General features: G+C 45.5%; 1 long non-coding RNA gene across 1 annotated transcript; it reads right to left on the bottom strand.

Annotated features, from left to right (window-relative positions):
- Positions 1-41,651: 41,651 nt before the first annotated feature.
- LOC138259059 (uncharacterized) lies at positions 41,652-99,987 on the bottom strand. Its single transcript, XR_011198630.1, has 2 exons — positions 99,678-99,987; positions 41,652-43,288 (listed from the first exon to the last, which is right to left on the bottom strand). It is a non-coding gene; the product is annotated as an uncharacterized lncRNA (long non-coding RNA).
- Between the last annotated feature and the right edge of the window lie 44,192 nt (positions 99,988-144,179).

Below are 144,179 nucleotides of genomic sequence, written 5' to 3'. Positions count from 1 at the left end.
TTCTGAAACCCCTGTTCCTTTGGGGATAAAATTGCGGCCTGTACTCCTGGTATGAGTTGTTGCTGTAGTAGCCGCGGGAACCTTGGTTGTTATAGGCACGGCTGGCAAAGCGGTTCCTGCCTCTGCCGGCCCTGTCGACAAACCCGGGAGGAAAACACATTTTTCAACTATTGTTGGTCCTTATCCAGTGAAGCAAATGTTGCGCCATATTTGCTAAGCTCTTTAATGAAAGAGTTGCCAAAAAGTAAACCTTCAGCCTTAATGCCTGGATCTGTGATGGCGAGGTTTACTAACTTAGGGTCAAGCTTCAGCAGGAGTCCCTTCCTGCGTTCGTAGATAATGGCAGAGTTAGCCTTCCCAAGTAGGCATAAGGCCTGTTGAACCCACAAAGATAAATCCACGGGGTCAACTGTAGCGTGTTCTAAACGTGCTGTTTCAGCCATGTCAGAAATGCGGGTTAAGGGCCCCACAATGTCCAAAAGCTTGACTTAGCAGGAAGACCAAGCCGTATCTACCCCTTTGCAAGGGTCTTTACCACACTTAGTAAAGAAAGTTATCAGGGACAAAGCTATAGTAGGTGTTGCCGCTATTTTTGAAGGTAAAGCTGGATGGGGACACTCTGACATAAGTTTTGCCCTTAGACATTACGTATTCGGCTACATGGTCCGCAGGAAACCATTCTGTAGAATGCAGATGTTGAATGTCATTTGGGTCAAACATTGGAACCCCTTGTGAATCCGTGACTTTGCATGACCCTGAAAGTTCCTGGTTTTCAGATTTGCCTCTTTTGGGAGGAGGAGGGGAGAAAACATCTCCATTGTCCTTTTTGGAATCATCCGAATCCGAGTGATGGTCATGCATCTCATCATCTGTGTCAAGTATCTTTGAGACAATAATAGGGGAGGAAATATGTTTGGATTTGGCCACACATTTTTTTGATGGGCTGGATAATAACCCCTCCTTTAAAGGAGGCCTTTGGGGACCCACATCCTCTGTCCTGTGTGAGAAATTCTCACCACTCAATATCGTCACTTTAAATTTTTTTGAAGGGCCAGAATGCTTTCTGCTATCCCCCGCAGACAGGGCCAGCATGGTTTTAGAAACCAACTTGACAACAGAATTCTCCAAATTGTTTGATCATTTTTCCCATGAAGCGGAAACAGCTTGCTCAGCCGACAATTGAATGAAATCATTCAAATTATCCTTAATGACTTCTTCCTCCTCCTCATTTACAAGCTGGGAAACAGGGGCGCTGTCCATTGTGACAGAGAAACGATATGCCAGAAGGATATTGAAAGTCAATGGTGAGGAAGGGGTTAATCTCCTCAAAGAAAGTTAAGGGGAAGGCCAGGCTCCACCTAGGGGCGGGGAAACACACCAGAGACAAAGCTGAGGAGCTCTGGGGAAACGAACCACACAGGGCGCTGCAGGAGGCGTGAAGCGTAGAGCATAAGGTACAGCACACAGCAACTTGAAAAAAGGATTTGCCGGTAACTCGTTTCCCCTCAACAGCTGCTTAAAATGGCGATTGCGCGTTGAGGGGGAAAAAACTGTAAAATATGCGCATAGCATGCAGCACGGGGTGCGAGGCAGCAATGCGGCTACAAGCCGACTTGAATGTTAATAAACGTGCGATGTACAAAGCGCATGAAAAGCAAACACATTACCGCCTTAGCGATTAAGCATACACGTGTAAAAGCAGAATAAATAATACTTATCTTGACTACGAGCAGCATGAAAAGAGGGCTGTCCTCAGTCAAGATAGGTATTATTGGGACTGCTCGTTGGTGATTGGTGCATTATGTCAGACTACATATTGTTTCCCATTGGCTACTGTTGTTTCGCCTTATGGGTTCTGTAGTTTTCTTCTTGACTGCAGATGCTGTTTAAATTAAAAGAAAAGAATTAGCATAATAGGAGCCTTCGGTCTTGGCATAAAATTAAAATCTAGAGGCAATTAGTAAAATACTGCATTATTTTTACCTAGTTTTTTTACAACAAACTGAGGGCCATCTTTTCTCAAGAACTCTTTGGGCCAAGGTATCGGGTAATAAATCTCTAAGCATGTTGGATGCCTCAGTGGTCAGCAGAAATGCCCCTACTCTTCAGAAATTCAAAAGGACAGATGCAGAAGCGGGGTCTTAAAATCTACAGTTGACCATTAGTCAACCTCATAATTGTGCTCTAGATGCCAGGGAGACTTCCGCTTTCCCCCCCAACCCCCACCCCCTGTGCCCTGCAGTTGTGACTTGTAGCAATAATAATCAAGCCAAGTGGCTGCCAAATAGAGAAGTGGAAGAAGGCTTTGCTGCAATTCCTGATCTCGCATTAGTCTGTAGCATTCTCAGCTGCAGAGAGGAGCAAAAATGTAAACTTTTCTCTGTTCTTCCTAAACCTAATTGTGGGGATTCCATGCAGCTACTGGCTTCTCTGGTGGATTCGGCTGAACCTGTAAAACTACAATGTATTTATTTCATTTGTGCTGCTGGGGATTAACGCAGACCCCTGCAGCCTCTGCGAAGCAGGGCGGCAACCACCAGAGGGTCCGAACCCTTCGGGAGATGGGAGGGTGGCGGGACATTCAGCCCAAGGCCCGTGAATATCTCTGCGATATGTGAGACTCGGGAGCCCCTCATCACATTCTGTAGGGGGCCCTATTTTGTGTTACGCCATTGTTGTGCTGAAGTCTTTGAGTTCATGGCTAGCAGATTTGCGACGACTGTAACTGGAGTGATATTTCACACTGCAGACTGTGTATTGAAAATGCACTTCTCTACTGTGAACAAGGACTTTTAGCATTTTCTGATCGTCGAACAGGGCGTGGCCGTGCACAAAGCGTCTTATAGACATTTCTGTGACTGCTCACATCTGTATTCTTTTTAATTCATATAAACCTCAAAGCTAAGTATAGTCAGACGTTCATGGAGATATATAAGACTTCGGGTGCACGTTTCCTGCTAACATTGTCCTGCAGGAAACCAGTTGGCATGTTGTCGGGTTTCATGAGAAGAAAACAGTGGTGTTAGCACATCTACCTGTCTGCTTAATTATCTTTACCAAGCCCAGGAAAGCTCTTTCATTAAATATATGGTTTGTGGTCTGTCAAACCCAAACGGTGGGAGTAAGCAACCTTACTATGGGTGCGAACAATCTCAATGCAACATAGAACTTTCTGCCTTTGAGCTTGATTCCAATTAAGCAAATTACATTCTCTTTTTATCTTTTCAACATTTTTTTCTTTGTACGTGCTTTCAAAATTAGACAGAAATTAAAACTCGCCCGAGTATACTAAATGCATTGACAGAAAAATTCGTGTTGCATGAACAATGTAAGCTACTCATTATTAAACTTGCTTACACACAGGAGGCAATGAACCTAATTGGCATCGGAATAGTTGCCCATGAATGAAAGTCCACCCATGACCGAATTCTACTGAATAATTTCCACGTTAGACTCACATTTACCATGGGTAATCTTCTTATCTTATAGCAACGGGTTGTAATCAATGAGACAGCAACAGAGGTCCGGCAATTGTTACTACAACAACTTAACTCCTCTGTTTTTAAACATCCAAATGAAAAACTCATAAGATATAAATCTAGCGCAGTTAACTTAACACAGATGGTACAAAACTGTTGAAATACGCTGAGATAAAATAGCCGGACAAAAAAACAATTTGAAATATTTGAAAATGTTTACTGATCCCGATTCTTGTCACAGCATACATCCCTGTCATCAACAGATAATTATTTAAATCAATATTCTTTTTATATAAACTTATCTTTACCAGACTGGCAGGAAAACTTCTATGGATATTTGTTCTGAAGGGATTATATTTGATAGTTAAGGAGATTCTCTTTTGATTTAGGAATACATTTGGCACCACCAATATAATCCATTGGTCGTTTTAGAACTCATCTCTTTGATTATGAAGGAACCTTCTATGTGTCTTTACAAAAAGTTGTTCTTTGATTTATAAGTGAAGTAGGTAATGATTTACTGACAGGACACAGACGAATGTAGAATTTAATGATTCTGGCTTCATTTTTGCAAACAAAGAAAAATTGCAGCTTTAATTTTTCTCCATTTTGGGTTTGTCTTTACATTATTTCTTCATTTTGGCATGTTTATTTTTTCCTAATGTCATGAATCATGAACAGGTGCGCTGCCAGTTCGATTGTTGATTAACTGCAGCACAAACATGCCCCAGTAGTGTATGGTCCTATGTTAAATTGCATTTGTTTGTATAGCTTTTAATACCCCTGACCAGGTGGTTACACACTCTCATAACAAACGGGTACACAACAAGTATTGGTAAAGCCAATAGGTCTTTCCTATAAAAACTATTGGGTTTGTTCATGTTTTGTAGCTGTGCTATGCAGCAGCGCACATGCTTTACAGTGTGGCTAAAACTAATTTTAAAAAGTGCCACTACACAGCTAAAGCTCCTTATTTTTTTAAAGTGCATTAATACTGGATAAATCACAGTCCTTTTTTATTATTCATGGCTACAAATCATTGCCAAAGTTGGAAATGCTCATGCTGTACAGCACGAACATAAGACAATGGCAGATCCAATAGCCTTGAGGGTGAAACCTATTGGTTTTGCCAATGCTTGGAAGGTCTTTACATAACACTCCTGTGATTCTGAGCAAATAATTTTAACCCCCTAAACATGAAAAATAAAAAATAAATGTATTTAGCAAAACACTTTATCTCATTAAAGAAAGCAATTGGGCCCATGCCCAAGCCTTAGTGAAAATATATTTGGAAGCATATAGCATCTGCTGTCATCATAAAAAGCAGATAACCGGTGTTCTCACAATTAACATTCATTTCAAAGGAGAAAGGGGCTTCTCTGAAGTGTGTGTGGCATAGTAAAACATATATCCAAATGGCAAGAGGTTCAACAAGGAAGACCATAAAAAATAAAAGTGGTTTCTCAGTCACAGCACGATAAGCACAAGGACAGCAATCCAACTGAAGAAATCGTTACTTGTTCCATGCTCCAGCCAAAAGAAGAGGAAGTGATGCCAGCCCACTCTGGCCAATTAGAAGGCAACAAATATGAGTGACAATGAAGCCAATGAATATAAGCAATGAGCGGACTGCAAGGCGCTTGTTATGTCCAATATCCCTTGCAAGCGAGAGCGCATGGAGAGCATGTGCTCCCACAGAGGAGACCTAATAACTTCAGTCAAAGGCTGCTTTTTGGTATGTAATTATTGTATACTTTCTCAGTGTGTGAACCACAATTATGCACAATGAATGTGCAGTGACGATTTCAGTTGCCATGCCATTACCAATAACATTTTCAGTCAAGTACAACTTCCATGTTTACATTGACTGGTTTATAACTACTCCTGTGGCATTCTGATACTGGTTACTAATCACTATAAATAGAAGAGAGCTTGAAAACATTTTTGAGCAACTAGGTGGTTCTTAAAAAGAATCTTTGTACTAATGGAGATCCCAGTTCTGAGACTTCTAATGCATTAGACTGGGTTACACCAATAAAGCTCCTGAATTAGACAAGGTGGCTGGTGACCTATTTAGGTCATATAAAGTGCCCTTACCTTGCCTTGTTTTTTTAGTGCCATATTGAATGTTGCCATATCCCTTCTACTTGGGTGGGGGCAGAAATTGTCCCAATCTATAAAAATAGTATCAGATCCTTACCATCTAACCATCTAACTATAGGCCAATCATGACAGCTTGCAAAAGCTATTCAGTTAGATCATTCTGAATAGGGTTATGGTACTTGGCTCATATAGTGGTTGTGATATTGTGGGAATGACATATGATTCTATGAACATGCAAAAGCTACTTAATCCAGTGCCTTTTGAGAACCATGCTTTGTTCAAGTGTCTGGGCTTCTTCAAGAACAATTTTGCACGTCATGCTTTGGGTGATTTGGTTTTCTAATTCTTTGGGGGGGGGGGGCTACCTGATCATTCATTAGTTATTGGAATAGATGAGCCATAGCATCTGATGAATTGTCTTAAATTTCGCTTGGATGAAGCATGAGGTATGCAATCTATCTGAATACTGTTATAATTTCTACCTAGGAGGATAGGGTGATAGGATATTTGAGAACGTTTATCGAGATACATTTGACTTACAAGGTGTTTGAAAACTGGTTATCGGTAACAGCAGGTAAGTACCTACACTTAGCAATAGGCCACTAACCTCCACTTAGGTCTTAGTAAATTAAACCTAGCTCAACCCTTAGTAGCTTGGCAACGAGCGACAAGGCTCAACTTAGGAGACAAAGCGTAAAGCATTCAAATATCACAAATCAGTAATTAAATAAAACACAGGAAACAAATTAAAAATCCAAAATCAATTTATAAAAATAGATTATATTTTTATCTTCAAAATGACACCAAAACGAATAAAATTGTATAAGGGGAACCGGAGATATGAATTTTTAAAGAATTAATGCTTTCTAGTGCATAGAAGCAAAAAGCGCCAATATGGTCATCTGGTCGCACCTCGACCGGGGCAAAGTCAAAGTTTACGGTCGACCGTGATGGAACCTGACTTGGCTAAAGGCTATGGGAGGCCTCAGTCAAAAGTTTACCTTAGGACTTAGTTGTTTTTCTGAAGATTTTCTTCAGCGGAAAGAACCTGCCAGTCCAATCCGACCTCCTGGAACTCTTCTTCGGATACGCGTCGCAGGAGCCAACGTGGCGATTTTTACCTTCGGACTTAGTCATTTTTTCGAGGTGAAAATCCTTCGACCGGGGCAAACCTGGATCTTGATCCGACGTCCTTGGAGCCCTCCTCGGATACGCTGGCTGGGAGGTCCCGGTCAACTTCCTAAGTTCGGACTTAGTCTCTTTTTTGGAGATTTTCTTCACCAGGACGCACCTGCAAGTCAGGCCGGTGGGTCGGTCCCTCTGTGGAGCTTTTTTCCAAAAGTTCTCCAAAGTTCTCCAAACCTCTGGATCTTCTTCCAGATGTTCTTTTAAGGTTCTTTTTGGGTCCACAGCTCACCCCAAAGTTCCAGAAGCTCTGAGATGCTCCTTGGGGGGTGTGGACTACAACTCCCAGAATGCACCTGGCACAAACTCCTTTTTGGCTACTGGACAGTGGTCATCTGGTTGGTTTCTTCAGGGTTTGGTGCAGGGGACTCTGGTTAGCAATTTTTCACTTGTAGCAAACAGGGAGTCGCTCTCTGAACCAGTTGAAGCCAGCATAGTCCTTCTTGTGGTGAAGCCCAAGTGTGCACCTGGTGCAGTCCTTCAGAGTGAAGGGTCCAGGTGCAGGCAAGGGGTCCAGCAGGGCATTCCTTCTTCTTCTGTAGTTCTTCCTGGTAGGGATCTGGTAGGGAACTGAGGTGTGGGTGCAGGTCTGCCAGTTTTATCCCTGCTCCTCGGTGAAAAACAGGGGGGTCCTGGTTCTCCAATAAGGTGCAGGGTCCTCCCCCCTGTGGTGACCACTTCCTGGGAAGTGTGGCAAAAATCATTCCCAGGGAGCAACATTCCTCAAAAATCCATCATGGCTGAAAGTGATTTTTGGAGGTTACATCTGGCTGAGCCCACCCACTGGTGTGGCTAAAAATCTTAAACACACCCCTCTCATGCCCTCTCCTAATCTAATCAAGGGGGCACCTAATTGTCTGGGTTTGCTGCAGGATGTGGGGATGTTGCTGGGTTGCTCCAAATGTCCTTCCCTGCCTTTGAAGACCAGTTTGGCAGCCTCCCCCTTCCTGCCTCACCATCTGCTGAAGGGAGATCTCCTCCCACAGGCACATCTCTTTGTGTGGAGCCAAGCCACTTCACACCTCATCAAGGCAGCCTGGTCAGGCTGCCAGAGGCTGGCCAATCAGAGCACAGCAGCAAAAACACTGCAGGGCTGAAGTTGGCAACTTTTCAGGTAAAGTTTAAAACTCTTTACCTGAACAAGTTATATTAAATCCAGCAACTGGAAGTTGTGGGATTTATTATAACAATTAATTTGATACTATGCTGGGGTCCCTAAATCTACATGCCCTACCATATACTGGGGACTTATAGGTAGGTTGATTTAGCCAATTATAATTAGCCTAATTTGCATACTGATTTTACACAGAGCACAGGCCCTGGGACTGGTTAGCAGTACCCAGGACACCATCAGAGTCAGGAAAACACCAGCAAAAAGTGGAAAATGGGTACAAAAAGTTAGGGGGCCTCTGCAATCAGCCCTGTTTTCTCACACAAGGTGAAGTGGATGAAGGGATAATCTGACTCTATCAGAGATCAGTACTCAACAAAAGCTTGAGATTTTGATAACAATAAGGCATGTAGAGCATGTCTGAAGTCAGTACCAGGTGTTTGTTTATTGAGCAAACTTGTTTGGAGTAGCTAATACTGCCTGTAGTCTTTAAAATGCTATGTGCTAAAGCATGCTAGACATTAGTAGCTCAAATGTTGCAGTTTCCCAGCTTGAAGAAACAGATTGAGATTAAGAACAGAAATTGTGCAAATTCAAAAGTTCAGCCAAGAAAGATAAAAAAAAATTGAGAGTGGTATATGAGCGTGCAAGTAACGGGATGATGGATAATTATGCAATTCATGAATAGGTTTTCAAATGACTCATTATGCAGATACTTTCGTTCTTTGCAGGTAGTGCAAGTTTGATGAATTATTCTCCAAAGTTCAATTATCTGCTTCTCAAAGAGGATAATGTATCAACAAGGGCTGGAATTGTTAATTTGGTAAATTGTGTGCCTATGAAAGTGAGTAAAAGCATGGTCAGTGATGACCTTGTGGATGGTAAAATCTTTAGTTGTAGATTGTGCTCTGAGGGTGGGGTCCTAATGGAAGCTAGGAGTTGTGTATGGTTTACAATAAAGATTGCCATCTGCAAGTGCATTAAAGGAGCTGGATGTGATTACTGAACAAAAATGTAAAGCATCCTCAGTAAGCAGGGAAGCCCTACTCTAGTCAAAGGAACACACTGTGATATAATTCAACAAAACTCTGACTGCAAGATTTCAGCTCATTCCCACTCAAAAGGAACCAATTGTTCTTCTCCAAAAGCTGGGAGCAGATAAACTACCTTAGTTCCCAAGTTTTCAGAATGGTTCATACATGGCTCGTCCTCGAGTTGTCACACTGGGCAAAACATCTGGTACAGGCGATTCTTCCCACAGGATATGCTTCCTGGCATGTTCTCCTCCCCAAGAGAGGACCTTACTATCAATTGTCTAATACATAACAAATGGTTATTCTTTAGCGAACGGAAGGCTTCTGGAAAACTACAACATCTGCAGTTGGAAGAAAGCATATTGTGTAAAACAACTGTGAAAGTAGATGAGCAGGAATTTGCCATAAACATATAAAGCTGACAATTAAATTGGTATTAATATTCAATTAAACTAATTTATTACAGCAAGTTATCTTGAGTGTTGCTTATAGTAGATACATATGGTTTCCTACAACAGATTATAATTAAAATAAGCGCATGCTTTTTTACATCGTAAATCAGACTTTGTTAATAAATGCGTTTTATTTTTGCAAAAGAAAATCTCTTTCCATCAGTGGCCAGGTAGGATAGATTGACAGCCACTGCCACAAAGGTGACTTCCAGGAACACTGATGGACTAGTGAGTTTGACAAAAACAACAAGATATGTACACCTTAATGTAAGGACACTTTTGATCAACAGTTAAAGACTACTGTTGGGTTATGTATCAATTTAGCAAAAGCAGAAATGTTCTATTGCAAATACATGCTTTTGATTTAACATCTATTAGTTCAGAGTTCACTTCAAGCTCCTTTAGTGTGGTTTTCATTGACAAATATGCACTTGACACTGGAGCATTCTAGCTGCAAAGTAGATTAAAAGTTGCCGGGAACTAGCAACTTTTGTTGTTGTGTTTTAATATAAAAATAAATGGCATAGTAAGTTTGAGCGAGCCATAGTAATGTCAAAAATAAAAACATAGGGCCTTATTACAACCTCAGCGGTCTTCTCAGAAGAACGCCGAGGCAGCGGGCACCAGAATACGGCCAGTGCTGGCAGTATTTCTGGCTCCCTATTTCGACTTTTCCACTGGACCAGCGGAAAAGTCACATCAACATTGCTGCTGGCTCGTAATAGAGCCTGTGGCAATGCTGATGTGAAGAAGGTGGAGTAGCACTGTCGCACATTTCACTGCCCAAAATTCAGGCACTGAAATGCGCGATGGGGCTAAGCCTTGGGGCCCATGTACTGCCCATGCCAAGTGCATGGGCAGTGCAGGGGTCCCAAGGGGCACCCCAAGTCCCCCTTACCGCCAGCCTTTCCATGGCGGTGTTTACCACCGTGGCCAGGCTGGCCGTCGGGGACTCTTAATCCCCAGGGCAGCGGTGCTTGCACCGCTTCCCTGAGGATTATGACCGTTTTCCTGGCGGTAAAGTGGAGGGGCCGGCGGTATGGCCGTGGCTATTGCGCCACGGTCATAATAGCTGGCGGAACACCGCCAGCTTACCGCCAGCCGCCAGAGTCGTAATGAGGGCCATAGTGTATTTTTAAAAGTTGAATTGCATTAAAAGCTTATGCTACCTAAAGCAGAATTGCACAGAAATAGAGCCAGACAAATATTTTCCTCGCAAACATTTTTTGCAATCATGAGTAAAATGTATTTTTTAAAATGTTGTGTTTGCCAGTTTTTGTACATAATTCATTTGAGAGCTACAGTAACTAACTTGGCCTTTGACTTTTCTGGGGAACTGGTAGTTCTCAAATATTTTTTATCAAGCATTGATTTATTTGAAAAAAACATAAACATCAATAAATACTGGTATTAATGGGAAAGACAAATCAGGTTCTATATCAATACATCAAAAGCAGAAATGTTTAAATGCAAATAAATGCATCATTACGATCAGTAGTGTAATAAAACTTGAGGAGGTCCCCCTGCAAACTATATGAACTACATGGAGCCCTCCTGTGACTCAGTCAGGAGCTCTCAGGCCAGCATACTGTGCTCAGGGGCCCCCCTTTAAAATTACAGGGTGTTAAATCAAATATATGTTCTAGGTTAACTAGAATTTACAATCTACGTTAAAAATGGCAAACCCATCGGAGAGTAGGTAATTTTAAATTTCCCTTCACCACTGATGGATGATCTCACAGAATAAAATAACCTCACATCTGTACATAATTCCATTCCATTTAGTAGTCAAATCCCTGTTCAGTAGTTGGTATTATGACCATAAGCTGTGGAAATACCTAATTTGAATCTTATTTGAGTAATGCATTTTTCAGGTATGAAACATATAAAGGGGGTCCTTACAAGTTTGGCATTGCGAGGACTGCCATGTCCGCAGCAGCAGTCATACCGCCAATTGGCCAGTGGAGAAGACCGCCAAATTATGACAATGACGGTCTTCCCAACAGAAGACAGCCAAACTATCACCATAACCACCAGTGCCACCTCGAGGCCGGTGGACACCATGTTCTTGCAGGACATAGTAAGAGGCTGCACACTGCCATGGTTTCTGCCGCTGTCGCACCACCATGAAAACCCTGGCAGAAACCAATTCTATAAAAGGATACACTCACCTTCTGGAACACGTACCTGTCCAGAACTGCCATGGAACCCAAACTTGAAGTCCTCCCACTGCTCTTGCTCGCACAATGACTCCAGAACCAGTGACAAAGACAACAGCCCGGAGTACACACACCTACCTGACACTGCAGAAAAACCCAAAGTACACACGCACACACAAAATACACATCCGGGATGGCAAACGACAGCGACACACACACACGTAACCACACACCCATACGTGCGCACACACACACACACACCCCTGCTACACACACACACACCACAGCCAGCACACATGTGCTATACACTCATCTGCCTGCAGAAACACAGCACCGGCACAGTCCAACACAACAATACACAACAGTACACATTCACACAAGGACACCACAACCGCAACTACACAAATGCTTTGGCAAGCAATTTCATTACACACCTCCACATGACACTACATACATACAACAGCACGTAACAACACCTGACAACCAATATGCACAATCACACAGCCACACTACAAAACTATTGTCATACCACGCTAACACAACGCCTCTGACATATCACACATAGATGCACACACAACAACCACACAAGGGCCCACAACACCACCATTACACATGCCAACACAAACAATACACAATTATCTACATACATGCATGTACCAAACACCGACATTTCCTACACACAATACACAGCCATCACAGCGAGACACATGGCAGGGCCACACACACACACACACACATGTAGCCCAGACACAACAGCTAGCACAACCAGCACACACACACGTCACACACACAAACCAAAGCCGCAAAATACACAGCAGCCATGTGGAAAGAAAGGCAGGAGAAGTATGTTACTATCGAACCTACAACTGGTTGGCCCAGATAAAATAAATAGAAATCTAAACAGTTGAATATCAATAAATAACTGTGTACAAATTTAAGGCACTTGGCCAGTCCAAAGAACCAAAGGCACAAATGGCACTTCTGTGTGCCCCTACTTGACTCCTGACTGCTATATGACCTCCACACGGTAGGGGCATCAAGGGGGCAGGCAGGCACCTCAGGGGCTGGGGGGGCGGTTTGGGGTTGGGCTTAGGAGGGGTCCTTGGGCTTGGTAGGGGTCAACTTCTTGGCAGGGGGAGAGGCATAGGTACTAGTAGGGGAGCAGGGAAGGACTTGAAGGTGGAAGGGCTGGACTTGGGGAGGGACACAGACTGTTTGGGGGTATCACGGGGTGGGAGAGGAGTAGGGTACAGGGAAAACTCCGAGCTGAAATTCTTTTTAGACACACAGGGGCGGTCATGGCAAAAAGATTTGGGAGTGGAAGTAGAGGGAGTGGTTGTAAGAGGTGTTGGTGTGGATGTCTTGGGTGCAAGTGCGTGCAATGAGTGTTTCTGGGTGCTGGGTGTCTGTTGGGTTGGTGTGTGTAGGCGTTTAGGTGTCTTGGGAGGAGGGGGGAGGAGGTGCTGGGAGATGCCATGCTGGATGGGTGACTGTCTGTTGGGGTGGTGTCTGCAGGTATGATAGATGTGCTGCATATGGGGGTGTTGGTGGTTGAAGTGACTGCAGATGTGATGACTGGGGTGGATGTCTGCGGGTCTGCTATTGTGTTGACTGTGGGTAAGGTAGGAGTTGTGGCTGGATCAGTGAATGTTGGTGTGGTGGCTGCAGGTGTGTCTGGTCTAGTGTCTGTGAAGGAAGGGGTGGCGGGGGAGTCTGTGCAGGTAGTGGATGTTGGTGTGTCTGCAGATGGGTGTTGTTTGTGTGCATGCCAGTGGTGGGCCTTGTGGTGCTTGTGTTTGTCTGTGGTACCCTTAGCCACTGAGGTAGATGAATGCATGTGTGTCTGTGTGCTTTGGCTGGATTTGGGAAGAGGGGTTTGGGATAGGGAAGAGGTAGATGGAGGGGGGACGGTAGGCAAAGGATGACTAGCTGCCATCAGTGTGGAGGAGAGAGCCTGAAGGGATCGCCGTAGGCCAGCCAGTGCACCTTAAATGCCCTCCATGAACGCATTGCTCTGCTGGACTTGAGCTGACAGTCCCTGGATGGTATTCATGATGGTCGACTGACCCACAGAGATCGACATCAGGAGGTCAATAGCCTCCTACTGAGGGCAGCAGGGCTGACTGGGGCAGAGGCAGAGGTGCCTGCAGCAAAGGAGACACCCATCTTCCTAGGTGGGAGGGCACGGGCAACTGGGTGGGGAGCTACATGGATGGCGGTGGTAGTAAGGGGGTGGCAGACAATGATGGTGGCTAGGGTGGTCCCAGAAGGGTCCACCACTAACTGGGAGTGTCCACAGGAGGAGAATTCCTAAGATGACGTGGATGATCTGGTCTCCCCTGTTGCACTCCCCTCACCCTTATGCCACTGGTAGCAGCATTCTGGGTCCCATGGCCTGCAGCATCCCCACTCGCCTGTGTCCCTTCTCCTTTGCCTGTCGATGCTGATACACACAAACAGTGAGAGAGAAGGAGGGAGGGAGACAGATAGTGAGAGAGAGGGTTAACATAAACCTCACATACAGACTTGTAAACATGCACATCTGTGACAATACATATCCTACTTAGCCTTTCTCATGTGCTGATACACATGTCCTACATCATGTCACAACATGTGAGCACTACCCACCCCTGTATACCAAGCCTCACACCTACATTTACATCCAAGTAAGTCTGCACGACTGGAGTCATCCACATGCTCACTACCATAGCCATGTCTGCATGGACATCATGCCCTGACTGAAGTACATATGTCTCACTGAATTCACATCATACCTTTCCATACTACTATCACCCACTGGAAGTGCAGCTGACTGAACCACACACATCAGGCCTGCACAGTTACAATAGATAATCAGTCCATGGCCTTTGTAATATATCCATACCAGTGAATACTACTGCACACATACACCCACACATCATCTGCCTGTCACATTACATGGCTGACATAACACTCTGTACAGTAATGGCACTTTAGATCTAACAATTGATTAAGCCACTACAGGTTAGACAGACATACAGGTGACATCTGATGTGAACAATACAAGTTATGGGTAAAGACATGTGATTAGTCTGATCCAATCACAGAGGCAGTCCTGCAGACCCCAAACACATATGCATCACAGCTACTCCTTCATCTAAGTGTATCTACAAAAGCCCCTCTTGCACATATCACACATCCATACCCAATCACTGAGCGCAGTGTGACAACTGATGAATATCAGGAACACACATATGTTATCATGGTCCACATACAATACAAACACACATACAGTATCACCAGTAGCACTTCACAACATAATAAAACCACCCTCTCTCACACCATTCCAGTTTTGGGAATATCTGTACATAAGTCCAGACAACGCACATCTCAGACGGAAAATACATGTAAGCGTAATGAATACATGGACCAACACCACTGCCTTTGCACTGACAATACATCACACTACTACATAGGTCAGCCTTAGAACAGAAAATACAACATTCCTTTCACATCAACATCTCATAAATCATACAATACCCAATCCTGTCTGAATCACCTACTGCAGCTAGTCTAAAGGTGGCAGACATTTTCACACACCATCAGATGTGCCCCCAAGTAAGCATTGAGACGTGATGTAGGCATCTAATAAACTATGTTGCACTGGAATTGCTAGGGCAGTGGCATACATGCCATTACAATTACATCTTGTGAATGAAGAGATCTGTCTAGGCATCTACCACCTCTAGTACTATCCCATTGTGTTCAAGGGTTAATCCCCACATGTCTAAAACTTAGAAATGCATGATTATTACAACCAGACCATATCAAAGGTACATATAACATTAGGCTACTTGAGCAACCTTCACATACCCAATAGATAGCAGATCACCAAGATATGGTGAAGCCATTACTCCAGTTCTATACAAGCCATATCTGTGTTGGAAATGTAATGGCTGCCTCACATGGAGTCAACACCATTACCAGTACCTGAAGTATGTAGCCCCAATGATAAAAGCTGAGTCACACAGTTGCATATACAGGTGTGTTATACAGTTGGGAGTGGGCTGACACCTTAAAGCAACAAATGCCCAAATGCAGATGGATGGAGCAGGGCATGCTCAATGGGTGGGGTTATACACAAGCTCACATTCATAGTAAAGGCAGGATGGAGTCACACATGTGTCAGTGGGATTAGAGCATCTCCACAATGAGACATGGAGAAGTCTGGATATGGGAGATGTACATCCACTGATAGCAAACCATCAAAACACATCTACAACTAATACTCAGGCAGGGTGGTTACTACCCATTCTCCCCAAGTCTACATACATGTAGCATTGACTACATTTTCACATAAGCCACAGTGAGGCAGCTAATCCCATACAATCCGATTCAAGTCCCAGGATATAGTCAGTACTCACCCCTTGTGGCTGCTGTGCTGCCCTCAAACACCCATCACCTCAGGGTAGGCCACCGCCAGAATTCGAGCCATTAGGGGGGTCAGGGTCTGACAGGCACCCCTCCCTCGCTGGGAGGACATCCCCAGCTGGGCCTCTGCAGTCTTCCGGGCCCAGGTTCTCAGTTCCTCCCACCACTTGCGACAATGGGTGCTCCACCTGCTATGGACCCCCAGGGTCCGCACTTTCTTGGTGATGGCACACCAGATCCCATTCTTCTGATGGGCATTCACCTGCATGGATGCGACAAACAAAAGGAGAACGTCATGTACGCTGGCACCATACCAACAGGAGTGGCCTGTTCACATCTAACTCATCAAGTGCCCACACATACCCATCCTCTCTGCCCACACACCTTCACTTGATGCCCTCTGCATGCATCTATATTCCCTCACCGGTACACTTACCCGATTCACTGTCAAATGCACCCCTATCACACATGACCAGAGCCTCTTCACAAAACAATCCTGGGTACAAGGGTAAAAAACTTTGATCCCAAAAAGGCCTGGTGTCGTAGCTGTAATCAGCCTGGACACCAAACTGGAGACAAGGCCTGTCCCAAGAAAGGTTCCACTCCAAACTCCAATACAGGTAACACTGGAATGGCTAGTCTCCAAGTGGGATCAACAGTGTGCCCAGAGCAAATCAGGGTCCACACTGAAGCTACTCTAGTCTCTGAGGGTGGAGTGGATTTAGCCACACTAGCTGCCTGGCCGCCTAACATGCAAAAATACAGGCAGCAGCTCTTTATTAATGGGACAAGTGTAGAGGGCCTGAGGGATACAGGTGCCAGTGTCACCATGGTGACAGAGAAACTGGTTTCCCCTGGCCAATACCTGACTGGAAAAACCTATACAGTCACCAACGCTGACAATCAGACTAAAGCACATCCCATGGCAATGGTAACTTTAGAATGGGGAGGGGTCAATGGCCTGAAACAGGTGGTGGTCTCCTCAAACATCCCAGTAGACTGTCTGCTTGGAAATGACCTGGAGTCCTCAGCATGGGCTGAGGTAGAACTAAAAACCCATGCAGCCCTGCTGGGTATCCCTGAACTGGTGTGTGTAAAAACAAGAGCACAATGCAAGGCACGGGGTGAAAAAGTAGAGCTGGAGTCTGGAAGAAAGGCCCAGCCTACCAAGAGAAAAGGAAAGTCAGTTGGGAAACCAACTGCAACACAGTCAGAAAAAGAGAACCTCTCTTCTCAGGAAGAAGTTCTGCCCTCTGAGGGAACTGAGCCTTTGGAGCTTGAACCTTATCAGGTTGAGCTCTTAGGCCCAGGGGGACCCTCAAGGGAGGAGCTGTGTAAGGGACAAGAAACCTGTCCCTCTCTTGAAGGCCTTAGGCAGCAAGCTGCTGAAGAGTCCAAGGGCAAGAAAAATGGAACACATAGGGTCTATTGGGAAGATGGACTCCTGTACACTGAGGCCAGAGACCCCAAACCTGGTGCCACTAGGAGAGTGGTAGTGCCTCAGTCGTTCAGAGAGTTTATCCTGACCTTAGCCCATGATATTCCCCTTGCTGGGCATTTGGGACAAACCAAGACGTGGGAGAGGTTAGTCAACCACTTCTACTGGCCCAATATGTCCCACAAGGTTAAGGAGTTTTGCCTCTCCTGCCCCACCTGTCAAGCCAGTGGTAAGACAGGTGGGCATCCAAAGGCCCCCCTCATTCCACTTCCAGTGGTGGGGGTCCCCTTTGAAAGAGTGGGTGTGGACATAGTTGGTCCACTAGAACCTCCCACAGCCTCAGGAAATATGTACATCCTAGTAGTAGTGGATCATGCTACTAGGTATCCTGAAGCTATTCCCCTTAGGTCGACTACTGCCCCTGCAGTAGCCAAGGCCCTCATTGGTATCTTTACCAGAGTGGGTTTCCCTAAGGAGGTGGTGTCTGACAGAGGTACCAACTTCATGTCAGCATACCTAAAACACATGTGGAATGAGTGTGGAGTGACTTACAAATTCACTACACCATACCATCCACAAACTAATGGCTTAGTTGAGAGATTCAACAAGACATTAAAAGGCATGATCATGGGGCTCCCAGAAAAGCTCAAAAGGAGATGGGATGTCCTCTTGCCATGTCTGCTTTTCGCTTACAGAGAGGTGCCACAGAAGGGAGTAGGATTCTCACCCTTTGAACTTCTGTTTGGCCACCCTGTAAGGGGACCACTTGCTCTTGTTAAAGAAGGCTGGGAGAGACCTCTTCATGAGCCTAAACAGGACATAGTGGACTGGGGGTGAGTGTTTGACAATGTTCAGCATTCCGTCCATCACTTGTTGTTTTTGCTTTGTCGCCCTAAGTGGGAAGGGTATGCCCAGACGTGGGTCCCATGCTTCCCATGCCACTGGATTCAAGCTAGCCTGGCTGATGAGGGGTGAAACCCCGAAACCGGTCCCAGGATGCTTGTTTCCGGTCCAGTGAGGACCTGGCTTGGCAGTTCGGTCTGGACTGTTCCCTTGAGGAACAGGGTCAAGACTGATTTGCATATGGCTGGGTCCAAACTGGGGTGGCATGGTGAGCAAAAGAACGATGGATTAAACCCAGATCTATGACTGGGGGTGAGTGTTTGACAATGTTCAGCATTCCGTCCATCACTTGTTGTTTTTGCTTTGTCGCCCTAAGTGGGAAGGGTATGCCCAGACGTGGGTCCCATGCTTCCCATGCCACTGGATTCAAGCTAGCCTGGCTGATGAGGGGTGAAACCCCGAAACCGGTCCCAGGATGCTTGTTTCCGGTCCAGTGAGGACCTGGCTTGGCAGTTCGGTCTGGACTGTTCCCTTGAGGAACAGGGTCAAGACTGATTTGCATATGGCTGGGTCCAAACTGGGGTGGCATGGTGAACAAAAGAACGATGGATTAAACCCAGATCTATGACTGGGGGTGAGTGTTTGACAATGTTCAGCATTCCGTCCATCACTTGTTGTTTTGACTATGTACTTGGCCTTCGCTCTAGAATGGCAGAGTACATGGAAAAGGAAAGCAAAAACCTTGAGGCCAGCCAACAGCTCCAGAAGTTTTGGTATGACCAAAAGGCTGCAATGGTTGAGTTCCAACCAGGGCAGAAAGTCTGGGTTCTGGAGCCTGTGGCTCCCAGGGCACTTCAGGACAAATGGAGTGGCCCTTACCCAGTGCTAGAAAGGAAGAGTCAGGTCACCTACCTGGTGGACCTGGGCACAAGCAGGAGCCCCAAGAGGGTGATCCATGTGAACCGCCTTAAGCTCTTCCATGACAGGGCTGATGTAAATCTGTTGATGGTAACAGATGAGGATCAGGAGGCAGAGAGTGAACCTCTCCCTGATCTTCTGTCATCAGACCCAAAAGATGGCTCAGTAGATGGAGTGATCTACTCAGACACCCTCTCTGGCCAACAGCAAGCTGATTGTAGGAGAGTCCTACAACAGTTTCCTGAACTCTTCTCCCTAACCCCTGGTCAGACACCCCTGTGTACCCATGATGTGGACACAGGAGACAGCATGCCTGTCAAAAACAAAATTTTTAGACAGTCTGACCATGTTAAGGAAAGCATCAAGGTGGAAGTCCACAAGATGCTGGAATTGGGAGTAATTGAGCGCTCTGACAGCCCCTGGGCTAGCCCAGTGGTCTTAGTCCCCAAACCTCACACCAAAGATGGAAAGAAAGAGATGAGGTTTTGTGTGGACTACAGAGGGCTCAACTCTGTCACCAAGACAGACGCCCATCCAATTCCTAGAGCTGATGAGCTCATAGACAAATTAGGTGCTGCCAAATTCTTAAGTACCTTTGACTTGACAGCAGGGTACTGGCAAATAAAAATGGCACCTGGAGCAAAAGAGAAAACAGTATTCTCCACACCTGATGGGCATTATCAGTTTACTGTTATGCCCTTTGGTTTAAAGAATGCCCCTGCCACCTTCCAAAGGTTGGTGAATCAAGTCCTTGCTGGCTTGGAGTCCTTTAGCACAGCTTATCTTGATGATATTGCTGTCTTTAGCTCCACCTGGCAGGATCACCTGGTCCACCTGAAGAAGGTTTTGAAGGCTCTGCAATCTGCAGGCCTCTCTATCAAGGCATCCAAATGCCAGATAGGGCAGGGAACTGTGGTTTACTTGGGCCACCTTGTAGGTGGAGGCCAAGTTCAGCCACTCCAACCCAAGATCCAGACTATTCTGGACTGGGTAGCTCCAAAAACCCAGACTCAAGTCAGGGCATTCCTTGGCTTGACTGGGTACTACAGGAGGTTTGTGAAGGGATATGGATCCATTGTGACAGCCCTCACTGAACTCACCTCCAAGAAAATGCCCAAGAAAGTGAACTGGACTGTGGAATGCCAACAGGCCTTTGACACCCTGAAACAAGCAATGTGCTCAGCACCAGTTCTAAAAGCTCCAGATTATTCTAAGCAGTTCATTGTGCAGACAGATGCCTCTGAACATGGGATAGGGGCAGTTTTGTCCCAAACAAATGATGATGGCCTTGACCAGCCTGTTGCTTTCATTAGCAGGAGGTTACTCCCCAGGGAGCAGCGTTGGAGTGCCATTGAGAGGGAGGCCTTTGCTGTGGTTTGGTCCCTGAAGAAGCTGAGACCATACCTCTTTGGGACTCGCTTCCTAGTTCAAACTGACCACAGACCTCTCAAATGGCTGATGCAAATGAAAGGTGAAAATCCTAAACTGTTGAGGTGGTCCATCTCCCTACAGGGAATGGACTTTATAGTGGAACACCGACCTGGGACTGCCCATGCCAATGCAGATGGCCTTTCCAGGTTCTTCCACTTAGAAAATGAAGACTCTCTTGGGAAAGGTTAGTCTCATCCTCTTTCGTTTGGGGGGGGGTTGTGTAAGGAAATGCCTCCTTGGCATGGTTGCCCCCTGACTTTTTGCCTTTGCTGATGCTATGTTTACAATTGAAAGTGTGCTGAGGCCTGCTAACCAGGCCCCAGCACCAGTGTTCTTTCCCTAAACCTGTACTTTTGTATCCACAATTGGCAGACCCTGGCATCCAGATAAGTCCCTTGTAACTGGTACTTCTAGTACCAAGGGCCCTGATGCCAAGGAAGGTCTCTAAGGGCTGCAGCATGTCTTATGCCACCCTGGAGACCTCTCACTCAGCACAGACACACTGCTTGCCAGCTTGTGTGTGCTAGTGAGAACAAAACGAGTAAGTCGACATGGCACTCCCCTCAGGGTGCCATGCCAGCCTCTCACTGCCTATGCAAGTATAGGTCAGTCACCCCTCTAGCAGGCCTTACAGCCCTAAGGCAGGGTGCACTATACCATAGGTGAGGGTACCAGTGCATGAGCATGGTACCCCTACAGTGTCTAAACAAAACCTTAGACATTGTAAGTGCAGGGTAGCCATAAGAGTATATGGTCTGGGAGTTTGTCAAACACGAACTCCACAGCACCATAATGGCTACACTGAAAACTGGGAAGTTTGGTATCAAACTTCTCAGCACAATAAATGCACACTGATGCCAGTGTACATTTTATTGCAAAATACACCCCAGAGGGCACCTTAGAGGTGCCCCCTGAAACTTAACCGACTGTCTGTGTAGGCTGACTAGTTCCAGCAGCCTGCCACACTAGAGACATGTTGCTGGCCCCATGGGGAGAGTGCCTTTGTCACTCTGAGGCCAGTAACCAAGCCTGCACTGGGTGGAGATGCTAACACCTCCCCCAGGCAGGAGCTGTAACACCTGGCGGTGAGCCTCAAAGGCTCACCCCTTTGTCACAGCACCGCAGGACACTCCAGCTAGTGGAGTTGCCCGCCCCCTCCGGCCCCGGCCCCCACTTTTGGCGGCAAGGCCGGAGAAAATAATGAGAATAACAAGGAGGAGTCACTGGCCAGTCAGGACAGCCCCTAAGGTGTCCTGAGCTGAGGTGACTCTAACTTTTAGAAATCCTCCATCTTGCAGATGGAGGATTCCCCCAATAGGGTTAGGATTGTGACCCCCTCCCCTTGGGAGGAGGCAGAAAGAGGGTGTACCCACCCTCAGGGCTAGTAGCCATTGGCTACTAACCCCCCAGACCTAAACACGCCCTTAAATTTAGTATTTAAGGGCTACCCTGAACCCTAGAAAATTAGATTCCTGCAACTACAAGAAGAAGGACTGCCTAGCTGAAAACCCCTGCAGAGGAAGACCAGAAGACAACAACTGCCTTGGCTCCAGAAACTCACCGGCCTGTCTCCTGCCTTCCAAAGAACTCTGCTCCAGCGACGCCTTCCAAAGGGACCAGCGACCTCTGAATCCTCTGAGGACTGCCCTGCTTCGACGACGACAAGAAACTCCCGAGGACAGCGGACCTGCTCCAAAAAGACTGCAACTTTATCCAAAGGAGCAGCTTTAAAGAACCCTGCAATCTCCCCGCAAGAAGCGTGAGACTTGCAACACTGCACCCGGCGACCCCGACTCGGCTGGTGGAGAACCAACACCTCAGGGAGGACCCCCGGACTACTCTACGACTGTGACTACCAAAACCTGTCCCCCCTGAGCCCCCACAGCGCCGCCTGCAGAGGGAATCCCGAGGCTTCCCCTGACCGCGACTCTCTGAAACCTAAGTCCCGACGCCTGGAAAAGACCCTGCACCCGCAGCCCCCAGGACCTGAAGGACCGGACTTTCACTGCAGAAGTGACCCCCAGGAGTCCCTCTCCCTTGCCCAAGTGGAGGTTTCCCCGAGGAAGCCCCCCCTTGCCTGCCTGCAGCGCTGAAGAGATCCCTTGATCTCTCATTGACTTCCATTGCGAACCCGACGCTTGTTCTAACGCTGCACCCGGCCGCCCCCGCGCCGCTGAGGGTGAAATTTCTGTGTGGCCTTGTGTCCCCCCCGGTGCCCTACAAAACCCCCCTGGTCTGCCCTCCGAAGACGCGGGTACTTACCTGCAAGCAGACCGGAACCGGGGCACCCCCTTCTCTCCATTGAAGCCTATGCGTTTTGGGCACCACTTTGAACTCTGCACCTGACCGGCCCTGAGCTGCTGGTGTGGTGACTTTGGGGTTGCTCTGAACCCCCAACGGTGGGCTACCTTGGACCAAGAACTGAACCCTGTAAGTGTCTTACTTACCTGGTAAAACTAACAAAAACTTACCTCCCCCAGGAACTGTGAAAATTGCACTGTGTCCACTTTTGAAATAGCTATTTGTGAATAACTTGAAAAGTATACATGCAATTGAAATGATTCAAAGTTCCTAATGTACTTACCTGCAATACCTTTCAAACAAGATATTACATGTTAAATTTGAACCTGTGGTTCTTAAAATAAACTAAGAAAATATATTTTTCTATAACAAAACCTATTGGCTGGATTTGTCTCTGAGTGTGTGTACCTCATTTATTGTCTATGTGTATGTACAACAAATGCTTAACACTACTCCTTGGATAAGCCTACTGCTCGACCACACTACCACAAAATAGAGCATTAGTATTATCTCTTTTTACCACTATTTTACCTCTAAGGGGAACCCTTGGACTCTGTGCATGCTATTCCTTACTTTGAAATAGCACATACAGAGCCAACTTCCTACACTATGGCATTGGGCTCACCTGCTTCTCTGGTGCCCCACATAGCTGTTCATACCGGGGTAGGACCCCTTCCACAAGCTTCCCTAGCTCTTCTGGGGAGAAGGCTGGGGCCCTATCACCTGCAGGACGTGGCATGATGGCTCCCAGAGACAGTACACAGCAGCTCAGGTCATGGAGGTCTTGCTAGCAACAGTGTCAGGAGTCAAGTGAGCAAGGCTGCAGAAAATGGTGATGTGGGCTGCCACGTACAGGACCGGCACTGCCGGTGGTCATCGCCATTGGCCCCAGTCCCCCATAGGCAGCAATGTTAACCAATGATAAGTTGCATGGCAGTTGCGACCGCCTACTGCCATGATGATATACGCCAGCAGACTTAGGTCACTTCCATCTTTCCTGTGCTGCAGGACAGACGTCTGCCATTTTGTGCACATCTCATGCATTGATCTGCCAATATAAGTGTGCCATACACATATTAGACCAAATTGGGGAGTAACCCGATGTTGTTCCATCAGGGTAGTGCTGACACGAGACATGCAGGACACAGTGACATGATGTGCCAGTATATTTGTTGATGCCCTTGCTTGGATACTCGGTGGCACATAGGAGCTGGCACTATATTGATGTAACGCATTACTTTTGTAGTGATCAGTGAAGGACAACCCAGTCTGCCACATATGGTACATTACACATGTGATATGTATCCTAAATGACTTACAGGTTCAGCATTGTGCGGCAAGGCTTGAGTCCAAAGCGCTGCTTCATGCACATTATAGTATATGTCAGGAGTACTGCACATGTCCTGCAGTGTTAGGTGTGTGCTATTTTGACATGTTTTGCCTACCTGTATCAAGTGCATTTCTCACTGTACATTCTCCCCTCCCTACCTAGATATCCTGCTTTGAGGAGATTGAGACAGCCATCAGTGTACTGTCCACTAGTTGACCTTGCAACCATGGAGGACAGGCATTTCATCCAGACCTATTGTCTGAATCATCAGATCATCATGGATCTATGTACACAGTTGGAGCCTGGTCTCTTCCCAGCAATATGCAATCCCTATGCCATCCCTCCCACAGTACAAATCCTGTCAGTACTACACTTTCTTGACACAGGCTCCTTGCAGAATACAGTGGACTTCGCAGCAGGGATGTCACAGCCACTGTTCAGTCTTGTGTTGAAGGATGTGCATTGTCGAAACACCTGGGCAGCTACATCAGGATTCCCTGACAAGCGGATTTGACCTATGTGAAGGCAGACTTTTATGAGATGGGACACATTCCTCATGTGGTAGGAGCCATTGATCGCACCCATATAGCCCTGGTCTCTCCCAGTGCCAATGTACAGGTGTATAGGAACAGGAAGAACTACCACTCCATTAATGTTCAGGTGGTGTGTCTGGCAGACCAGTACATCTCTCAGTCAAGTTTCCTGGATCTGTGCATGACTCCTTCATTTTGAGGAACAGCAATGTTCCACACATGATGGCACAACTACACACAGAGAGGGCCTGGCTCCTTGGTATGTATGCATTTGAAGGTGGTTCACTGTTACGGCATCTGTCATCACATTCTTCTCTGTCGCTGTACCTGTTATGCCACTTGTCCTACATTTTGTTACACAGGTGACTCTGGCTGTCCTAACTTTTCCTGGCTGTTGACACCAGTGAGGCACCCTTCTACGGATGGAAATGTCCATTTCAATGAGGCCCACGGTAGAACGAGGAGTGTAATTGAAAGGACATTTGGCCTCCTGAAGGCCAGATTCAGGTGCCTGGACCTATCTGGAGGTGACCTCCTCTACTCACCCCAAAAGGTATGCTAGATAATAGTGGCCTGTTGCATGCTCCACAATCTAGCTCTGAGACGTCAGATACTATTGCTAGCTGTTGAGGGGGAGGCAGCTGGACCAGTGGCTGGTTATGCTGACATGGCAAGTGATGAGGAGGCAGAGAAGGAAGATGCAGCTGACTCTAGGACTGAGCTCATCAATCAGTACTTACAGTGACATACAGGTAGGGTTATAGTGGGTTAGCAAGTGTTGTTTATCCACATTATTTCCAGACAGGAGTCCTCCTGCATCTACTCATCCATGGGGGTGTAATGTGGTGCTTGCCCTATTTGTGTGTTGGGGGAGCAGGCTGATTGAATGTAAGGTGCACAGTACAAGTGACTCAAACCTAACAAATGTACCCACTGAAATTTCCTAGATTCACATCTCCAATGTACAGACCAGTATTGGGCAATGTTTCCTGTTCTCATGTCATTCCACCCACTGACTGTGGTAATGAATTATGTGCCTCTGCTACCTATGGCTTGAGGCTTTCATAGTCACTAGCCATTGCTGAATGATTTGAGGATTGAGGGTTGTAAATGGCAGATGGCAGCTACTGTGATTCCTGATGAATAGTCTGTGACTGTTGTTGTATAGGTAATCTCTGGAGGGCCCTGGTTAGGAGGTATTCTACACTGAGCAGGGCCTCTATGTGCTGCATATGTGCTTTGTGTGGCTCCATGCCTTCCCTCCTGATGGTAGTCTCTATCATTGTCTTTTTTCAGGTTGGAATACCGACTATACTCTAGAATAGCCAGTAATTTGGACTGTCTGACATGTGTCCTTGTGCATATCTGTTGTATTGTGTATCCTGTTGAGTATGCCTCCCTCTGCTGAGCATTTCACTGCCTGTTGGATGTAAGGATGCATAGCCATATCACATTTGACAATGATGACTTTTATTGATCTTGTAATGAAGACACATATACAGCAGCTGTGTCCCATTTGTGTTTATTGTGCATATATAGAAATTGTGACACAAAACATGGTGCATACATTGTCCAAGAGGTGGTGAGTGAGGTCATGGTAGATGGCATCATCATCGTAGGAGTAATGCTGTAGGTAGCACAGGTCAAGTGTCCAATTGCCAATGAGGAGATGGAGTCATGTCATTGAACAGTCAACAGGGTCTCAGTGGCGCACAGGGGAGACAAATCAGGTGAGGCTCACTTCCTGGCAGTTGGTGTGGTCTTGGCATCTGCTCCAGCTGGATGTCTGGATGGACATCCACGTTTGCGGGGGGTTTCAGCTACAGAGCAAGGGGTGTCTGAGGGCTGTGGTTCCCCTGGCAGGGCCTCCATTCCACTAGCTACCACTGATGTGGATGGGTCTGATGTTATGTTTCTAGCAGAAGGGGCCTGCTGGTGGGTGGAGAATGCACGCACGGTGGTGTTGATATCCATTGGCACCCCTTCAATGGTAACCATGGTGGCATTGTGGGCCTTCCACTGCTGCATGACCTCCTGGTGATATTCCCTCTGCAGCCTATTGTTCTCCCCCAACATGGTTATGATTTGGCCCATCCTGTCCTGGGATTGTTGGTATACTCCCAGAACTTGGGAGATGGTTTCTTGGTCAGTCAAGTCCCTTGGGGGCCCAATCCTTTGGCCCACAGCTTCCATCCCGTGCCCCCTGCCCCCATGTGCCTGTGCCCCTGGCATGGTGTGCCCACCCCCAGTGGTAGCAGGACCTTCATTGTCTGGGGGGGGTTGACTCAAGTTCCTGTACTGTGGGGCACACAATAGTTTGATCTGTCATTGGGACACAGGTTTGGGGACAAAGGGTTGGCTGTGCTGTTGAAAACAAAGAGTTGGGGGATTGACGTTGACAGGGTGAGGCAGGGAGTCATTGACTGACCAGGTGGCCCAGATGGGCCAGGTAGGTCAACAGTGTCCAGACTTCCAGGTGTGTTGTCATCACTGAGACCTTCATCCTGAGGTGGGCTGGCAGTCACTGGTATCCTCTCCAGGGTGGCACTGGCAAGTGTACCCGTGGATGGAGTGCCATAGAAAGTTACATATTGAAGACGTGCTTGATCATTTCTTTATCATATTTATACAGTGGCTTGCCATGATTCCAAGCAATGACAATGATAGATGCTGCACGGCATACCATTGGTGGTAGATAGTGGTCTCTGACATGTGTACCATACTCCATTTAGGTTGGTGTCATTCAGGTTTAGTACCTCTGTCTGTGTAGATGGGTACTGGTACTGACTGATAGTTCACATGACTGTTCTGCACTGTTTACTAGTGGATATTCAGCCTAGGTAGTTGTGAGTGGAAGATGGCTGAATATAGCAGCATGGTGTCCCAGTGGGAGGAGGATATGGGAGTATGGATTGTTCCTTTTCTGGTCTGTGCATCCTCTGCATGTGCATGGAGTCTGCCATCTTACATTCCATACCTTGGTGGCTCACGTTCAGGACTGTGGATCCTGATTAGTGGCCAATTGGATTAGACACAGTGCTGTAGCTGTTTTAGCCTATTTTGGCATTGTGTTGTGCCATTGCATTGCTGTCATTGGAATGTAGTGGTCCTCAGTCATACCATCTAGTTGGATATATCTAGTACAATAGTCATACATGCAAGGGATGTGATGTGCACCTTTCAAGTATTCAGGTAGATGGGCTTGCTCATTGTGGGAGTTGTAGTGTTAGTTTGCCAATGCTAACTGTGCCTTTTCCAAGGGCTGTGTGGGCACTTGGGCTGGGTGGAGGTGGCATGCAGAAGAGGGGCATTAAGTGGATAAGTGGGGTGTACATTGGGGAGTGTTTGGGTAGTGAGGATGCATGCAGTACACGACAATTGTGTGACATGGAAGTTGTGGTTACTTACCAGAGTACAGTCCACCAGGTATTCCAGTCAGGACCTCAAGATGCAGTATGTCCAAGACCTTCTCCTACCAAGATGTGAACTGTGGGGGCCCACCGCTAGTCTTCTGCACGGCGATCTGGAGGTGTGATGCCATGGAACACACGTTCCCCCATAGGTCATTCCACTTGTTCCTGATGTCCTCCATTGTACGTGGATGGCTGCCTACTGAGTTGACCGTGTCGACTACTCTCTGCCACAACTCCATTTTCCTGGCAATTGGACCTGTGCTTCAAACAGTTGTGGCTCTAACCAGACGATTTCACCCACCATTACCTTCAACTCCTCGTCTGTGAACAATGGGTGCTTTTGTGGGGACCTGGTAGTGGTTGTGTTGTTGGGGGGGTTGTTGTGTGTGTAAGGGTGAAGTGTAGGGTGATTGACGGGGTGTGGGTGGTGCGTAATAGGTGATGGGTGCTTGTGGTGTTTGTGTGTGCCAGTGATGTGTGTTTTGTGTTGGTAGAGCAGTTGTGTTGTGTGTACTGGGTGAGATGTGTATCTGTGCCTATGGTGTACTGGTGCTATATGAATGTATTTGCCTGCTCTCTCTGTATGTTTGAATTGATTTTGTAGCAAAGGATTGTGGGTTGCGTGGGGGTGTGTTGTATAGAGCAGTGAGTAGGTGTGTCTGGTGTGTGTATGTGTGTCAGGTGTGGGATATTCAAACTATTCAATGTGGTGATGTGTTCTGACACTGGTGGTTTCTGAGCACGGTGGTTCACACTGCCAATGGTTTTCCACCGTGAAAGTACTGCTGTGGTGATTTGTGGCTCATAATTGGGTAGGTGGAATTGTGCCATTGTGGCGGTGCTGGTGGTGGAACCGTCTCTTTCCCATCCTCCTGTCTCCTGGAGGTGTCAGATTTGTGGCTGTTTTTGGGCGGTCTTAACGGTGTGAGTCGTAATGAGTGGTTGGATTACCGCCAACATGGTGGTCTGTTGGCAGCTGCCACCGCTGCAGTCTTCTGCAAAGAGCGCCAAAGTCGTAATCAGGCCCAAAGTGTCCCATAAGCCAAAAAGCCTTCCTGGCAGTGCCATGACTTACCTGGAAAAGACATGATATTATTCTTATGTCACTCTCATTATATATTCCCAAAGAGCCATTAAAATTTGAAATAATACTTTGCAGACAGCTCCTAACCAAGTTCCATTCTTGTTCCTTTTTGTGCAAAACAATGAGAAAACATGGACAGATGCCTGATTTCTATGGCACAAAGCAGGAGGTTTTTCCTCAGAAAAGTGTGAGTATTTAAGAGGCACCAAAACAACAATGAAGTCAAGAAAGAAATCAATAAAATCCCCACACTATTGTATAAGTAGCTTGCATTAGGGAGTCAGGAAAGACATTTTTTTGAAGAAAATGTCAAAATGCCTAAAGGATCAGAGGAGATTTAAAACTCAATAACATCCTGTGCTCATAACACTCTTTGTTTATTACATCACTGTAAGCAACCTCCAGTGGCCAAATCTTTCACCAAAATAGAAATAAAAATGGTGTTCAGCAAACTGTCTCACACAAGCTGGAAGGGTAGGGGACAGCTTCAGTTACCTTCCAGGCATGGAAATGCAGTATATTTCCCTTCCTCTAATTCCCAAAGTTACCAAACTATAATTAATAGTTTATGAAATAACAAAGCACACACAGCAGTGGGAGGCGGGCTCAATTACTGTCTTCGGACAAGGGTCCAGTACTGGTCCCACTTCCCACTCTTCTGTTGGTTCTTCCGTAAAAATGCTCTTCTTGTCCTTTATGTGACAGGGACAACAGCAGGCCAACTGGTCTGTCCCATGAGACAAATTGATGTAGGCCAGGCCTCAGTCCCCCCCCTCTTAGGTAGCTGCAGACAGCAGGTTCTCCCTCCCCTGTTATTCTCTGAGCCCAATTGTGTTCTGTAAGGCTACGGCTAGGAGTTTCTCCAATAGAAGTCACTAGCCTGTGATGGGCCCTTATCCCATTCCGAAAATATTTCAAGCCACACCATCCTCTTTATACAGTAGTTCATCTCATTTAACTCAAGCATTCAAAGACACCCTTATTTTGGTGGTCTTGCAGAAGGCATGATTTGTCAGATCTGAATCGAGTATAGTAGGGAAGTGAAAAATCCAGAGGACGTGGTGTGTAGGGAACCCTCAGCAAGTACGCCTAAGAGAATCATCCTGCCAAGACAGTGTAGGCGGAGACAAGATGGCTGAAGAGTGAACAACTGTCTTTCCAGTGATTGAATTTAGTCAGCCCACTACTGAGAGATGGGACAGGCCGTACTGGGACAGCGTAAGTAGCGGTAGTGGAATAAGCAGATCCCACACAACTTCTTTTTTTATATAGTTCCCACTGCTGTTATAATTTGTTCACTATGTGATGGTGTGTTTTTGTTTCCCTTCCCCTCAGTTTTCATCTCATTCACAAGTAGCAGTCTTGTAATATTCCTCTGCCTGCCTTTTCGCGAAAGAAACCGGCTGCCATTCAAAGGCTCATTGTTTTTCGCAGAAAGTAACGTGAAACTTAATCATCACATATGGGGAGTTCGTTACTGTGACATTAAAGGTGATCATTGCAAGGAACCATTTGTCTCAAGGATTATCAGATATTTCAGTGGATGTATTACTGAATATTGACCGCCAGAATAATGTGTAGAATTATTGAGGACAAAATATCGATGGATAAAATATCGAAAGATAAGTCCATGTAGGGAAGTATAGAGTTACTTTTCCGAACTTTACGTCTATGTACCTTGAAGATGTATGTAATGCACACGAACATAGATGTGGAGTTAGGTATAACAAATCTATATTTATGTGTTTAAATATTTATTTCAATATTTTGTCCTTGATATTCTGTCCCATCAATGTTCTGGGGTCGATAATCCAGATGCATACTGATTTCAGTGATATCTAAATATGTGTAGCATTTACCCGTTCAATTCATTGCATTTCTCAAAAAAAATATTAGCATTGCCCATGTGGTTCCAGATATCTTGGCCAATATTTGGCACGGTTGGTGCTACTGGAAAAAATTGCTATTCAGTAATCTAGGATGCACACAATTTGTGGCACAAAATAATCCCTTGCCATATCAAATATAGTCCACTGACAAAGAGAGCAATTTATGAGTTTGACCAAGGCCCCAAAGATCCTTGCCCCGCCATTGCCTCTGAATTTAAAAATAAGGGGCAGATTTACAATGGCAGTGATTTGCATGCATGGAATAGAAAATACACATTTTTTCATATTCAACGTTTATTGGTGTTTGGATGTTCTAATGCATTCCTAAGCATATTTTATGCTTTGCAGGTGCTGCGTGTAGTATCTCATATGCTTTGAAAACTACAGTCTCCTCTCTCTGGCGACACCACTGCAGATCATACACCTAGGGGTGTGTGAAGGCGTGACGCTTTTCCCCAGAAGTAATCTCTCTATGCGGACATTGTGGCGGTCATTCTGACCGCGTCGGTCGGCGGTCGCCGCCCGCCAAGCGGTTCCCGCTGAAAGACCGCGGCGGCCATTCTGGCTTTCCCCGCGGAGCCGGCGGGCGACCGCCAGAAGACCGCCGGCGGGCCCAGCGGGAAAGCCCCTTCAACAATGAAGCCGGCTCGGAATGGAGCCGGCGTAGTTGCAGGGGTGCGACGGGTGCAGTTGCACCCGTCGCGATTTTCACTGTCTGCAAAGCAGACAGTGAAAATCTTTGTGGGGCCCTGTTAGGGGGCCCCTGCACTGCCCATGCCAGTGGCATGGGCAGTGCAGGGGCCCCCAGGGGCCCCACGGCACCCGTTCCCGCCATCCTGGTTCTGGCGGTGGACACCGCCAGAAACAGGCTGGCGGGAAGGCGGTCGGAATCCCCATGGCGGTGCTGCAAGCAGCGCCGCCATGGCGGATACCCTGGGCCAGCGGGAAACCGGCAGGAAACCGCCGGCTCCCCTTTTCTGACCGCGGCTTTACCGCCGCGGTCAGAATCGCCCAGGAAGCACCGCCAGCCTGTTGGCGGTGCTTCCGCCGCCCTCCGCCATGGCGGTCATGGACCGCCAGGGTCAGAATGACCCCCTGTGTCTTTTACCAGGTGTGAGTATGATCGCACCTGGTACAATCTTTCTGTTCCAGCTCCAGTTTTGTTTAGGGGATTAGAAGCACATCAAGCAGAGGATAGTAATATTAAGATATTTTTCCAAACTGGTCTCATCAGGTATAGTATCTGTCTGTGGCACCTGTGGATCTAAAGCCTCAACTGTTTAGTAAATGGAATGTTTACTCATACATTTAAATTAAATGTGCTAATAGTTTTTCCCTCACAACGAAAGTAAACAATCACTTTGAAAAAGCCAAAAGGGGTCATGCATTAAAGTAAATGTAGCTTTGCCAAGGCAATACAGCACTACACCCTTAATCCAAACATTGGATGATAGTGTTATTTTGTTCAGAAAATGATATATATCTTTTGTTTTGGAGCAAGAGGAAAAATGTGTATTAAAAGATTTCTGAAGGCATTAAGAGTTATGGGTACGACCGAACTTGAGGCTTGTTATTTTGCATTACTTTTTATTTATGTCTTTTTATTATGCTTTGCAAATGTGTTGCTATTCATACAGGAGTGCATACACATCATGCAATTCACTGTTGCACAGTAGTCATTAAAGGAAATGAAGAGTCGGTTGAAACCGAGATCGCCGCCCATGGTCTTGCCTGTTAGCTCGTAATGAAAGTCCTGCTTGATAACTACTAGTGAACAAACTTACAACTTAAAAACCGTGAACTGCCCTTGTCTTTGCCTAGCGCTGTGGCATATGATCTGTGGGGGCCGCGTGTGTGTTCCCTGTCATGACGCTGCTCAGTCAATGGGGTAAGGGCCTCTGTTTTCAGCCGCGGGTGTATACTGCGCTGAGCTATTGGTCAGGGCCTGCTCTGGGTTAGAGGAGGCTGCAAGGATTTCTCTTCAGTATTCCACAATGAAGTGTCTCCTAATTCCTTGTCTTTCCTCCCACAATAGTGTGTTGTGTTCGCCAGAGGCCCACTTGTTCAGATTGCGCTTCCATTTGCCCAGTGCTCGAGCTACCATTGCTTTCCTGGGCATCTCACATTGCACCTTTTAGCAAGTACTAGCACAAGTACTAGCGCCAAATCCGCGAATCTGTCATTAAGTCTATTTTGAGCTGTTTTCAGAAATAAGTCCAGTAGACACATGTTGAGAGTGGGCCGCAAGTCTGCACGTGCCACCCCTTTGAGGGCAGTGGCGGTTACTTGTTCGCAGTAAGTCCGAAGGCCTTCACAGCACCACACCATGTGCATGAAGTTTGCTTTCGAATCCCGGCAGTGTGGGCATACGTTTGTATTAACTGTTGTCATAATACAACAACTGGTGGTGAGATAGGTGGAGTGGAATGAAATGAACTGTGTGTGTTTTAGTCTTGTGTCACTGGAGACACTGCGTATGACTCTTAATCATGTCCCACTCCCTAGTCTCCTATTGTAAGAGATATTTCACTCCCACTTATGAAAGGTGATTTACCATTTCAGGTGAATTTTCTCATAAATGTCTTGCGAGGGGAATCATTGGTGCGTATAAGAATACTGTTTTGTTTTGTTTGGAAAGGTGCACCTACGCCAGCATTTGATAGCCACGTTCACTAATTTGGGTAATTTGGGTGGTCTCAAGGTCCATGGCATGGGCAATCATGGCTTTGATCCTCTTGCTACGTTCCATTTGCACTGGTTCTGCTCCATGTCTCCCTTCTATTCACTGGGAAACCCACTTCACCGCAGATGCCAAATAATAGGCTTCAAAATCATGTGGACCTAGGCCCCCTCCACTATGGGCAACTTCAAGGTGCTTGTGTTCACTCTGTGTCAGTTATGTGCCGCCAATAAAGTCCACCAGCATAGTATCCAGGTCTCAAAACCACCAGGACTTGACCCACACTGGTAAATTCACCAATTTTGAAAGTATTATAATTTGGATAGTGCTATATGGTCCATCATACAGATTGGCAGGGTTTGCCAGAAGGTGATGTTACCCTAAGGTTGAGCAGTGCTGCACCCAGGTTGCCCTCTAGGGCATCTGCATCACTTTGGTAGACACACACACACTTTCAGCTACCGGTATGTGTGGGAGCACCACTCAATGCTCCTGAATTTCAACTGGTCGAAGGGTTGATGTTGCATGCATCCAATGGGAAGGCATTACCCCTTTTAGAGTATAGTTCTGAATGGGCCCCAAATTAGTCCAATAGAGGCTGAGCTCTCCCAAGGTCCACGTGTCCATCCTTAAAATGATAAGCATCTCGTCCGCGTACAGTGAGATAGCATGCCCACTATCACACAAATGTATCCCCCCTGCATGCATGTTCCCTGAAAATTATTGCTGCAAGGGCTTCTGTTGCAAATGTAAAAAAAGCCTCAGCAATAGTGGGCATCCATGTCTTATCTCTGCATATTTCGTAAGCAGAGGAGATAATAGTAATTTTGCATCACTTACGTTAAACTCACATGAACTATTTAGTTATCAGTTTTTTTAACCTGCTTGTTGTAGGTAATTAGTTAAGACTTGATTTATTGCAGAGAAGGTTTTGGAGATTATAGATAATGTAGTATTTATTTAATATATTTAATTGCTTCATGCTTCATTGTATATGTTGATGACAACATTGCTGCATTATTCATCATTGCTAATATCTTGTTTCTACTTTATTTAACCTAGGCTTCTGAGTTTACTTTAAGCATTTGAATATCTTCGCTTGATACACGTATGCCTAAGGGTATTTAAGTGGAGTGGATGCACTACTATAAGTTACATCTCTCATTTATTGGTCATTATTATTTATTAGATACTGTTCTGGAGAATTATTTTTATGTAGCACAGTGGAACACACAAGACCTAAGATTGACATTCTCAGGACACAGAGAGTGAAATTCCCACATTCCGACTCCTGGGTACATACACAGAAGGGAGTACTTTCCTAGGGATACTGTTGTTGGTACTGTAGCAAAACCCCTAGAAGAATCATGTGAAACATGATTTTTGTATATTATTGTGTCACCAGTGTTTACAATTAAGCTACTTTGTTAACCTCTACTATTTGATATACCTACTGTGGGAAAGCTACTACCACGGAAAAAAATGCAAAGGAGTAAAACAGCGGAAGATATTGTGCTTGATGTTGATCTTCTGAAACAAATATTCCATTCCTATCAAGCATTTTTCCTATTTGGAAATCACACCCAATTTATGTAACTATGACAGAGGTTACTGAAATGTTTGGTGAAACAAAAGGCTGTAGCCTCATTCCGTTTTGCCTATACTCAAAGGACCAGAGGCAGTTGATCATTTGTAGTGCATACATTAACTCTATAATTGATTTAGCGCTTAAGCTCAGGACAATGCAGCATGGAAACACAGAGTAGCAACCACCACACTGTGTTTCCAAGTAAAATAACCCAACTATTGTGTACGAATAAAAAGCAATGTAGTCATTCAAAAAGCAAAGAACATGCTGTTATAAGTAGAAGTATAAAAATATTCAATAGTATGCATCCATTGTTTTCGATTTGTCGATATTAAGGGTTATGTGTGATTTCAAAGAAAAACGATTTAATGGAATACTATTACTTAAAGACCATTTCATCTAAACAGTTTAATGGAAATTTCCAGGATAAATGGCATTTACAATTTCATTGAAACAAATTAATTGAAAGTCTTTTTTCTGAAATTGGCTTCTGCTTACTTACTATTATGTAGATGAAATGATTGGAGGTCTTACTTTCAGAAACATTTTTGTCAAAGGTATTTATTTTAGTCCTTTACAACAGAGGACATCATTTCGGAATTATATTTTTTACACTGTTAAGCAATTACTTTGGATGTTTTTAATTCGCTGAACCCTCACCACTCCAAAAGTCCCATCCATTTCTGCCCCCCTAAAAATGCCACCCCATGCATAAACTACACCTATCTCTGACCCCAAAATCACCCATCCCTGAACCGCAAAGCTCTTTCTACTCCTAAATTCTGCTCATCTCTTAACCAAAAACCCCTCACTAACACTAAACTCCACCCAATCCTGAACCCTAAAAACCTTTTTCTAAGCCTATCCACCACCCATTCTTGATCCTTTAAAATCCCACACCACCTTTAAACTCCACACATCTGTGAACACTAAATAACCCTCCCATTCACAACCCCTAAAACCCCTCACCACCCCTAACCTTCCACATCCCTGAACCCTAAAGACACTTTCTGACATAAAAACTCCACTTGTCCTTAAACCTTTAAAAAACCACATCACTCTTAGCTCCACCTATTCCCAAACATTAAAAAATATTCACCACCCCATAACCTACCTGCCACTGAACATTAAAAACATTCACCAACCCTAAACTCCACTGATCTGTAAAACCTTAAAAAGCTCAAGTCGCCTACAGGTCACGCATTCCCTGAAACCTAAAAACGCCTCATTCCCCCTAAACTCCACTTATCTGTGAACCCTAACAAACTCTCACCACCCTAACCTCCACTAATGCCTGATCCTTAAAAAACCTTCACCACTCCTAAACTCCAGCCGCTCTTAACCTTAAAACTCTAAAAGGAAAACCCTCATAGCACCCAAACTTCACCCTCCCTGAACCCAAAAATCCCTCACTTTCCCTAATCTTCATTCAAGGATGTGATTTTGGATGTTTATTTAAAATTATCTTTCCTTTAATATGTTTCCTTTAATTTTTGATTTACGGTAGTTCCTTTAAATTGTCTTTCCTTAAAATTGGTTTTCCATGATTTCCTCCAATGTGGTTTCTCAATTTTCATTTTTCCATTAATTCACATACATCAGATATTAGGACCTGTGAAGTTTGAAATTGAACAGGGTCATCTTGCTCAAATTAAATTCAGCACAAAGACTTGTGTCCTCATTTGTTGCATAAATGTTAGTCAGCAAAGTCCTATGATCATTAAGTATTCCTTGCACCACCATCAACCTCTCAACATCAATTTTCAAGCAACCCAACCTCTTTCAAGCCGAATGATTTGAGTATTAAGATGATCAATCTGCCTGCTTGAAGTGGCTATGATGAGTAAAAGCTATTGATGCCTCAAAGTTTTGTAAGTACAGAATATGCAAGTACAGCATGTGCAGGGCCCTGTGGATATATCTCTTGCAGGAATGCTATATTAATTGAATATCTCTTTGGATAAGCATTCACCTTACATGCATTTAAAACAACATTGAGTCACCTCCTATTCCAATACAGGAAGATCACTTGATTTCAGTCTTCCATATTGAGTCACCATTGAATTTACTATACTTGTAATACATGAGATAACACAGGAAGACAGCATAGAATGCAGTCAGTCTAGGGATGATTCCTGATATTACATTCTGATCCAGGAACTCTTGGCGGCTCTGGGTTGTCAAAGAAGTGTTTTTCTATTCTGTGATCTGTGGGTTGGTACGCCATGATGTACTTGTTTTCTCTCTACATCATGAATAGTTTTCTGTGGATTGTGGACTGACATTATAAAGTCCAAAGAAATTGCTACCTTGGAAGCCTAATACCACAACTCAACTTTCTCTTATGCTATTCATAAAATGGTGTTGCATTCCCTGTAACTATGGAGCCCATTTCAAGTATGCAGAGGTTCATCTAGCGTACTATATCAGCAGAGGCCCTGCCCTTTATGCATGCAGTGGTAAACTGCCAACCATATGTACCGGTCCTCTCATGGCTGGTGTGGACTTTGGGTGCACTTTGTTCACTGCTGAATATTAAATGTATGGCTGTATTTATGTGGCCCTTCTTACATTCTCTATTGCTTTTCAAAAACTAAAAGGGAAGCTTGTTGCTGAAGAAACAAAAGAAGAAAAGCCGTTATGCAAAAGACACTTTATCACTGCATGCCACAGACATTTTCACATGGCTCACATAATGATCTCTCTGAGAAAACAAATCAGATAATGGTCCCATCATATATAAAGTGGGGTTACTATCACAGTGACCCAGTGGCACAGTGATAGATGGACCACTAGGACAAGGGTATCCCCAGTAGCCAGCTGCAGTTCTGCCAGAAAAAACAATGCAGTTCCCCACCTTTATGTGGGACAGGGAATCCTGAATTTAGAGGTAATCATCTTACATGCAGGATGGTGAGTTTTGGGCCCAAGCCACTGATGGCCACTTTAATTTATTATGGGGGTCATTCTGACCCCCGCGGGCGGCGGTCGCCGCGCGCGTGGAGGGAGCCGCCATATGGCCGCTCCGCGGTCGAAAGACCGCGGAGGCCATTCAGGCTTTCCCGCTGGGCTGGCGGGCGACCGCCAGGAAGCCGCCCGCCAGCCCAGCGGGAAACCCCTCCCCACGAGGAAGCCGGCTCCGAATGGAGCCGGCGGAGTGGGTATGTGCGACGGGTGCAGTTTGCACCCGTCGCGTATTTCAGTGTCTGCATTGCAGACACTGAAATACACAGTGGGGCCCTCTTACGGGGGCCCCTGCAGTGCCCATGCCCAGGGGCCCCGCGGCACCCCCTACCGCCATCCTGTTCCTGGCGGGCGAACCGCCAGGAACAGGATGGCGGTAGGGGGTGTCAGAATCCCCCATGGCGGCGCAGCAAGCAGCGCCGCCACCGGCGGGAGACCGCCGGTTTTCCGCATCTGACCGCGGCCGAACCGCCGCGGTCAGAATGCCCTGCGGGGCACCGCCGGCCTGTCGGCGGTGCTCCCGCTGACCCTTGCCCCGGCGGTCTCAGACCGCCGTGGTCAGAATGACCCCCTATGTCTGTTACTTTGAGTTTCCATAGAGATTGCACTGTCATCATTTTGTCAACTTCAGATAGGCCAGTGGGGAGTTTTATTTATTTAGGGCTGATCCTTGTCATGTTTTCCTGCTCTACTTGTGACTTCTGCCTACTTCAAAAATAAAATAAAATTATCATCACTATTTCCAGGAATCAATTAGTTCATGTGCTAGTGGTGTGAGCACAACTGACACCAGAAATCTGCAGTCCATAATTCTTAACAGTATTGACCACACACTAATAGCATCATACACCATTAAACTTTATTTTAAAAAACGTTTGTGACTTCATTTGGCCTAGAATTCTATTCTCTAGATCCGTGGCTCATCCTGGGTTTCTGCAAAGCTTCCTCATGGGGTCTGTGACTACTTCGAAAATTAAATATTGACAGATTATTAAAGTGTATGTAAATAAAGTGGCTAAAAGTACAATTGAGAAAAATTTTAAAACGTACTGTAATGTCAAGTAATTTGAAATAAAAAATAAATATATATATAACCCATATATTGATTCGTGGGAGCAGTGCAAGTGCATCAAACAGAATATAGAATGGACAATGTGTTTCTTCAGTTGAATTTAGAAAAGCTCCAACCTGCCTATTAAAAATGAAATGTACTTATTGTATTATTTAGATTTGTTTTCACATTAAATAAAATGTGTTATCATTTGTGTATGTGTTTGATGGAATGCTTGTTTCTGTATTTTTTGTGTATTGTTTTACAGTTCAAATCATCCACAATGTTTAGGCCGGGGTAATGACTCAGTAGGGGGTCCCCAGATTCTAATAATGAGTGGGTAGGGGTCTCCGGGTTCCAGTAATGATAAAGTGGGGGTCCACAGAAGTAAAAAAGTTGAGAACCACTGCCCTAGTTAAGAAGCAACTGCATTCAATGTTAATGACACTAAAACATCTCCCTTCCAACTTCTGGTAACCATGAGGGCATTTTTGGTATACAACTGTATACCAACAAATCCCTCACAGTATTTAAGTTTTCACTCTATTCTTGCAGTTGAGACAGTGTAAGCTCCTCGTAGAGGCTTGGGCATACTTGGGCCCCATAGAGCCATTGTACTATTGACATTTCACACTTGCATCCCAGAACCAGCTAAGGCCCTCATTATGTCATAGGTGGTAAATGCCACCTACCGCCACGGCGATGGGTGCCAAAAGACAGAAGGCTGGCGGAAATCCGGCTACGGTCTTGGCAGTGGAGTAGCGCCATGCCAGTAGACCGCCGCCGACCGTATCATGATCCATGTGTTCTGCTGGCTGACGCTGCTGCTGGCAGCAGCGCCGCGTCCCGTCTCCAGCCGGAGGATCCCCTGCAAGCAGGGAAGTCAGGTGCTCAGACAGGGGAGGGAGGTTGGGGTGTTGTGTGTGTGGGGGGGTGTGTGTTTGTGTCTGTGTGTGTGCATGCGGGTGTGGAGTGTGTGGAATGCGTGTGTGCATGAATGGATGTGAGTGTGCATGTATGTTGTGATGTGTGAATGCATGTGTGCTTGTATGTATGTTAGTGTGTGTGAATGGATGAATGCATGCGTGGGTGAATGTGGGTATGCGTGTGTGTATGTGTGTGTATGTCTGTGCCTGTAGGTGTGTGTATGTCAGGGGATGGGAGGGGAGAGGGTCGGGGAGGGCTCTGGGGAAGGAATTCCCTGGCACTGATAGTGCCTGCCGTCATGGTTTTTGTGGTGGTAAAAAAGCCATTGAAACCATGGCGGTGGAGAAGTCATATTACTGTGGGCGGCCTAGTGACGGCCGCCGGACTGGAGACTGTAGTCTCCAGCCCGGCGGTCGTTACCGCTGTGGCGGTCAGTGTGGTACATTGGCTGTTTGGCTTTTGCCAAACTGCCAATGTCATAATATGGCAGTATGTCCTGCCAGCCTGTTGGAGGTACTACTGTCACTATAACACCGACCGCCGGGGTCATAATGACCCCCTAAGTCCCTTACATTATAACCTTTGGGAAGGATTCTCATCTCAGCTGTATGATCAAGGAGTGCACGGCAGCACCCTCACCAGTGTCCACCTCAGTAGATCTATGTCTGACCATCCCTTGATACCACTGCGTACTCCATCCCACCACGAGGCACTTGTATCCACTCCACCATTGCAAATTTCTTGCACATGTTTGGTCCAAACAGATAGAATACGGCTGAGGACAAAAAACTGTGTGACTCCTGCATTGGCATGGACCTTGCCTAGCTAAGCCATGAAATGGAGGTGCACATTCAATCCAACATAATGCTCATCATTGAGGTGAGTCAGTGTTAATCCTGCACCTTCTACACATTTTCAGCTTCTGGGGGACAATGCATTTATCTTGACAAAAGCACTTCTAAAGGCATAAGATTTAAGTTGTTGGCCAGGCGTGTAGGAAACTCATTTACTCTGTGCCCATCTTACTGCCAGCTCTTTTGAGGCGCTCAATAGAAAATTGTAAATACAATATGAATAGATGCTTTCAGAACATTAAGTAGTAGAATTTTATGCAAAAGAATATCGTCATTAAGAGTTCATTCGAGACAGTTACATTTTTTAGGTTGTTTTTTTCTTAAGTGTAAGCTTCTTTATCACATATTATTGCATATTAAGGTACCCATTCTGGGGAACACAAGTATTTAGGGCTCCTTTACTTAGGTAATAGCAACATATTGATATGACACAAAACCTACATTTGATTAAATTTGGCCCTGCGGAAACAAAACCATTAGTGAACTTTTATTTTTATTTTTTCATTTTTGGTTAATCAAAACATTGGTTACTTTGATTTGGTTAATCAAAACGGGTTTATTCAATATAGCTGGAAACAATTTTGAATGAAGTGGGGCAGGAAAGCAAGTTGTAGGATTTTTTTTTATTGCTGTATACAGAAATATTATCAGGTTGGGGTGCTGATCCTGGACTGCTGTCCTCTCCTACAGCGATTTTAAGTATGTGTTAGTGGGACAGTTAAGTAAAAGGTCAATTCACAAGTTTTTAAATGGTGAACCAACCAGTTTATTCTTGTAAGAAATTGGGTTATTAGTTGGGAGGGGGCTTGTGAAAGCCAGTCTCCGCAACAACCACAATCCTTGTTTGGGTGACCTACAAAAGGCACTAAATTAACCTGTAAGGTATTCAACAGTAATTAAGTGAAACCACAACACAAGAAAAATACTAAACCAATTTAGAAAAAGGTGCTGGGATGTGAGGTTTGTGTCATTTTTGATGGGTCCTCCAATAAGGAGTTGTGAGGAGCTGGGATGCAAGGTCCTGTGTCAAGTTGTGTCATGCTGCATCAGTTTCAAAGAAGCCACAGGTCAGGAGTTGAGAGGTGCTGCGATGCGAAGTCCTGCGGCTAGTTGTGTCACACTCCATCGGTTTTGAGGGAACCCTTGGTTAGAAAAGATGGAATACATTTTGAACTCAGTTAAGGGCCCAAGACCTGAGGCCCCTCTTGGGAATTAGAAGTCACTCCAGCATAGGCCAGAAGCAGGGCTCAGGCAGATCCATTGAGTCTGGTCAGCAGGGCAGATGCAAGATAGGTCTCTATAGCTTGTTGTGTCTCTGTAGCTCAAACACGAGGCCAGCCAGTTAGCACTTGGAGTCACTCTGGTAGTCCTGGGCTCAAAGAGTAGGTCTTCTTCAGGCAGGATGGAGGCAGGACAATCCTTCCAGCAGCTGGACTGCAAGGTGGTCCTTCCAGCAGCAGGACAGAAGAGCAGACCTTCGGCTGCGTTTTTCACAGGTCTAGAAGTGATCTGATGAGTGGCTATGGAGCTCCAATATTTATTCCTGGTGCCAGCCATTGTGTGTCTGGGACTCCCTGTCCTACCCCTACTTTTGGTTCTGGAAAGTTCTCCCCCTTTCAAGGCTCCAAACTGTCTGGGGTGCCAAGAGACAGGCATTCCCAGTGTCATGTTCCTTTGTGTGGAGGAGGCAAAGCCCTTTGAAGTGTAAGTGAGGCTGGGCACAGCTACATCCCAGTCATCCTTCCAGGGTGGCCCGTCCTGTCAGGAGTTAAGTCCCCGTTGTGTGATTGTCTGGAAGCACTACACAAACATCAGCAGCAGAGCCATTCACATGCTATCCAGGACACTGTCAGAAGCCATAAATGGTTAGGACAAGAAAACGCCCCCTTTCTAACAGTGGCGCTTTCGGAATTGTAACTCAAAATTTGGCTTTACCATTAAAGAGGATCTTAAAATTACAATTTCTTTGAGTATAAACAGCTTAACTCTATCTGCTCCCAATCCAAAAAAGATAGGCTGATGGGTGTGACACGTTTGCAGCACTCCAACTGTCCGGTTGCTGGTGTTGGGTCCCATTGCTTCTTCTCTTCGCCTGCGGACTGTATTGCGCCCTGCAACGACAAAGAACAAAGTAACATCAAAAGCTTGGATACTCCTCAAAGTGGTAACATGCTTATTGCACTCATGGAACATTTCTAATACTTATATAATGGAAACCTGCTGTCACTGCTATTTGTGTTGTAATATCCTTGATACTGGAACAGCCTTTAAGACATAAAGAAAAAGAGAAGGATTTCAGAATTAATGACTATTTGTTGCTCCCCTCTGTGCAGAACCACCTGTTGCTGCTGCCTCTGCTGCGATCAAACTGAGAGCCAGCCTGACTGTCAGTTCTAGGCCCTCCTCCACCTGCAGGCACCCGCCTGTTCCTCATCGCTGGTGGCATAGTGGCCATCTGTCTGTGTGTGTCTTTTGCTTTTCTGTCATCTACATTTTCTTCCTGTCTCTTTTTCTTTTTCTGTCCTGTTTTTCTCCTTTTTTACTTTTGCACCTGTTGTACCTGGCTTTTTGACAGGGTCATCCCCAAACTTTTTGCCTCCTTCCTCCTATTTTTTCTGACCTGTTGTTGTTGGCTTTTGACCTCTGGGCACTTTTACCACTGCTAACCAGTGCTAAAGTGCATATGCTCTCTGTGTAAATTGTACTATTGATTGGTTTATCCATGATTGGCTATTTAATTTACTTGTAAGTCCCTAGTAGAGTGCACTACATGTGCCTAGGGCATGTAGATTAAATGCTACTAGTGGGCCTGCAGCACTGGTTGTGCCACCCACTTCAGTAGCCCCTTAACCTTGTCTCAGGCCTGCCATTGCAAGGCCTGTGTGTGCAGTTTCACTTCGACTTGGCATTTAAAAGTACTTGCCAAGCCTAGAACTCCTCTTTTTCTACATATAAGTCATCCCTAATGTGTGCGCTAGGTAACCCCTAGAGCAGGGTGCTGTGTAGGTAAAAGGCAGGACATGTACCTGTGTAGTTATATGTCCTGGTAGTGTAAAACTCCTAAATTCGTTTTTACACTACTGTGAGGCCTGCTCCCTTCATAGGCTAACATTGGGGCTGCCCTCATACACTGTTGAAGTGGCAGCTGCTGATCTGAAAGGAGCAGGAAGGTCATATTTAGTATGGCCAGAATGGTAATAGAAAGTCCTGCTGACTGGCGAAGTCGGATTTAATATTACTATTCTAGAAATGCCACTTTTAGAAAGTGAGCATTTCTTTGCACTAAAATCTTGTTGTGCCCTTCAATCCACGTCTGGCTAGGTTTAGTTGACAGCTCCTTGTGCATTCACTCAGACACACCCCAAACACAGGGTACTCAGCCTCACTTGCATACATCTGCATTTTGAATGGGTCTTCCTGGGCTGGGAGGGTGGAGGGCCTGCCCTCACACAAAAGACTGCCACACTCCCTACTGGGACCCTGGCAGACAGGATTGAACTGAAAGGGGGCTTTGTGCATTTCTTAGACACTCTTTGAAGTCACCCCCACTTCAAAGGCACAACTTAGTATAAAACAGGGCCTCTGCCCTACCTCATCAGACACTTGCTGGAGAAGAAACCTGAACCAGAAACTACATCCTGACAAGAAGAACTGCCTGGCTGCTCAAAGGACTCACCTGTCTGCTTTCTACAAAAGGACTGCTGCCTTGTTGTTGGCCTGCTGCCTTGCTGAACTCTTGCCTGGCTGTGAAAGTGCTCTCCAAGGGCTTGGATAGAGCTTGCCTCCTGTTCCCTGAAGTCTCAGGACCAAAAAGACTTCTCTTTTTCACTTGGACGCTCCGTGCGCCGAAATTTTCAACGCACAGCTTGTTCCGCGGCAAGAAAAACACCGCACACCGACGCTGATCGACGCGACGCCTTCGGGACGACCGACGCACGGCCTCGCAAGGACAACGCCGCCCGACTTCCAAGGAGAAATCGACGCGACGCCTGCTGTGAGATCGAAAGTTCGACGCGCAGCCCCGCAGAACGACGCGCAGCCGGAAACAGGCAGGAAAATCCATGCACAGACCCGGGACATCTGGTAATCCCCGCGATCCACAGAAAGAGACTGTCTGCGTGCTGGAAAACGACGCACGACTTCCCCACGTGAAAAATAACGACGCAAGTCCATGTGTGCTGGGGAGAAATCGACGCACACACCAGTTTTCCACGTATCTCTTCTCCTGTGGCCCTCTGAGGAGATTTTCCACCAGAAACCAGGTACTTTGTGCTTGAAAGAGACTTTGTTTGCTTTTTAAAGACTTAAGACACTTTATATCACTTTTCAGTGATATCTTTACAAATTCATATTGCAACTTTGATCGTTTTGACCTGGAAATACCCATATAAATATTATATATTTTTCTAAACACTGTGTGGTGTATTTTTGTGGTGTTATATTATGGTGTTGTATGATTTATTGCACAAATGCTTTACACATTGCCTTCTAAGTTAAGCCTGACTGCTCGTGCCAAGCTACCAGAGGGTGGGCACAGGCTGATTTTGGATTGTGTGTGACTTACCCTGACTAGAGTGAGGGTTCTTGCATGGACAGAGGGCAACCTGACTGCCAACCAAAAACCCCATTTCTAACAGCACCTTTTTAACTCTCCCCGCACTCTGTCTCTGTGGACCTGTCTCCCTCCGTGTGAATCACTTTCTCGCCCTCCTGCCTCCCGGCTGACCAGACTCCCCCACCTACCTCCCCTTTTTAATAGTGGCTGCGCCGCCGGCATGCCAAATGCACACAAAAGCAAGCTCATCTACGCCCATTCGTGCTTAGACCGCTCCCAGCGCCACAAACCCTGGCTATCCGACCATCCATCACTACAACGCAGAGCTCCTCCACACGCTGAACACAGGACATTCCACCGCCTGCCATCTCGCATCACCCAGAGACACCCTGGGACCTTTTACCTTTTTCTACTGCCACCACACCCTCACCCTACACCAAACACCAGACTCTCTTCTCATTGAACACCCACCCTGAGCGACTCAACTAAATCCTCTTCAAACAAAAGGCATGTGAAGAGACGATCTAAAAAATAAAAAGATTACTTAGGAAGTTAACATAAATTATACCACATATTTAACCCAGCTCAGGGCATATTTACAAGCCCCAAGCACCGCCGGAGCGTCACTTTTTTTTTTAACGCTCCAGCATTCCAGCGTACAGACCGATGCGTACGAGGCCACACAAAGCCACTTTGCATGGTTTTCATGGCATCGTAGATATGGTGTGAGGCAACACAGCGCAAGTCACTGCGTTGCCTTATTCTGTATTGGGGGGATTCCATGGGCATTGCAGTGGGTTTTCCCATGCAACACCCAAGGGTTTTTACACCTTCCCAAATTTACAGGGCACTGTAAACCTGGGAATGGGTCAAAACCGCACGCCTCCCTTGGGGAGGTGTAATGAGGAGAAATATCTCTATCTCTCATTGCTTTTTCCTCTATCTATGTGTGCTGCATTTTGAAACACACAAAGAAAAAGGAAAATGCCTCCATGGATGGTTTTTGTGCAGGAAGGCGTCCCTTCCCACACAAAAACAATCCTGCATTTGCACTAGCTTGTGCACTAGAATGTGCACCAGAGCAGGGGGATAGAACATAAAAGCACTGCATTTAGTGAATACAGTGCATTTCTGCCCTTTCCATGTGGCGCAGAGCAGCACAGTAAGGTCACTTGCTGCGCTGGGCCACTTTATTGTAAATATGCTCCACAGTATAGAGGAGAAATGAGAAGTTAACCATTCCAAGGCCTAGCAGGCTAAAATTTAAGCTGTTATACAACGTAGTATGGTGTGGGTTATCATCTCAACTTTGCTAACTAAAGTTATTGTCATTACTACTTATACTCTGCATACAACATAACACGATATACGATACACGATATAAAATCTTTAAGTCAACATACTTTGAGTAGTGAAACTAATCACTTCGATGAAATGACAAGAAAGTGACAATATACCAAATTACATGAAAAACAACTTTTTAATTATTGCATAAAAAGTAGTTTTAGAAATGCCTGACATTTTGACATATGTGCATATATGGAAGAAAAGAGAGAATGGCCAACATCACATTACAAAACAGATACAAAATAAGACATCACGATAGTTGTAGTCCTTTCAATTTGACATTGCTAACTCTTGGAAAATTATAAGTTAAACATTTCTAGTAAAATATAAGCAATGAAGATGTACACACACATTTACAAAACTATGACATGTGAAATTTTTTGAAGGTCAGAGGTGAAAATAGACTTACAAGCACAATACTTTCATGGAATGATTTATGAGGTTTGGAACCTTATTATCTTAACTACAACAAAATGCATTCAAACCAACGAACAATGAAATACAAGAAATGATCAACGAAGAACAATACAGACATTATGCCCAGTAGTAAAAGCAGTGATGGCACCCTAATGCTAACAATGTGATGATGACAATAGATTTGTGATTTTTAACAATGTACTTACATGTTTTACAAAGGTGGAAAACACATGTACAGGTAATAAGAGCAAAAACTACGTTTATATTTAGTGAGACATGCATAAGTCTAACTTACCAGTCTCCACTAGGGATTCCTGTCAGGCCTTCAGGATGTAGGATGTGCCTTCTCCTCCCAGGGAAACAGTTGTAATGGGGGGCTAGGGGAACCACCACCAGTCCTTTGGGCCTCCACATAACGCTTGGAGACCAGTGAACTCACTGTCCCTTGGAGGTTGTTACACCTCTTTCTAATTTGTTCCTGTGTTCACAGGTTGTTTGCTACAGCATTTACTCTGTCAACTATTCTGGCCCACATCTGCCATTTCTGAGATATGGTTGTATTTTGTACCTGGGCTCCGAATAATTGTGGCTCTTCTCCAATGATTTCATCCACCATGACTGACAATTCTTCCTTTGTAAAATGGGGATTTCTCCTACCTGCCATTATGCGTAACTTAAAATATATGAAAGAATGGCCCACAAGGGGGGGGGTGTGGCCAGCGACCCAAGGTGGAGGGCACGATTTGATTGAGTGCTGCAGTCAACCCCGGTTTATCCATCTGAACAGTGGCACGGGGGGCTGATGACCGCCGCCTACCCTGCACATTGCTGAGCGGAGCCTCCGGTGAGTTGACGGTTCTGACTGCGGAGGTGAGGGAGGCCGGGAACCCTGCCAGAGCTGTTGCTCTGCTTGTGGGGCTGCTGGAGGCTGCCTTCCTGGTGAGGACTGGGAGAGCGGACCCGGCTGAAGGGAGGAGCTGCGGCTGCATGTGGCCTGTGGAGACATCTGCGTATAGGCGAGTGCTGGTGGTGCGATTAGGTGCCAGATGGGACTAGAGGTGCTGACGCGCCACAGCTTCTCGTCTATCACTGGAGTTCTGCGACAGGCATGGAACTCATTTTGACTACGCGTGCAGACTTGAGGAGGGTGGTGCTGCATCCCCATACGCTGGGCTCACTGCGGCTACTGGCGAGTGCTGGTGCGATTGCGCGCCATGGCTGCCTGGCCCTGGACCGCCCTGCATGGACACCCATTGGGACAGTGCCGTAATAAGCAGAGAGTCTGCTCGTGCTGCTGCTGTGCCCCATTGAGTCTGGTGCGCATGCAAGTGGGCCTAGCCTGCTCCTGCACTTGTCACTCATGACTCAGCACCCGACCCTGTTGATAGCTGTGTCCTGCATGGAGGGGGCTCCTGTTTGACCTCCTGGCTGCCTACTGTTGCTTCGTGGCCCAGAGAATGGAGGAGTTACTTCCTTCTGAAAGCACCCGGATGAGCTGCGTTGACTGGTCGCCTTACCTGCCTCCTACGGGCCTGTGCACGGTTTGTCCTTTCTTGTGGTGCAGGCGAGACAGAGGAGGGTGCTGCTCGTGCTGCTGCATCTCCCTTTCAGATGGCTCGTGCAAGCGGGCCCTCCCTGCCCATGTTTGCTGTGACCTGACTGGTGCCTGCGGTGATGCTCTGTAGCAGCATACACATTTTCCTTGGCGCAGACATGGCGGGCACTGGGCGCCTCCACTCCGGGACTGGCGTTAGGCCCTCATCAGAAGCGCTACACCTGGACTGTCACAAGTTGGACCCTGTGTTGGTGGCAGTGGAGCGCATAGGCACTTCTTTGGAACAGGCCTGCACATCTCTTGAGGGCAAAATAAATAAGGTGACCAGCGAACTTACCTTGCTTCATGTGGACCACCGTAAATTGGCAGACAGAACCTGCACTCTCGAGGACAGGCTTGGTGAACTGGCGCTATGGCCTCTCGACTAGAGACTTCACTGCACGACGCTCTGACCCGAATAGGCGAGCTGGACTATTGTGTTGAGGATGCTGAGGGTCGCACCAGGAGAAATAATATTCTGGTCATAGGCCTTCCGGAAGGGGTGGATTGCCTGGATGCGGTCGCCTGCCCTGAGTCCTGGCTTCAGGGGCTAATGCTGGAGGGGTCCTTGACGCCTTTCTTCTCGGTGGAGCGTGTGCATAGGGTCCCTACCATGGCGCGGCCACCGGGGAACAGTCCACACCCCTTTCTGCTCTGTCTACTTCATTATGCAGACAGAGACATTATCCTCCGAATGGTCAGGTTGTTATCCAAGTGGTCAGTGCCCAAGTCATGCTGTTCCCTGATTATATGCTTGCTGTACAAAGGGAACGCACCTCATATCTGCCTTTAAAACGCAAGCTCCGGGCCCTTAATCTCACGTACTCCCTCCTATTTCCAGCCAAACTTAGTATAACAGCCAAGAACCAGTCCCACTTTTTACCACACCAGAATCAGCATGGGCGTGGCTGGAATCTACTGGTCCCATCAGCGGGCGGGACACAGTAATGGATCCGCCAACACTGCAATGCCGCCGCTCCCACAAGAGGCAAAACCACAGAAATCGAGCAGCCACCCCAAGGAAGGTGAAGCATGTTCCCAATCTGGAGCAGATCATACAGGAGCATTGCTGCACGTTGCAGTCGGCTATTAACGTACTCCCGGTTGTTTCGGAAGCGAAGACAGAACTCTCACAGTCCAACAGTGAGGAACCTTCCTCTCTCGAGAACTCATCCGAGTTGGGATCCCTGGCTCACCTGGAAGTGACGCCCCAGATGGCAGATGATCTGCTCGAACGTCTATACATCGACCTTTGCCTACTGATCGCTCCCGGATGGTGTCATCAGGAGATTTGCTCCCCCCTCAACTGTTGTAGATTCTATAGATGGGAGTGCTGCCCGTGCTACCTACTCCACGACCCGATGGAGACTCTAGCCTGCCATGGGACTGTCTTCGACGTTTCTGGGCGCTGGCGATGGCTTCCTGCTGGATGCTTTACACTCCTGTTCTCCTCACACACTCCTCCGCTTCAACCCCATTGGCTCCCTACATTCATATTACCCGGGGAACCTGCTCTACCTTATGATCACCCATAACTCACCTTGCCTACCCCACTCTCCTAATAGTGGAGACCTGTTGTTCACACCTGTTCTGTTAACTCTATGAGTTGCTCAGTTTGAGCAGATACCAGTTGTCCCTCTGCTCTAATGGTGTTCTTGTTGTTAGTTTTGGGATGGAGTCTGGAACCTCTCAGCCTATTTATCTGCCGGAGCCCCGCTGTTGTCAATACAATTTCTCACAAACGCGGCACCCAGCCGAATAGTCGCTATTTTTACAATGATCCCCCATGAACCCCTATTCCGTTCTTACATGGAATGTGCATGACATACACACACCTGCACACAGGTATTCCATATACTCATATCTTAAGAGACACTCAATCCACATAGCTTTCTTGCAGGAAACACACCTGGTGCAGCCTGAAGTGCCGCGCTTGCGGCGACGATGGAGGGGACAACACTACGCGATGGGTTATTCTTCCTACTCCAGAGGTGCCTTGGTTTGGATTAGGCCGGACACCCCCTATGTGGCAGAGGATCAAATTAGTGATGAACAGGGACGCCATGCCTTGGTGCGGGGACGACTTGCGGGTCGAGCCCTGGTTTTGGGCTCCATATACGCACCAAACACGGATCAAGCCTCCTTCCTCCACTCACTGTCCAGTCAGCTTTCAAGATTGAGCGGCTGCCCTTGGTTATTGGGGGGATTTTAATAGTGTTCTGGATCCCAACTTGGACCGATCCTTCCCTCCATTGTCCACGGCGCCTACTATGTTTGCTGCGTGTGTGCTGAACGAATGGCTCCAGAATTGGTGTCTGCTAGATATTTGGTGCTACCGCCAGCGTCTACTCATACTACTCTGCCCGCATCACTTGCATGTTCATCTTGGTAGACTTGTATGCACAACTAATTTATATCCTGCAGTGTTGGATAGGGACTATTTAGGTCGTACTCATTAGGATCACAACCCGCAACTCTTGCGACTGGGATGGGACATCTCTCCCTCACGTATTCCTACCTGGAGGCTACGGACTGAGCTCCTGGAGGATGCAGCATGTAGGGCGTTGTTAGATGGAGCGATCCCTGAAAACTTCGAACATAACACAGGCACAGCATCCTCCGGTTTGATTGAGTGGGATGCAATTAAGGTCTTCATTAGGGGCCACTGTATGGGTACGCAATGGAATCTGCATCACTCTTGAGAGTGCTCTCACAAAGGTGGAAAGAACTTTGTTGCAACTCGAACAGGATGCTACTCAAAATTCTAAAGGAAAGGCACGATTATTATCAGCCCGGGTTGAGCATATATCCATTCTGGAGAGGCTATTCTGCTTAAACTATGCAGCCCACTCTGCGCACACACGTGCTTCTGCTGACAAGTCAGGCAAGCTTTTAGCCTGGCTGACCCAGAGATAGCAAGACCAAGGCCCGGTTGTGGAGCTTCGCTCAGTGACTGGGAGTGTACTTCACACTCCCTCGGAGATACATTCTTAGTTTATACAATACTACAGTAAACTCCATAGCTCTACTGTACCATTGAACCAGCAGGCCTATGAAGATTTTTTCTCGTCAATTACTCTGCCCTGCTTGACGGACACCCAACGGGAGGAGCCGCTAATGCTTTCCGAGATCCATGGCAGTATTCATGCCCTATCTACAGGCAGACCCCTTGGTCCGGATGGCCTACCGGCTGACTTCTACAAGACCTAATCTGCAACCCTGCGTCTCACCTCCTTTGTTCATACGAGGAATCTACACAAAGGGGCATCCCTGTCGGCATTGCAAAGAGAGGCACTGTTGGTATCGCACTCTAAACCTGGCAGGGACCCATCGGAACTTGGCTCCTACAGACCACTGGCAATGCTCAATACTGATTATAAAATTCTAGCCAAGGCTCTGGTGATGCGCTTGGCAGTCTTGGTCCCACAACTGGTTCACACTGATCAAAATGGATTCGTACCTGCGCAAGACACTTCTCATAATATCAGGCGCCTATTCCTTATCATGAGATACTCAACGCAAGACTGGCCGCGAGCGGGATGCCTGGTCCTTGACTTGGAGAAGGCCTTTGACTCACTGGAATGGCCGTATCTCTTTGAATCCCTACGGAGGTTTGGCATTGACCCATATTTCTTGTGAATGGTGAAACTCTTATACACCTGCCCTAGGATTCGGGTCAAGATGGGAGGGAACATCTCGGACCCAGTTGGAGTATACAGGGGCACAAGACAGGGCTGCCCCCTTTTCCCGTTACTCTTCTCCCTGGCGATGGAGCCGTTAGCCGTGGAGCTTTGCAGCGGGGTGTACACTGGTGTGTGGGGCTGGGTGATGGTCTGCATTCCATATCACTGTATGCCGACGACCTCCTGTTGTATTTCAGAGGTATCAATAATATCCCTTCGGTGATTGGGATCATCCTGCAGCGCTTTGCAGCTCTCTCTGGCCTGCGAGTCAACTGGGCAAAATCATGCCTCTTCCCCTGCGACCCGGAGCTTCCGAATCCAGAGCTGTGTCTTTCTGGTGTTGATGTCCCTTGGCAGCCACGGACTTTCCGATATCTAGTCATCCAAATATACCATCAGTGGAAGGATCTATATGATGGAAATCTTAGAAGAGCAATGGCATCCATCCGCTCTCAAGTGACCTTTTGGCAATCGCTGCTACTTTCAGTTGCAGGCCGAGTCGCCCTCCTGAAGATGATAGTGCTACTGCGATTTTTATGCTATTTCTTTAATCTGCCATATTATATCCCAGTTCGTTTTTTTAGGGACCTGGAGCCCAGATTACATGAATTTATCTGGAATAAGGGTTGTTGCAGAGTAGTATTGAAAAAACTCTACTAACCTTTGGAGCACGTCAGCCTTTTGGTGCCGAACCTGGAGCATTACTATCTGGCCTCACAGCTTCAGTGGGTGTCCCAATGGCGGCGGGCCTTCATCTTTCTGACACAGTGACCACCTCCAAGCCCTGGACACTTGCACAACTAACACACCTTTTCCACCCACTTGCGTACTCAGTGGCACCTGGGGAGCTCTTGCTTAATGTAGCCTATTGATGTTACCGCAGGTGCCTTGATCTTACGAAGGGGACCATCCCATTTGCCCCGTCCTTGGCGCTGCTGGGTACACCTCGTGGCCCATGCGTCACATCTGCCAATGAACTCAGGCCGTGGCATGCTGTGGACTTATCCACGTTGGACGATCTCTATAAAAAATAACAAACCAACTCCATTTCCTGCACTGGTGGCTGAAACGGGCATCCGGGTGGGACAGTTCCTGTTTTATAAATTGTTGTTGAGGTCATTATGGAACAGGTGGGGGACCTGACAACTGCACCTCCAACTCATTTACTAATACAATATGTGCAGGTTATGGGACAGGGCAGGCATCTGATTAGATGGTTCACAGATGCGCTTCGAACTTACACACAACACGATCACAGTACGCTGCGCGCTGCATGGGAGGAGGACTCTGGCATTCCCTTTACAGATGCGCATTGGAGATCAGCCCTGTCCAGCCATACAACTATCCCCCGTAACTCCAGATTCCGACTCATCCAATTTTATATTATTCACAGAGCATACCTATCCCCCGCCCGCATTAATAGATACTTCCACCGTACTGACGCAGCCTGCCCCCGTTGCAAACAAATAAATGTGGATGTCCTCCACATGTTGTGGTCCTCCCCCTCTTTACATATCTATAGGGGCACTATTGTGACGTGTCTGTCGTCATGCACGTCATGTTCGCTGCCACACAAATGGGAAACCTGTGTGGTAGGCCCATTTCCTAGAAGCACGGACTGCAAAGCTACCACCAGATTCATAGACTTTGGGCTTTTAACAGCCAAACGGTTGATAACCCGGAGATGGAAAGCTGCTGATGCACCATCTGCGCTGGCCTGGAAACACTCCTTTCTGACATGGGCAGAGGCTGAAGGGGTGGCGCTGAGGCGAGAGGATACACTTGGCCTACGTAAATATCCCCCATCTGATAGCTGGGGGGCGATGTTGTCATCTTTGCGTGGTCCGGAGGCAGACACTGACCCCACTATGACAACTCAATTACCCACAGCAGCTCTGCAGCCATAGAATTTTTTAGTGGGTTGAGGGTGTCATTGGTCATTTACTCACTCATTGCACTTCAATACGAGGATCCGGAATGGTTTATTGGTAACAATTTATGTTTCTATAGGAGCTAATTACTCTATGTATGGGCATTCCTGTAACCATGCCGGGGAACTCCTTGCATGTGGGGGTATTGAGGTGATTGCTTCTGGCTCATATTCCATTTAATTTTCTTGTTATTGTATTTTACTGTTTTTCTTAACATTGCCCTAGAATTCATACTTATACACAAATCCATAGTCACACTAACTGCCATTTAGTAGAGCAACATAGTTGCTAGACACTTCAATATATATAGTTGAACACATGTTGTAAACCAATCAATGCATAAATTATCATTACTAAAGCCTCCACAGACACTACTGTTTATAATTTGCAGTTCACATGCATTGGTAACCATCATAACAGTTCCTCATTCTAGATGCTGTTTATTATACCACCCATTGAGAATCTCATGTGACTCATGAGATATGCAACTAATGTGCTGTCATGTTATGAGGAAAGACATTGATGTAATGTAATGTTCTGTTAATGTAGACAAACAAACAATACAAAGATTCATGCAAAACAAAATGAAAGAGTGGCCCACAAGTTAAGGAAATATTCAAAAAATGAGACAAATGAACTGAGGGATTTGAAAAAATAAAATAATTTGACTTCTGAGTGGCAAATTCATCAGCTAAATGGTGATCTGCATTGGAATGGCAAAGGATCATGGTCTGAAATGGAGTATGTTTATAGTGTGGTATGCAGGTGTTCACAATTGTCCCGTATACATCAGGGGTGTGATGCTTGCATCCATCCAAAGGCCACAGACATTGTACAATATTGGCAGGTTCAGTGATGGACTCTCGTTGTCAGGAATCTGCTGATGTAATGACACCAGACCGACTATGAAATCTAAATATGCTTGGGGAAATCCTGCTGCCATGATGGCAACGGAGTAGTGTGTGTTCTCCAGCATTGGAGTACCTGTGTCTGCAGGGGTAAACCGCTTATGCGGTGGACTCCACTCCGTCGACGTGGACAGAGGTTGAGCTGCCATACATCTAAAAATGGAGGTCAGAATTCTGTCAGCTTGACAAAATACTTGAAACCACTGTAATGGTGGGAGTACAGAACTCCAGTCAAAATCTAAATCAAGTGCTTAATTTAAGTCAGTGGTTGCAGGTGGGGTCCACCATCACTCATTTTTGGGTACCGGCACTTCTTTTTCCTCAACAGACTTTGATCCACAGTAAGACAAAAAAACACATGAAAGGAGGAAATGAGGATGAGAAAGATGGATAAACAGTGTCAAAGGGAAAAAGTAACAATGAAAAATAACATGCAACATTGAGATAAAGGGGCAAGGATTGTCCGGTGACACTGACACTTATCAGTGTCGGCCATTGGCTTCTGAGCAAACTTTGCACTTCAGCACTTATTCTTTTACAAATTAAGTACAGACTAGACTCTCTGAGTGAAGCAACAGCAGACCCCTCACCACTCTTTGCCCTGAAGGTCAGCGGTGCGCTTGGCCACCCTGCAGGAGAAAGACAATTGCCAACTGAAAAACACAGTTAGCATGGTCTGACCGGCATGCTTTAAGATATTTTGTTTTTCATTGTTTGTAAAGCACTGAAGTGCTGCAGGAAAGAAACACAACCATAGTCCGGTCCCCTTGAGATACCTCCATAAAATAAATTGGTGTCCAGACATTTTTATTTTTGATTTGTGTTTTTTTATCATTAGAGACGTCATTTAGCTTTGGTAGACATTGCTAGTCCGGGCCGATTTTTTCCAGATTACATTTTTAAAAATGGCAGATGTGCTACAGGAGATGATGTGATATTTCAGGAACCATGAGACCATTATACTTAATTTTGGTGTCAAAATGGTGTCAATAGGCTTTGGGGATCAAGTAGTCCTATATAGAGAGAGAAAATAACTCCTCAGAGCAATCCTTGCCCCATTTTCCAAATGGCGGCTCTATAATGATGTGCTGATGCCATCATATTAGTATTTTATTTAATATTGTTTTTGTTTCAGGTTTTCTGTTGATTGAAATTCCTAAACATGAGCGTAGCAGGAGGTAAGAGAGGATCTTTACCTCCTGGCAGAGTGTTGCTGACAACAAACTCTGAGCACTCCCTCAACAAAGAAAAAGGTGTCATATCTCAAACTAATCTGAAAGAAAAGCGAACGTCAAATGCGGCTGGACAGAAGAGAGTTCGAGATCCCGCAGAAAAACAAAAGATTGAAACCGATGGGTGAAGAGGATCAAATATTTTATGATTGTAACAACAAGTGCTACAAGTCGTACACAATGGAAAAAGACCTGAAAAAAAATTGTCAAAAAAAGCAGAAACCAGTAAATCACAACAAGAATCCAAGTCTTCTGGGAAAGTGACAACAACCAAAACCAAAGCCCATCCAATTAGAAGATCAATGGCTACTCCTCATCCACCTCCAACAACTAATCAGAAAGCAGAAGATCTTCAATGTGTTATCTATAGTTTAGCCAGAAAAACGACCTAAGTGGTTGAGGAGAGAACAAGGTACAGAGTATGTGTCTGAAAGGGTAAACATGTTTTTATCTGGAGCTAGTTTCTTTCCAAAATGAAGTTTTCCCCCGAGTAGCTGATCTAGACAGGGAGGTGAATGTATTTGCAGCACATTTGTATGCCCACCTGAACTGCATGCGTGCATACATTTGAAAATATGAATGTACAATGAGCTCCCAGCTTCAGTTTCATTAACCTCTTTGAGAAAGCAAATGCAGTTTTAAAGCCTCTCTTCAGTGATGGCTATGGGTTCACATTCAGTGAGATGAGAGAAAAAATGGTCAACATTGATGAAACGCTATTGATCCATAATAATGAAATTAAGATTTTTCCGATGAGAATGTACAATCACAGACGACTTCTTTTTTTCAGTCTTACAAAAAGAATGAGCCAATAATGGTGTTCTCAGCTGAATTGACTCCTGCCAAAATAGGATCACAGGATGCAGTGAAATCAGTAGGAACCATTTTAAGAAATGTCCTGAAAGATTTAGGTTTTGGACTTAATGACAAATTTTGTGATGCCCCAGAGCTCTGTAAATCATGGGAGGCAACAAGAATGCCTGATGTCGTCTTAACATTTTTTGCATCATTGTTTAACATCACCAAAGCAAAACTGTACAAACTAAAGTTCTTGAGTTCAGAACAGAAGTTGATAACATTGATGATGGCTTTGAAGATGTAATTGAAAAAGTGGAAGACAGTCCCATGAACTAACAGGCTTATGCTATGCAAATGTACTGTCTTTTCCGAATCATGTTTTATGCATTACATCACAGCAAAAAGAAAACTCCTCTACACATGAAGACTGCCCACATAATCTATGACAAGTGCAAAAGTTGAGAGCTAGCCAATTCAATAAATAGGACTGATGTACCAATACGTTATGATGACATGGTACGGAGCAGGAACTTGTTAGCAGCTCATGCAGTAAAAGTGTGTGAACCTGACAGCACACCAATTCCAAGTCACTTTACCATGAAAGTATTTAGAATTGCTGCTCTTGATAATTTCGATTTTGAAGACAGCTATTCTTTGACTGGAACATCCACAGCACGATACTGCCATGGCACTTTTTCCAGACTGTACCAATGAAGTAACTGCTGGAAAACAAGCTGTGGCAGTTGTAGGCATAAGCAAACAAAGCTGCAAACTTATAACCCAACTGCCTTGCCAACGTGTGCAAAATCACTAGAAGCCATCAACACTTCCCAGTCTACCAGAAAGTTTCAAAGTGGCTGAGGACATGGATCTTCTTCTACCTAATGCTGCTGTCCACAAAGCTGATTTAATTGAATTTATCATATTGCTTATTCAGTGTGGACTGAAGGATGAAGAAAAGCCTGTACCTCCGTGGGCTGGAATTCATTCTCTGATCTCCTAGAATACCGTCCAACTGAAGAAGGTTAGATTTTTGCCAGTCATACTGTTAGACTTGGCATCCTTGGCGTGGTCTCCCCTAACCTTTTTGCCTCTGATTCCCAGGTTGTTGATGTATGCTGGACTCAGTTTTTACTTTTTTTTGTTACTCTGGGCACTTTACCACTGCTATCCAGTACTAAAGTGCAAGTGCTCCTCTGTAAAATATATGTGTAATTGACTTTCCATGATTGGCATATTTAATTTACTAGTAAGTCCCTAGTACAGTGCACTAGAAGTGCCCAGTGGCTGCAAATCAAATACTAGTAGTGTGCCTGCAGCACTGGTTGTGCCACCCATATTAGTAGCCCTGTAAGCATGGCTCAGACCTGCCACTACAGTGTCTATGAGTGCAGTTGTAAACTGCCACTTCAACTTGGCAAGTGTACCAACTTGCCAGGCCTTAACCTTCCCTTTTATGCATGTTAGGCACCCCTAAGGTAGGCCCTAGGTAGCCCCATTGGCAGGGTGCAGTATATGTTACATGTCCTTTACATGTCCTAACAATGAAATACTGCCAAATTCAGTTTTCACTGTTGCCAGGCCTATCTATCTCATAGGTTACATGGGGGCTGCCTTTAAATATTAATAAAGTGCAGGTTCCCTTTGGGAGCAGATAGAAAGCTGGAGTTTAGGGTCTCTGAGCTCACAATTTAAAAATACATATTTTTACCGAAGGTGGTTTTTAGATTGTGTGTTTGAAAATTTTACTTTTAGAAAGTAGGCACTTTCTTGCTTAAACCATTCTGTGACTCTGCTTGGATTCCCTATCTGGGTCAGTTTGACAGCTGGGCTGTTTTCACCTCTCCCTAGACAGTGATACAAAGGGAGCTGGGGTGTAGCCTGCATATCCTGATGAGCCATCTGTGCTGGGAGGGAGGGGAGGAGTGGTGACTCACACCTGAAAGGTCTGTGCCTGCCCTCACACAATGCAGTCTCCTACCCCCTGGTGTGTGTCTGGGGCCTGGCCTGGGCAAGGCAGGATCTCACAAACAAGAGAGACTTTCCTTTGAAGTAGGCCTACTTCAAAGGCAAAAAGGGGTATAAGAAGAACACCCAAAACCCCTGAAAAATTAGATCACTTCTGGAATTGAGAGGAACCTCTGCCAAGGAGAAGAGCTGAAGAGCTGAGGAGAAGTGCTGCCATGCCTGTGACTGTGCTTTGTGGAGTTATCCTGTAGTTGCTGCTTCTGCCTGTGAAAGGGGACAAAGACTGAATTTTGTAGTATATTCCTGCTTGAGAAGAATCTCCAATGGCTTGGACTATGCATGCCCCCTGTTTTGAAGTCTCAGGGCCATCAGAGACTTCACCTACCAGCCCCTGGACTCTCTGCTGAGACTCCTGCCCTGACAAGTGGTGCCCTAACCAGTCCATGGGACCTTTAAAGGAGAAGCTGGTGAAAATCCAAGAAAACTGACTTCAGACGACTCTGGACCGATGCCGCTGCCGAATCCTGTGATGCTGCCTGCAACCGACTCTGTGGTCCTCGCTGGAGTGCGACGACCCTCGGAGGCCCAACATCACTGCAGCCCCACCAAAGTCCGTGACATTGTGGAAGTCGCCGCACTACCTTGTGAATGACTCCGCCCGAAGTGTATGGATTGAACTCTTTGAACCGAAGCCACCTCACCTCCACAGCTCTGCAGTAAGGACCCAACACCTATTTGTGACACCATTTAGGGGGGTGATTACTGAGTAATAGGCGCTCCACTCTAAATCTGTACAGTTGAACATCAATATAATGCACGGTGCAAAAGACTGGGGTCACACCCTCTATACCCCCAAAACGACAACATGACGTTATCTAAATTACAAATTTACACAATTGCACATGTGAATAGTAACAGAACAAATCAAATTTCTTAGAGTATTAGATATATATTATATTTATACAGAGTATTAACAAACATAAATTAAAATAGTGTGGTTCACTCTCAAAACAAATTCCTCTTTATACAGAGTATTAACAAACATAAATTACATCGTGTGGTTCACTCTTAATCAAATTCCTCCTAAAATATAGGTTCCAATAGATTCAGTCCAATTGTTCCAAAATTCAATGTTCATTCTATATTCTCATCCACAGTCCGAAAGTAATATCCACAAATCCAATATGCATATGTTAATACTCTGTATAAATATAATATATACCTATTTGTGACACCTCCGCTCCTTCGTCCCGCAGCACCAGAACGAAAGCCACCTCTGATCCAGTGACGCCGCGATCCCCGACTTCGCGCACAGGCTTGTTTGCACATTTTGCTAAGGTACTGTACCTGGGGTCTGCGTGACTCTGTACCCGGCGCCATTGGCGTCGGATTATTGGGAACTAATCTGTCACGATGCCGTGTTATCACCTCATCAAAGCGTTTTTGTGTTTCTAAGTGCTATTTTTGAGTTTAATATTTAAAAATGTATAACTTGACTTATATATGTCTGATTTGTGTTGTTTTAGTCTTGTTTTGTTTAGATAAATATTGGCTATTTATCTAAACCTGTGTTGAGTCATTTTATGGTGTTTTACTATATTATTCTGTGTGTTGGTACAAATACTTTACAACTGGCTGCTTTTGCCAAGCTACCAAGGGGGTGAGCAGTGGTTAACCAAGATTGATTCTCCTTTACCCTGACTAGAGTGAGGGTCCTTGCTTGGATAGGGGTAACCTGACTGCCAACCAAAGACCCCATTTCTAACACATACCTATCCCAGGCACAACAGTGTTATTGAAACTGACATTTTATGAGCAATCCAGGAGAATTTGATGATCTTTATCCAATGATGGGGTTTCCCACATGACAAAAACTGCACTGGCTTATGCAGGAAGTTAGCTCAGTGGGTGAGGCATAGACAATGCACTTATAGAGGCAGAAATCTTTGGAAGCAAAACTGTCCAGTCGGTACTGAGCAGAACTCATTAGGTTAATTTGCTTCAAGGTATGCTCATCATATCTAAGGCTCTAGAAACATTGCGCTGGCATGCTTTCTGGAACAAGAATAACTAATTAGGGTTTGTATATGTTAAATGAACAAGAAATTCATTCAAACAATATAATGCAAAGCCAGGCAATGTTCAATACATTCATTTCAAAATCAGAAAACCTGAAAACCAAGGTCGTAGAGTTTGTCAAAGAATGTGAAGACAAATCCGAACTTTGCGAACACTGAGGAAATGTTTTACACATGATAGCTCTAGTTAAAAACTTGGTACATGCTGATTAGGAGGGTGATTGTGAGCTGCACATGAAGACTGCGGAATGATTGATTACTGTGTTTCGTGAATTTGGCTGCATAAACTACCTGAGCTATGGTTCCTGGTATTTGGGAAGAGTGAAGAAGCTAGAGGTGGAAAAATCATACCTCTACAGAAAATTAATCCAAAGACATTTTGTGGTGAAAGCCGGAGAGGTAAGGTTCAATGCTGTGGCTCCAGGTATGAAGCTGTAACATACGATCCAGAGATCACAGATAAGCTCCAAAGGGAATTGTTGGTCAGACATGTGAAAGTGAATATGTTGTTAAATGGCAGCGAGTTTACCAGGAAGTCCTTTCTAATGGACCATTGTGAAACTGTTCCTCACCATGAACCTTGTGGGAAAGAGAGGGGAATGTTTTAATAAACATTTTGGCAGCCTTATTCATTTCATGCAGCAGCAAGGAAACCCCTTTGAAATGACTGATCCTGTATGACTACACAACTTCGTGACTAAAAAATATGTGGTTAACAATATGAAGACATGTCTACTAGATGTCCTGGAACTTGGGTTGAAACTATACGCAGGACTGAAGCAGTAGAGATTTGTATTGAAAGAGAAAAAGCTGTTTGACATATTCACTAAAGCTAAGCTTCCAAGCTTTAATTGCCATAGGAAGATTTTTGTCGAACCAGCCACTACAAAAAAGTTTACAAAGAAACAACCTTCACAAGCACATAGAGAGATGGAAGTAGTGAAAGAAAGGGGTGAATTTATCAAGGACACTCTGTTGCATGATCTTTTTTCAACAAATGCATTATTGGATGGAGATACTGCAAACAAACCGGTGAAGCACAAAGTCATACAAAAGCTCGAAAAAAACCTTTCACCTGAAGAATCCTAAGATTTTTTTCACACTCTACTTCAATTTGTTCCTCCTTAAAGCCCTCAACCTCACTTGACTCTGAGTTGAAAAAAAGTTTCTTTTTCATACATTGTGCAACAAAATAAATAACACATTTTGTTTTTTTGATTGGCCCAAATGGACAATTTTCCAGTGTCTGGATTGCATATAAAAACTCCATAATCCAGCTTTAACTTTGCTGGGAAATAACATATTTCATAGTGATTCACTCAGGATATGTGGATTAGTATGAAACAACACATTTATACAAACGCCATCTGCATGGAAATCACTCTGTCCCATCTTGCTATGGCCCAGATGTGACCGTAGTGCGTGTAAATGACTGATGGCAACTTGTTTCCACTTCGCGTTATTCGACTGCTTTTACATAGATGTTCCTTCCCTGTAACAACCGCACCACCACCCGAGGAGACCTATTCCACACATGATGGATCTAAAGCTAATACGGTGCAAACACAATGTACAACAAAGGACTACAATACTCCTGTTTCATTTTACCATTTCTGTTTACCTAAATCTCAGACATTTGGGGCCTCATTTTGAGCGTGGAGGTTGGAGTCATGTCCATCCGAGCACAGAGTAAATTACTCCGTACCCCTGAGGAGCACCCTGTCCCTCAAATTCAGAGATATCTGTTGGCACCTTGTACATCTCTTAACACTTGCAGGAACTGCTGGCATGGCAGTCCCTGCCATTGTTGTAAGAGTTTGATGGATGGCTCCGCCAAACAGGGCGGCCACCTGTCAGACTTTTTGACAGTTTTTCATTCTTCAAAAACAAACTCCCAAAGTGGGGGGTTGTTTTTGGAAAACGAAAAACTAATGACCCTCACACCATGTGAGTATTCTTATGTTTTGTGTTTTTTTTTGTAATGTTCCTCATCACCAGGGTTTGACTTGAGGCATGGGCAACTAAAAAAGCCATCCGAATGCCCACTCTAAATTGGGCTGACCTCGAACACCACATACTCTGTGAGGCTGTCCGGGGAGTATGCCACCAACAGAGCTGGAGTTGGTTCTGTCCTTGACATGCTTAAAGCCCGTCCAGCTCTAAAACTGGGCCCGACGGAGTCATGAGTTCGGCAGAGAGGTGTGATGGAATACCCTCTCCACCAGACTCCAAATCACTCCCTTGATCCCCTGAGCGAACGTTTGGTTAATTTATGAAAGTAAGCCTGCGGGCCCCTGCGTAGAATGTTGTTTTCACTAAATTTATAAAGGTAATGCCTGTAATTCACCAACTTATTGATAGGGTTTCATGGAATTGGAATCAGTGTAAAACGTATGCTTCTGTTCATTTGTGAACAAAAATACCAACGAGGCCAATTAATAAAGGCATTTATGAGTATATCTTTGCAAATCGGACCTAAAACATCTAAATTGTAGATACAATGGGAGTATTTAGGCAACATTAATAACTAGGTGAATAGGACGGACTGTGCCCTCTTAGCACTTTCAGGTATAGGGAGCTGGGTATATGAAGCCAATTCATAAAGGCATATATGAGCACTGAAGTAGTACTCTTGTAGTATGCCTTCGCTTACTAGCAAATGTTAGAAACCAGTAACAAAGGCGCTGAAAGTCAGTATGTGCCAGTGGGCAGCAGCTCATCCAGTCAGATGGACAAGTATTGTACACGGACGCCTAATTAAGAGTTAAGAAAAATCCCTTACAATGCTTTACTGACTACTTGCTTGTTGCGATGCTCTGCAAAAAACCCCGCACTGAACTGTATCCTTCTTAGGCCTGGAAGCTGCAATCTCAAATTGATTGTAACTCTGAAAGAAATGAAAAGTTCCAGGGACTGCCTGTGGTCTGTGAGGTTGCAGGCTAATGACCCTGCAGTGTTGAACACGAGGTGTTTTCCCCGCGAAGAAGACAAGATAAACAATAAAATAATGAGCGTGTTACCGATATACGAATACCCAGCTTTTTTGTAGTCCCCATCGCAGGTCCTTTAAGTAAGCTGTTAATGGTGAAATACACACGCGGTTTTAATTTTTTGGGGCATATTTAGGGTTACGGATCGGAGGCTGTTCATTTGTTAATCGAAGGAGCACGCCTCGCTTTCAGAAAGTTTAGAAAACATGCCAGAGCAAGCTTTAGGAAGTTCTGTAAGCCATTAATATCACGTATGTTTGGAGTTAGGTCTGAGGGTGTAATAAATCATTGTCTGTTCTGGAAGGTTCACGCATCTAACACTGATGTACATTGCATAGGGGGAAATTAGCTGTCATGAACCCACTGACTATTTTTTCGCATGATGAGGACAGGGAAGACCTGCTACATTTGACCTAAACTGCCAATTATCTTACGTCTTCTGGTCCACACAGTGGAGGGACATGTTGACCTACACCTTTAGCAGAAATATTAGGCGCCCTTAAACTCTAGTGAACTTATTTAGGGGAGGTCTCTCCCATGTAGTCATTGATTGGCGGGTCGAGTAAGATGTTTGATGAAAAAGGTGAGGACTCACCTCCCAATTTCACTTGTCCACAGTGAAAATCTACATGAGTGTAATGTGTATTATATTTTAGAGTGTAATTATTTCTTATTTGTATCTTATATGGAAAATTGCAGGCGACAAAACGTTGTAGCATTTTTCTCGGTTATAAGGATGCAGCCAGCTTTACACTTGGCCTCTGAGGGGACACTGACAACACAGAGTTGGTGCACAAACACTGGAGCACAAATCCAGGGATGAGACAAAGGCATAGGACAACATACACGGGTACACAGACAAATAGGGACACAGGCAGAGGAGCACGAACAAAAATAACTGGTCACACGGATTGGGAGATGTTCATTGAGCCATGGACACTGAAACACAGACAGTAAAGGCACAGGCAGGGGGAGCCAGAGACACTGGAGACCCGGGCAAAATTAAGTGGAGACTGACATTTTGAAAAAGGGTCACAGAAACCTGGGGTGCACTCCCCCTACTCTCTTCCCAGTACATCCACATATGACTACAGTGACGCCAAAACATTCACCACATCAGTACAGAAATACCACTGTGTGGTTCTCTAATTTTCTCTCTTCCTTTCAGCCATTCTATGATCTATTTGTAGAAGTAAATCTCTGAAATGTTAGTAGGATACCAGGGGAGGAAGAATTTTAATAATGATGTCCCTCAAGCCGCTGTAGAAGCTTCAAAACAAGATCAAGACCTTCTCCACTTTGTCCAGTGAGAGTCCACCACTAATCTGTTTAAAAAAGGCAATAATGCCTATTTAAGAAGAAAGCAATACTGCCCTGGTCAAATATGCACCTCAGGCCTGCCCTGCAGGTATCACAATCACACAGAATTGACTGTTTTGCTCTCTGAATGTAGAGAGCGTGTAGCTGCATACATTGACAAATATTGAAAACGTGAGCTCCCATGAATGTGATAGATGTCTAAAGGGCTGGACTTGGGAGTCTTTGTCTTTCTCAAACCCTTCCAGAAGCCATATTGTCTGACCCAGGTGTAACTCGGTTACTAAGAGCATGCTCTTTGGAAAGTAGTGTGTGAAAGCACCAGTAGGAAAGAAGTTTCAAAAGGGCTGAGTCCCTGTCTTAGGCCAGTTCTTTCTAGGCTGATATTCTGGACCTTGGTAAAACCAGTACTGGAGGTGAGCTGGAGTGAACAATCAACAGCAAGCGTAAGGCGGGGCAGGGGGGAGTTGCAGTTCACTAGTCCACTGATCAGAGTATTTTCTTTGTCTGCTAGAAAAAAGATCCAAGTGACAGGTAAGAGCTGTCCTCCAATCAGGAACCACCTAAAAAGAGGGCTGTTCTCAGTACAGGCGCCACCTGACAAGAATGGGCTGGACTCGGAAATGGATGTACTGAAATGGTGTTCATATTTGCTGGACATGTTGGAACGGAGTCAGTGTTTGGTGGTAATCTTATAATGTAGTTTGTGTTTAGCCGAAATCTTAGAATGGAGCACCATTAAAGGGGTTTTAAACTGAGTCTTCTTAATTACAGCTGTGCCTTTTTACTGGCATGGAACCATGACAAGAATAGGGAAATATGCACATTGAAATTCAGGCACATGGACGTTGGGGCACGTATAGTTAAAGACATTTTGAATTATATGACATAAAAGAGCCAAATTATGCAGCAGGGGTGACTAAACTATATGGCAAGAAAAGGCAAATTATGCACCATAATGCAGTAAATCTTGGAATAACATTACTTCATTATTTTGGCAATTTTCCACATGCTTATATTTTCGAGAAAAATGTTTCACCTCATTAGTACCAGTAATGCCCAACTGAAGCAACGGAAAGGTGACCAGTGAACTTTTGAAAAGAACCTTCAACTATGCAGCAATATCTGTTTCTGAGATTTTGTAACTCCTGGTCTGCTTCAGGTAGATACTTTTTTTTAAATCTGCAAGTTAAGCAGTAGATGATGGGTTATGTGGCAAATGCAGCAAACCCATAACTGCAGAAAACGCCATTACTTAATTGCATAATTCGATTAGCCCTGCATATAGTGTTACCCAGACATGGGGACTTGCACGAAGGATGACAGGAGAAAAGGGGTTTGACAATGTGACAGAGCGATAGAGGATAACATTTACCTGAACAGTGAGCTACAGGGACATAGGCATACGGGCATGGCTATATCAGTGATTAGTATATTCTAATAGCTGCTTTAAAGTTTTAGGAATTAATCTGGAGGCCATGATTGAGAGACGTACTCTGAAGGTGAGTCTCATTAAATATTAATCATATAGTATTTTGAACAGCAGTTTCTTACAACATTCTTAACGCTCTTTAGGCCTTCTGATTCCTACAATGGTTTGGGAGGAAAGTATGAAACCATTGTACCTTGGCAAACGTCTGTAAGGCGCCCTGCTATTACCATGCCACATCAGGCACCCACTTGATATATTGTACTGCTTGATCAAATGAACCTTCGTGCTTGTTTCTCCTGAATTCTGATTTTAAGTAATGTGGTCATATAGTCTACATTACCTGTTGAGTTAGGCACAGTATATTTTAATTAACATTTTTAGAAACCGGTGTTTTCTCCACTGTACCTTTGTGATTTGATCTATTTTTGTCTACATATGACATGGCTGTTTGTCGACTTTTGAGGGCGCTATAGGTCGTTGACTTGCATCCAATTATATAAAGTACATTGCACAGTTATATCAAGATGAGTTTTGTGGGTGTTGATTCACCAAAATGTCAGGGGTAGCGGAAGTGACATCACATACACTTTGACTTTAATGACAAATCATATGATCTTTGACCAAGTTTCTTTTCAGGAAGCCAAGTCACATGGCCCCAACATCATACTCACACTCCCTTACAAACCTGTACACTCATTCTTATGTGGTCTCACTCATTCAATTCCATTCGCTCATAATTTCACTCATACTTAGTCATAATTACTGACATTCAGGCCGAGGTCTACTAATACTTTGAATCAGGTTTGCATCACTTTTGTGATGCAAATCCGGTGCAAAGTGTTAGGGAGGGAGTTACTATCAGACACAAATCCTGAATTACTTTGGATAGTATCTCAAAGTAATACAATTTCTGCTATGCACTGCTTTGCTTTATTTTGCATTAAGTGGGCATTACCATGCAAACACCTATGGGTATTGATGTAAGTCACAAAACGGGTAGAAAATAATTTGTGCCAAAATCGTATGACTGCTTGAGGCAAGCATAACAAGGAGCAATTGTGCTGCATTGTATAGCAAACATACAAAGTGGGAAAAGCCTTAAAGCATAGGTTTTGTACTGGTATGTAGTCATTTTGTGCTTCAGAGCAAGCACAAACTCTTGCACTATAGCGCAAGGGTGTGTACATTAGCGCATGACTGTCAAAAGTGCATCAGCACACAGGGAGAGAAACAGTTCGCCAATTCTGAGTAAGTGCTGGGGTGTTATACAGGAATCACTTCCACATTTTCTATGCTTGTGGCCAATTCTCTCCTCACTTAGACGTTATTAGCTCCTACCAAACTTCAGGCAATTTATCATTAGGGCCTGCAATGCACCAGTTTACAGAATGCTCGAAAAGGGACTTGAACCAATTAACTGCAAGATTTGTAAAGTTTTTGACAGTTGATTCATTGTTGCTCAGCAGTGTAACATCATGAATTAATAGCTGAATCCCAGTGCCTGCATTCCTGAGTATCATGGTATCAGCTCTGATTGGTATGTCCTTCCTTTGAACACATAAGTGGGCCAGAACCTTATCAACAACAGAACCTACTGCACCTCATTTCCTGACATTGAAGACTGGAGGACTGCAAGTTTGATTATTCATGCTGAAGGTATTGAATTGTAGTAGCTCTTTTGAGGGTTCCTCCATTAGTATTATCAGTCTGCATTTTTGTGAGTTCTTCCACACCATAGCGTGCATTTAGCAGTGCACAGGAGTGACTGCACCGGACCTATTTTCTGTCCCCTGATCCTTTTTTTTGTCAATGGAGGGACCAGGGGGCTTCTTAATTTTCATGGTCAATGGACAGAGACTGAACTGATTGTCCTTTAATCCCCGTGGCTTTATTTCTGCTACTTCGGTTTGGTGCTACAAGGGGGTTTGCATTTGTGATACCTAAGCTGGTAAGGGGTCTTTTTTAGCTGTCATCACAAACTCTATTAGCCCCTATTTTAACTTTTAATCAATGCATAGCTATGTTTTGCCTACTTTGGCAGATACTTTTATGGCGTATTCTTAGTCATAGTAGTAATTAGGATATATTCTATTAGTAGTGTATTTGCAATATATATTCAATCAATCAATCAAGGATTTGTAAAGTGTGGCTAATCACCCACAGGGCCTCAAGGCGCTAAATGTAGGTGTGCTGCTCAATTGAAGAGCCAGGTCTTGAGGTCCTTCCTGAACTGCTTCAGTGATGTGGTCTGCCTGAGCTTGAGGGGAAGTGTGTTCCATGTCCTGGCTGCTAGGTAAGAGAAGGATCTCCCTCCTGTTGAACTTTTCCGGATCTTGGGGATGGCTTCAATGGTGAGCTGGGGGGAACAGAGACGTCTGTGATGTACGTAGAAGGTGAGGCAGTGGTTGAAGTATGCTGGTCCTATGTTGTGCAGTGCCTTGAAGGTGTGGATCAGGAGTTTGTTGACTGGGAGACAGTGTAGGTCTCTGAGGTGGGAGGAGATTCGGCTGTGTCAGGGGATGTCCAGGATGAGTCTGGCTGTGGCATTCTTTACTCGTTGTAGTCTGATTTAAGTTTCTTGGTTATGCCAGCATATAGTGCATTGCCGTAGTCCTGTTTGCTGGTGATGAGTACGCGGGTAACTGCCTTCCTCATGTCGGGGGGGAATCCATTTGAAAATCTTCCGCAGGAGACGGAGGGTGTGGAAGCTTAATGAGGAGACAGCATTAACTTGGTGTGTCATTGATAGAGTGGAGTCCAGGATGATGCCCAGGTTGCACGGATGGTCCGTAGGCGCGGGGGCATTACCCAGAGTGGTGGGCCACCAGGAGTCATTCCAGGCAGAAGGGGTGGAGCCCATCACAAGGATCTCTGTCATGTCTGAGTTGAGCTTGAAGCAGCTGGTCTCCATCCAGGCGGCGACTTCTCTCTTCCTGTTGTGGGAATTCCTCTTGGCTTGCACAGAGTCCTCAGACACGGAAAGAATCAGTTGGGCGTCGTCATCGTAGGAGACTATGTTTAGCTCGTGTTGTCTGATGATCTTAGTGAGTGGGGTTATGTAGACGTTGAAAAGCATCGGGCTGAGTGAGGATCCTTGTGAGCTTTTACTTTTTAACACATACTGATAGAGTTGTTTGTAATGGTTTTAAGTAATCGTGCAACAGAATAAACTTAGAACTTTGAGTAGATATGGTGCTTTTTTTCTCTTCCTTCATGCAAGGTAGCACAGCGTTTTTGGTGCAGCGTGCTCAATTTCACACAATCTCACTATCTGTTATTGACTCTCATTCACTTTCACTCACCACTGAGACCAGGTGTTGTAAACTCTGTACAAGGGGTTGCAGCTGCAACCCCTAAATGACATCCACTATCCGCTAATGTTATTGGCAAGCATCATTTAGATTCTGCAGCGTTGACAACCTCAGAGCCATACTTTTTCATGGAGAAGTCCTGGTCAAAATATTTTACCAGTGGAGTTATTTAATGTATTTAGCCAACGTTTTATTCTTTGGGAAAGGTATTGCGGAGGGTGCAGCAGTCCTTAGTCCAAAAATGAAAATGATGCATCGATGCTTCCTCGTGGACTTGGATGCTGGTACATAGACACAGGGACACAGAGACCTTGGAATAAGGACAAACTGCCACAAAAAGATAATGCAGACTAAGGGCCAGATGTACAAAATCGTGGGTTTGCTATTCCCTGATAGCAAATTTTAGCAATTTGCTATTAGGAAATCGTAAAATGCGATGTACAACATTTTGTTTAACACTGTTAGCGATTCGCACTGGGTCACAAATGGGCATGCCTCATCAATATTGATGAGGTAGGTCGCAATTTGTGACACACTGTGAATGGCTACAATAACAGGGATGGTGGCCTGCTGGGGTCAGCAGACCACCATGTCTTTTATCGATTTTTAAATAAACATTTTTTTGTAATGCAACCCATTTTCCTTAAAGGAAAACAGGATGCATTACAAAAAGAAAACTGAAAAGTTTTCTTTTCATTTTTTAAGAGTAGGAAGTGGTCCATGGGAATACTGCCTATGCTTAAGAAATGTTTGCACCCCCATTCGCAAAGGGAAAGGGGTCCCTTGGGGTTACCACCAACTTAAATTTGGTGGTAACTGCAAATGTTTTGCAATTGCATTCCCAGTCACAAAACATTCCTACATCCCCTAGCAACTCGCTATTAGGAAGGGGCATCCTTGACACGCCCCTTCTTAATACCAACTCGCAAACCAATTTTGTGATTCAGTAATAGATTACCGAATGGCAAAACAGCATTGGTACATCACAAAATGCTTTTTTTTCTGTTCACTAATGGCCCAATTCTGAGGATCGGGCCGTTTGCGCACAGAAAAAAGCTTAGTACATCTCGCCCTAAGACACACAAGGCTGGACACTGCAGAACCTACTCAAAGACACACACATAGGCACATATTTATTTGGTAAATGTACACTGATACAACAGAATCCTGACAATGGAACACTGAAAAGTGGGCAACAAAGGCTCAAAAATACACATAAGGACATAAGGGAAGGGAAACGGAGGAGAGAAGGTGTAACATAGAAAAACAAACTCTGGAAACAAACAATTGGATATGGAAACTAGGGCTGAGATAGAGTAATATGGAGACACAGGAATATAGAAACAGAGACAGTGGAAGAAGGGCGAGGGGACACAAACTGAGATGTGGGCACAGGAGGACATTAGCACTGTATCACAAAGGGACATGAAAAGTGAGTACATATATACAGGCAGAGTTAAATTGACACTGTAATATTAACACATGGAAACCAGAACACAGCGGCATAGGAATGCAGACAAATTAACAGAGAGACACTGGCGATAGACCTCAGATACCTGAAGACAGCCACTGGAAACTGACTCTGGGAACATTTATACTGAGGCACAAGGGCACGAGGATGTGGATGCATAATCTAAAACAGAAAGGGACAAAGATACAGAGATGTAAAAGTACACTAAAATGTGTGAACACTGGGGCAAAGATAGGAGGAAATGTTCGCTTGCACACTGACGACTATGCCCTGGAACCTGGACATTGACACTGGTAATCAGACAACCACATTGAGATAGGGGCACACATGGACACACACAGGGCTGCTGCAAAATAGATTTCGACATATGGACAACGTGGTACAGATATGCACGATTAGAACTGGGGAGGTACACAGAGGCACAAAGTGTTACAGGATGCTTGATCCTAGGACTTTCACAGTAGGCTACACATGGAACGTGGGACTCATAGCTATGTGTTTGTGACACTAGGATGTGGAAATGGGCATACATGGGTAAAGACACTGTAGGAAAGTCCTTTTTTTTTGCCTGATCACCCCCACTCTTTCTGGATAGGTACTGGTGGTTACTGACTCTTGGCTGTGCCCTGGGTACTGCTTACCAGTCCCAGGGCCAGTGCTCTGTGTAAAATGGATATGCAAATTAGGCTAATTATAATTGGCTAAGTTAACCTACCTATAAGTCCCTAGTATATGGTAGGGCATGTAGGTTTAGGGACCACAGCATAGGTGGTGCACACCTAGGTGCATTGCTGAGGTGCCCAGTGTCATTTTAAAAGCAAGCCTGCCTTGCTGGCTGCTTTTAAATTAAAGTTATATGCAAATTCGACTTTGGAATTAAAGGTACTTCCAAAGTCTTAAACTACCTTATTTTTACATATAAGTCACCCCTAAGGTGTGCCCTATGTGCCCCTAGGGCTGGGTGCCATGTAACTATAAGCAGGGACTTTATACAAATAGATTTATAAGCCCTGGTGAGGTAAAAACAGCCAAATTCGTTTTTCCCTCATTGAAGTAAATGGCCTTCATAGGCTAGAATGGGCAGACTTTATTTTAAATTTTAAAGTCTCCTTAAATGTTGCATACCAAGAATTTGGTATCAAATTGGTTGTTATAATAAATCCCACAACTTCCAGTTGTTGGATTTAATATAACTAGTGCAGGTAAAAAGTTTAGACTTTACCTAAAAAGTTGCCAATTTCAGCTCTGCATTGTTTTTGCTGCTGTGCTCTGATTGGCCAGCCTGCAGCAGCTTCTGCCAGGCTACTTTAATGAGGTGTGAAGTGGCCTGGCTTCACACAAAGGAATGTGCTTGGGGGAGAGAATCTCCCCTCAGCAGATGGTGAGGCAGGAAGGGGGAGGGCTGCCAAACTGGTCTTCAAAGGCAGAGAAGGACATCTGGAGCACCCAGCAACACCCCCACATCCTGCAACCCCAGACAGCTAGGTGCCCCCTTGATTAGATTAGGAGAGGGCAGGAGAGGGGTGTGTTTATGATTTTTAGCCACACCAGTGGGTGGGCTCAGCCAGATCTCTCCTCCAAAAATCAGATTCATCCATTTTGGATTTTTAGAGACTGTTGCCTTCTGGGATGGATTTTTGCCACACTTCCCAGGAAGTGGTCATCACAGGGGGACGACCCTGTCCCTGATTGGAGAACCAGGGCCCCCCTGCTTTTCACCCAGGAGCAAGGATAAAACTGGCAGACCTGCACCCACGCCTCAGATCCCCTCCAGAATTCAACAAGAAAGGAACTACAAGGAGAAGAAGGACTGCCCTGCTGGACCCCTGGCCTGCACCTGGACCCTGCACTCAGAAAGACTGCACCAGCTGCACACTTGGGCTTCACCACAAGAAGGACTTTGCCTGGCTTCCACTGGTTCAAGGAGGGACTCCCTGTTTGCTACAGGTGAAACATTGCTATCCAGAGTCCCCTGCACCAACTCCTGAAAAAGTGACCAGCTGACCACTGTCCAGTGGCCAAAAAGGAGTTTGCGCCAGGTGTATTCTGGGAGTTGAAGTCCGCACTTCCCAAGGACCATCACAGAACTTCTGGACCCTTGGGGTGAGCTGTGGACCCCAAAAGAACCTTAAAAGAACATCTGGGTGAAGCCCCAGAAGTTTGGAAAAGATTGGAGAATTTTTGAAAAAAAGCTCCATAAAGTGACCGACCCGACGCGGAAATTCTAGCCGGCTTGCCTCAACCGCGACCCGGCCTGACTTCGTGGTTCGTCCCGGTAAAGAAAAACATCCAAAAAAGAGACTAAGTCCGAACGTAAAAAGCTGACCGGGACCTTCCAGCCATCGTATCCGAGAAGGGCTCCACGGACGTCGGATCAAGATTCAGGTTTACCCTGGTCGAAGGATTTTCATCTCGAAAAAACGACTAAGTCCGAAGGTAAAAATCACCACCGAGGAAACCGACTTCGCGTATCCGGACAAGGGCTCCAGGAGGTCGGATCCAACTGGCAGGTTCGTCCCGGGGAAGAAAAACATCAAAAAAGAGACTAAGTCAGAAGGTAACTTTTTAACCGAGGCCTCCCGCGACTTGTAGCCGAGCAGGGCTCCATCGCGGTCGGCCTGAAAGTTTGACTTTGCCCCGGTCCTGGTGCAACCAGATGACCCGATTGGCGCTTTTTGTTTCTAAGCGCTAGAAAAATAATAATACTTTAAAAATTCATATCTCCGGTTCCCCTGAACCGATTTTAATCGTTTTTGTGTCATTTTAAAGATAAAAATATAAGCTATTTTTATAAATTGGTTTTGGATTTTTAAACTGTTTCCTGTGTTTTATTTAATTACTGTTTTGTGATATTTGAATGCTTTACACTTTGTCTCCTAAGTTAAGCCTTGACGCTCGATGCCAAGCTACCAAGGGTAGAGCTGGGATTAATTTACTGAGACCTAACTGTACCTATGTGGAGGTTTGTGGCTTGTTGCTAGGTGTAGGTACCTACCTGCCCTATCAATAACCCATTTTCCAACATAATTGGAAGCAGCGACGGGATCCTGTACTTGTGTTCAATATCACGTTACAGTTTTAGATAAAACAAATTAAAAATCCTTTAAATTGTCCTAGTGCAAAAATTGTTTTTAATTTTTAATTTTAATTTTTTTTTAAATTAATTTGGATTAATTTCAATTATTGAATTTTTGTAATTTTTCTAAATTCTTGTTTCCAATTTTTGCAAAAAGTTTTTGTTGACACAAAACTAGGGAACCATGGAGCTTGATCTGGCTAGCCTACCCACACTGACAGTAGTCCAGCTTAGGGGGTTGTGTATTGAGAGGGGGTTGCCTGCAACCCCTGATCTCAGGAAGCAAATCCTGATTAAATCCCTGACAGCATGGGCTGAGGCCCAAGAGGTAGAGACAGAGGAAGCTCCAGAGGAGGAAGATGCTAACTCTAACCACTCAGGGGAGGGAAGGCATCAGACCCCAAGTGAGGAAGAGGAGGAACGGTCCTCAGTGGATACAGTCACTAGGGGCAGACCCAAAGCTAGTGGTAGGAAGGGGGTCCTTTCAGGAGGAGAGAACCCATCCATCAGGGAAAGAGAGCTGGAAGCCCAGCTAGCCTACATAGCTTTGGAAGCAGATAAGCTTGCCCTAGAAAAGAAAAAGTGGGCAAGCAAAGAAAAAAAAGATGGAGGCAGCGAGAAAGAAACTGAGGTGTCCCTGGGTGGGGGTTTTGCCCCCAGATTACCCAAAGGGGTGGTTCCTGCCTATGTAGAGGGGGATGACATAGATAAGTGGCTGGGGGCCTTTGAGAGGGCCCTTCAGATGAGGAAAGTCAAGCCTCAGTACTGGGGTTCACTCCTTTGGGAGTTAGTTCCCAACTCTGGGAGGGATAGGCTCCTAACCATGAGTGGGGAGGATGCAGACTCATACCCCAGTATGAAGAGTTGCTTGACTAAAAAGTTTGGTCTAACCCCAGAGCAGTATAGGCTTAAGTTTAGGGACACCCAAAAGACAAGCACCCAGTCCTGGGTGGACTTTGTGGACATTTCAGTAAAAGCACTGGAGGGCTGGATACAGGGCAACAGGGTAAGTACCTTTGAGGGGCTGTACAATTTGATTATGAGGGAGCACCTTCTAACTAATTGTGTCCAAGAGAGGCTCCGCCAGTATCTAGTAGATTCTAGGTTGACCAACCCCAGAGAGCTGGGGGAGGCAGCAGATGACTGGTTAAGAACTAGGGTTAACCAGAGACCCCCAGGGGGTGATCAGAAAAAGGGAGGACATGGTTCTTCTCAGGGGAAGAACCAAGGGAAAGATGACAAAAAACCCAAAGAGTCCTCACAAGAGTCCCCAAAAACTTCTCAGGGAGGGGGAGCCCCGAGCCAATTCACTTTTAAAGGGAAAGGGTATCAGGGAAAGAATTTTGATCCTGCTAAAGCAGGAAAGTTTCAGGAGCTTGCTAAGGCCGGCAAGTGTTTTGACTGTTATCAGCCAGGACATAAAAGAGGAGATGCTATCTACACCAAGAAGCCCCCCACTGGTGGGCAATCCCAGGGGATTGCTAGTGTAGGGTTGGGGGTGGAAGTTGGCCCAGGGGTGGAATCAGGGTACACTGAAGTCACCTTAGTATCCGTGGGTGGGGTGGACATTGCAACTATGGCCACCTTACCTCCCATCATGCAGAGGTATAGGCAGAGGCCTAAAGTCAATGGGACTGAAGTGGAAGCTCTGAGAGATACAGGAGCCAGAGTGACAATGGTTGCAGAAAAGCTGGTTTCTCCAGAGCAGGTCTTACCTGGTGTCTTCCACCAGGTGACTTATGCAGATACCAGAACCAAACTCCATCCCATGGCTATGGTGAGTCTGGAATGGGGAGGTGTGACTGGCCCTAAAAAAGTAGCTGTAGCTCCTGCCCTCCCAGTAGAGTGTCTGCTGGGAAATGATCTTGAAGCATCTGAATGGTCAGAAGTGGAGAGAAGGGTCCATGCACAGATGCTGGACCTCCCTGAATGGGTGTGTGCTGTGACCAGGTCACAGGCAGCACAACAGGGAAATGCTGGACACTTGGACCCTGGAACAATGGGCCAAGCCTCCAAGAAGAAGAGAAAGGGCACTGGGTCTGGCTTACCAGCCCCAACAAGTACAGACGGTCAGGAAGAATCCAACCCTGAGGGGGAGGATCTGAACTCTGAGGGAGGGACACCTTCCCTGAAAACTCTGCCTGACTTGGCAGAACTGCAAGGGGCAGGTGGGCCCACCAGAGAAGATTTGTGCCAGGGACAAAGAGAGTGTCCCACTCTTGAGGGCCTGAGGCAGACTGCTGCCAGGCAAGAACAAGGGGATACCAGTGGTACCCACAAGGTTTACTGGGAGGATGGAGTTCTCTACACTGAGGCTAGGACCCTTAAAGAAGGGGCTACTAGGAGAGTAGTGGTCCCCCAAAAGTATAGAGAATTCCTCCTTACCTTAAGCCATGATATCCCCTTAGCTGGTCATTTGGGACAGACCAAGACCTGGAGCAGGCTGGTCAACCATTTTTTTTGGCCCGAAATGTCAGAAAAAGTCAGGGAGTTTTGCAGCTCCTGTGTCACCTGTCAAGCCAGTGGCAAGACAGGGGGCAAGCCAAAGGCTCCCTTAATTCCACTGCCAGTGGTTGGGACTCCCTTTGAGAGGGTGGGGATTGACATTGTTGGTCCCCTAGACCCACCAACTGCTTCAGGTAACAGGTACATTGTGGTGGTAGTGGACCATGCCACCAGGTACCCTGAGGCAATACCCCTCCGGACAGTCACTGCTCCCACAGTGGCTAGGGCCCTACTTGGTGTGTTCACCAGAGTGGGATTCCCAAAGGAGGTGGTCTCAGATAGGGGCACAAACTTTATGTCAGCCTATCTGAAAGCCATGTGGGAGGAGTGTGGTGTTACTTATAAGTTCAGCACACCCTACCATCCACAGACCAATGGTCTGGTGGAAAGATTCAATAAGACCCTGAAGGGCATGATCATGGGTTTGTCTGACAAACTCAGGAGGAGATGGGATGTCCTCCTCCCATGCCTGCTGTTTGCCTACAGGGAGGTGCCACAGAAGGGGGTTGGATTCAGCCCCTTTGAGTTACTGTTTGGGCACCCTGTAAGAGGCCCATTGTGCTTGGTGAGAGAGTCTTGGGAAAAGCCTCTCAAGGAATCCAAGGAGAATGTGCTGGATTATGTACTAGGCCTGCGGTCTCGCATGGCTCAGTATATGAAGAAGGCAAGCAGAAACCTGGAGGCCAGTCAGGAGCTCATGAAGCTCTGGCATGATCAAAAGGCTACCATGCCTGAGTATCACCCAGGACAGCTGGTGTGGGTTTTGGAGCCCATGGCTCCTAGGGCACTACAGGCCAAATGGACTGGGCCCTATCCAATCCTAGAGAAAAAAGGTGAGGTCACCTACTTGGTGGACCTTGGCACCCCCAGGAATCCTCACAGGGTTCTACATGTAAACAGGATGAAACCCACCAGGACAGGGCAGACATGACCATGCTGATGGTCACTGATGAAGGGAAGGAGGAGGAGGGTGAACCTCTGCCAGACCTCCTGTCCTCAAAGGAAAAAGATGGGTCAGTGGAGGGAGTGGTACTCTCTCCCAAATTGACAGATCAGCAACAACAAGACTGTAAGCAAGTCTTGGGACAGTTTGCTAGTCTGTTCTCCCTGACCCGTGGACTCACCAATTGGTGTGTCCACGATGTTGACACTGGTGACAGCTTGCCTGTCAAGAACAAGCTGTACAGGCTGTCTGACCAGGTCAAGGCCAACATCAAAGCTGAAGTGGCTAAGATGTTGGACCTGAAGGTAATTGAGCCCTCTGATAGTCCTTGGTCCAGTCCAGTGGTACTGGTGCCCAAAGCTAATCCCCAAGGTGGGAAGAAAGAATTAAGATTCTGTGTGGACTACAGAGGTCTAAATGCAGTCACTAGGACTGATGCTCACCCCATACCTAGAGCTGATGAGCTCATTGACAGGTTGGGGGCTGCCAAATTCCTGAGCACATTTGATCTGACCTCAGGATATTGGCAGATTGCCTTAAGTCCAAGAGCTAAGGAGAGGTCAGCATTTTCCACACCAGAGGGCCACTTTCAGTTCAAGGTGATGCCCTTCGGGATGAAAAATGCTCCTGCCACCTTCCAACGGTTGGTGAATAGAGTCCTATCTGGGTTGGAATCTTTTAGTGCAGCTTATCTGGATGATATAGCTGTATTTAGTTCCACCTGGAGGGACCACCTGGTCCACCTGAAGGAAGTGCTTCAGGCCCTGCTTCAAGCAGGCCTGACTATCAAGGCAAGCAAGTGCCAGATAGGGCAAAGTTCTGTTGTGTACCTGGGCCACCTTGTTGGTGGAGGCCATGTACAACCTCTCCAGCCCAAGATCCAGACTATCCTGGATTGGGAGGCTCCAAAAACCCAGACTCAGGTCAGGGCCTTTCTTGGCCTGACTGGGTATTACAGGAGGTTTGTTCAGAATTTTGGGACCATAGTGGCCCCTCTGACTGAGCTTACCTCCAAGAAACAACCCAAGAAGGTCATTTGGACCCCAGAGTGTCAGAAAGCTTTTGACACCCTAAAACAGGCTATGTGTTCAGCACCAGTGTTACTGGCCCCTGACTATAGCAAGGAGTTTGTAGTGCAAACAGATGCTTCGGAGGAAGGGATTGGGGCAGTGTTAGCACAAGTTAATGAAGAGGGCCATGATCACCCAGTTGCCTTCATCAGCAGGCGACTACTCCCCAGAGAGAAAAAATGGAGTGCCATTGAGAGGGAGGCCTTTGCTGTGGTTTGGTCCCTGAAGAAGTTGAGGCCTTACTTGTTTGGCACTCACTTCCGTGTACAAACTGACCACAGACCTCTCAGATGGTTGATGCAGATGAGGGGGGAGAACCCAAAACTGTTAAGGTGGTCCATTTCCCTACAGGGGATGGACTTCACAGTGGAGCACAGACCTGGGACTGCTCATGCCAATGCAGATGGCCTTTCCAGGTTTTTCCACATAGCTGATGAGGACTACCAGGGTGTAGGTTAGTACCCATCACCTTTCATCTGGGGGGGGGCAGTGTAGGAAAGTCCTTTTTTTTTGCCTGATCACCCCCACTCTTTCTGGATAGGTACTGGTGGTTACTGACTCTTGGCTGTGCCCTGGGTACTGCTTACCAGTCCCAGGGCCAGTGCTCTGTGTAAAATGGATATGCAAATTAGGCTAATTATAATTGGCTAAGTTAACCTACCTATAAGTCCCTAGTATATGGTAGGGCATGTAGGTTTAGGAACCACAGCATAGGTGGTGCACACCTAGGTGCATTGCTGAGGTGCCCAGTGTCATTTTAAAAGCAAGCCTGCCTTGCTGGCTGCTTTTAAATTAAAGTTATATGCAAATTCGACTTTGGAATTAAAGGTACTTCCAAAGTCTTAAACTACCTTATTTTTACATATAAGTCACCCCTAAGGTGTGCCCTATGTGCCCCTAGGGCTGGGTGCCATGTAACTATAAGCAGGGACTTTATAAAAATAGATTTATAAGCCCTGATGAGGTAAAAACAGCCAAATTCGTTTTTCCCTCATTGAAGTAAATGGCCTTCATAGGCTAGAATGGGCAGACTTTATTTTAAATTTTAAAGTCTCCTTAAATGTTGCATACCAAGAATTTGGTATCAAATTGATTGTTATAATAAATCCCACAACTTCCAGTTGTTGGATTTAATATAACTAGTGCAGGTAAAAAGTTTAGACTTTACCTAAAAAGTTGCCAATTTCAGCTCTGCATTGTTTTTGCTGCTGTGCTCTGATTGGCCAGCCTGCAGCAGCTTCTGCCAGGCTACTTTAATGAGGTGTGAAGTGGCCTGGCTTCACACAAAGGAATGTGCTTGGGGGAGAGAATCTCCCCTCAGCAGATGGTGAGGCAGGAAGGGGGAGGGCTGCCAAACTGGTCTTCAAAGGCAGAGAAGGACATCTGGAGCACCCAGCAACACCCCCACATCCTGCAACCCCAGACAGCTAGGTGCCCCCTTGATTAGATTAGGAGAGGGCAGGAGAGGGGTGTGTTTATGATTTTTAGCCACACCAGTGGGTGGGCTCAGCCAGATCTCTCCTCCAAAAATCAGATTCATCCATTTTGGATTTTTAGAGACTGTTGCCTTCTGGGATGGATTTTTGCCACACTTCCCAGGAAGTGGTCATCACAGGGGGACGACCCTGTCCCTGATTGGAGAACCGGGGCCCCCCTGCTTTTCACCCAGGAGCAAGGATAAAACTGGCAGACCTGCACCCACGCCTCAGATCCCCTCCAGAATTCAACAAGAAAGGAACTTCAAGGAGAAGAAGGACTGCCCTGCTGGACCCCTGGCCTGCACCTGGACCCTGCACTCAGAAAGACTGCACCAGCTGCACACTTGGGCTTCACCACAAGAAGGACTTTGCCTGGCTTCCACTGGTTCAAGGAGGGACTCCCTGTTTGCTACAGGTGAAAAATTGCTATCCAGAGTCCCCTGCACCAACTCCTGAAAAAGTGACCAGCTGACCACTGTCCAGTGGCCAAAAAGGAGTTTGCGCCAGGTGTATTCTGGGAGTTGAAGTCCGCACTTCCCAAGGACCATCACAGAACTTCTGGACCCTTGGGGTGAGCTGTGGACCCCAAAAGAACCTTAAAAGAACATCTGGGTGAAGCCCCAGAAGTTTGGAAAAGATTGGAGAATTTTTGAAAAAAAGCTCCATAAAGTGACCGACCCGACGCGGAAATTCTAGCCGGCTTGCCTCAACCGCGACCCGGCCTGACTTCGTGGTTCGTCCCGGTAAAGAAAAACATCCAAAAAAGAGACTAAGTCCGAACGTAAAAAGCTGACCGGGACCTTCCAGCCATCGTATCCGAGAAGGGCTCCACGGACGTCGGATCAAGATTCAGGTTTACCCCGGTCGAAGGATTTTCATCTCGAAAAAACGACTAAGTCCGAAGGTAAAAATCACCACCGAGGAAACCGACTTCGCGTATCCGGACAAGGGCTCCAGGAGGTCGGATCCAACTGGCAGGTTCGTCCCGGGGAAGAAAAACATCAAAAAAGAGACTAAGTCAGAAGGTAACTTTTTAACCGAGGCCTCCCGCGACTTGTAGCCGAGCAGGGCTCCATCGCGGTCGGCCTGAAAGTTTGACTTTGCCCCGGTCCTGGTGCAACCAGATGACCCGATTGGCGCTTTTTGTTTCTAAGCGCTAGAAAAATAATAATACTTTAAAAATTCATATCTCCGGTTCCCCTGAACCGATTTTAATCGTTTTTGTGTCATTTTAAAGATAAAAATATAAGCTATTTTTATAAATTGGTTTTGGATTTTTAAACTGTTTCCTGTGTTATATTTAATTACTGTTTTGTGATATTTGAATGCTTTACACTTTGGGGGTCATTCTGACCTCGGCGGTAAAAGGCGCCTACCGCCGGTCAGAAATCCTCCATAATCCCGCCGCGGTCGCGGAAACCCGCCACGGTCATTCTGACCCGCAGAAGGCAAACCTCCGAAAATCCGACCGCCACAACAGACCGCCAGACCAGCGGTCGGCGGAAAGGTGGAGGTGACCAAACCTCCACCGCCACGGCAACAGAAATACGCCCATCCCATTACGACCCACGAATCCACGCGGCGGTCATTCAAACGCGGTATTCCATTGGCGGGACACACCGGCGCGGTCAGAATACCCACCAACGAACAAAACTCACCCACATTGGACGATTTGAATCCCACACACCTGATACACATACACACACCACTCCCACACACACAATACAATATAAAACACCCACCCACATCACCCACAAACCCCTACGCTTACAAAATCGTAAAGAAGGCAAGAGAGAGACACCAGCATCCAAAACATAACAGCCACAGCCACTCAACACCATCACCCACACACTATCCACACACAAAACAACACACACCACCACACTCAACTCACTTAAATACACATACTCCACCCCACACATCATACACACCACCCCATGGCACCCCAAAGACAACCCCGCTTCACAGACGAAGAACTCAGGGTTATGGTGGAGGAAATCGTTCGTGTAGAGCCCCAGCTGTTCGGCACACAGGTCCAATACACCAGCATTGCCCGGAGGACGGAGCTATGGCAGAGGATTGTCGACAGGGTGAACGCAGTGGGACAGCACCCCAGAAATCGGGAAGAAATCAGGAAGCGATGGAACGACCTACGGGGGAAGGTGCGTTCCATGGTATCCAGGCACAACATCGCCGTGCAGAAGACTGGCGGAGGACCCCCACCTCAACCCCCACAATTCACATCATGGGAGGAGGAAGTCTTGAACATCCTGCATCCTGACGGCCTCGCAGGAGTCGGCGGAGGAATGGATACTGGTAAGTTGAAGCTTCAATACTGCTTCCCCCCCACCTGCATGCCAAATCAGACCCCAACCCTCACCCCCATCCTCGAACCCCACCCTCACCCCCACCCCCATCCTCACCCCCACCCTCACCCCCACCACCATCCTCACCCCCACCCTCACCCCCACCACCATCCTCACCCCCACCACCATCCTCACCCCCACCCCCAGCACACCTATTCCCCGCCAATGTCTCACCATCACAACCCACACATCCCAAAACCTAGGCCTGCATGCGTCCACTAAGCATGGACACCCATCACCAAAGCATGCCCAATGCATATACACATCCCCCCCACAAGCCACCCTCACCAAAGCCCCCACACACGAATGCCAGCACTTGGGGACACGGGAACCCACAGATACACCCATATGCCACACATTGAAACTATAACCATACCTCTATACCCCTGCAGGACCCGACCGTCAACACACCGCGGCGGAGGGGCCAGAATTATCCACACCCCCCACCCAAGAGGCCGTCAGCGATGACAGCAGCTCTGTCGATCTGGACACCGATGACCAGCCCGGACCATCGGGGACCTCTGGACAGTCGGTTCCCCTCACACAGGCACAGGCCACTATAGACCCTAACCCCTCTGGGAACACCAGCACAGCTCCCACCCAGCGGGCCCATGCCTCTGTCTCCAGGGCGCGTCAATCTGCGGTGTGTCTACCACTACAGGGCACCCAGGATAACCCACCACCCCAACAACAACAGGGACCTGGGGGCAGTGGTAGTGGGCACACCGGCCAGGGGGCAGAGGCCCAGGGAAACAGGGCAACTCGGCGGGCAGCTGTGCGACAGGGGGGGGAGGAGAGGCCCAGGGAACCCACTCTCCACGAGGTCCTCACCACCATCATGGGAGCATACAACCGCTCCCAGGAGACGATGGCGACGGTACTGGCCCGGTTCCAGGAGATCCAGGTGCTGCAGGAGGAACACTATCGGGGGTACAGGGAGGACATCCGAGCCATCAACACCACCCTGGTTACCATGGTAGGGCTGCTGCAGGACCTCGTAAACAGCAGGGCGGACACTGAACAACACCCAAGGGCCCCTGCCACTAGCCGGGACCAAGAACAGCCATCCACCTCCGCCGGCGCTAGTGGACAGGAGGCCCCCGCACAGCAGCAGCCCACCAGACCCCCACCTCCTGCAGGAGAAGAACCACCCCGCAAGAGGGCCCTGAGATCTCGCAAGACAGAGTAGGATGTCAAGACCCCCGCCAGCAATGGATACCACCTGATGTCATCCCACTGTCCCACATTGTCACCCTGTCCATCCTCGAACTGCCCATGCTCCATCTCTCCACAGGCCTCTGGACAATGCACCTGTGTGACTGTTACTCTGGACTCTGCCATGGACATTCCTTCACCATAGCCCCCACCCACTTGAAACCACCCATCCTATTTTGAGCACTTCAATAAACACCTATTTTGCACCAAAATATCAGGAGTCTGGCTGTGATTTCAATAGATTGTAATTGACATGACAGTGCAAATATGTCCTTGTACATGGTGAAGTCAACAAACAGCTGCCACAAAGCTGTAGTCCATGGGGAAACGAAGCACAGGACTCGTAGTGGGGACCCCAGATCTGAAATAGGGAGGGAAAAGCCAAAACTCAGTCATCATACACTGGGGCAAATAGACAGGCAGCAGAGATGCTGCAGAGTAGTTAACTTTTACTAAATTATCTTTGAAATGTTACCTGTGTCCTATTGGAAGTACTGTTCAATGATTCTGTCCCTGTTGTCTGTTTCAGCCCCGTCGTCTTCCTCCTCGTCACTCTCCTCAGGTTCCACCGCTGCCACAACACCACCGTCTCGACCATCCTCCTGCAGGAAAGGCACCTGGCGGCGCAAAGCCAGGTTGTGAAGCATGCAGCAGGCCACGATGATGTGACACACCTTCTTAGGTGAGTACATTAGGGATCCCCCGGTCATATGCAGGCAGCGAAACCTGGCCTTTAGGAGGCCAAAGGTGCGTTTGATCACCCTCCTAGTACGCCCATGGGCCTCATTGTACCGTTCCTCTGCCCTGGTCCGGGGATTCCTTACTGGGGTCAGTAGCCACGACAGGTTGGGGTACCCAGAGTCCCCCACTAGCCATACACGGTGTCTCTGTAGCTGTTCCATCACGTAAGGGATGCTGCTATTCCGCATGATGTAGGCGTCATGCACTGACCCTGGGAATTTGCCATTTACATGCGAGATGTACTGGTCAGCCAAACACACCACCTGGATGTTCATTGAATGGTAACTTTTTCTGTTCCTGTACACCTGCTCCCTGTCTCTTGGGGGAACCAAAGCCACATGGGTCCCATCAATGGCACCAATTACGTTGGGAATATGTCCAAGGGCGTAGAAATCACCCTTCACTGTAGCCAGTTCGCCCACCTCAGGGAAAATGATGTAGTTCCTCACGGATTTCATCAGGGCAGACAACACTCTGGATAACACCTTTGAAAACATGGGCTGAGACATCCCAAAAGCAATTCCCACTGTTGTCTGAAATGACCCACTTGCCAAGAAATGGAGTACTGACATGACCTGCACCAGAGGGGGAATCCCTGTGGGTTGGCGGATGGGGGACATCAGGTCGGGCTCCAGCCGGGCACACAGTTCATGGATAGTGGCACGGTTAAGACGGTAGGTCAGGATAATGTGGCGTTCTTCCATTGTCGACAGGTCCACCAGCGGTCGGTACACGGGAGGATTCATCCGTCTCCTCGCCCAACCCAGCGGACGGTGCCTAGGAAGGACAACATGGAGCACACAGTCAGGCAACCCACAGGTACGTACTCACAGCTAGCACAGTATACGATTCTCTATGCAGTGAATGGCGTGTATGAGTGGCTATGCAAGGCCTAGGCCTGTGTGACGCAGTTGAAATTGAGCCATGTGGGCCCTGGAAATGGCGGCTGCCTGACCTGTGAAGTGTGACAATGGGATGTGAGGTCAATGCGCTGGCGTGGCACACCGCGGCGGGCGGCGGGCCAAGACCGCGGCGCGAAGCCGCATTGGTTAACATTGAAGCCTATGGGTTTCAGGAGCCAATGGCGAAGGGCGCCGGCGGTGGCGGGACGCACCGCCGCGGTACGCACCGCCGCGGACGTGACCGCCATTTTCTATCTACTTATCCACTTGCGACTTGAACTTTCACAGGAGAGGACCTATACTGCAAGTGTTGCTGTGACCTCGGTCTGGAAGGGACAATGGCTGCTGCGACTGGGGAAAGGGCCCCTGCCTTCACTGGAGAGGAGTTGGAGAAACTTGTGGATGGGGTCCTCCCCAGTATGCGCAACTCTACGGTCCTCCAGACCAACAAGTGAGTTTAATTCTATCTGGATTTGGGGCCACTGGCTGGCTTGGGGGCCTGGCGGGGATGGGGTGCATGTTGGGGCTGGCGGGGGGCCTGGCGGGGATGGGGTGCATGTTGGGGCTGGAGGGGGGCCTGGCGGGGATGGGGGGCATGTTGGGGCTGGCGGGGGGCCTGGCGGGGATGGGGTGCATGTTGGGGCTGGCGGGGGGCCTGGCGGGGGCCTGGCGGGGATGGGGGGCATGTTGGGCATGGCGGGGGGCCTGGCGGGGATGGGGTGCATGTTGGGCATGGCGGGGGGCCTGGCGGGGGCCTGGCGGGGATGGGGGGCATGTTGGGCATGGCGGGGGGCCTGGCGGGGGGCCTGGCGGGGATGGGGTGCATGTTGGGCATGGCGGGGGGCCTGGCGGGGGCCTGGCGGGGATGGGGGGCATGTTGGGCATGGCGGGGGGCCTGGCGGGGATGGGGGGCATGTTAGGCATGGCGGGGGGCCTGGCGGGGGGCCTGGCGGGGATGGGGGGCATGTTGGGCATGGGGTGCATGTTGGGCATGGCGGGGGGCCTGGCGGGGGGCCTGGCGGGGATGGGGGGCATGTTGGGCATGGCGGGGGGCCTGGCGGGGATGGGGTGCATGTTGGGCATGGCGGGGGGCCTGGCGGGGGCCTGGCGAGGATGGGGGGCATGTTGGGGCTGGCGGGGGGCCTGGCGGGGATGGGGGGCATGTTGGGCATGGCGGGGGGCCTGGCGGGGGGCCTGGCGGGGATGGGGGGCGTTGGGCCACTGGAAAGGAAAATGCTGAGTAACTTGAACGTGGTATTTCTCCCTCCCTGTACGTGTCACATAGGTCCGCGCCCATGAGAAGATTGGGATTTGGCGTGCCATCGCCAAGGAAGTCCGGGGCCTGGGGGTCCACCATCGACGGGGCACCCACTGCCGCAAGAGGTGGGAGGACATCCGCCGCGGGACCAAGAAGACCGCCGAGTCTCTGCTGGGGATGGCCTCCCAACGTAGGCGGGGTGCCTGCCGTCAACTGAGCCCCCTGATGTTCCGGATCCTGGCGGTGGCCTACCCTGATTTGGATGGGCGCGTGAGGGCAGCACAGCAGACACAAGGGGGTGAGTAGAAGCATCATCTACTCTGTTGTCGTGCAGTGGAGGTGTCTGGGTGGGGGAGGAGGGCTGTGGGTCCCCCTAGGCCAGGGCGATATCTGTAGGCTGGGCACCCCCGTAAGCCCCTGTGTCCCCAGCCACCACCCTCAGTAGTGTGTCAGTACAGCCATCCCTGGGCCGTGTCATCCATGGGTGCAGTTGACAACTCTAGGCGTGTAGGGCATGTTCCACGGAATGCGTAGCGGACCCCAAGTGCGCAACTTAGTGCAGGGGGCATCTGTGTCTGTCATGTCCGCTAACTGTACCGGAGATCCATGTACTCAATATCCCTTTATTTCTCTCTCCCCCCCCCTTTTTGTTTGTCTTTCTGTGCTTGTGTGCATCAGCATCATCAGGCGGAGGAGAAGTGGCATCGGGGCAGGAGGGAGCTGCATCTCACATGGCCCAGGAGGGCCATGCCACAGAGTCAGACTGGACCAGTGAGACGGAGGGCGAGGGGAGCTCCACGACGGGGACGACTGGAGCCTGCAGCGACACGGACACGTCCTCGGAAGGGGGCTCCCTTGCGGGGGTGGCACCATCCGTGCCCCCCGCCATTACAGGTACAGCCGCCACCCAGCGCACCATCTCCGCCCTCCCAGCAGCCCCTCCGCGTTCGCCCCGTGCCCGCTCTGCCAGGAAGCCGGGCATCTCCTTCGCCCCAGGCACCTCAGGCCCTGCCCCTGTTACCCCCGCTGCCCTCAGTGAGGAGGTCATTGACCTCCTCCGAACGCTCATTGTTGGGCAGACTACCCTTTTGAATGCCATCCAGGGGGTGGAGAGGGAGGTTCATCGCAGCAATGCGTACCTGGAGGGCATTCATTCGGGTCAGGCTGCCCATCAGCGATCGTTCCAGGCTCTGGCCTCAGCACTGACGGCAGCCATTGTCCCTGTCTCCTGCCTGCCTCTACTAACTCCCTCCTCCCAGTCTCCTGTTCCTCTGCCTGTCCCACCCACACCATCAGACCAGCCTGCACACACCTCAACACCCAAGAGAAGCTCATCCAAACATAAGCACCACAGATCACCCAGACATTCACACACGCAACATTCCGATGCAGACATGCCAACAGTCACTACCACCTCTGTGACCCCCACCTCCTCGTCTCCCTCCTCCCTCCCTGTGACGTCTACACTCACACCTCCATTCAACTCACCATCAGCCAGTGTTTCCATCACCAGCACACCCTCCACTCCAGTCCGCACACGTGCAGTCACCACCCCCACTGCCATTTACACGTCCCCTGTGTCCTCTCCCACTGTGTCTGTCACCCCCTCTTCCACACCACACAAACGCAGCCACCCACCCACCCAACAGCCATCCACCTCACGACAGCCTATCCCTCCTGCACCTGCACCCAAAGACAGCAAACGTGACTCACCTACAACCACATCCTCTCCCTCCACTCCCATTCCCACTGTACCTACCACTCTCCATTGTCCCAAGAAGCTCTTCCTCGCCACTACTAACTTCTTTCCTGACCCTCAGCCCCCCCCTCCTTCTCGTCGGGGTAAGAAGAGCACCTCAGCCACCACCAGCCCTGCAGCCCCCTTGACAAGGGTGCAGGGGTATTGGAGCCCGCCAGCCCGCATGTCTGGATCTTCACCCAGCAGCAAGGGGACAGCCAGCCCACCCCCTGGGAAGAGGAGCAGAAGGCGGAAGGGGCGCCGCAGGAGCCCGCCTTCTACATCCCCCCCGGACACCACCCAGAGACAGTCACCAGCCACAGCTCCAAAGGGAGGCAAGGGCCACAGGCCGACGACTAAGGAGGGCAAGGGCAGCAAGTTGGAGAGGTCAGGCAGCAGGCCTGCTGCCCAGGAGGAGCCCACAACCCCCATAGCCGCTGCCCCGGGAGAGCCCACCACCCCCATAGCCGCTGCCCAGGGAGGACCCAGCCCAGCTGGCCAGGAGGGCCCCACCACCCACAGCCCAGGTGGGCAGTGAAGGAGCACCATCCCCGCTGCCCAGGAGGGCACCACCATGCAATTAGCAGTTGGCCATAGACCGTCCGCCGTCTCAAGAACCGCTGAACTGGGCCCCGCCGTCTCAAGAACCGCTGAACTGGGCCCCGCCGTCTCAAGAACCGCTGAACTGGGCCCCGCCGTCTCAAGAACCGCTGAACTGGGCCCCGCCGTCTCAAGAACCGCTGAACTGGGCCCCGCCGTCTCAAGAACCGCTGAACTGGGCCCCGCCGTCTCAAGAACCGCTGAACTGGGCCCCGCCGTCTCAAGAACCGCTGAACTGGGCCCTTCAAGGCAAGAACCGCTGAACTGGGCCCCGCCGTCTCAAGAACCGCTGGACTGGGCCCTTCAAGGCAAGAACCGCTGAACTGGGCCCCGCCGTCTCAAGAACCGCTGAACTGGGCCCCGCCGTCTCAAGAACCGCTGAACTGGGCCCCGCCGTCTCAAGAACCGCTGGACTGGGCCCTTCAAGGCAAGAACCGCTGAACTGGGCCCCGCCGTCTCAAGAACCGCTGAACTGGGCCCCGCCGTCTTAAGAACCGCTGAACTGGGCCCCGCCGTCTCAAGAACCGCTGGACTGGGCCCCGCCGTCTCAAGAACCGCTGGACTGGGCCCCGCCGTCTCAAGAACCGCTGAACTGGGCCCCGCCGTCTCAAGAACCGCTGAACTGGGCCCCGCCGTCTCAAGAACCGCTGGACTGGGCCCTTCAAGGCAAGAACCGCTGAACTGGGCCCCGCCGTCTCAAGAACCGCTGAACTGGGCCCCGCCGTCTCAAGAACCGCTGAACTGGGCCCCGCCGTCTCAAGAACCGCTGGACTGGGCCCTTCAAGGCAAGAACCGCTGGCCCTTTGGCAGACGTGGCAGGGCAGGATCTATCTCGGGCAGGGCTGCAGGATGTCCTCTGGCCAACTTGCCTCCTCCAGTGGCAGTGGGGTCTGTTATGGACTGTTTGGACTGTGGCTTTGCTCTCCCCAGGATGGCCCAGTGGGCAGGCCACCCACTGTATGGACTGTATGGACTGTGGCTTTGCTCTCCCCAGGATGGCCCAGTGGGCAGGCCACCCACTGTATGGACTGTATGGACTGTGGCTTTGCTCTCCCCAGGATGGCCCAGTGGGCAGGCCACCCACTGTATGGACTGTTTGGACTGTGGCTTTGCTCTCCCCAGGATGGCCCAGTGGGCAGGCCACCCACTGTATGGACTGTATGGACTGTGGCTTTGCTCTCCCCAGGATGGCCCAGTGGGCAGGCCACCCACTGTATGGACTGTATGGACTGTGGCTTTGCTCTCCCCAGGATGGCCCAGTGGGCAGGCCACCCACTGTATGGACTGTATGGACTGTGGCTTTGCTCTCCCCAGGATGGCCCAGTGGGCAGGCCACCCACTGTATGGACTGTTTGGACTGTGGCTTTGCTCTCCCCAGGATGGCCCAGTGGGCAGGCCACCCACTGTATGGACTGTATGGACTGTGGCTTTGCTCTCCCCAGGATGGCCCAGTGGGCAGGCCACCCACTGTATGGACTGTATGGACTGTGGCTTTGCTCTCCCCAGGATGGCCCAGTGGGCAGGCCACCCACTGTATGGACTGTATGGACTGTGGCTTTGCTCTCCCCAGGATGGCCCAGTGGGCAGGCCACCCACTGTATGGACTGTATGGACTGTGGCTTTGCTCTCCCCAGGATGGCCCAGTGGGCAGGCCACCCACTGTATGGACTGTATGGACTGTGGCTTTGCTCTCCCCAGGATGGCCCAGTGGTCATGGAGTCCCCTCGTGGATCTGGCGTCGTGTACTCAAGTGGCTGAGGTGCCCCCCCTTCCCTTCCCCCTGAGGTGCCTGTCCTATTTTCTTTCTGATGCCCCTGCAGTGTTCTCTCCGTGGAGTTCTTGTCGTGGGACTGGGCCTTGCCCCTTTGCACAGGACCCCTGTGATCCACGGACAGTGGTTGGACTACATTTAGTAGCTGTATATATTTTGTACATAGTTTATTTCAATATATCTGGCCGTTTATGATCTCTTCTTTTGGTCTTTGCATTATTTCGGAGGGGGGTGGTTTGTGGGTTGTGACAGTGATCTGTGGGAATGCATTGATGTGTGTGTTGTAGTGGGTGTGGGTGGGTGGGTGTGTGCCGGTAATCTTTTCCCTCCCCTGTGTCGTAGGTGCAGTACTCACCGATGTCTTCCGCGCCGCCGGGCGTGCTCCTGGTATATGAGGAGGAATAGGAGTGCGGGGATGACCTGCAACTCTGGCTCCATACTGCCGGAATCTCCCGTGGAGTGCGTAGAGGTGAGCGTTTTCCCGTTCGTAGTCTGTTTCCGCCGTGTTCTTATCGGCGGTGCTCCCGCCCCGGAAAAGGTGGCAGATTGGTGGGTCGTAATAGGGTGGGCGGTACTTTGTCTGCCGCCGGGCTGTTGGCGGGAACCGCCGCGCTGTTTGTTTGTACCGCTGTGGCGGTCGGAGTGTTAAGTTGGCGGGCTGTGTTGGCGGTTCCCGCCAGGGTCAGAATGCCATTTTTAATACCGCCGGTCTGTTCGCGGTCCGACCGCCGCCTCTCCGCCGACCGCCAGGGTCAGAATGAGGGCCTTTGTCTCCTAAGTTAAGCCTTGACGCTCGATGCCAAGCTACCAAGGGTAGAGCTGGGATTAATTTACTGAGACCTAACTGTACCTATGTGGAGGTTTGTGGCTTGTTGCTAGGTGTAGGTACCTACCTGCCCTATCAATAACCCATTTTCCAACAGACACCTAAACTGTGATATGAGACACTGGTAAACAGAGACATTGGCAAAGACATTATAACAGAAACAAACAGGCATACAGAGATATAGGGACATTAGCAGAATGTGACAAGTGGATGCTGGCACATGAGAAAAAACAGTGGAGCACTGATGGGAGGAAATTACTACAGGTACAAACACGCTGAAACATTTACCCCAGATGTGGTTCCTGTGCACACTGTGTCACTGGAACCAAGCTTTGCCTGGCTGATGAGCCCTAAGTAGGGTGAAATTGTCCTGGGTCGCTTGTGTTCTGGTTCAGGGAGGCCCTGGCCTGGAAATTCGTGAAGACTAATTTGCATATGGCTGGTTCCACACCGAGGTGGCATAGTATGCAAAATAATGATGCCTGTGATGCAGCCCAAGTAATTACCAGTTGCTAAGATTAATTTAAGCATTCCATCCATTACTTTTTTTTATACTTTAGTGTGTTGCCCTAAGTGAGATGCGTATGTCCAGACATGGGTCCCGTGCACACTGTGACACTCGAGCCAAGATATACCTGGCTGATAAGCCCTAACAAGAGCAAAACAGGTCCTGGTTTGCTTATGTTCTGATTCAGTGGGGACTTGGCTTAGCAGTTCGGACTGGACTGTTCCCAAAGGAGCAGGGCCAAGTCTGATTTGCATATGGCTGGGACCAAACTGAGGTTGCATGGTGTTGAAAAATAATGATGCACTGGGAAGTGGCTCCAGGCAATGACCAGTGGCTGGGATTAATTCGAGCATTTCATCCATCGCTTTTTTGAAAACTTCACTCTGTGGTAGTGGCACAACTCTCACAGATAGGCATTAAAGATAAGGTTCTCAGACTTCTTGCATTACTACTTTCAGGATGTAGGCAAATTGCTTTTTTGAGACAAAATAGAGGGTTTATTATTTGGCAATCAGTCGCATATGTGGTCATGTCTATGGTTGCCTTCTGAACTAGGAACTGTGTCTGTGCTGGCTGATTCTTCATGCAATGTAAGAGTGAGCTTTTACAAAGATTTGCCCTTTAAAGCCAACATTGATCAAATTATTTCAACTGGTTGCTAAAGCATGAGGGTGTTGATGAAAATGTTTCCATTTATTATACTGTCCTCATGTACAACAGTTATCCAAGCACTGATAGGCTCCCGCCTGAATTATTTCTACTCCCTATACTTGGGAATTATTAAGCGATTAAGTGCTCAATTACAGGTAGCACAAAATGCTGCAGATATGCTAGAATTGGGAATTACTAAGTCTCAATCCACTGGAGAGCCATCAAAGAACTTGCACTGACTGACATGCCGAAAAAGGTCCATATTTAAGGCTTAGTGCATGGCATACGAGTCACTGAATGGAGCATGCCCAGATTCGATTAGACCAAGATTCAGATGGTGAGTCCCTAGTAGGCATTTTAGATCTGAGGAAAGAAAAGTCATTGTGGTACCAACCATTACATTCAGAAGATGGGGCAGTAGATCCTTCTCACTGCTGATTGCTAAACTTTGGATGTCTCTATCTAAGAGAAAGAAGTCCCCGGACAATCATGCACACTTTACATAAACTATTAAAACCTGTTTTTTTACCATGCATTATGAGAAATTTTTGTTTCTAGATGGCCGTTTTAGCAGCTAGACAACACATGTAAAAGGGTGCTCAGTAAATTTTAACTTACCTTCTGAAACTACTGTATAATGGATTTGCAGTAAGTCCCACAATAGAATCTAAGAGTCTCATGTACTGAGAATTGATTTACAAAAAGTGATCACACATTGCTCACTGACTCTGGAAATCAGTACTGATTTGTGAACCAACATATGTACAAACACTGAATCCCAGGGGATCACAGAACCACCTGAACAAATATTCATTAGGCAGGTGACAATATGTGACCCCCAGTAATTGGTCACAATCAAAGGGTCAGCAAACCACGATGCCTGTGATTGTATTTGAATCAATAATTTTGTTTTTAATGCAGACCTTTTTCCTTAAAAGAAACAGGAATGTGTTTTTTCAAAGTTTCACTGAGAGTTGGCAGGCATTGGCTCATGGGACCACTGCCAACAGTCCTTGAAACATTAAAGACTGACAAAGTGGGAGTGGTTCAAAGGAAACCCCTTCCCTTTTGTGAATAAGATACTACCTATTTAGAGGTGTTGTTTTCTGATCAGTGGTTTAAAACCGCAATTGCAGTCACAAACTATTGATACATTCCTCTCACACTCGTAATTCGAGGGAGAATGCCCCTTTCATGCTCCCTCATATTTGCGATTGGGACAGGGTTGCAATGTTGAGAAGTCTCCCACAACATGACACAGCACTACCAGGGGATAACAGAGAAAGGGCCCATTACACAACAGAGGATCAGAGCTTCACCAGGGGATCGAAGACATAGGCCACATTGGAGGGCACATCACCAGTACATGGGAGAGAGAGAGAAAGAGGCATAGAATTGCTGCTTCAAGGGGAGCACTGAACGGATACATTACATCAACACCACTAGTAATTCACCAGGGGCACCAAGATAGGATACAATACATGGCACAACACCAGCCCGTCACCAAATGTAATTAAACAGTAATGAGGCATTCCACAGCACCTGTAATTAACCATGGTAAAATAGAGAAAGGAGAGTCACAGTTTACTAGTAAGTACATCAGTGAAAAAATAAGGATTGCTTTATGCATACATTGCATGCACAATATAAGCAATTGAATGTGACACAAAGTGCAATAATTGAGTATACATTTCAGATATATTTCAGATGTCTCTCGTGCATGGCAATGAAAGCACTTCCTAGGAGGTGGAATGGCGCACCAAATAGCGAAGCGCTGTACAGTGATCCTAAAATACTCATCTAAGACCTACTGACAATGACTCAAAGCAATGGCTGAGTGGCTGACCTAAACAAGCTAGTGGTTGAAAGGGGCTGACCCAAAATACCACTCAATGTACCTTGTTACAGTAGGTCTTGCAGATGTCTGCGCTGTCAAGCCATATCTAACAAGAGAGGATATTGTTTTTCTGCCCTTAAAATAGCTTTTCAAATTTTATTAATGGGCTTAATATAGTTTTTCATGGATATCTAAGAAACCAATAGGAAATCTGCCTTACATTAATCTATAGAAGTACATATGGGGTCTGTCATAGAACCCATGCCTCAGGGATACCCGTCTGTCCCTTGCAGTCTTTCGTTAAATAAAAAAAATATATCTTCATTTCATTTTCAGTGCATAGTTAGCTGAAGTTGGCTATGAACAGGAACAACTCTTGAGCAAAGTTCAAAAAAAGCAAACAGTTTCCAAGTTGACTCTCAGATAACATCTCTGTACCTTTATGTTGGCATCATGCGATGCTGTTGAATACTTCTAATTTGTTTATAAATCAGTGAGACCTGTTTTCTTTAACTCAGAACCATTTGGATTTGTTCTCTTGTACAAAAGCTAAATTTGATTATGTGGACATTAAAAACAGACCAAAACGTCGAAAATCAAGAGAGAAACGGTTGGCCACGAATAAAAGAAGGTAAGTTGAGGACGTAATTTGTTCCTTAGTAAGATTTATGTTCCATATTGCAAAAATGACAAATGCTACCAGTATTTTGTCCAGTATATGATTTGCCTGACATTTCCTTTTAATTGCTGTTGGAGTTACAAAGGTATTACTCAGTAAAAGAAACTGAACTCTTTTCTCTTTATAACTTTTCACCACATGTTGAAATATTGTGGAAGAAACACAATGCGTGTATGCATTAAGGGCCATATTTATACTTTTTGACGCAAAACTGCGCTAACGCAGTTTTGCGTCAAAAAAATTAGCGCCGGCTAACGCTATTCTGAAGCGCCATGCGGGCGCCGTATTTAATCAATGACGTTAGCCGGCGTTAGGCGCCGGCGCTGCCTGGTGTGCGTGGAAAAAAACAACATACACCAGGCAGCGCCGGCGTAGGGGGATATGGAGCTTGGGCGTCAAAAAATGGGGCAAGTCAGGCTGAGGCAAATTTTTCGCCTCAACCCGATTTGCGCCATTTTCTTTGACTCCCAACCCCCATAGAAATGACCCTGTCTTAGCAAAGACAGGAGTCATGCCCCCTTGCCCAATGGCCATGCCCAGGGGACTTCTGTCATTGGGCATAGTGGCATGTAGGGGGGCACAAATCAGGCCCCCTATGCCACAAAAAAAATTTAAAAAAAATACTTACCGGAACTTACCTTAATGTCCCTGGGATGGGTCCCTCCAGCCTTGGGTGTCCTCCTGGGGTGGGCAAGGGTGACAGGGGGTGTCCCTGGGGGCATGGGAGGGCACTTCTGGGCTCCTTCCGAGCCCACAGGTCCCTTAACGCCTGTCTTGTCCAGGCGCTAAAAAACGGCGCAAAAGCGTCCGTCCGTCATTTTTTTTGACCCGCCCACTCCCGGGCGTGAATTTTGCCCGGGAGTGTAAATACGGCACACATGCCTCGGAGTCAATTTTTTAGATGGGAACGCCTACCTTGCATCTCATTAACGAAAAGTAGGTGTCCACGCTAAAAAATAACGCAAACTCCATGGACTTTGGCGCTAGACGCGTCTAACGCCAAAGTATAAATATGGAGTTAGTTTTGAGTCGGAATTGCGTCAAAAAAATGACACAATTCTGGCGCAAACAGAGTATAAATATGCCCCTAAATATCTAAGAGATTTTTCAAAAGTACAAAAGTGGCTAAACATGAACAAAATGATTTGAACACGCGTATCTGGCATGCTACGACGTGGAATAGGCAAATTAGAGCTCATTCAAGATCTGCAGAACTAGAATATATGAAATCTGGCTCATCCCCTACACCACTTACTGCAGAGAGCTGCCCCAAACTCCGGCACTTAGAAACTCAGGAGCAGTCGAGTACAGACTCACATGCCCTCTGCTAAATTAGAAGGAAACATGTAATTTGTCACATTGGAAAGTTGGACCATTTACGTCCTGAGCAAACATTCAACACCTTCAGAGGAACCTCTGTGATGGTGCCCCCTCTGAAGGCATAGAGAACTCTGTCCTCTGTAAACTGGACTATGTCATTTCGACAATGAGGAAAATGTTAAAATGATTCCATCCAGGTAGCACCAAAATGTTTAAAAACAAGAAGCCTCATTTAGAGTCTTGTGGATGGGGTTTTTCCTCATTAGGGCAACAGAGTTCTGTTGCCCTGGCGGATTCCCCTCTTGCCATATTTGGAGATGTTTGCTGGCCCAGTGGACATCACTAGCATTGACAGGAACTGCTGTCACAGCGGTTCCTGTTAATACATTGTAGGTTTGACAGATGGCACCTCCAACATGATGGTGCCACACAGCAAACTTACAACGTGGGATTTTGTTTTGAAAAATAAAAAAAATAAAAACATTGCACCACTTGCTATGAAACCGCACACACAGGCCTTGCAATGGCAGGCCTGAGACATGGTTAAGGGGCTACGTATGTGGGTGGCACAGTCAGTGCTGCAGGCCCACCAGTAGCATTTAATTTACAGGCCATGGACACATGTAGTACACTTTTCTATGGACTTATAAGTAAACCAAATATGCAAACTTGGGATGAACCAATGTTACCACATTTAAGGGCGAGAGCTTATACACCTTGGCACTGGTTAGCAGCGGTTAGCAGCGGTTAGCAGCGGTAAAGTGTGCAGTGTCCTAAAACCAGCAAAAACAGTGTCAGGAAAGTGGAGGGAGGTAAGCAAAAGTTTGGGGGGATGACCACCTTAAAGCTATCAGGTTTAACAGGTTTCATTTTGCTGTGAGGGCACACTAACCTCAATGTGTAATGTGCCCTATTTGTGTACATTAAGGAAAAGAAAGAAAGGGAGGTTTGCCCTAGTGACCCTACTAAACCTAGGAAAAATAAGAGCATTAAATAAACAGAATTGAAACTAGTACAGAAAAATTGTCATCATTAATACATCAGTGAAACTCTAAATCAATAACTGAAAGAACAATTAAGTTCTATACTTAATCATTTTTTATGAACAGTATAAGAGCCAAAATCAACAACCATAGATCATAAAAAAAAATTACTGACAAGTGTTACACAACGCATGGAACACAACAATATACATAAATTAACATGAACAACTATTTACACAAACAATTATTCAGCCCTTTGAATTCATCAAATTTGTACTTCAGTCATCCTTTTTAATTCAAAAAGGTGTGGTTTACTGTTTATTTTCTACATTAATCCACAAAGGAGATGATTGCACCCTGGTCATATCAAGCTAGTATCAGGGTCCATTTCTTTGAAAAAATGTGTGGCAAGATAACTCCTTATAGGTGTTATTTAACAATTCTGGCAACCTCTCTATTAAAGAGTAGGTTGACTCGTCTCGGTCCCTTGTAGTTATGGCCCTTTTCAGAACCATAGATGAAAGAAGTACGTATTGAAGAAACAAAATATAAATTGTAACATCTAGCATGTTATTTTAAAGTTTCTGAAACTCCAAAACCATGTGTATTGCAACAAGTCGAACCTTTTGGTGCCCAATATTCAATTCATGCTAAACCAGTGAGATTCATGCAAAAAATGTGGTGGTGAAAACCCTGGATTGCTCCTCAAATGATCAGAGGTGTCTAAAGGAAATCTGCACGGTGGACGTCTATCCCATATCAACAACCGCGCACAGGAAGTGAAGCAGGTGAAAAAGGCGACATAAGGGTATATAGGCAAATATTACCTGTTTATTCAAGATTTTCCATTTAGTAAAAATATGGTATTATTAAGAGTTCACTCTAGGATAACAAAAAAAATATATATATATATGTAAGTTTAGTTAGATGCTGATTTGCTTATCTGCTTTCCTATTTTAGAAAGCATCAATTATAAACTGAAAAAATAGACTGTCTCTTACTTTACTCCGACGACATAGTCCACTGGGGAAAGTCCTTCAAGCTGCGATGTTGTGTGCTCTCTCTACCCTCTTTACCAAATCTCCATCTATTGCTGTAATTATTTTATCCCAATTTTTTTTACGAGCATGGATATCTCTCGTATGTGTCTCTCGACGCATTTGCAATTCTATGTATTGCATTCGATTACTCCGGAAGCATCTGAAAAAACTTACAAGAATGGGCATTCCTCGTGTATGTGTTTCACCACATTCATGCGCTCATTAAATCATTCTGGCAGCACCTGGATCCATCCAGAGTGTGCCGGGTGGATAAGGAAGGACAGGTCAAAAGCCCGCGTCTTCCCCAGCCTCATACGTCCAACTCCAGTCAGGTAAAGGTGGCGGCCATCTTGAAGTAGGCATATGATCAAAACACCTGACTTAAAGCGACTAACAAAAGTATATCTCGCCTTCCTGTGGCTAAAATACTCTGCCCAGGAAAAAGCAGCTATGGTAGACCCATTCTACCTATCTGCGATTGTTTTATAAAATATTGGAACCGGAATGAGGAGAGACATGTCCCTGTATTTGAAGACATGAAAGGGGCGGCCATCTTAAGTTGGGCAATTAGATAAATGTAATAAGTCCAATCTTCCTTCAGTGCCTAAAAAATCCACTATATGGACAGAAAGAGAGAGAAATATTTTGATACCAAAGATATTTGTTATCAAAACAGGTTATTTCTGATTCAAGGGAGATCTCAGTATTGCACCACCACATTGTATTCCTTTGGAAATTGCCCTTCATGGCTCTTATTATTCAATTAACAACCATAGACAAAGTTCTTCTTTAAAGACTTCAAGAAACAATGAACAAATTCATGAAAGTACCCACAGCACAATTCCAGGTCACAAGAAAGTTAACAAAAGATTAATTAAATGAAAGCCCACATTTCATCCAGGTCATTAAGTCCATTCTGAGCTGTTCCATACTGAGGTAACAGGGCACACGGTCTCTTCTCAATATCACCAAGTTTATTGAAGTATAAGTCCAATGTGTAGAAGCCTCATCCTGTCAGCAAGACGTTCAAAGTCAACTGCCAACAAGGAACCGTGCTTGATCCCTTCTATTCCATATTCCATACCACACATACTTTTCAATAAATCTCGCTTCCATCTTATCCAGAAAGGTTGCTACAGATCGTCCATTTTTCACACGTACTACATAAAGAACTGTCCACCAAATATCATCTGGTTTGTGATCCAGTTCAATGTAGTTTTCCACTAAAGGTGCACTTTTTATTCTGCATCTGATCTTTGAGCTATGTTGGAGAATTTGTGATTTTACAGGATGAGGTTATAGAAATCATTAGGATAATTCTAGACACAAGATCTTCCCCTGCGAATATCCCTACAGACCTTTAGGTTACTCTGGCCACCCTTTGTTTGAAAAATAATTTCTTTATGTACAAAGACACTTTATTTCTACAAATCAAGGGTGTGGCTATGGGATATAGCTTTGCACCAGAGATAGCCAATCTGGTTATGGACTTCTTTGAAAAGAAAAGGGTCTATGACATCTTGAACCCTTTCAGAAATAACATTACAAGATGGTTCTGATATATTGATGATATCATTATGATTTGGGAAGGTGACCTATTCCATCTGTCAGCCTTTTGAGAATGGTTGAACCAACATACACCTGACTTTAGATTCACAATGCATCATGATGTTAAGAAAATTACTTTCTTGGACCTTTGGATTTTGTCCAATAAGGGTTCCTTAGACGTTAGCTTATACAAGAAGCCAAAAGATTGCAACTCTTTATTGCATTTTTCAAGTGGTCACCCTATAATTATGAAGGAAAATGTACCCTATGGTCAGTTCCTTCATTTTAGAAGGAGCTGTACTAAGCGAGATGACTATTTTGAAAATGCTAACAAATTGGTACAGAAATTGATTAATAGAGGATATCTAAAAAACTAGTTAAAGCAGCCTCTAGTAGGGCATGGTTTACACCAAGAGAAACTATTAGTTCCAAAAAAACAGAAGAGGGAGACCCCCTGACTTGTGTGATTACATATCATTCTAAAGCTAACAAAGTGTGATCCATTATTGAGAAAAACTGGAGAAATCTCAATCCATTAGGTATGAAGAAACCACATTTTTCATATAGAAAGGAAAGCAATTTACAAGAACATTTGGCTAAAACTGCATTTCCTGTAGAAAAAAGAAGGGTCTTCAGACAGTGTTTCAACTACCTCCTCTGAATGGTCATCACAAATGCATGAATTATGTAGCCTGCCAGTTTACTAGTGAAACTAAAGAAGTAGTGATAAATGGTAAAAAACATTATCAATCAGCTTTTTCAAACTGTAATACTAAAAATGTGATTTATTGTGTCAAATGTTCTTGCAAAATGTTTTATACCTGACAAACATAGTAAATGGGGTAGAACCCTTAAGAGCGAGGCCACACATTAGAGATGGCAATGCACATAAGAGAGAAGAGGCAGAGCACTTGAGTGAGAGAGGGCACATTAGAGTGAGAAAGTACATGAGAGCAAGTCAGCGCACTAGAGGATGCAGAGAACAGGAAAGAACATTACAGGAGGAATAGCACATGACAAAGAGAGAGAGGGCAGAGCACATGAAAGAGAGATAGGGCATTAGCATAGTGAGAGTACAAAAGGGAGCAATTGTGCTCAATAGGGGATATAACTCATGAGAAAGAAAGGCCACATTAGCGGGGACAAAGCACATGAGATAGAGACAATGCATTATTAAAGGCAGAGCACACGATAGAGAGGTCACATTAGAAGGGGAACAGCACATGAGAGTGAGACAGCTCATTATAGGGAACAGAGAAAACAATTTCTTGTACTCACTTGTTTGGTACTAATATGCATGATGAAAACTAGTTGGTAAAGATAATACATGGTAAAGTCATCTTTCTAAAGGCTGTATACCCTGCAGAGTCTGTGTTAGGGGTTAATTGCTCACATCTAAGTAATCCATACAGCAGTGTACACAGTGTTTTTTCGAAAACATGAATGAGGCATTTACCGGATTATCATCAGTGTCTGTTTGTGTAAGTGTTTGTGCTGTGCCATGTGTGCATTAATAGGCACGTCGAGTTAACTACAACAATTGACATGTGTTTTGGCATCTGTAGACCTTTAAATGTACAGAACATTGTGCTTTGTCTTTCCAGTGATATCCCAATGTACCCTTAGTCCTTACACAACAATGTGCACATGGTTTGTGCACAAACTGTATGACAACAAAATCCTTAATATTAAAATATTTGGATATGTGCCATTAATTCATTCTTTCTGGAAAACAAAGTCTGAGCAAAACAAGCCTATTTCTTTGTCCTACGTTTCAATGTGGAAAACAACTATTAAAGCGTTTCAAATTTTGATATTTGAAATTCTCATAAAAAATCAGAGACTGTAAAAACCATAGCACCTTGGGGATTTTGCACCCTCTGTGGCACTTTAACATTACGTAAGGGGTCACGCTGGCATAAAGTGTGCACAGATGAGATTTTAAGGGAAGATACTCTCATTTGAAGAGGTATGTAGCCCCCATACAAATGAATGCTTTACCACACAGGATGTATTGCATCTGTAATTGCAGTGGCAAAGAAGCCACATGTATGAGTTGGCACACAATTTATTTGCATAAATGGCTTTCTGAATGGGTCCCACGTTGAGGCCAGTGTAAACGGACATTGGGAAGTAGATTTTGCTATAAGGTAAGAGAGGACTATTTTATGAGACCACTAGACAGTTACCCATGAACCTTTTGCACACCTACAAAAAACCTATTAGATTTTACTGTCTGCATGCAGTCCTTGTTAAGTTCACACTCATTTTTACATTCAGGGGTAACATTGGCTAACAGTAACACACACTGCACACATGTATTAATGAAGTCTAGAATTTGTCAAATATGCTATTTTTTTCTCAGAGTTGGGGACCAGATCATAGTTTTGTGTCAGTGATAATTTGTTAATAAAATAAAAACTTTTAGTGGAATTTAATATGTTAAAAATGTTATTTACTGGAATTCCATAATCAATAATTGGAAACTCAATATGATGTAATTTGCTGCTAACAAAAAGCAATGCACTATATACCACCAAGAAATCCCAATACTGAGGGCATCTTTCAGCACTGACATACTAAAATGCACCTGACACAAACATGTCAACATGTTGTATGTCCTGTACCACTGTCAAATGGAAATACCATTTACGCAAAACTGTTTAGGTGATGAGGTAAATGCCAGGGGATTAGCTTTAGGGGGTGTGTTTGCAGTGTGACAACCCCAAATAAATGCATTCTTACGTTGGTAGTTAGGTATGGGGCCCCCTGAGTGGAATCTGTATCTTTGCACCAGTTATTCTTATTCTCAGCTAAGAATGGAGCACAAAACACTGAAATTTGACAGGAGAGACTGACAGAGATACCTGTGAGTTGAATTTTAAAATGTGAAACAAGTTAACCTGGAATCAACATCTGGCTACCCTGCTTGCCCAGACTGTGTAACCCTATACAAATAGTTTATTTTCACAGGGCGTCCTTCTTTCTCCTATCACATATGAGTGCAATTTTAAATGCTTGCATTCAGAATGTGCACTGTACAAGCACCTCTTATGTTTGTTTCAATACTCTGTAATGTTGCTCCATCTCTATTAAAAATCTATGCCACATTTAGGGTTTACAGGACTACATACCACTTAGGGCCTCACTTACAAGAATCTGACACATCAGCCCCCCTGCGTCAGATTCATTGTGCTACCGTAGATCCCCTAACGACACCATGGATGTGCTGTATTTACAATAAAGAGCTTTATGACTCATGTTTTCACAGATGCGTCAGAAATTCTAATGCATCTGTTGGCGCTGAACTCATGCATTGCTGGACTAGCATAATCAAAAATACGCTAAACCACCAATGCGAGGACACCCCCATAGAGAAAAGCCCTACATCACTTTTACGCCTGCTCTGAACAAGTGGTAAAATTCAGACACAGTGAAGTCGCAGAATGACGCAGTTAAACATTGTAAATTTCACTGCATCAGTTCTGCGTGGATTTTCCCATGGGAATGCCTACCTTGCATACATTATAACTGGCCGATGTACAATGCAACGCAAAGGTTTACAAATTAATGCTTTGGGCCCAATGCATCAGTTTGTAAATCTGGAGTAGTGTAGAGCTCTGCTAGCTCCACTGCTGTGTAAAAAAAAATTATACAACACTGGCATGAAGGCGTTGTAAATAAGGCCCTTAGTTCACATATGTCATTGTTCTCAGGGGAGACAGCCATGAATGTTTCTAAAAACTATTACTTTTAATAAATGTCTGTCTATGGAGTGACATAATCTGATGTACTATGGTGAAATCTATCTGCATGTTAAAGAAATCTAGTTTTTTGAATTTTGAAGAGATTGTATCATATTATTTACTTTATGTTTGTTGATTTATATATATGCCAAATGTTTTCATGGCTTGGCTTGTGCATGGACTCTTAAAGCTGAGCCAGACCCATGGCCCGGTTCACCCAATACATTTGTCTGCAAGCCCTCCTCTACTTGATAAAATGACTTCTAAAAGATGAGCGCTAGAAACATGGAGCCCTGACCCGTGCACCAACTTGACAATTCTACCATCAAGGCTTCTTGTAGCAGAGACAAAGAGGAAAGTACAGTGAAAATACATTTTAAATAAGTAATACCACAGCAAGGACTTCAGACCGTTGTGTAATACGGTAACATAATCAGGCAGGACAGGCAGGGGTGTAGCTTCAACAGGAGTATATGGGGTGTCACAACCCTCGAAATGCAATTGTGGCTTGGTATTTGGATCTGGAGGGCCGAGTCAAGTCTGCTATGTCTGTGTAGATTTTTCTCAACATTCTCATTTCACCTGGAGGTTTCAACTTATTTATTTTTGGATCAGGATCTTAAATCTATAGTGATTTGTTTTCCACAAAAGTAGTAAATCTGCACCCATAGACATAATCCTTGAATGGGTGCAAATGTACTACGTTTTGTGTCTAAACCGTGACAATGGATCCAAATTAGAAGTAGCTAGCTTTGAACAGGCCTTACATAACTTAACTTGTTTTTGTAACTGAATTAACAGAGTCAAATTATGTTTCACTGTCCTATGTAAAGTTAAAAGATTCCGTTAACAAGATACTAGATGAAGTGATCCCAATAAAAATCAGTAAAAAACAGACAAATGGATAAGCTGAACTGGTTCTCTCAGGAAGTGAAGCAACTAAAAAAAGACTCTAAGGTCAAAGAAAGAAAATGGAGAAATAATTATGACATGGCGGAGAAACAAATTTATAAAGTCTTTCTAAAAAAATATCAACATGTCATCTGAGGAGCCCGAATAAATAACTTTGCCAGTAGGATCAGCTCTCCCTCAAATTCTACAAAATATATTTACCATAGTGTACAATCCTTTCTAAAACGAAGCCCAATAGTGGCGAGTCCATCCCCCTCAGGAGAGAACTGTGAGCTTCTGGCGTCACACTTCTATGGGAAAGTGTGCAGCATGCAAGATTCTCTGGCATCCGGTTTGAAGGACAATTTGGAAAGGGAGTGTGGCATTAAAATTTAGGGAGTTGAACTCTCAAGATTTCCACAATTAAACAAAGGGGAGGTAGCACACGTGGCTAGATCAATATCATCAGGGTCACCATTGGATCCAGCCCCCATAGACATTTTATTGAAGGGTTGTGATGTAATGATGTAGCATTGACAGATATTTATAATCTATCACTGAAGACTAGGCCGGTACCATCTGAATTGAAGCATGCTATTATTGGCCCCTTACTTCAAAAACCCTTGTTAGATTCTGAAGCAGTGAAGAACTACAAACCTATAAAACCTATATCGTTACTTCCTGGGGGGGCTGAGTAAGATCTTGGAGAAGATTATCAACAGGAATATATCAGTGTTTCTGGAATTTAATAACATCCTCCACCGACCCAAAAAGGGTTTTGGGAAAGTCACCACTTTTGAGGGCAATAGAAATCCTCAAACTAGTCCTTGATCAAGGTAGATCTACAACACTCATACTTCTTGATCTGAGTGCCGCTTTTGACACTGTATCCCATGATATTATATTGCAATGCTTGGAAGGAATAGGGATCACTGGTAGTGCATTAAGATGACTTACTTCCTTTCTGAATGAAGGAGGCTTTCAAGTCATTGAGGGATCATGCTACTTCACCCTTCAGGAGCTGAGATGTGGAGTTCTACAGGGCTCATCACTGAGCCCCACAATCTTCAATATCTATGCCCAACCGTTATCAGACATCATTGGTGCCTTTGGGTTTTTGATGGTGTCCTATGCAAATGACACACAGCTGATAGTCACTCTATCCCATGATACCTCTGCCACTTCAATAAAACTCTACAGCTGCCTGGAGAAGGTGTCTGAATGGACGGCGTGCAGTTGCCTAAAACTAAATGGAGAGAAAACTGAGGTGATGGTGGTAGGTAACAACCCATCCCTCTGGCAACAAATCAGCTGGGCCCCTGTGTTCGGGAAATGTCCAAAACCAAATAAAAAGATAAAGAGCTTGGGCTTCACCTTAGATAAACAGCTCTCAATGGTCTTACAGGCCAACAAGATTCCTGGCACCTGCTTTGGTCTATTGACAGCACTCAGAAAAACCTTGGGGTGGCTCCTGGTGGACTCCAGAAGAACTGTGATCCAGGGGTTAATTTTATCTTGCCTGAATAGTGGTAATTCACTATATTTAGGCAGCCCTACGGTGGTGATAAGGAAACTTCAAGTTATCCAGAATGCTGCAGTGTGGATTCTTTTGGGGATTCCAAAATCACAGTCCGCAAGTAAAGCATTTAGAACTCTGCACTGGCTGCCCATAAGCAGCAGAGTCCAGTTTAAGGCACTCTGCATGGTTCGTCGTGCCAAATATATATTGGGCCCCAAAATCCTTCACCAATTGATCAACCCTACCAACTGGATAGGGCCCTTAGATCTGGCACACTGGATTGTCTTTTTTACTTTTTACTTAAAATAAGAAGATCAGGTGTGGCGGTCATTCATTTTCATATCTTGTGCTTGTTTTTATGATCTTTGATGGTGAAATCTGCCAAATAAATTGTAGTAATATGAAAGCTGTGCTGGTCAAGTTCCCACTCTTACTGTTGGCAATCTAACACTCAAAAGGTGATGGGCTGAATACCTGTAGATAGACTAACTAGTGAGCATTGCTCTGGTCCAACCCTCTATTTGTCATACACTGCACCGCTCTAGAAAGAGGATCCAACCTAATACAAATCAGCACTGACCCTGTTTACGGAAACATTCAATACCAAACCTTGGCCATCTCACCCCTCTACCATGTCCCCCAGTGTTTTTTTTTTGTTGGTTATTTGAGTTTCACGCCCCTTGAATTTCTGTGAATAAGCTACACCACCGGTAACTGCTCTTGTGATGGAAATGGAGAGTGGAAAAGGAAGAATGACAACTAGCTGTATATTGGTGAACGTTACAATTACATATAAATATCCTCCATTTGACATTGACTCATCATTTGTTCCATCCAACATCTCTGTCCCTTCAACAGATTCTTTGGTCTGATGAGTATAGTAAACACCCTGAATATTTTGCACAAAATACTGCTGGCTTCAAATTATCACTCCACCAAAGAATATAGTATTTTTTAAATCATGTCCTACTTCCAGTGGCATGCAATAAATGAATGAATGAAGACCAACATTACTAAAACTCCCATTCCCATGCTGTGTCTTGGTGCTGGTTATGCCTACTCTCAAGGCAAAAACGTATGCCTCTTCTATTTGCCTAAAGATTTGCCTAGTGATTACAAGTGAGGGATATCGTGTGATATTCATGGTGTGTGAGTTTAATACAATGGGGCCCTGTACAAACATGCATTAGCAAAGCCAATTACTCTTCTTATTTTTTTTTAAGTGAACATGCTTCTTCATTTATTGTTAATTTTAATGCAATCAGTGCACTCAATTATGCTTTTATTTTAGTCCAGGCAAGTGAGTTATGCAGACGTTAATTAACACCAATCACATCTCTTATCGAGATACATTTGACTATAGAAGGTGTTTTAAGATTTAAGTTAAGATATTTTTTGTCAAAGCCGTTTTCTGCTCTCTAAATCTGTCTGGCATACAGCTAGGAGCATCCGCAGGAGGGGAGCAAGGTGAGGAACTTGCCCCCCTGGATTTAGGCACAGCCTAGTGTGCAGGCTCACAGTGCAGCGTAACACTACGGCGGCCATAGTGTTACGCTGTCATGCTGTCTGAACTATAATGACTATGCCCCTGCCCTTTTTGACACTGTCAAAAAGGGTTGGAGGATGGATGATGTTAAAATTATGCCCCCCTTGAAAAAATGTCTGCAGACTGCAGACACGCATGCATACAGCTCACAATACTGCAGAACATCACTCCCTTTTACCACACCCATTTTGTGAGTGAGCTGTCAGGTGGCACCGCAGCTGCACCCCTTTCCAAGTGAAGCTTCTCGGAAGCAGCCTGCATACCTTTTCAGGCAAGGGTTGTGGTAAAGCTCTAACTTTACTAGGATAGCGGCTAAAATGTTTAATGCTAGGTAGAATAAATGGACTTTTTATAAGTAGATATTTTATTGACATTGCTTAGCTAGAATGGCCAGTACTTTCTTTACTTTACAGAAGCATTTCAGTCCTTCAACAGAATGAAGCCTTCTTGGAAACTATGGTCCTGATTTATTTCTCGGCAGGTGGCTGTCCTCTGCCAGGGCGATGGAGTCAATTACTCCGTTGCTCTGACAATGGTGCTGACAGCCAAATTTTGAAATGTCTGCTGGGCCAGTGGACTTTTCTAGCATTGGCAGAAACTGCCATCAAGGCTTGGCTGTATGGCTCCGTCAACATGACAAAGCTATAGGCAAAATTACCAACTTTACTTATTTCCAAAAATAAAAGCCCAAAGCACAATTTAAAAATAAAAATACATTGCTCCCTTCGCCATGGGATTTTGTCCCATGGCGAGGGTGCACTGAACACTTTTCAATTTCCTTAACAACCAGGTTTTTCTTGGCGGAGACAGGCATTGAAAAATGGCTATATGTCCACCAATCTATATAAGGTGGGCAGACATATAGCCAGCCCCTGACGTCCCTTACTCCATCATTAGAGAAGTTTGATTACGGTGCAGATGGAGTAGTCTCTGCCGTTGTCCAACCGTGTTTCACTCACATTTAAATCAGGCAGATAGACGGTCTTGCGGGAAGGGCACTCCAACAATTTTTTTAATGGAGTTCCCTCTCTGTGAAGGTATAAATCTGGCCCTATATATTTAAAGTGCATTTAATATACCATTCATAACAATCGTTATGAACTTCATGTTCACACCTTAAAAAATATGAAACATGCAGGGTGAACATCAACACGCACGATCAGGTAGAGTTAACATAATGTCCCACTCCCAACCAGACACATACAGTCAAGCATGATCAGGTACAACACCACCACCCTAACAACATTCAGAATACATACTGTCTTGCTTGTTCAACCTGTTAATTTATAGATTATCTTGTAATAAACAAGGTATATTGTCGAGGAGCATACTCACTGTCCTCTGCCTATAAAAACTGGTTGGTCTCCTAGTTTCATGTAGCTCCCATATGTTATGCCCTCAGTTCCGTGGGAGGGATAGCTCTGCTTTTAGACATGAAGTGTGCCATGCTTTAGGCAGCACTATGGAGTTCAGAGAGATGGGGTGTAAGAGGGAGTGCTTGAAGGAGAACCATTTATCTGCAGCTCAGATCTTCAGGACAGTGAGGAGGCACTATGATCCAGATGTTGGCTACAGAGGTATAGGAGACAAATTTAGGAGGAAGAGGTACCGTTGCGCAGACTAAGGCCCTGATGGTGAACAGAACAAACAACACGTTCAAGTTTACTTATGTTTATGGAACTCCGAGGAGGTCCGCACAATACAATTATGCAATTATACAATTATAATACAATTATGAAACAAACAGATATTCATAAAACATAAAATGCACAGATCAAATATGCAGAACCCAAGGTCACCTTAAAACTATTAGACTAATAATGCCAAGCTGGCAGTATAAATTTAAAAAACACTTTAAAAAGTGAAAAATGCTATAGCAAAACATTTGATTAGGGAGCATATAAAGTGACTGTAGTGACTTCTGTAGCTGATCGTATAGATAATCGCAAACATACAGGTCTCAACCATTTTCGTCAAAATAGTGAAAGCACTGGACAAACAAAAAGAACATGCTTTAGGTCCTGAAGCCCGTTATTATATGCATTACATCCAGGAGAGGTTCCAGCATATCCATGGTTGCACCCTCCCTACAGTACAAACAACAAGGTGATGGATGGAATGCTTCAATTAACCTTAACTCTGCTGATCACTTAACAACGTTCCATTCCATCATTTTTTCCAAGTATGCCACACTAAACAAAGGCCCGCCTTCTGCAAATCTGTACCGATCCTGCTTCTCATGAAAACAGTTCACTCCGAAGTGCCTGGTAAGGCCTTTGCTTGAAGGGAGCACAAGCAACCCCGACCAGTTTTGGCCTCTTTGAACCTCATTAATAGGATGTGGCTTGAGGTTTACGAACATTGAGCACAGGACCCAAGTCTGGCCATAGACATCGCCAATAATGAGTGGACCACAGTTTACCAACAACTGTGCAAATCTCTGCTTGTGCAGAGGTAAGAATTCTGAGTGTGCTGAGGTTAAGGCATACCGATGCTGATGATGAGGATGTGGAAACCTGAATCTGTGCAGAGGTCAGTACTGGGAGTAGTGCGGAGGTTAGCATATCCTGTTGCTGAAAATGAGTGTTTCAGAGTTTATAGACCTCTATACAGACCTCTGTGTGCACGAGGTCAGAATTCATGGTGTGCAGTAGGTTACTGCAAATGGTAGTTTCGGCAAATCAGACCTGTTGGAATTTAGCAGGGGAAAAGGGCACTGCATGTACCGTCTCCTGTGGATTGGAATCAGTCAGCACAAAAATCTGCATTTTATGAACCTAAAATTTAGAATGGGTGCCACTTATCTCCTGTTACAAGTTCTCAAACCCAGGGTTTCCGATTTTATTGTCTGTAATAAATAGCAGCTACCCCTTTTTGCCACTTGAGATCAGGGCCCTAGAATGAGCAACTACCCTGGAACCAAGGGAACTGCAGTCTCACCCGGTGACAGACAAACATGGGAGGGGATCATGATTAGCTACACTGATAAACTGACGATGTACCATGAGCCAAGGGACAATGACAGGGATTAATGAGTTAGCAGAAGATGGACAGTCTGAGAAGACTATGAGGGTCAGGTGTACAGCATTGACAAGTAGAGAGTCTAGGGAAGTAGAAGACAACAATCAAAGAGATTGAGTGATAAGGCACATAGCGGAGGTACCATATGACTGACTAAAATAAGGGGGCAACAGGGGCCAGATAAATCAAATCAGTAGACAACAGGTGACAGCGTTCAAAACAGAGGGGGTGACTTGTTCCTGCTCCCAGAGTGGCCAGATGTCCAAGACTTCCAGGCAAGAGCTTACATATTGAGTAGCAACCAGGGTACTGGCTGAGAAACAGCAGTAATTCCTTGTGACATACCCTAATGCTATTGTTGAATAAAGGGGTCAATGTGCATTTGAAACTAGAATGAATGCTCATACACTGAGCAGACACCAAGATCCAGGCAGAGGTGAGGTCAGAGGGCAGCAGAGGACAGATTGAGAGATTGAAGAGAGTGCCAGGGGCAGAGTGAGGAAGTAAAGTGACACCTCCTAACAAATTCAGGGGCATACTTATGAGCCCCTAGCGCCAGAGAGGCGTCACTTTTTGTGATGCTCCTGTGGCGTATTTACAAGGTGGCACTAAGGCATTTTTTGTGCTTTAACGCCACCTTGTAAATATGGCCCCTTCACCCGCAGACCTTTGCGTGGAAGGAACGTGCAATGGGTGTTGCTGTGGGCGTGCCACAGCAACACTCATTGCATTTTGACGCTGCCTCAGATTTACGAGATAAACCTGAGGCAGCGCCAAAATCTAATGCCACCCCAGGGGGTCGTTAGTAAGGAGCAACAAGGAGGAATACTTTTATTCCTCCTCGTTTTCTGCTTTTTCTATGTGTGCTGCATTCTGCAGCACAAATAGAAAGAGCAAAATGCCAGACATAATTGTTTGTGTGAGGGAAGGTGTCCATTCCTGCACATAAAGAAACATTTCAAAATGTCACTCTGGCACTTCTGTGTGTGCTGCATTCTCCAGCACACACAGAAGTGCCAAGTCGCCATTTGTGATTGTTTATTTGCGGGAAGGGACACCTTCCCACACATAAACAATCAAACCCCTCAACGCAGACATCCTTGCACGATGGTGCGAGGATGCCTGTGTTGGCGATAGGCAGCTCAATATAGCGCCAGCACAGGGGACAACAGCGTGTGCACATATTCAATTAAATATGGCGCATCCCTGCATTGTGAAAATGACGGAGATTGGCGCTGCCAATTTTGGCAAAGTGTTGCACTCCGTCATTTTCACTTAAATATGGGCCTCAGTCCTGTATGTCCCAGAAGGGGTTAGTCAACAAATAGTTCATTATTAGTGATATTGCTGGCCATGAATTCACACCTCTGGAAGAGGCGTGGCACCCAGAACTGTGGTCATGCATGGTGTATTTGTAGAGTCCAATTGCTCGGGCGTAACAGAAAAACAAAGAAAGAACTAGGAAGGATTTTGCCAACTATGCAGGCACTAGCGGTTATCTCGGAATGGGGCCTTTATAAACCTGACTGTAAACATGGCCACATAGAACACAGGAAACTTGTGAATCCCCAATTGCTGTGGCCTTATAGCAGAGAATTGAAAATCAGCACTTGCAATTAAGCGCTGAGCAAACAAATACATGCAGACACAGCGTGAAATACAGGTGATGAAACATACAATCAAAAAAGAAGGCAAGCAAGATTTCGAGACAATGAGTGAAATAGAGTCAGAAAGGAAGGGAGCTTTTATACGTGGAAGTAAAAGTGGTGAAATTAGCATGAGGAGGAGAGAATAAAAAAGAGATGGAAGGTACTGGCAGAGAAAAGAAGAAAAAAGAAAGCGAGAAGCAGTAAAAAAGTTTTTTTTTTTAATTGGGTGTCATTAAGTATGTAATGCTTGAATGAAATAAAGGACTTCATAATGGATACTTGAGTGTACTTTTTAGAAGCAGACTATTCCCTAATGAATTGGAATGTATGGCCTCCACTGTAGGTGAAACGATAACCAAAACAAACAATAGCATAAGGTGAGAGTAATGCTCATCTGCTAAAAAGAGCGAAACTGCCATCAACATAAAGTCAAGATTAATACTCCCCTGGGGAGGAGCCAAACAACCAATAGAGATGAGAGAGTAATACTCTACTGGGGAGGATCCAAACTACTCCACATGTATATGTTAATGAGGGAACTTCTCGTGCTGCTGATATGTATGTTGAGATATTTGTACTTTAATTTGTAAAGCATGCACATCTTTATAAAAGTTTAGGAGAAACCTGGAATATTGTGGCCTTCTCATTTTATCTGTCCTCTAGCAAGTGTGTCATTAGTTAAAATCACAAATACCCAAAACATGCAGTCAGAGGAAGGAATAGTAAACTCGGCTCTCCATGTTAACAGAATCAGCAGCACTTTGTCACAGGAAGTTGCCTCTCAGGAAACAGTTTGTAATTGTAGGCATGGTAAATGCTTCAAGACTAATAAATAAAGGCCTCTTCATTGTTAATTCTCCATGTGCATTTCATCAAGGCTATAGGGGTGCTGTAGCCCCGTCCACCTCCTTCCCGAACCCCTACTTCCAGCCACACAGTTCCAGAGGTAAGAATATTGCAACCAGAGATAAATATACAGCTGACATCGGCCTTAACATCTTCTAATTTGAGAGGCATGGTTAGCTTTCCTGCAGAGCAAGCAATTTCTCCCATTATGCAGGGGCGATTAGAGGACACAAAGAACACACGTTTCTTATTGTACATCTGGTTCTGGGTTAGGATGCAGAGCATTTTTGACATTTTAAACTGTAAACAAATGAACAAAATCATTTTTTGAGAAAAATTATGCATTGAAGGCGGTTCATTAATTTTCAAGCAAGGGTTTTCTATTTGTTTAAATACTTTTTTTATCCTTTACTTCTGCCATAACAAATCAAGGACTTCATAAATTTCTAATGCAATATATGAAGCTAATCCGTCACCATAGCTAGTAATTGGAAACATAAATACTTCATTAGCTAAAATGAATTGGATCAACATAATTATCGAGCAATATGTAGTTTCCTCTGAATAAACTGTTTCTGCTCCAAATAAGGACTGAGGTGTAAATTCCAGTCTGCTACTGCAAATGTTCTAATAAATACTTTTCACGAATTTTGAACAGCTGATCTATGATTGCAATAATTGCAGAGATTTTCAATGGGAACTGTGATACATATTTCTGAGTTTACATTTCGCCTGGGCAAGAAAGGAAAAGAGCCACACAAGCACCATGTTAAAATCCAGTCGTGGCCACAGTGGTGGGCTGATTGGTGTCTTAAGTAGTTGAAGAATTGGAGCAGTGCTATTTTATCACCTTAGTGCTGAAAATCAATGGTTATCAATCAATTAATAGATTTGTAGAGCTCCACTTGTCACCTGTGAGGGTGTCCAGGCACTGGCACGGTCCAGTTGATTAGCCAAAGAGCCAGGTTTCCAGCGACCTTTGGAATTCTAAAAGAGGTCGGGAGATCTGTAGATGAAAGGGTAGCTTATTTCATGTCTTTGCTGCTAAGTAGAAGGAGGAGCGACTTTTGCATCTGCTGTGTCACATGCAGGGGTGAGGGTTAAAGAAAGGGATGTAGAGCGGAGGTGTCTGAAGGGCTGATGGCAGATCAGGTGGTGGTTCAAGTAGGCGGGCCTGCAGTAATGTAGGGCTTTGTATGCATGGGTCAGGAGCTTGAACTGGCATCTTTTCTGTACAGGGAGCCAGTGGAGTTCCCTGAGGTAGGGGGTGATGTGGATTCATCTAGGACGAGGCTTGCTTCAGCATTCTGTATGGTCTGTAGTCTTGGGAGGAGGCGAGCTGCGATCCCTGCAAAGAGAGCGTTGCCACAGTCCAGGCGACTAGAGAAGAGGGCCTGGGTTAGGCTGTATCTGGAGCTTTGGGGTAGCCATTTCAATATCTTATGAAGTATGCATAGGATAAAGCAGCAGGAGGAGGAGACAGAGTTGACCTGAGTTGTCATGGTTAGCTTGTTGTAGAATGATTCTTAGGTTCCTAGTATGGTCAGTGGGAGTAGGAGTAGGTCTGAGTTTCAAGGACCACCAGGATGCGTCCCATGGGGAGCTTTTGTTTCCAAAAATCAGTACATCTGTCTTGTCCATGTTGACCTAAGTAGGTGCTTGTCACAAGAACTTTCAAGGCAATTGCTGTTTTGGTAGGAAGTGTTACAGCATTTGTTGACATAGCCAAAGTAAGGAATAGACTATGACACAACAGCCTAAAACTGCTTTCCACAGTCCTCGAGTTGAATCATGGTGTCCAAGAGGAGAGGTCAAAATAGGCACTCCTTTATTGCAGATGCCCCAATTTTGAATCCTTTTAATTACCCTATATGGTAAAATACCATCCGTGTTTAATTTCTGAAAATATAGGGCCAGATTTAGATATCAATGCTGTTACTGGGTCAATGGCGGACCCAAAAAGACTGTTAAGTTGGAGGTGTTAGTTACGCTTGCTGTATTTAGATGCATTGCAGTTAAGGCCAAGACCGCCACAATGGAGTGTCCTCCTTCACTCCAGCTGAATCCCGCAGCCGACGCAGTGGACACCAATGCTGTTAATAGCACACCATCGCCGTCTTTATGGCGGGATATGGCAGAGCCTATTTAGATAACACAGTTGTACTGGTGGTGTATCAATGGCGGTCCCATGATGGCAGGAGTCTGTCACGTGACCCGTTCAGTATGGTACTAGGGCTGTGACCATTGTTTGGATGCTAGCAGTCCATTCCTATTGTATATTGGACAATTGTGAACATTTGCAAAACACAGTATAAAACACACTCCATTTCAGACCAAAGTCTTTTTCATCACACTGCAGCAGATCATTTTGTCAGCACAAATTACCACAAAGGGGACAGTTTATTTCTGTGTTTATTTCCCTATGTGGTTTTTGATAATAATATATATTTTTTATTTTCTCACATCTGTTTGTGTACTATTTGTTTTAACAAATATTCACAATGGCAGGAGGAGAGTTGTCTGTCATGGTGGGTGAAATCATTTGAGTGGAGCCACAAGTACAAAATACAACAATATCTTAGAAAAGGCAAATGTGGGCCAGAATAGTTGACATTGTGAATGCTGTATCTAATAACCTGCACCCACAGGAGGAGATTAGGAAGAGGTGGAATGACCTGCGGGGGAGAGTGCATTCCCTGGCCTTCAAGCATCACCTGGAGGCCCAGAGGACTGGTGGTTGATCTCCCATCCTCCAATTACAACTCTTTTCCTCGGAGGAGAAGATCCTGCAGAGCCTACATCCTGAAGGCTTGATAGGAGTTCCTGGTAGAGTGGAGAGTGGTAGGTTGCATTTAGCAATGCCTCAACAATCACAAATTTAATTCTGCCCTTGAGTTAGATGTATAGAGTGGTCTAACACCCTTATCAAAACAGATATACCTAAACTTTATTCAACAAAATATCTTGTGTAATGCTAATTACTAGCATCATGGTTGTATCTCTCTTCTTAACAATGTTCAATATGTTTAATCAGATTGTTGTTCCCCATGAAACATCCCTTGCATTTGCTTAGTCCCTTGATTCCTATCAATGTGTGTTGTTGTTGTTCTCCCAAAAACAGATCCAAAACTCCATCTACTTGCACATGAAGGTATACTGCTTTTAAGTGATATTTTCACCTATTAACATCATACCCATATGTGTGTACATATTGTAAATGTGTGTTCTTCTCCACTATAGTTACTGAAATAGATAAAATAGATATGTGTAACTCACTTTCTAACAACTAGTGTCTCTGGTGTCAACAGGTGACTGCACCTACCATGATACCCTGTTTTGTATCTGCAAAACAATAGTGCAATGTAATGTTGCTCTACCTTCCTTTACCTCCATATGTGCACACATCTCAGGAACCTTTGCATTTGACAGTCACCATGTCATGCTATGGATAAAAATGTCAGTGTGTATCTCAAGCATGTTGACACCCTCTCATAGCCACACTGAAGTGATGTAAATGCTCACATAATTCATAGTCTGCTAATTCCAAGATTTCCTACCATGTGATGTGGCATGCTGAATAGAAGTAGTATCCATACACAATTTACTTTGCACTGACCACATGATAACAAAGACTACTCTTTCGTAGATGGGGGGGCCAGACATTGCTGGTTTCGAAGCTGATGTGCCAGACTTTAAGTGACCTATGGCGTTGTCTCCCAGGGAGCTATTCTCCTTTCATTAATGGGTCGCAGCAGTAGCAGGTGTGTCCACTCTGCAGCCATAAACTGCTGCACAGATAGAAAAAAGGGCCCTTCTATAATTCTGATTTATACAACGAGAGGTGCTTTGGTTTTAGCAGAGCCACCTGTCCAGTCTCTAGTTATTTCCTGCATTTGTCTCTCTGGCCCGATGGCTTTTGCAGTCTTCTGTCTGTTGTGCTCTGAAACCTCTGCTCCGCTCACAGTGTCAGGCAAGGAGGAGGGACACCCCAGGCCCCAAGGCTTGATCCAAGTTTACATGCGGTGTGCACCCCTCAGGCAGAGGGGTGATCTTACCCACTGTTACCAACTCAGTAGGTCCATTTCACCTCCCCATCTTGGAGCAGGCATCCCCTACATGTGGGAGTATTATTTGGTGAATGTTGGGGTCCCCCAGAGGCAGTCTCCAGTTCAAACCTAGGCCCCCCATGCAGCTGCGGGTGCTTAAGGCGTGGTCCATATGGGAGCGGGGTCTAGTTGTATCGGGGTCCCTCTCTCCATTCCTCTCAGGGGAATCTGGTGTGTAACAGTGTTGGGCAGGGCTGAGGCAGTGAGTTTGCTCCCTTTTTCAGTCTCTACAGGTCTCAGGTGTCGCAACTTGTCTATCTTGGTCCAGGTATTTCATCACTGCCCTAATGTCCTGTGCTTCGAACCTAGAGGCTACTTTGTTCAGGAGCGGCACAGCTCTTGGCATAGGCCTTTGCCGGCGCTCACTGCAATAGTGGTTCTGCAGCAGTGTCTCTTTCTGCCCTGTAGTCCTCTCAAGTGCAATGCAAGTTTATGAAGTCATGGGACCGCTTCTGGAGCAGTCATCGGTTCATGTTAATGGTCCTGACTGCACCCAGCCGACTCGTGGCCTGTCCTCCACTGCAAGGCTTCCCTCTTTGGCTGTGGGGAACCTTGGGTTGTCTAAGGCCTCACCATGCAGCAGCCACAGCCACCACACCACTTAATTTGTGCATAGACTCAGGCACCCACGGGGCTCCAGCAGTTTTGTGACTGTCACAGGGGAATGCGGGGCATTTGTTGGCAGTGGGCTGCGGTTCACCTGCTTGTGGTCCGATCTGCTCTGCAAAGGCTTGTGGCTACTGCATGGCACCTCAAGACCTCAGGTCTGGGCCGCTCCTGAGATCTGTGATGTTTCAGGCCTACATGTCATGCCCCGATCTGGACACAGATGGCCGTCCCAGCCTGCTCAGACTGGCCAGCTTATCTGTGTGTTTGTGACTGGGGGTGGGTGGGCTCAATGCAAAGAATGCACACTTGGTCCCAGCCATGGCCCGGTTCATCTCCTGCCCACCATGCCTTGTTGTACCAAAAGCTGTTGGAGCTCCTGATTAGTAGAGTGGTCGACTCTCATGCCGTGTCTCGAGGTGGAGTCCACAGGCTGCCCAGACCGGTCTGTTCCAGGCTCAGCCCGCCAGCACCATGTCTGTACCTCAGGCCCAGGTGGAGACTGTAATTTTCCAGCCAGCCCCCATGTTATGTTATGTTATATTATGTTATGTTATGTTATGTTATGTTGATTTGTATGCACTCTATGAAATGGAATGTCTCCAGATATTGTTTGTGCTCATGTTATAAGTGCGGACTACAAATCATGGATGAAATAAACAAAACAGTGATAGATGGAATGCTTGAATTATTCTCAGCCATTGGTAATTACTCATAGCTACATCTCAGTATATCATTATTTTGCTGACCTTGCCACTATAGATTATACCCAGCCATATACAAATCGTTTTCGGTCCTGCTCCAACATAAGCAGTCCAGATTGAACTACTATGCCAGATCCACTCCAGACTGGAACAGAAGTATCCCAAGACTGGTTTCACACTGATTGGGACTCGTCAGTTGGGTGCAATTTCATTTCAGTGGCACAGTGAGTTCTGACCCATGTTTGGGTATACTCATTGCACTGAGGACATTGTACTGAAGTATAGAAAAATGATGGCTGTAATGCTTGAACTAATCTCGCCCCGGTAATTACTTGAACTGCATTCCAGTCCATCATTATTTTGCCAACCATGGCACCTCAAATTAGACCTAGCTATATGCAAATTAGCCTTGGTCCCGCTTCAGTATGGATAGCCAATCCTGAACGGCCATGCCAAGCCCAGTCTGAAACAGAGCAGAAGCAACCTCATGACTGGATTTCCTAACATTGGGGCTAGTCAGTCAGGTGCATCACAGTAAACACAGGACCCACAATTGAGAATGTCCGTTGCAATTAGAGTGACACACTAAAGTAAGCCAAAAAACATATGGATGGGATGCTTGAAATAATCTTAGCCACTGGTAATTACTCAGGGCCACATCTCAGTCCATCATTATTTTGCTCACCATCTACCTCAGATTAGACCTAGATGTATGCAAATCAGTCTTGGTCCAGGTCCAATCTGAGGAGTCTAGCGTGAACAGCCAAGCCTAACCCTCTCCAAACTGGAACACAAGAAACCCAACACTAATTTCACCCTGATTGGGGCTTGTCAGTGGGGTGCAGTTTGGTTCCAGTGGCACAGTGACCATAGGACCCACATCTGGGCATACCTGTCAAACTTAGGGCATTTCACTGAAGTAAACACAACTACGATGGGTGAAATTCCTGAATTAATCTCACCACTGGTAATTACTTGTGCCGCATCCCAGTCCATCATTATTTTGCTCAACATGGTACCTCAGATTAGATTCAGTTATATGCAAACCAGTGTTGGTCCTGCTCCAATATGAACAGTCCAGTGTGAACTGCGAAGGCAGGCCCTCTCCAAATCAGATTATGATTGTGTCACTGAGGGACAGGGTCAGCACTAATTGGTATAAAGTAGGCCTTTGTCTAGAGTGGCACAGTGGGTGAAAAATGATGGTTTGAAATGCTACCCAGAGCGATTGCCAGTGGTTAGAATGTTTGCAAGCGAATCACTTTTTGTGTGGTTCATGTCACACGGGTCCCTTGCTCACTTTGTCCTGGGATCGAAAAAATACCTAACTAACGAGTCCTTACAGGGTCAGTTCTGATTTGCATAAGGCGGGCTGTTGTATAGAGTGGTGCAGTGGGCAAAAAAAGATGGGTTGGAATGCTACCTTTATCGATTGTCAGTGGTTAGACTATTTACAAGCATTCCTCCCATCACCTTTTGTGTCATTCATACATCATAGATTGTCACCAGATGCCAAGGATGCCCTCTTTATATCAGGCATCTGTCCCACACCATAAGCGAACGTTAGGTACAAGATAACAGAGACCTTCACCTCAGACCAGAGATGGCAGCCAAACGACATTCTGGTCTACCTCTTCATTGCTCTCAAGTAGTACCTGGACAGCAAAGGCATATAGAAGAATCAGCTTTAGAGGGCGCATTTTTTTCTGCATTTCTCAGGGATACGCTATTAACTGAGACAGGGCTATTCCCGGGCGCAGTCCCATCTCTGCTGGTATGGAGTCACTTATTCTCCTGCATATCGGTATGTGAGCACACACAATCATGCGAGTGCACTTTCTGAGGAAGACATCCATGCCTTTTGCCTTCCCTATCTCATGAGACTAACCAATGGAATCACATCAGTCAAAAAATATTCAGTAAATGAGAGAGTAAGCTCGCTGATTTCTCAACCCATCTTCTTCACGTGCACATGTTTATGTTCCAGGGCAAATCATTCCACCCTCCTGTCCCGTGCATCGCTGACTGCAACGCTGGGAGCACTTAAATCAACTTGCAGTGGCTTAAAGCAGCTTGCAGTGTTCTTAATATGGGAAATACTAAACATATTTACACTTACTGATTCCTTCCTATCGAAAGCTTGATGCCATGTGGGATGACCTTGCATTTGTTGTACTTTTAGAGCGGGGCGGAGTTGTGAGTGATTTCTGTTTGTGTCATAGAAGCTGGCATGTTTGTATCTGACATAGCAAGAGCACATGGAAGAATGATTTAACACACATTTTAATAGATATACTAGAAGTACTTTTCTTGCAAGGAGTAAATCCTTTGGGGTTTGCCTTACATTGAAAATAACATCATTTATAAGGTAATTGCTTCCTTATGTAAGTCTCCACCTCGGCTTCCTTCACAGTTATTAGCCCATTTTAAAATATCGCTCTACGTTTTTGCACTTGAAGCAGCGTCATTAAAGTATATTATGGATGAGATACGTTTTGAAAGTTGTAAATACTTAATCCGTGACGAATTAAACCTGGATTTAGGACATTGTACTGGGGTCTAAAGAGGCAGGAGACAACAACCCCTCTGCAACTTTAAAAACCAAACTGGATGACGCCCTAGTGTTCAGTCCGGGCAATTAGCCACAGTAAATTACTCCAGACTGTATCGTCCTTCGTCAGTGGAGAAACTGTATTCCTATTTCTGACTGGTGCTATTACCTTTCTAGGGAGTTAGATAGTGCTTGATGTAAAAGTGTGGCAACAATATTTGAGTTTATTTGTTGTGTTTATTTTCAGGTGATGTGATGTGTTTTGTGGTTTTGCGCTGTACTATTTCATATTGGCTGCTCTACTGTAGTAGTTGTGTTGTGTTTTCTATTTTGTTAGCTCTTTATTGTTCTGTGGTTTTTGTTGCCTTATGTTCTGTTGTGCTCTGTGATTACTTTAGCGATGTCAACAAACGATTCTCCATTTCCCACCAAAGGCAGTAGTCTTTTAAAGTTCTAGTGAAAAATTACTATTTACACAGTATAATGCAGTAAAATGCAACTGCCCCAGATATTGAACTAATCAGGACACTGGTCAGCCCAAAACTGTGGCTGAGATCAATTCTTCAAGTATTTATTGTAGTGCTTACTTTTTGTGATGTGTCCCATTATGTTTATTTCTATTGCCCCAGGCATTGAGAAAGCCCCGATATACAGCACGTGACAAATTGGCCTGAGCGTCTTGGACTGCCTGAGACGGCCGGCCAAACACACATGTGCCCTTAGGTGCACATTCTCTTCTCCACCCTCTCCCTTTTCCCCCATCCCATGGCCCATCCCCGCCCCTCCCTGAACGTGCTGCTAGCTGAGCCGGGCGCTGAAAGATAAAACAATAATTAATAATTTTTTTATCTTTCAGCTCCTGGCTTAGGCAGAGGGGGGATGATGCTCCTTCGCCATTGCAAAGGAGCCGCCCCTGGAAAATCCCAGTTTATTTTCTGTTCCTGGCACCGTCTTCCTGGACCCCGCGAACAGGAGTAGACCTGGAGGAGCAATGGGGAAACCATATTAACAGATACAACAGCATGTTACACATATTTGACGTCCATTCACAGTGGGTTTCTGCATTCTGCACTCATCTTGTGAGGAATCAACACCCTGACAAGGATGTTTTTTATTGATCGTCTAAGAAGGAATTTATTTATATTTATAGATATACAGAGGAAACATCTCCATGCACACAAGGGGTAAAGTATGCTACTAAATAGTTCAGTTGTTTTAAAATTGTATTGAAAGATGCACTGTGTTCTCACAAAAGATATGATTCACCATGCCATAACTATTATTGTAAATTATATTATTTTACATGGTTTAACTGCTATATTATAAAAGAGTATAAGCAGTGCATGGTGACGATGCCAGTCATAGTTATTGTAATGTGGATAATGTAGACTTTTTACTGAAGATTAAAATTTGCTAAACATGGACGTTACACTGTAGTACAGTATATTTTAAATATAGGATACTGCAGTGTATTTTCAATTATATTTGGTACTGTGTTAATCCATATATATTTTTTTAATATACAGAAATTTAAAAGTATTTTTAATAAAGTGGTAATAGGTATGGGAAAAATATCCAATCTAATACTTACATACATCTAAGGGTGAAACACAGAGCAGAGGCAAACTGTGCCTAAAAACTAACTTTTGTAAAGGCAGTCATTAGTCAATCACATAATGACTTGTCACCGCGATGTACTATGTTAGTGGCATGGTACTACCTCAACAACAGATATCTACAGATATCATTAAGTTTTTGTTCCTTTTATCCTCATAACCACTTCATAACATCACCTGCAATTGCAAAAAGCTAGTGCATATCTTACACTACACCTGGGCTAAGGACCACAAGGTTTTAATATATATTTAAAATCCTCCTGCCCCAGTCATCCTTCCATTTTGCTTGGGCAGAACCAGAAGACTGCCCAAACCGGAACAAGCGGAGTGCTTTTTAAAAACAAATGTAATTTTATTTCATCGCAAAAGTGCAAAGTGCAAGGTGCTTTAGACAAACTGGCCTATGCATTTTGGCAAGAAGATTTCGACTGGGCCATCACGTGATAAGGTATCAAGTGAATATTTAAAGGAACACAGTCATCCTCCCAACACCCAATATTTAAAAAGACATATACACCACATTTTAACATGAAAGACAAATGATCACTTCATCCAATTGAATCAGTTTATGCCTTCGATGTTATAAATACAATACTTATAATAAATATGTATCTTTGACAAAGGATGGAGATAAAGGTAGAAAAGCAGGAATTCAATGCATTTCAATAAAGTATTCATTAAATGTCCCCACATAGGCTGATAAAGTGCTGGATGCATGTTGAAGATAAAAAACAGTAAGTAGAGTACTGAGTACATCTTGATAACTGGAGGACCAGAAAGGTGTGTGCAAGAAAGTACTGATAGCTCAGGACAGTAAAGTACTGGATGCGATAAAATACATGGTGTAACAAGGTGCTCAATGCATGCTGATGAACCTAAAAAATGCCTGATACATCGATATGTGCATAATTACAATAAACAGTGGAACTGAAACTCATCTGTCCCTTAGTGTCTCTTCATGACCACCTGCATACCAAAAATCCAAACAGTAAACTACTAGTGCACATAGGTCCTACAAGAAGCTATAAGCAATAAAGTGCAATGAAATATTTAATACAGCCTAATGGCCATGATCAAGACAGTTCAGTACTGGATGCAATAAAATACACGGTGCAACAAGGTGCTCAATTCATACTGATGAACCTAAAAAATGCTTACTACATCTAAATGGCCATGATTACAATAAATCACTAGAACTAAAATGTATCTGTCCCTTAATGTCTTTTCAAGCTCACCTGTATATCCAAAATCCAAACAGCAAAGTACTAGTACACATGGATCCTACAGGAAGCAATAAGCAATAAAATGCAATAAAGTATTTCATACATCTTAATGACCATGATCTAGATTGGACACCGGAGCTGAGGATTACTATAAATCATTACAACTAAAATTCATCTTTCCCTTAGTGTCTCTTCATGCCCACCTGTATATCCAAAATCCAAACAGTCAAGTTCTAGTACACATGGGGCAAGGATGTATCAGGCTCCCGGTTTGCAGTTCTTAAATTGCAAATTTTAAGAAATCGCTATTTTAGAAATGCAAAATCGGATGTGTCAAAATTGCGGGTCGGTAATTGCGATTTCTTAAAATTCACAAACGCAATTTGCGATTAGCACATACCAAATCGCAAATTAATAGCGATTCGGTATTTGAAAATCGCAAATTGCGTAAACGGAAAACCGGAACAGGATGATGACATCACAACTAGGAAGTGAGTCAGCCCATGCTGTTTCAAGAGCCACAACAACAGGAGCAGGCAGGAAGACACAGCCCAACACTAGGGAGCCAGCTTTGTGAGCCTGCCAGCACCAAAATGCAACATGGCCATTGATGGAAAGGTGAAGGACAAGGGAAACAGGAAGGGCAAGCTCAAATTCAGTGAGCAGGAATTGGAGGTGCTCACTGAGGAGGTTGTCAGGAACCATGACAAACTGTTTGGGAAGAACTCACCACAGCTACCTGAAAGTGAGAAAAGGAAACTTTGGTCAGAAATCCAGACGAAAATATGCACAGTGGGTGTTGCGTAGCGCTCTGTGGAGGAGATACGCAAGAGATGGTATGACCTGCGTTCCTGTGCCAAAGAAAGGGTAGCCAGCAGGCTAAAGGAGGCAAGGAACACCAGAGGAGGACCACCCACCCAGACACCGTCCACACCAATGGAAGAAATGGTGGAGTCCACACTGCTTCCGGAAGCCGTCAGTGGTGTCACTGACATTGACACCTCCGGGACACCCAGCACCTGCAAAGGTAAGGCCAGCAATGATGTGTATCCCCATATGTGCATGTAAAAATGCCCCCAAGGAAAGAGCTGTTACTGAGATGCATTGTGAGTAGTAGTCCATGCCACATCTTACATACAATGCACCTATGCCTTATGGGAGTGTTAGTCCATAACCCTAACGTTAAAAAAACACATTAAAATCAAGTTGAAGTTCAGACACACAAAGAAACAACACACACAAGTCACAGTGATACGATGTCAGAGTACAATCTTTACTATTGTGCAACTTATTGTGATATATACATAAATGACATGCTGCACATTGTCGTTGCAGATGTCCCGCGCCTTGCTGCAGCAGAAGGTGGAAATGTGGGGGATGTTGAAACACAGCCACAGTCCGACTTCAACACAAGTGAGTTTTTCAGTATTGCACCAACTAGATGCAGGGCAAGGGTGTTACCTCTCCCAGAGTACAACCTGGACTCAGATGAGATGCTGGATGAAGTCCCCACACCACTCCCATTGGGTAGATCCACAAGAAGACAGCAGTCCCTGCCCCAGCGTCAGTCAACTCCCCTCAGGAGTCATAACGGCCTTGAAGCTTCCATGCTGAAAGTGCAGCACCTGTTGCACCGCGGCCTACTGCGGCGCGCCCCAAGGCACCAAGTCCGAACGCGGCAGCAGCCACGGTTCATCTCTAAGGCCGTTGGGCATGCCGCTTCCCTTTTTCCCAGTATTTCCTCGCACAAGGCCCTAGGTTTTACATCTGGCTTCAGCAAGCTCGGGATGCGGCATGGCATGGGAATTAGTTATGGACCCATTTCCCCACTATGGAACATACCTGTTTTTTTGTTTGTCTCTGTTCTTTTCTTTTCTCTTCTGTTTTTGTATTTCTTTTATGGTCTGTATCTCTTTTTAGGTGGAGCCATGTTTTTGCTTCTTTTCCCAGGCATGCCTTTCTCTTCCCTGCATGCATTGGGATCCCTATCTAACATGGTGACTTCATCTATATTTCCTATGGTAGTTTTTCCCAAACTATCATGGAGTCTTTTCCCTTCCTGCATGTCACTTCCTGTTTTTGGGTATATAGGGTCTTAGACACTTGATCTCCTTGCACTGCAACACTTCCTTTTGGTGGTGATCATGCTCCGGTTTTTCCAGCCTTTTTTCTGCTTTTTTCTGGCCTTCCAGTTATATTTTTGTTTTTTAAAACTTACCTTTGCCTGTGGCTTTGTTGTTCCAGGGAGTTCCAGCCTTTGAGGATTTTCCCTTTGGGTTTTTCCTCAGGGACTCCTTTTGGAGGGCACGGACTGCCTTGACGTTTCCTTGTCAGCAGCACCGTGGCTACCAGAAAGGGTCGCCCATATCTTGGCCAAGGCAGGACCTACAAGTGGCAAGACCATCCTGCAGACAAATCTGGTAAGCAACGAGTCAACCGTGACAGCGCCTGCAATGCAAATACATGAGGTCAATGCACAGGCAGTTGGTGTCAATCAAACAGAAAATGGACGCAATGAACAAGCAGTTTGAATGAGGGACAGCAAACAGCAGCAGAAAACACAAAGGAGTTGACAAATGCCATTAGGGACCTCTACATTGAGATTCAGCAGGAGTGTGTCAGCCACTGTAGGCGCCATCACCAATTTATGGGAAGGTTTGATGGGTTCTGTAGATCGGTCAGTCGGCTTGCTAGATCAACTGCCTTGATTTCACAATGTGCTGTGGGCATACAGGTGGAGATGGCACACTGCAGTTGGGACGTTGCACAGGGATTAGTGCAAAAAACTAATGTCCTGGATGCAATGCAGCCAGCACGCAGTGCTACAAACAGCGAACTTAGTGGTGGGGATAGTGAGGAGCTCTCTAGCCTCAGCAGTCTTACAGCCCCTGTGATGGATCCTAGGCGTCGCAGTACCAGACATAGTACTGCCAGTGAACCCGCTATAAGAGGTGCCAATGAGGCCACTGAGCACTCAAATAGTGTGCATGGACGTAGGAAGTAATGTTAAGGCCTACAGGGGACTACCGTAGCATGTCGCTGTACAGTTATACCATGATGCTAATAGTGTGACACTGTTATTCGCAAATGGTAGCCTGTTGTTCATGGCTATGTCCTTTTGACACATACTTTACCTGAAGTCAAGGTAATCAAGTTGCTAACTACAGAAACACATAAAATTGTGGTGTTGTCATTACTTACATCAGAAATGGTTGTGCGTGATGTCAGCACGTCTTTGCCTGCCCTCTGCTGCACTGGTCCTGTCTACTGAGTGATGGGGTGGTGAGGGATCACCATCTTCATCTGAGTCAGGCTCCATTGGTTCAACAGGTATGCCTCTTCTTGTTGCAATGTTGTGGAACATTGCACATGTGGCCACAATTTTACATGTCGTCTCTGAGCTGTACTGTAGTGCCCCTCCACTCTTTTGGATGCACCTGAAGCAGCTCTTCAGCAGTCCGAAAGTCCGCTCCACCACTCTGCGGGTTGCCCAGTATACAGCATTGAACCTCCTCTCTGCAGGTGATGCAGGGTCCAGGTAGGGCATCAGTATATGGGTGTGCACTGCGTAAGCACTGTCTCCTGGAATGAACAGAGGGTAAAATGAGTACTGTTAAAATCTGCAGTCACTATGACTTCAATGCAACATTGTCAACTATTACTTTACCCAGTAGGTATCCTTCGCCAAACTCCCCAGCTAGCAGTTGTGTGTGAATCCAGCTGTGGCGAAAGATGTACAAGTCATGTGTGCTACCTGGGTATCTGGCCACCAGATTGGTTATTATGTTAGAGGCATTGCTAATCACCTGTATGTTCATGAATTGATGGTTTTTACGGTTGCGATAAACATACTCGGTGGCCGATGGTGGACAGATAGCTACATGTGTCCCATCAATGGCACCTATGACAAGTGGGAATTGTGCATTCTGATAGAAATTGATTTTCGTTGTAATTCCTTTGGGGGTCTTGGGGAAAATTATTTGCTCTTGTATTTTGCTCAGCATGACATTCAGAAAATGCATTGAAGAAGCGTGAGAGGCCACTCTGTGAGGCCCCTCTAGTTGCTGCTATGACCCCTTGATAACACCCTGAGGCTAATAGGTGGAGCGAGCATAATACCTGCACATGGGAGGCCATGCTATGGGTCCTGTGTGTGGTGCGCTGCAGTAGGGGTAGATCTGCTATCAGGTCAAGTATCATGGCTGGGCTTAACCTGTAATTCTCATATATTTCCTCCTCTGTCTGGTCAAAAAGCGTTGTGCACACTCTGAAAATGTGCTCCTGTCTCCTCCTCCCTCTCCTCAAACTTGCCAAGATTCTCATTCTCCTCGCCATGACATAGAGTGCAGCCATTATGGAGAAGCGGCTGAGTCATTCTGGGCCTCTTTATATAGGTTCCACCTGGTTACCACCTGATTTCAATTTGTGGTAAATTGCATGTGCAAAAGGCCATTCTGCAAATTTTCGCAATTTGCTAATTTTTGATGCATCGCATTGCGACATGGTTTTTTGGGTGTCGCAATCTGCGTATCGCAAATTGCGCCAGGAGTTTGCGGATCGTTATCTGCAATTCGCTGAACTGTATCACAGGTTGTGTCTCGCAAAAAGCGATTCGATAAATCATGTTGCTATTTGCGATACGCAGATTGCGACACGCAAAACCATGTCATAGTCGCTAAAATTCGCTACTTTCGTGATTCCGTATTTTCACACTGCAAATGTCTTTCACACATCGCAGGGGCCATTTTTGCATTCACAAACGGCCGATTTTTGCGGTTTGCACCGTTTGCGAATGCAAAAAAGATCAAACACATCTGGTCCATGGATCCTACAGGAAGCTATAAGCAATAAAGTACAATAAATTATTAAATACATCCTAATGACTATGTTCTAGATCGGACACCAGAGTTAAGGTCTAATGGTATCTACCCCTCAATATTACTCATGCCCCCTTACATGTCCAAACCCCAAACCATAAAAACACAGATCCAACACCACATCCTTCCTATTTTGCACACTACTCATTCCATCTGAGCCAAACCAATCCAGTGCTATACACACACTCAAACTACATCCTCTATATGGCAAAGAAGATAAATAATCTTCTTCATGAAATACTCATTAATCACAGTCTATGCTCTGAAGGAAGAAAAAGGAAGGGAAACCTGGGAGAGAACAGAGTGTAAGTGTTCATCTTGTTGCGCTACAGACACCAAACTTCTATATGCCAACCTCTCACATAGCACAAAACCACAGAGCAGGAATCCTACATTCAAAGATGTACATAAAGTTCAGCAACTTTTTTGTATTCAACCGCCATGGTATTTCTGTTCCAATTGTCATAATCCACTTCAACTCTGATCTTCTCAGAGCCAATTCTCGATCTAAGATCTCAGCATTAGCTTCCATCCATACACATTCCGCCTCCCAATGTATCAACGTTAAGTTGGCGTAAGTTGGGGCAAAGTATGTGCACATAGCCACCCCTTTCTTCTGGATGTAGTCTTTTCCCTCAAAGATGAATATATATATATATATATATATATATATATATATATATATATATATATGTGTGTGTGTGTGTGTGTGTGTGTGTATATATACATATATATATATATATATATATATATATATATATATATATATATATATATATATATATTTGTTATTTCATTTATCATTATAAGATCCAGAATTGTTTAGTGCAAGGACATTAGAGACCTCTGTGTCATTGGTTTATGTCAGCACTTATACTTCTTTAGAGCTTTATGATAGCTGCATCATGGACCCACACAGATTATTTTCTTCCTTCTCAGTCAGCAATAGTCTGAAATACCTAATGGAATGTACTTACCGCCTGCTTCGTTGAGACTTGGCCTCTGATGGCACAGTGCAGTAGGGTCGGCAATATGGTGGGCTATAGGTGTGCAGATTGTTGTGGAGAGGTAACTGCAATTCCTGGTGGGCCACAAAAATGCAGAAGTAGTCATGTCTAGATGAGTTAGGCAATATTAGAGAAGACCTCTGCATCTTCAAGACATCTGGAAGAAGTCCACCCAAGAAGAACATTTTATGTCCCAAATGCACATTCTGTCACCCATGTCCCCTGTTGTTCATATCAACCTGTTAGGGCTGGTGGCCAAATGATCCACCACTTCCCTATACTAGAGCGTGGCCTCTTGGGGAAAATTAAGAAAAAACTGCCCTCAAAAACACATATGCCAAGGAAATAGTTCACAATACCCCACTACATAGCCTTTAAAAGATTTGCACAATGGACAAGTCACCACACAACATCTGAGAAGAAACCTATACATGATATGCACTTAACAGAATGAACCCACCTTATAGTAATATAAACAGAACCTTATTCAACATCCTATAGACTCAGATGCAACTCATTTCAGAAAGCACCTCATACAAAAGCACTTCCCTCTGCTACACCAATTAACATTATTACTGAAACATGTCTTCCAACATAAAGAGAAGCAGGCTTCACAGCTCAAAAGGGTAATAAAGCAGGACCAGAAGAGGACTAGGTTAAAAAAGTGGAGTATAAAGAGTACTATGGACATTTATAAAGCATAGGTCAGCTATTCCTACTGGGTGGTAAAAGACACCTTTAATCCAGGGTGTCCCTCATTTCCGTAGGATTGATGCCACTACACCTGCTTCCTTTATGATAGTTATTCACATGAGCCAAACATCTACAAATATAAATCCCCACAAAACAGATGCCCAAGTCCTCTGCACTTAAAGCCTAGCTATTGACATAAAGATTGTCAACATCAGGGCAACTGGGTAGGACCTAGAGCTCAGTATAAAAATGAATGTTCAGCAATGGTGCACTTGCTCACAGTACTATTGCACAGTACTCTGTGCTAATCGGTAATTTCAGCAAATGGTGGCGATGGACCAAGGGTCTGTAAGTCACAGAGGATACAGATGCTGTAAATTGAAATGACCAACGAATTATCCAACCTACGCGGTAAATATATACCTCACTCACGTGTATCCCAAGAATTCAAGCCTCTCGCCACAATGTAGTTGCTTCCTCTAGGTAAGAAGTTTAACATTTGAATAGCAAATCACCAAGATGTCCTGGATGTGCACCTCCTAATATTATGTTTTAGAACTTCATTACTGACATCCTAATCTCATTTTGCCTAACCAAGCTAAAAAATATTGCTGACTTAAAATCACTGATCCTTCAATCAGTTGAGGGACAAGGTAAATTTACAGAGTCATGTTTACCTATTAGGAGCTTTGTAAAATGCTACACTTAAGCTACTTGGGAAAGCTCAACAGAAAGAGAAAAAAATACAGCTATGCAAAGTTGTGAATGCATGAGAGCTACTAAACCGGATGCATAAGAAAAGGCTACATTTCCAGTTCTTAAAATGACAAGGAGCTTAGATTAAAGCATTTTCTTAAAAAAAAAAAAAAGTTTTTCCGGAGTTTCGTGACATGCAGTCCCTTTGACTTACCTTGCTGAGTAATTTAGGAATAAACCTGTTTGAACACACATGCAGTGAATTCAATATACTATACTCTAGAGGTAGCCTACCACCTAAAGGTTAGGGGTGGGTGAAAAGTTTTGCAAAAAACAAAACTAGTGAAATCTGTGCTTTGGATAAGTCTTCCTGTGAAACAAAATTAATTTAGTAGTTAAAACAGACAAAAAAGGGTGGCTTTTGAGCCTGAGCGCAAAGTACCACCAGTGTTTGGGCTTCCTGTGTCTCAATGAACTTTACAACATAGGCAGTGTCTGTGGAACATGCTACAGCTCGAAATACAAAGCTAAGGGCCAGATGTACTATTGCATTTGTTGCTGCAAACTCTGTGATTCAGTTAATCACAGCATTGTGACGAGAACATGTTTTTGTTGACTGTAGAAACCCATTTAGTGATATGGTAGCATGTTAATGAATTGCTAAATATGTTTATTGAATCATGAGGAATTGCTATTTGGAAGGGGCATGTTCAAGGCATTCATTCCGAAAAGCGATGCCTAATGGTCTGTATTAATGTTTTGTGACTAAAATGGGGTTGCAAAACATTAACATTTTACGAACGCCTCAAAAGAGAGTGCAACCCTTTCACAAACAGAAGAGGAGTCCTCAGTTGACCCTTTGTGGATGGTCCAAAAACATTTTTTAGGAGTAGGTAATGGTCTATAGTTTTAAAAACTTCTCTTTTTTTAAACACATCCCGTTTTCCTTTCGGGAAAACAGGCTGCATTTAAAAAAAAAGATTGTTTCAGTTAATAGCATTCATAAACATGCTAGTCTGCTTACCACAAAAGGCCACTATCATTGTGATGGTAGGAAATCATTTTGGGTCGCAATTTGTGACCTTCCTCATTAATATTCATGAGGTAGGTCCAACTGCGACCCACTTCTATTCCGTATTTAGTGAACCAACGTATAAGTACAGGAGTTGGTTTGCAAAATGCAGTTGGATTTGCTAAAGTCGGGTTCAAGTTGTGACCACTTTTAGCGAATTTATTGTACATATATTTGGACATACATTTTCAAACAATGCCGCAACTTTCTGGAAAGTAAGTCTTGCCTGGCGGTGCCTGAAATTTCAGAACAATTGGATGGGTTTTGTGTGAGATATTTGTAATTTATTTTTCTACTTTTGGTCTCATTTGTTTCACTGCTAAGAAAAAGGTTTTTAGAACCAACTTCTTTGAGGATTTATCTAACACTGAAAAAAACAGTCTGGCTTTAATAGGTTTTTTTGTATTTTGTGACTCCCTGTGCTTAAATTTGGCTTTTTGTCTGGAAACGATTTTACATCCACAGAGCGGAGTTCTTTGGACATGTTATAGTATTGTACACAAGTCACAAAGCACATGCTTAGTTTCAATATCGGTTTTGTAAAAACCAATATAGAATTGGAAGTTTTAGATAAAGGGAAAGATTGGGCCAGCCTATTTGTATCTGCCTCTAAAGCATCCCAGTGGAGTGTCATATGGAGTTTAGATCTCAAGTAGTCCCATTCCCATATGTTTCTGCTTCCATTCAATGCTATACCACTATAAGATAACGAACTGTTTTTTAGCATCAGCACAGACCATGTTTTGAAACCTGATTGCATATGGTTTATTGAGATTGTGGTCAGTTTACTTGTTCATGGTAAATTTGGGCCACCTCTTTCATACATTTTTACCTATCTCATTGAGAATGTTAGTGGAGTAAGACTCAACACAACGCGAACAAAACAGAAGTACTCATCATGGGCCCTCAACCCAACGTGTGGAACGACTCCTGGTGGCGAGCCACCCTCACAAACATGCCCACCCCCACAAACCAAGCCCACAACCTTGGAATCATCCTGGACTCCGAAGTCAACATGAACCACCAAATCAAATCAGTCACCTCCACCTGCTTCTTCCACCCTACTCCTCCTACGCAAGACTTTCAAATGGATCCCCCTCGAACACAGAAAGCTGTCACACCCTCCCTCATCACCAGCAGACTGGACTACGGCAACGCACTCTACACCTGAATCAACCAGATTTTCACCTGCAAACTACAGAACATCCAGAATGCCGCTGCCAAGACTGATTCTCGACCTGCCTCGACACTGCCACATCTCGCAACACCTTCGCACACTACACTGGCTTCCCATAGAGAAAAGAATCACCTTGAAGATCCTCATCCATGCAGACAAAGCCCTCCACAACACTGGACCAGCCTACTTGAACACATGACTCAACTTACATGCTCCCCACAGGGCCCTATGCTCAGCCCAGCTCTCTCTCGCCGAAGTACCTCTTATCAGGAAAACCAGAACAGGGGTACGCTCCTTTTCCTACCTCGTAGCCACCACCAGTCCACTCCACATCAGACAAACCACCCCCCTCCTCAACTTCACGAAGGAACTGAAAATTTGCTTTTTTAAGACCCACCTCACTGGTGGATGGTACACCCCCCCACCCCCAGCACCTTCAGACATTTGCGGGTGAATAGCTGCGCTTTATAAACACTAATTGATTGATTGATAAAATATTCTATACCAACACTCTGACAGAGTAATCAGTGAAAGAAATGCATGTTAGTTTAATCAGCAGAGCATGGCCCACGTGGAAGGGTGCATGAGTCACAAAGTGTACTTCATATGTTCAAAAGGTTTTTCCAAATCACAAGGTTCTCTTTGTGGACTCTACGCCTATGTTCTTGAAAACTGCAGCCTTTTTGACCACACTTTTGTACACTAGGCTGCTAGTTATTTCCCTAAGCCTTTTAGGGTTTGGCTGTGGAGAGCTTGGAAAGAAAAAAATCTTAAATAGGCCTTGGAGCCCACCCATTACTTACCTTTACTTACCATTGGTTGGCTTCCATGTTTCTATTGTTTCCTTGTTTCTTATTGGTCAGTGCTCTGGCTTTCTCCTGGGTCTTCATTTGAGTGCCCACTGTCAAGTATGAGCCAAGTACTGCTTCTTGTCTGCAGGCAGTGACCACCCACTGGATGCAGGCTCCTGCAGTCAATCTTGTTTTACTTTTGTACATGCACTTTTATAGAGTGCATATGTCTGCAGTCGCCCTCTCTCACCCCTGACCTAATCCTGCAGTGCCTATTGTTTGCCCACCCTCTCCTCCTGCGCTGTCTGTTAACTCCCCATCCTCGCCCTCCTCCCATGTAAGTTGTTTCCCAACCCCCTTGCTGTGTTTGCTGTTTAATCACCCCGCCGTCCTCCAGTGTCTTTTGCTTAATCACTCCCTCCACTCTACTCCCCTGTCTGATGTTTAATCACTCCCCCACCCTCAGCCTGTGGACGATGTTTAATCAGTCTCCTGCTCTCCTCCCTTGTTTGCTGTTTAATCCTTCCCCACCCTTCTCCTGTTTCATCCTCCTGCTGGTGGTTGTGTTTCTCATCCCTTGCCCTCCTCCCGCCATCAGTTTCTCACCACCCCACCCTCGCCCTCGTGTTGCTTGCCGCCCAACTCCCTGCACTGTTTTTAGACATATTGCATAACAGAGTGAGCTGCTGTGTAATATGATTTTTCTTTTAGTTTACTTACTTTAAACATTGATGAAGTCAATGGATCTTGCACATACGAAAGGTACTGGCTTTGCCAATGCTTGTGTTTTCTGCTTTCTTGTCTTCCTTGATTCTAAATGTTCCATGTAAAACAATAATAATATGCCTCCTAACACCCCCCAACCCAATGTCACGACTGTCGATTTGTTGGTGAGACTAACATTTATGCAGCTTTAATACATCAGGCCCAACATTTTTCAGTTTACCCATGAAGAAATAGAGTTTATTTTAAGAAAGTTTTTTAAATTATTTAAGGACAGAATGTTCCGGTGCAAAGGAACGAAGAGCTATGATTAACCACTCTAAAGACTGTTGACAATTCGACATGCAAACATTATGCATTTTTTTATTTTTTATTTTTTATGAAGTCCTGATTTTTCTGTGACACCTGAGGGTCTTTAAAAAGCAAATAGGTTCATCAGAAGCAAAGATATCATTTTAGACATTGTCTCGCCCTTTAATAAAGGACTAGAAAACACCCAGAAATTGTACTATAGTTTGAGCGCTAGCGTTCCTGGCCAATTTTAGAGAGAAAAACAAATGGAAATTCGATAGCATGCCTGTTCATTTGAATGATTATTTCCTTTAGCCCGGAGCTCGCCCAACAATGTAATCTGAGGCATGTAAGGCTATTTATCTGCGGCTTGTTTGCCCCATGCAGAGCCAGAATGACATCAGCCCATTGATCAAGCGCTTAGAATGTTAAGTCTGCTTCATTCTGCTTTTCCTTCCTGTCCATGTGACACATGCTTCCTAATCCCTTTCAGGGATTTAAATGTATTCACTTGGTCACCTGATCTTTTTCCATAGATTGCTGTGAAATTTTGCTTTTTAAAGTTTTGCTGCTTGTGATATTCCCAGAACTGGGTGAAACTTTTCAATATGCAGTAAAGATCAGAAACACAAATGTATTCTTTACAGCATCCATTAAAAATGTAGATTTATGTATTTTATCGTATCATGTTGTATTGTAGCATTATTTATTTATTTGTACACATTTTGTATATGAGTGGGAATGGTGACAGGAGACTCTCTCCATTATAGAAAGAGCATGAAAACGTAATATTCATACATGTTCTAAATATTTTCATGTATTTTCTCGTTCTTTAAAAATGCTGCTACTCGTCCGTCTCTCGCCTGTCTCCCTCCCATCCTTTGCAATAATGCATTAGAGGTTATCTGCTTAATGGATCAGGAAGTGGTAATACTGTGGTCAAGGATGTGTATGTTTCCTGTCACAGATGTTCATATTGCTCTGACAGTTTTGCCTAAAGGCCACACGTACTTGGATCTAGAAGCAAAGCGAACACTCATCTACCCAGGGAAAAATACTTCCTCTATTTCAGTTCACATTGCGTTGACAATGTCCAAAAATGCAAACTACACATTTTTTATGAAATTACATTTGCAATGCCATTGTTATTTTGAAACAGTTTACTGTTTCCATCTGTGTATTGACTTAGTTCACCAACAAAAAATACTCTACTAAATTATTTAACACATGAGAACTCGATAATTACTCAAATTTTTTTCAGCAGTGGCTCCTCCACTAAGGCGGAGGAGTGTCACCCCACTGCTTCGAACAGTGCAAAAAAATAAAACTAAAATGATAATAACGCAGTATTTATTATAATTTTATTTTTCAGTGCTGGAGCCAGGTTAGGGCGGGGCAGGGCTGGGCTAAGTGGCAGAGAGGAGGAGTGGAGTGCACCATTACTTTGCATGACGGTTTGGCCGACCATGTTGGACCGGCCAAACACACATGTGCACTTCTCATTTCTCCACCCAGCTGTATTGCACAGCCAGATGGAGAATGTGCACAACCTCCCAATTACTGACTGAGCCCTGAACGAGGCAGCTCTGACCAATCACAATGCTGCTGTCATCCTGGTGTCAGCAGTGTTGTGATTGGCAAAGAGGAGTTTGGGAGCCTGTGTACTGCTGGGACTCGAGTCAGGAAGAGGGCGAGTACAGAGGAGAGACGGAACCCGTCTCCCAACGGAGCAGGTAAGCGTTTTTTTTAATTCCACCAGCCCCGTTCAGTAGCAGCCGCCACTGGTTCTTATACAGTTCATGGGAAGATAGCCAACAATTAGCTTGACTTCATGTATGAGTAAACATAAGTAATCATTTCTTTTAAGAATGTTGCTTTTTGTTTTGTACAATACTTTCAAAAGTAATGAGATTTTCCAACATTGTCATCACTTGAGTTTACATCACTCCTCCCTGACAGTTTTGAGCGAATTTATCTCCTTTAGTCAGGTGAAGTATAACTAGTGCTTTAAACCCAGTTATACAGATGACATTTGTTATCTTGTGGCAGAGGAGAAAGTGCTGTGGTTGCCCGTCTGTCAGGAATCCTCGAGTTTGTACTCCCCGAGCATTGTGTACAGTTTCACAGGGACACAGTCATAGCTCTCAGTGTCCAAGATACAAGCTTGCTAAAGGCCAACCTTGGAGACTGAGGAAGATGGCCCGATGCACCTGGGGAGATGAAGATGGATGAAGTTACAGGATAACACAGATCAGCATTTCCAGGTCACTGTGGAAAGAGTTAGAACATTTCAGAAGAGCCAGAATGTTCTGGAAAAGCTGGAACATTCTAGAAGGAACCAGAAGCTTCTGAACACTTCCAGTTCAGTAAGAGCTGGGATGATTTAAGTACCAGTCACAGCATTTAATTTGACACATTCTGGTTGCATAGCTCCAGTGCTCTTTTCTGTTTTACTCTCCTTCAGTTCCCTCTAGTAGTTAGGTCAGATCATATTAACAACTCTTCCTTCCACTGATACACTCCTTTGCTTACTGCCATTATGGAATTCATGCTCCAAGTTCAAACACTCCAAGACAGTCTGGTGCCCAGTATCTCTACTACTGGAAGCGGACCTTCGGATTCAGTTCCCAGAGTGTATCCTGGTAGTCTAGGGACTAGCCACGGTCACTCCACTTCCTTACACTGGTCAAGTATTCTATAGATACTTGCAAGTATTTCTATTCTGTTATACACAACTATACGTAGATTAGTGGTACTCCTTCTTATCGGATTATGGGGGGCACCAATTAGCCCTTTCCAGACCGAGGGCCCGTGTTGCATGCCTTCCACGAACCTGTGCTTCTCAGGTCAGCAGACTGAGATAGTTATTTTTTAGGCTGTTTCTTTTCTCTTTTTTTTCCTTTCCCTTTTCCCCCATGTATTCACTTCAGATTCTTGAGTTCATTACAGATCTTATTTGACTGCAATGGTAAGGGGTGGGTTAGTATTCAAATTCTTGGCCTGAATTCCGATGAACCCCTGACAGTTTACCAGGCCCATATACTGTTTGGATTCCGATGTAAACCCATTCGAGGCCATAGCTCACGCCATTGTTAAAATACAGGCATAGATAGAGACAAACCAGAAAATGCTTTCGTCATAGATACAATCTATCAACTAAAATGTTTCGATCAAGGCCCCTCTATCAGATACCACAGTTACTGAGCAGACAGTGACTAACTTGTGATAACCAGCCTAGCAGGAGCGATGTGCAATGCTTTACCTTCCACACCCCCTGATGCTTAACCAAGTGAGTTGTACACAGCACTCATTCTGGAGGAACACCAAGGGGAATGGGACAAAATTTGAACATAGCCAACCGCTGACTGTGTGACAGCTCCATGTATCACCCTTCAGGTTCATTTGTCATCTGCCTCTCAGTGTGCAAATGCCTGTTAATTCGTGTGAGAATCCTTTACAACATTCGTTCTTTCTCTTCTAGTTGTTTCTTCACTAGAAGTAAACTATTCTCTGGATTTGGCACATGCTGCATGGTTTCTTTAATGCCACTCTCACTAGTTAGTGCCGATTGCCTGATTCACCAAATCATAATTAAGTGCCTTGTAAATATTCAGGCATCTTGCATTTGTGCCCACCATGTTCTTTTACTGATCCTCAATCATGATTCCCTTGTCTCAAATTTCTGACTTGCATGCATGCATGAAGGAGGTAAACATTAAATGTACTTAGCTTTCTCTTGTCTCTTTTATCTGTTGCAGATCATTCAAAACTCTCTTCAGGAAGTGTGAGGTTCACAGAGGAAGAAGAGTTCCTCGATGTGCAGGTAAGCTGGGTTGGCAGGAGAAACACAGGTGATGTAGTCACTGGAACTCCGATTTCCTAGCAAAGGGTATGGTCCAAGGGAGCGGTATTTATACTCCCCTGAAACCATAGATGGCTGCCACCATCACATGAGTGTTTTCAGATCCTTTTGACCTGTTCCAGAATATTCTGGCTTGTTCCAAATGAATTGCCATGAGCATCAAAATCTATTTACTGGCTTGTTTGAGAACCTCCTAGTTTTTTCCTGAACCTTCTGACTTGTTTCAGAACCTTCTAGATTGTTCCATGTAGATTGCAATGTGCTTTCAAAGTCTGTTTATAAGCAATAACCTTGTTTCTATTTCTCAACAGTCTTAAATTATGTTTTTCCGTTACGGTTCCATTACATTTTAACCCTCAAAGGTTTGGGAACTATCTTTTTGCATCTCCACAAATGTACTCAAAAAGACCAGCCCGTTAGGATGTTCTGTGAAACTCCTGGCTAAGTAAACTGGCTGACCATGGCACCCCAGGAAGTCGAAATAATGTGAATACAAATATTTTCTTCTGGGAGCAGTCTAATAAATACAGTGAAAACCCACAAGTGATACCTGTGTCTACTGTAAGGAAACAAGCTTTTTCAGGTTCACTCCCACATTGTGCCCACATTTTGCTTACTAGGAACTGGTGTAATTGCTCTGAAATGTCCTAGGCCCTGCTATTCAGGACTCATAGCATGTGCTTTAACCCTTACAATGGCATATGTTTGATTGGTGTATACCCAATTGGCATAGCTCAACTTACTTGTAAGTCCCTGATATATGGTACAAGGGGTGCCTAGGGTTTGTAAGTTGAAGTGTCTCTTGTTGGCTGCAGCTTTAGTTGTGCCACCATGAGTATGATATGGTAAACATGTGTCCCAGACTGCCATTGCAGGCTTGTAGACCAGTTTTAAACTGCTAATACAACTATGGCATTTAAGGCAATGGCTAAGTCCAGTCCTCCCCATTTAATACATATCATCCCTAAGTTAGGCTGTATTTTAAAAGGTGGAATATGCACTTTTACATGTTCCAACAGTAAAAACACTAAATTGTAATTTTTACTGTGGAAACGGCAAGTGCCCCCATTGGTGAGTAAAGAGTTAAAGCCTGGAATCTCAGCCTTTCTCATTTCAGATAGGGGTTACTAAATTTGATACTGTGAGGGATGAAAAGAATTAGTACACTAAATCTGATTTAATGGTTAAATCAAATTCAATGTCACTGATGGGCAAAATGCTACTTTATAAGCTGCCACTTTAGTTGCCTAAGGTACCCAGTGCCAATTTGCGTTTGCGCACAACGACTGTCCTCCTGGACAGCCTTCTGCCCTCATGGGAGCTGTGTTTATGTTTCCCAAGAGACAACACAATAGAAGCCTGTGTGAGGGAGAGCTGTTACCTCTCTCTGGCAGGAAGCCACATCAGTGTTACCCCAAAAGGCAAGCTTCAAAGGCGAGGTAGCCTTTCAAGGGCAAATGGTAAACACTTGGGAGAAGGGATGCTGTGAAAAAGGGCTAAACTATTTCCTGGACTTACCTGCAATGGTGAACGAAGCTCCTTCAGAGATCCAGGCCCGCGCTGGCAGCACCTAAAGGAAGAAAGAAAACCTAGCGATAGGAAGGGGAATGGGCAGACGTCATCCACCCTCCTACCGAAAATAGGGAAGGACTCTATTTTCCAGGAGCAGGTGGGAGGATCGGAGGCAATAAAAGAAACAAGGGACAGAAGGGGGTAGATCAGCATGCAAGGAGAATGCTGCAGTTGGAGGTGAGAACGAGGAGAGGAGAAATGCAGGAACTGGCAATGGGACAGCAGCAGATCCCGAATGGGAAGAAGACTGAACAAAAGCAGACAAGAGGCAGCTAAATGAAGAGGGAGAACTGAATGAGGAGCCAGAGGAGTGGAGAGAGGATTGGTGGGCGCTGCCAGATTTTGCATTTCAACCCGCCACAACTCAGGAGGGTTGTGGCCACCTAGGCGAGTGACTCATGAGTGTGTCTCCCCAAAGTTGTTGCACTGAAACTTAAACTGCTCTTGAGTTTTTTTTTCTTTATTGCCCCTCACCATTTTCTTTTCTGTCCTGTAATTTGTATTGACCATAGAGTGGAAGGAATAGAGAAAACCAATAAAGGAAACGGATATTGCTTGGTGATGAAACTATGTACAGGAACCTGATAAAAGGGAGAAGACTTATCTAAATCTGTTTTTGCCCCCTAAGTTTCAGTATTTTCCTTTTTCCACCACTCCCAAATATCATCCTGACCCTGATACTTAAGAAATGGAGAAACCAGGCACCAGACTTAAGTAGGGCAGATTTCTAACCTCTCCTATCCCCCCTCCTCCAACTCTTTCCCACATGAGTGACTGGTGACGGATTACCACCTTTATCAAAGAAACACGTGGAGGAGTAGAACAGATGTAGGGAAAGGAGAGAAAAACCTACCTGCTCTGCTTACCACTAAGTTTTCCTGCTTCTTCCACAGGTGCTGGCTGTGACCATCAAGAGAACAGGGAGAGGCAGAAGGGAAAAGACTTGGTTAAAAAAACTCATGAGGATTTAGACCACCTGGAAGAACTGGATATAAAAAGAGAGACTGAGATTTTTATCCAATTATGTGCCCATGGAATTATATTTTTTTCTTTGCCTTGCCTAATTTGTATTTAATAAAACTTGTCATTCAGAAAACTGAAAAGCCTCCAATGCCATATTGCCACCCATCCCTGCACAGATGCTGTATTCTTTAGGCAGACAGGCTGGCTCTAGGGCCAGACAGGTGAAGCCAGTTTTCAAATCGGTTGTCCAAGGCGTGTAGCCTTCTTGGTAGCCACACCTCTGGGTTGGCCTAGCGAGCTCTGTTTGCTGAGACAAGGGTTCTGCCATGACGGACATGGGCAGAATGGACCCCTCTAAGATAGCTAGATGCCACACTTCTCAGGAAGTAGTGATCAGTGGGGAGGGAACACACTAGCCCATCGGATGGTGACTGCAACCCCCTCTTAAGGCATCTTTTGGGCTTTAAAAGGTCACCCCTGGGACTCAGAACTCAGAACTCATTTGAATGGAGAAGAAGACTGAAGAAGGACTGCCCTATTGTACCAAGGACCCTGGCAAAGCAAGGCTGCAACGCCATGGACTGCACCTGCTGCACTTGGTGGCTAGCAAAGGAAAGGGACTGTGTCTGGCTCATGGAAAAGTTGACTTCTGAGCCCATGCGAAGCAAGAGACTCTAAGGGTCAATTGGCTGACCTCATGTTCGCAGCACAGGGCCACAACGGTTGAAGCAGCCTGCTGGGGTGAGTTAGTAGCCCAGCTTACTGGATTGCTGCTCTACGCTGCTGTGCAGCACTAGAGACCAGGACTCGATAATCAAACGTTGTCACAGAGTCTGCTGGACCCAGGAGAGTCATTGGAATGCAGCTTGGTCACCCAGGAAGCAAGTTACAGACAAAAGAGGGGGACCCACTGAAACAGCTGTACAAAATGACTGGTAGCCCAATAGCGACTTGACTTCTGATGAGCTTGGGAGAGCTTTGAGAGACATCAACCCCTGTGGTCAGGTTTGCCACCCCAAGCCTGTGGACTGAGGATTAGCCCAAAGAAGACATCTGTCGACCGCACAGTAACTTCAGCATCCTTGAAGTACTTCAGCATCATGTATGTCTTGAATCAGGACCATTCTAAAGATGTCAATGGCAAAGAAACAATAATGCTGGAAATGT

This window comes from Pleurodeles waltl, chromosome 9 (genome assembly GCF_031143425.1).
Source record: "Pleurodeles waltl isolate 20211129_DDA chromosome 9, aPleWal1.hap1.20221129, whole genome shotgun sequence".
Lineage (NCBI taxonomy): Eukaryota > Metazoa > Chordata > Amphibia > Caudata > Salamandridae > Pleurodeles > Pleurodeles waltl.
This window is presented reverse-complemented; position numbering and strand designations above follow the sequence as displayed.